This window comes from Pieris napi, chromosome 19 (assembly GCF_905475465.1).
Source record: "Pieris napi chromosome 19, ilPieNapi1.2, whole genome shotgun sequence".
In the NCBI taxonomy this organism is placed as follows: domain Eukaryota; kingdom Metazoa; phylum Arthropoda; class Insecta; order Lepidoptera; family Pieridae; genus Pieris; species Pieris napi.
Genome location: NC_062252.1, coordinates 5682998 through 5804893, shown reverse-complemented (window position 1 = coordinate 5804893; position 121896 = coordinate 5682998). Strand labels below are relative to the sequence as shown.

Sequence of the window (121896 nt, the reverse complement as noted above, 5' to 3'; positions counted from 1 at the left end):
AAGCAACTCTTGTGAACTCAGCCAGTGTACAAACAATTAGGTCTTCCTTCACAGAAATTATTATTATATGTATTGCTCGCGTGAGTGATGCTTTGCTAACCAAGTTGGAATGTGCGCGCGGTATATCCAAAAGTTGAGACTTGAAGATTAAAATACGCTAACCACCTACATTAAGTAATGTATTTGTTAAAATGTATCTTACAAGATTTAGGAATTACTATAACTTTACAGCTATAATAATAAAGGATTTCAGTTACCTAGAAAGAGGCATACGAGATAGAGAATAAGATTTCAAAAAATAAAAAATGGTCGTTTAATTTATTTAAAAATCCTCATTTAACTTTAATTTATAATTATTATTATTTAACCGGCAAAGGGATAAAATTGACTTTTATTTGATTCAACGAAGACGATGTCGCAAGCACCAACCTTCATTTCATAATGTCATTTTGTTTGTGAAGTTAATTAATTTGCTGTGCAAATTAGTGTAATGATTGTGTTCAAGCCTGAAATCAAGACATAAATGGAAGACTAACGAACTCCATTAAGACATGCGAGAATTCTGAGTGAAAATGATTAAGTAATTTTCCTAGTATAATTAATTATTATGCGGTTAATGTAAATTCTGTCTATCAATTTGGGCTTCAAAAGGCATGTTCCATACATTATTACGATACATGACGACAAATACGAACATGTACAGCGTAGCTATACTAATTATATATCTATATATTATCTATAACTATAACTGCTAATTATATTGTTTAGCATAAGTGTATAAAAGTCAATACAAAATTGCGGACAACGCTTTGCTTTTAGAAAATGCTTTATAAGAAAATCACCAAGGATTCAGAAAGTTAATTAAATCATATAGAAAAAACCATTGGCGCTATAACCTCTAGGACCTCAGATTTTCGTATCTGCTTCGTAAACATTTTTTTTTAATAGGCATTTGGTGATGAGCTTTCTATGCCTCATTCGAACGCACAATCTCAGAGTTGAAAGGCGCAATTAAGTTATAAAAACAACATACTCATCATAGGCCGGCAACGCACCCACTAAAACTCTATGAGCTGCGATGACTGCCCTTTTTGCGATGGCTTCTTTGCCCCCTTAAAAAACTTAAAAATTATAAAAAAACTTAGAATACAAGAAATACGCCCTTCTACATATGTTTATAAATTACACAGATTCGAAAACTTAGTCAAAGCGCATACTAGCTTATAATATTTCTCTGTCACACATACGCACACACTGACACACCGTTAATAATAATCCCCCACAACAGCCTTTCTCAATGACTCTTTAGTTTAAGATTCTTATTAAGTACTCGGATTACAATACAATTATGAAATTATTTAGTATACTTTGGATAATAGGTACACTGTACAGCGTAGCCTTGTAACATATCTACATTAATTCAACACAAAACCCAATGATAACGATAAAAAGTAATTGCGTTGTGCGTTATTATATTTACATTGATCTAAATAGACGATTACGTCGATCATAATAAACCTCTCAATTGGAGCTTAATGGGAAAATATCGAGGAAAACAGTGGAAAGCTCGCACGGGCGGCGGGCCGTAAAACTTGATGAGTTATTATGACGTGATCAAAATATATCAATTGCCAATGCTTGAATGTTTTTTATTATATTTCATGACGTTATTATTTTTCTGTTACTAAAGCTATGTTATATATATTTTAAATAGCCAAAGACACCATTTACTGTCACTTAAACTTATAACTCTTAACGAACCAACCAACTCCGTGGAAAATAAAATCTTTCTACTGACCAAAATTATTATTAACAAGACAGTGAAACAACGGTATATTGAAATATGTCACTTCACATAAGACCTACAACGCACTAGCGGCTGGCCGCAATGCGGTGTGCCGCTGCGGCTGGCCGCACATCGATTATTACATGAAACCGCACGATAACAACGCACTGACTTGCGGTCAACCGTCAACCGCTCCGGTTGATCTGGAGCTGCGGCGAGCCGCACCGGTTGAATGATGCGGCGCGCCGCGTCCCCTCCACGCACTCGGCGCGGTTAGCCGTCCTACCTAGGTCGTCACATATAATTATTTAACAAATGTAAACCAAATATTGTAAACCTATTTTAAAAGAGTAAAAAATAAAAAAATAAAATATGTTTATTATGGAACATAACATACATGTATCACTTATTCCACGTCATTAAATTTGAATTTGTAATATTTCAAGAAGCACTGACGAGTGACGATTGCGGCAGACCGCAATAGGACCGCAATAGGGACGGTTAGCCGGAATACGGCATGTCGCTACGGCAGACCGTATATACCGCGGCCTACCGCAGCGGCACGCCGCATCACGGCCAGCCGCTAGTGCGTTGTAGGCCTAACAAATCAATTTCTACACCATTTGTTCGTTAGCATTAAGAATCAAGTACCAAAAATATTGAATGATTAATAAACTTATAACTTAAAAAAACCCCTGCTAAATTAATGTGTCATAAAAGAAAAATCTGTTGATATCTTTTCACGCAACAGAAGCTATTAAATTAGGTAGTACGAAATATTGAATCATGGTTTTTCGTATTAAAAGCGGTAAACTCCATTTTAACATCTGACACCAGTATTATGCAAATGATTTCAAAAATACATTATGCAGCGCATTTTATACCCGATTATGAATTAAATTTCAGTCATTTTAATTTTATGAAATGGCGTCTAGTAACCTTACAATGAGACATGAGGTGGAAGCATTTGTGTATCTGTATTTTATTGTTTTCAGAAATGGAATCCAAGACCACATACATATTGAAAAAACCTTAAAGCTATATAGTTTGTAGAAGTTTTATACTTAAATAATGTTAATGTTTATTTCATCAGTTCTTATAACAACGTCAACTATTAAAGGCTCTATTTCTATTAAGACTCATAAGCGTTTAAAGAGTTTCCATACTCATATTAAACAAACTTCGTCAAGCTTTCGCGGAATAAGTATCTTTTTATATTTTCTCTCTCTTAAATATTTCGAAATATCATAAAGCATGACGGTGATATTTAAGCCCTCTTTATAATAAATAGAAAATAGCCTGGCAAAATATTATATATATACCTTTGAAGCGAATTCATCACATATATAAACGTCAAAAATAGTCAGATATAACATGGTATATAAACTGAAATACAAGTTCAATATGACTTACGCCCATTCAGGCCGAGCTACGCTCGCCAAAACAGCTGAGCTGAACTGTAAAGGCCCTTAAAGCCAACAGCGAGATTCCATTCAAAAAAAGAAGTAAGTAATAACTCCGCAGAACAAGAGTTGTCCTTTTCAAGTATCTTGGCCTTGGCACGCTGCTGAGCCCTTAGTATGTACCTTCCAATAGCCATCCCGATCCTAAAATTGAGAATTTGTTCCTTGCGATCACAAGGTTGCGAACCGCGCTGTGAGTATTAAAAAAAAACAACATCGAACTTTCTAAAAAACAACATATAACTATAGAATCTCGTTGGCTTTCTAGAAGTCTAGTTTGAACACCAAACCACACACAAAATATTTTTAGTCAAACAACTATTCGATTTGATAAACCGTTTCTGAATTTTCCATATAAATTCTTGTTGTAAAATTTATAGAGCATTTAATCAGCGAGGCATACTTCAACTCCTTTCAAACTCACAGCACATATTTCATTCAAATTGCGATCAAAGTTCGGCCAACTTTGAATTCCCGCAAGGCTGTATGCAACTCATTTGCTTTATGACACGTCAAATCGCACTGTAGTGCTCGCGACATCCGGAAATAAATTACGAGCATTTATATTGGAACTAGGTGATGTACATAGAATTTAATTAGCGGCTTCCACTATTCATTCGAAATAGGTTGTATTTTAGCGGCTTCCTTTGTAGTTGGGGCTCCCTTTATACGCGGTTTAGAGTCTTCTATTTTACGAGTATATTCATTGAGGTTGGAGGCCGAGTATGGATTACGATTACTTTTATTGATTGAACAGATGCAAAAATGTATAATCAGAGCCTCTCGTGATGACTTAAATGCTACAGTGTAAATTAGCTAAAGCTAAGGACTCTTGGTACTTAAAGTACCCAAGAACTTAATATTACAATGATTAAAGCTAATTTGTTGGCTTGGACACACTTAACTCAGTTTTAATTTGCGTATAATAAATTATATTATTGCATTTAACCAAAAGTAATATTACTTTAAATATAAATACTATTAATAACTAGATGACCCCGTGAACTTTGTTTCAGCAACATCTATTTGTACCAAACCTTTTAAAACAAACCAAAGAAATCGGACCTCATACAGCAGACTCCATACTAATACTATGAAACACATATTTCTGAAAGAATCTACAAATAAATGACAACCAAGTGACATTTTTTTTATTTCTAAAAAGACGTCCAATTTCCCAACTAAGAACAGTTTTTATTAGAAAATTCAATTGTCGTTTTTAGTATTTTTCTTTGATTGTTATTTACGTTTCCCACCGTTTAAACCTTCCCTGACCTTCCACAAATATTTAAAGATCAAAATTAGCCAAATCGGTATAACCGTTCTCGAGTTTTAGCGAGCCTAACGAACAGCAATTCATTTTTATATATATCTATATATATATATAAAAATGAATATATATATATATATATATATAAATACATACATCTATATACATTTAAACAATACATCTTTATCTGTAATGAAATGTAAAACTGCCATTCGTGCCGGTTGCGGCAAAAGATTTCCTCAGTGATAACTCGGAACGTCGAGTCGTAAATGGTACGCGACATTCCGGATTTGCAGGCAAATTGGTATCAGTGACAAAGGATAGCTAAAGCACATTTAATAGCCCTCGGCCCTCGTAGGCTTTGAAGGCTTATTTATAGAGACGTAGACCTTTTCAATTTCTTTTTCACATGTGAGAATCTTCACAGGATTACCCGGTTAAATCCTCCTTGAAAAATCAAGTGGGACGGACGAAATAATGACGCCTCGAGAAACCGAGAACGTAGACTATTAAGGATAATGTCTGCATTCAATTTTGTATTACAATAAGGACGGGGGTTAAGTGTTTCACAGTATCAGAGATCCGTATTTATATCTTAATTTTATATATAAGTTACCAAGTACAAGTATAAATATTCTGAAACAAACTTGTAAATTTTAACTTATTAATTAGGCACGTAACAAGTTCTGCGCCTGTTTCAGGTATGATTTTGGTCTGGCTCGACAACTTTCTCATAATGAATTATTTTACAGTACAAGCAAGTGTTAATTGAGCTGAAAATCACCTAGATTAAAACACGAAGAGTTGAGAACCCCAGAAGAACTAATTGTAATACCTCGTTTCCTTAATACTTTTATAATGCGCAGAAAACTAAGCCACCAACTCAAAATATCTTTATAGGTAAACAAGTAAGTACACTTATGAACGTCAAAAAGAAGTTAAATTAATTGTAAACTTACATTTGCTACCAGTTCGCAAGGCTACTACGTCAAGGGCGTAGAGCGGGCAAGAAGAACTGGCAAGAAACGCTCCGCCACTCTTTTTAATCGCTAAGTTTTGAGTCATACAAATTGTTTGAACTGGAGCAACTCAATCCCAAGGATTAGGATCATTTAAGTATTCGTCAAATTTATATAAAGCTTTATTGATTAATTTAAACACTGTTTGCACAGAAATTATTAAGTAAATGTATGAAAGACATACACAGAACATTTATACTTATAACTGCCTTCAGAACCCAGAACATGCAGGCGATACGCACTTCGCCTGTAATCCCTGAAATAAAAATACGACTCTGCAATTACTTACGTAGACTCGTGTATATTTAAGGCTGTATTTGAAATTCAAGAACACGAGATAAAACCTTTTAGTAACGAAGTAAAAAGCTAAGTGGTCGTAACGAGGCACACTGAGATTGGTTCCCACGATTTCTTTCACAAATAAAAGCAAATGTTTGCGCGAATCTTACGTAAGTTGCGGAACTGAGTGGTTGGGTATATGAAATCTTGCAAATAGTTTCATGTCACTTGTGTTCGACACTGTTTAATTAATCTTGGCTAAGCCCTTAACTAAATTAATCTACGTAATATGATATTATGAGTCAAAAGTCAAAGTCATTTATTCATTTAGGTAACACAATGCACACTTATGAACGTCAATAAAGAGATACATATTAAATGCTTCTAATTTTACATTTACTGCCAGTTCTCAAATCAAGGGCGTAGATCGGACGAAAAGAACTGTCAATAAACTCTCCGCCACTCTTTTTACTCGCCAAGTTTTTTGTTTTACACAATGTTTGTAAGGAGCTGCAACCATTACACCATGTTCCACATGACATCTAAAGTAATTAACAGTTAACTAATAATTAAAAATATAAAAAAAAACAAAGATATGATACGCATTGTGAAATAGGAGCACGCACTTACATTCTAGTGGGAACAACACGCAGTAAACTGTAAAATCAATTTTTCTGTATTAATAATTGTTACATTGTTTTTTCCATATTATAACAAAACATTGATTTATTTTAAAGAAATGCAAATAAATAAAAAGAAGATGAGCTTAACTTAAAGATACAATTCTACCGTATATTTGTCGCAGCAAACCAGCTTAATTAGGCGTTCAATCAAGGGCCTAGCCTCTTTACTAATCAGCGCCGTTTTACTAGCGGTCTGAATTATATACAGCCGTATCATTTGTTACAACATTTAATAAACTGGCTGGCTAATGCTTAGGACATTCGTACGATCATGTGACAGAAATAAAAATTATATATATAACTTAGTAGTGTTCTTACGCTTACTCTTAGTGTCACTACGCTCTTCCATACGATTAAACTTTAGAAAACTCATCAAATTTGTCGTTTTCCAACGCTTCATTGACAGTTGGGAGTAGGTGGCAGAAAGTGGAATGAATAGGATAGTCAAGTAATTTAACGTCATCGATTCAAGTCATTTGCCTAGCTGTTGATGATCAAATGGCTGAATATCATTCAGGCTAGTTGAACGGCGCTGTTTAGCAAAGATACTAGGCTGTTAATTGAAAGTCTAATTAAGGTAGTTGGCTGCGACATATGTATTTCTTTCTTTGCAATAAAGTTCAAACTATCATTAGTATATTTAAAACCTTATCTAGGTTAACTGACGTCTTCGTTGTAATTGTTCCTTAAGACAAAAACTTCCTCTATACAAAGAAATTGTAGTTACTATTAAAATCTTTACCAGAGGGAAATATTGTACTGTTCTAGACAGGTAGAAAATTACGTAATGTCTCAAGCCAAGTTACGGTCTTGACATACAAATATTGTGACCATTATTTTTATAGTATTCTGGTGTATAAGTATTAATGCCTATAGTTTTATTACCTAAGGTAATGGTGGTCGGACTATACGTATCTAGGGGATGTGGAGAGTCAGATTTCTTTGCCTTTTCTCTAGTTTACTTAAAGTTCGATGATGTGTTATGAAACAAGACGGGACTTTCTGTTGGCCTACTATCTACTTAATGTCTTGGAGTGTGGTGAGCAACCCAAGTGTACATCAAGAACTCGGAATCTTTGTACCTAGGGGACATGTGTGACGGCGGGTTGTCTCTCTCCCTAAAAAATGGCGAGGGGGCCGATGACTGGCCATGCGTCATACTCTTAAACGGGTGCTACTTGTGGTGACTGGTCGTACTTGAATTCGTGTATGCGGTGATGTTAGTTATTTCGACTATGTATTTGCGTGTTGTTCCCACGAAAATGTAAGTGCGTGCTCCTATGTCACCATGCCTCCTGCTGATAGAGGTCAAATCTTTCTTTTAAATGTATTTTATTATTATTATTTATTACTTAAAATGTCATGTGGAACATGGTGTAATTATTGCAGCTCTTTACAACCGTTGTGTGAAGAAAAAAACCTGGCGATTAAAAAGATTGGCGGAGAGTATAATGCCAGTTCTTCTCTTTCGTTCTACGCCCTTGATTTGAGAACTAACAGTAAATGTAAAATTAGAAGCATTTAATGTATATTTCTTTATTGACGTTCATAAGTGTACAATTGTACATTGTGTTACCTAAATGATTTTTCACTTTAACTTTTGAAGGCCAAGGTTGTTTGCGATATCAAGGGCTAGATCCAGCTTTCGTACAGATTCTCGTTAACAAAGACATTGCACCTACTGCATACTGTCTCCGACATTATCGACATTTTTATGTGGTCGCAGAGTGATTGTTTTCGGCATTTTCGTATTAGCTTAGTACTGTATGGATACTGTATGTATTTTTATGAATAAATATAAATAATATGTTTTACTTGTAAAATAAAACTCAAGAAAGAACATTCAATAATTTATTTTACATACGACAGCACATACACATAATATGTTTATATACAAACTGACATTCCCATAAAATATAACGCTCAAAGCAATGTATTAAGGCTATATCAAAAAATATTTTACTACAATATTTACAATGTTTTATACAATATACCTAAGCTACTTTCAACAATTATTAGTAACAGATAAAAATTAGTAATTTTTTTTTTCTACTGCCGCTTTCGAGTTATGCCAGAAAATGATTCCGCCTCTACCCTCGTGGTATGGTTTAACAAGTTAAGAGTATGATTCAGTGTGATATTGTAAAATGAAAGAGGAAATGGTGGCGCGTTCCGTTTCATTCTAATTGGTCAAAGGCGCCTCTCGTTTTGACACGTGACATGTAGTATATCCGTTTGACCAACCAATCAAACGCAGTCAAACGTAAGATTCGTCTTTTGTTTCAAATTCTTACCCCTCTAAATCGAGACTTAACTCTTAGTTTCGCGACACAAAGCCCGGAGGTCATCAGTTCGGACACGTTTATTCACCATTAGAGTACTAGGGTATTGAAAGCCATAAAAAGCGTATCATTTTCTATCAAGAATAACATGAAATTACTTATAACTTCTTCTGGTCGTAAGCGGTTCTACGTTCTTTACTAAATATAAAATAAAGTATTCATTATGGCATAGCTATTACAATATCAATTTACAAACACTAGACTCAACGTAGTCATAGTGGAACATAATAATTTAATAACGCTATTTACTTTGTACACACATATGCAAAAATTCAATACTCAATTTATCACAACGTAATACGGATTTTACACGTACACAGTTTGTCATAGAGAATGCATACTAGCGTCTGTATCACTTTCCACGTTGCCTAGCAACAGGCTCGATTCGCAAGGAACTGTGGAGTCCTTTGATTCTTTGGGCAATAGTCACAGCTCAATCGGAGCCGCCCCCTTCCAAGTCACACCTGCTCTTAGGAGGTGATATAGTCGCAGGACGCAACCAATGCATAAACACTGTAACAATATTTTTGAAATTATTCTTACTAAAAGCCTTTTCTGTGTTTTTATTTGAAGAATCTCAATAACCCTATTGGGATGGCACGGGAAATGTTATAGCTCCATTTCATTACTCTCACAGTGCGTTGAATTCTGTGTCCGAAAGGCATTGAAACCGGTGTCACATTCAAATTTCTAACTTAGAGATTTTGTCGAAAAAATATAATGACGATTGGAGTCTGCCTTGCGATTCTGTAACTCACTTTTCCAAGAATGCCAGAATGCCAAATCGTAAAATGATGCTTTACGACTAATTTGAGCGCGATCGCCGCTGTGAGAGTTCGAAAAGTGAGTTACAGAATCGCAAGGCTGATACCACACTTTCTACAGTCCACTTCCACTAGATCATTGAAGTTATAAATGTTTTAATACACAACTTTTTCCAAGACAAGCAAATTATTTCTATAAAATTTTAGAGAAAATGGTTACATCACTTTGACCTGAATTGAAAAAATTTTTGATGTGTGAACTTCGGTGTTTAATAAGCATATTAATCTGTATAACAGTGAAATCAAATCAAATTACTCAACCCATACTTGTACAATAATGTATTCCTTGGAGTACTTATCATTTTGCCTACATTTGAATATAATTTTGCTTTAAATACTTACATTTAACAATATTCTCGGAATTAGAAAAGTAATTTCCGCTTTACACATCGCGTCGAATTGCTGGAACAAAATAATGAGTTATTGATGTGCTTTATTATTTTTATATTATTATTGTGAACGACAGCTTGGTGGCCAACGCTCCTGTGCTCATGTTTAGTGATACCGCCGCCCATGGACACTCTCAATGCCAGAAGCTGCGACTGCATAGCCGGCCTTTTAAGAATTAGTACGCTCGTACATCGTGATTGCAATAAGTCAACAATTATTTTCAGGAAATGACGATATTTGTATTAGTAAGAGAGTGATACAGCCTACTCTTAAAAGACCGGTAACGCACTTGCGAGCCTTCTAGCACTGTGAGTGTTCATTGGCGGCAGTATCATTTAACATCAGAGTTTTGGTTGGTATAAAAAATCCATAGAATATAGAAACCGAAAATTTCCGTATGCTCTAGGCTTAAATTTTGCTCTTTCTATACGAAATATCATACAACATAATTGTTAAAAATAAGTAGGTACTCCACCAATATATAACTTTCTATTAGTTTAATTAATTCAAAGCAATGCGCGGCATTAATACTACACGTATATAATAAAATGGCCAAAAATCTATGTATTTACAATGACTATCATCTACCTTCTTACATAATCTTCCTGGTTGACCATAAAAAACCGTGGAGCTACAACCTTTTAGATCTGGGCCTTAGATCTGTATCTGGTTCTATGCATGCCACACGCCGTCGACTTTTTGGGTCTAAGGCCAATGAGAGACTGTTAATTACGCACATTACGTACATATATACGCCGGGGTTCAAACCGACGACCTCAAGAATGAGATTTATACGATGAAGCCACTGGACCAAATCTGCACAAAAAAAGGCGCCGTCGTCCAAAAAAATGTCTGGTGAACTAATTAACACTTCATACATTTAATTTACAAATCCTATCAGTGCATTTTGAAATCGATTATATTTTTGTTAAAAAGGTATTTATCTTGACTATAGACTAAATATAATTTATATGTATATAGATAAGAGATATGAATTTAACATAAACCAATTTAAACATCTAAAATGGCGAATATGGCAAATAATAACTCGTTTATTATGGTAGAATGGAATGCTTTGACTCTAAATTAGTTTAGAGAACAAATATCGAAATGTTTCAATTATAATTATACTAATGAAAACATTGTACTAATGTATACTGTTTTTGTTAAAGCTCTTTCAATTTTGAATTAGGTTTTTTGTTATAAATAGTACATTTGCTTCACATCGTAGACGCAGCTAGACATAATAGACGAATGAGTATACGTATAGTCTCACACACGCTTACGGAGCCAGGGAATAGTTAAATTGCGTCTCTTTTAAGGCAAATTAATGATTTGCCTACCAACCCCGTTTTTAGCCGGAAATCGAACTAATACTGGGATATGTGTTAACCATTGCCATTTATTTTTTATGAATCATAAGGTTACCACAAATACAACATACTCAAATAAGTACATCACAATTGCCTAAGAACGTCTCACATTGGTAATAGGATATCCTAAGAGCATTTTTCTTCCATCAAACCTGTCAACGAATTTCAGTAAATTGAAACAAATACTTTTTATATACGAACAAAGAACATGCTTTATAAATTCTCAGTCTCGTGAGCATTATATATTATAGCAATGGTTTATTGTTTTAAACACATTATGAGAAATAAATTTGAATTAGGCGAGTAGAACTATTAAAAAAAACTTCTATAAATTGTTTTTTGTGTGGCGGAATCGATGTTACCGTTTTATCATTAAAAGTAATTCTTAAACACATCTTCGGAAATATATACTAGTTATGAGGGCGCTTTGCATGAAAAAAATAATATTCAGATGTAATAAAATGTTATGGAACACATAAAAATAAATCTAATCGGAACTTTGATGTCTAATATCATGAAACGTTGTAATGGCGCTACATTGGAGTTACCATAGAGTGTACAACTTTTTCTTCGACTAGGTACAGATTTACCTTATGGAGTTTGTGTACCTCCGAGCAAAAAATAATGAAAATGTGTCCAACCTAGTAGAAATGGTCTTGGAATGATTTGACTTTTTATATTTTATTATTCTATATCATATAGTATCATGTTGGTGTTTACTCAAATATTGTTATAGGTACTATATTAGCTGGGTAAATCTACTGGGTCTGGGTTAGAACGGTTCCATTTATTCGTCACCTTTTATTTTTGAGAAGGAAGGGTTAGGGAGATGTTTTTGACGTGCTCTGTACGTCAACAATCGAGACGAGGATTCTGACAAGTCCAGGGTCTGGAAAATCTAAAAAAATTCAACGGCCCTCCTAAACTGTGATACCTAGCGAAGTTGGGAAATTTGGTGGGGTTTTCCATAAAATTCAAAATCAAGTTATTTTTACACATTTGCGGCAGTAAAATTTGCCGAGTGTATGAGAGAAGAGATGAAAAATTTAAAAGAAAATCCATTCCGTTCATTTTCTATGTATTGTTCTTCAAGTTGAGCCAAGTTTAAACGTCGACATAAGAAATCTGCCGATAGTGAAACACGTTTGACTGAGTGCTTAAAAGCATTTTAACTTGGACAGGGAAATCATTGCGGATACCTATTCTTCGAAAGGAATATAATTTTTTTCCTAATTTGCAGGTAATATGGCTCCGAATCCTTTAGTCCTCCACTTCGCGGGACATATAGTTGTTGAGAATCTTATAAAAAAAATAATGGAGAGTTACGTTATGTTAGTTAAAAGTACCTTTGTACAATACTAATCTGATTACCTACTAAACAATTTTTAATCACATATAGCCTGGGTACAGTAATAACTTTCAAATCCATTGCCCATTTTTTATTTTGCCAATTACGTTCGCAAAATATGATTTTTATGGAACACACTTTTTTTCATGCAAATTTCTTTTGTTTTCTGCGTGATATGTTTAAAGATTAAGGTTTAAAAGATCTCGCGCTTCTTGTTTAGACCAAACTCGATTATTAAGTAATAAATACGTCCCTGGGAATGAACTTGTAATTACAAGGTCGCACGTGTAACCAAAACATGTCTTCGAAGGCTGTGTAAGCAAATTCATTTCGAATAGTTAAAATTCTATGTAAAGTAAGCTTTTAGTTATTTTCTGTATACTGTGGTTTTACCCACGTTAGTTTGGTAATGGTTGTACACGCACGGCTATAGATTTAATCATTAAAATATTTTTGAAATAAATATAGCTTTTATTATGCATGTTTCTTATCTAATTATGCAATAATTTTTAAAATCGCTTCAGTCGTTTCGTATTCGTTACAAACATACAAAAACGGATTTATAATATTAGTAAATGTACCACCCAACACGAAGATTTATACAATGCGAACCAGAAGTTCCTAAAATTTTCGCAAACTTTTTAATTAGAACACTTTAAAATTCAAATAATCCAATGTTTCATTAAAAAACTATTTAATAAAAATACTTAGATTATTATTTAAGTATATTACTACTAAAATAATTATTTAATATATGTATTGCCTTTATAACTCTTGTAGCATTAAAAATGCGAGAATCATATTATTTACATTTATTTATAATAGAAGCTTGTACGTTGAAAATAACACACTTAAAGATAAATTCATCGTTTCGTGATCGTTTGCTTTTTCTAATACACACGCCTTTTTATCTAAGTCATGCTGGTTTCGTTACGTTTTCCTGCACAGGCGGGTTCGAACCTATGACCTCAGGGATGAGGCTGCTTGTAAAAGGTAAACTGTTTTTAAATTAAACCTAACGATCGACTAACACTTCCAGCGGAACCAAGTCTTGCTATCTGTGTACCTTATTATATTATATTTGTTAATAAACAATTCAGAATTAAGCAAATAATATGATATGTCATAATTTCTTAATAAGCACTTTCTCATTTTAAAGACTTGTTATTATACCAGGGGTCCATACTAGGACCTGTGGCTTTTACATTACGTTGTTAATTATTCGCTACATTCAGCGACAAAGATATTCCGTCTTTAATTATGAAATTCAAACAATTCGAAGGAGGAAATTAGTATAATTAAATTATTATGTCCGGAACTTTTACTTTTAATGGACTTCTGAACGTAATTTTGTTTAAGTATTAATTGGGAAGGTCACACGTGTCCAGTTCAAGTTTCTAGGTTATGATCACTTTGATCGACAGCTGCTTAGCTCACGGAAATCGAAACATTGATATATATCCTGAAGAAGTTAAATGTTCGCTAACAAACTAAAAACCCTTCGTTTTCGGTCTCAGATGTCTAAATATAATAAACTAGTAGACTCGGCCAAGCGTTGCTGTGGCTAAGATTTTTGTTATATTACATAGTAGTAAACTATTCAAGAGAAAAGGCAGGAGAACACCAATCCACCATGCTTTTTATGGAACCATGGTGGTTATGCCATTAAATTGTAGCTTATGTGAAACGTTGGTAATTATTTTGATCAGGATCAATACCCAGGTACGAATAACGAGCCTTTTCTAGCGGTGGTATTTTAATAAAAAAAGGACGCTTATGGTGACGTAACTATAAAAGATAGAGACATGCTGTCGCGACAATTTTTATAGATAGTGATGTGTCCTAAAAAATTGTGATACATCATTTTGTTCTATCATTAATAGTTTTCGCAGCGCACACGATTGAAGGAAGTTTTTTGTTTATTTTTTTACACCTTGGGTTAGATTATCCAAGTTTTAGTAAGCATCTCTAATTTTTTTGAAAATGAAAATATATATATGCCTATGTCACTCGGGAATAGTGTAGCTTGCCAACGGTGAAAGAATTTTTGAAATCGGTCCAGTAGTTTCGGAGCCTATTCATTTCAAACAAACAAAAAATCAAACCTTTCCTCTTTATAATATTAAGTATAGATAAATACATCCTTTATTTGCCATGAAGTGGGACATCCGTATCAATCAGACATATCAAAGTAGCATGCACATTTCATATTATACAGTAGAACCTCGATAAGATAAAGTCCAAGGGAAACACAAAATATTTTATGTTATAGAGGTTTTAAGTTATCAAGGTTCTATGTTAGGTAAAGGTTAATATAGAGGTATGTACATGTTTCTATGTACCCTTGCTCCCATTTTTACTTGAATGCATCAGAAGAATGGAAAATTAAATATGTAATCATATTTATTCACATAACTTACATTACATAAAAATAAAACAACAACTAAAGATTTAGTCTACTTAAAAAAATCTGTGATTTTCTTTTGTTTTAAAAAATTCACTGTTTCTAAATCGATTTGATTTTCAATGACAAATAGAGAGGAGAATACATTAACACATTAACTTATGATGCAAGTAAGTCGTTGTCAAAAAGCTAACCGCCGCAAAGCTTTGAAGAATTTAGATAAAGCAAACAATAGGTAATGTATTGTTTACGTTAACAATACATTAGTAAACACGTGCAAGCAATAAATACCGAAACCATTTGTTTTGACACTCTTTCAAAATGACTCCTTCACAAACAATTTTATGTTATAGAGGTTGTGGAAACATTTTTTTTAGTTACTGAGGGCCTATACAGAGATTATTTATTTAAGTTATAGAGGTTGCGTATTTTAAGTTATAGAGGTTTTGGGCTCTGATGGGAAGGGAACATAGTATTTTTTGAAGTAACAGAGGTTTTTATGTTACCGAGGTTTACGTTATCGAGGTTCTACTGTAATTAAAAGTAAACTGCTTAATTAACAGAATTTGTTATCGTGGGATATAGTCACTCCATCACAATACATCAAACGCGATACTTGTTTTTCAATTTTCGTATTCAATAAATTCTAGATCTCCGTGCCGGTTTCGTCGCAATTTTTTTGTATCACCTTACGACCAAGTGATAGTCCCTTTTTGCATGTTAAATTAAAGAAAATTTGAAAGAGTCTTAGAGATAGAGCGTTGTTTAATAATAGTATATTATTACAGTGGGCACTAGAAAATGGGCTAAACCACTTTTCTATACACTTATAATTCGAGAATTAGCTCAAAAAGTTATTAAACAACTATAAATATTTTCATCAAGCCCCGGATTCTCAACTTCATTTTATTTAACTGTATAGAGATACAGGTTGGCCAAAGAGTCATTAAAGATATTAGAGCGACTCATGGCCATGTGTAATACCTTTTCAAAGTCCCTATTAAACGCTCCAAAACTTGTAATACATCCTGTATTACAAGTTTTACTACACTCTCACTCTTCGGTAGAGTATTTTTTAGTAAACAAAAAGTTATGATTTGAGAATTTTTTATATCGAATAACTTAATATTATTATCTTCAATACTGAGTGTATTATATAAACAACTATAAATAGTATGTCTAACGCAAGGCCTCATCAGTACCAATCTAGTGGATATTATGAAAAAGTTACAGGTGTAGATTTTTTCAAATTTTAATAAGAAATAGTAAAAAAAAGTCAATTTTCTTATAAAAACGCAAAATAAATGATAACTCTGCAGGGGTTGAGCTTAGAGACCTTCCGTAGAATAATTTTTTGTAGCTAATGACCTCATCTATCCCCTATTTGCGTTTGATCCACGACTTTTTGAGCACCCTGTACATAAAGTTTTAATAAAGATAATAATTATGAAAGCACCTCACCTTATTGACGTGATCCCTTAAAATATTTGAATAAACCATGGCCATTGCCTCCAAAGCCATGAAGGTCATGCAACCAACAACCCAAGGCACCAAGAAAGCAACGTTTTCCTAAAAAAAAAAAAATTATATCAAATAATCATAATATATCATTGCGTTTTATTGCGTTATGAGAGCAGTGTTGGCCTAGTGATTTCAGCGACTCTCATTCCTGTGATTCTTGGTTCGAACCCCGTCAGTGCACTACTGAACGGTGATGGAAAACGTGACAAAACCGGCTTGCTTCAGACCCAATAAGTTGACGGCGTGTCTCAGGCACAGGAGGCTGATTACCTACTTGCCTATAAGACTGACAAATGATCATGAAACAAATACACAAATCTCATGTAATTTTTTCTTAATGGTCCTAAACCTTTGTAAAACGTTCGGTGCCACTAACTTAACTGAGGAACGAATGACGTCATAGAGCGACCGTGTCGTCTCAGTGTCGCCAATTTAATCAAAATTGCGAGAATGACTAACCAGTTGAGGATTTTGTCAGGCAATGTATACTACTACTGATAACATTTAAATAATAAATAATAGTTTAAAAAAACTAAAAAACACTCCTTTAAAGCACATCAAACTAAAAAGTGAAAAATAATTCCTAATTTAGGCTGAAAATGGTAATGAACAAAAAATACTGGTTTTATTGTGAAAAAGCGTGGGGTGCTCTGTGCCATATTTTTCGTCTATCGTCTATATATTTATTTTTTTATTTTTTAGTTAAATTTTTTTTTCATTTTTTTTTTCGGATTATTGCATTGTCATCGATCTTTGACAGGTGCGCAAAGTTTTAATTAAATCTGTCCGTTAAAAGTGGGTCAAAATCGAGTCCGAAGGAGTCGGTTACATACATACATACAGGTGAAGCTACTATAAAGCGTGTAAAAACACGTACCTTCTGATATAAGTTCCCATAGACATTACTCATAATATTTTTTTTTTTTTTTCACTAACGAAACAGTTATGTCAAAATATGAATTATTAAATAATTGTTATAAGGAAAGACAATTGTGAACCAACATAACTGTAGCATAACATCATTATAGAGGCGACATCCGGAACTATAAGATATCGGAAATTTCCCATTATTGAAAATGCTGTTTTTGGTTTTGTTTGTTCGGTTCTAGTCAAAATCTGATTTCAAGTAACCACTAAAAAAATCGCTCTCTTGACTATTATTATTAATGCAATGTAAAATTAATACAGATGAGGCAGTTGGGATCAAGGTACGATTTGATCTTCTTTAATATGACTGAATTAATAATTCAAACTATAACATAATGAATTATAGACTTACTTTATAAATCCCATAGAAGAGGAATATACTAAGGACAATCATGAACATTTGCGTTCCAATTATCGCAAAGTATGCTATCTGCACACCTGAAACAAAAATAATTTTTAAGCTAAATCCTGATGAAGGAAATACCATGACATTGTTTAAAACCATATCATAAAGTTCAAATGTTAGTGGAGGGGTTCCGGGAAGGTAAATTTTTATTTTTTGACATAATGTATTTGTTGTTTTATCAACTTTCTTTTTTTTATCTTACTAGCTAGACCGGTTTCCCGAATAACAGAATAAGTATTTAAAAAAAATAAAGAATCGACTGTTAGGCGGTACGATGTTCGCCAGGCCAGCTAGTATATAATAATAAAGCCACGTTAATTCCATACTACATAAATCACAAATCGGATGGATGTTAGTCTGCGGTAGTTTTTGTTATTTCCAGTAATTCGTATTCTGTGGTATGGAGCCCTTTTTGCTAAAGGCCTCCTCCTGAACTTTCCATTTGGATCTGTTCTTTGCTTCCGCCATCCATTTCATTCCAGAAACGTTTATGATGTCGTCAGCTCATGGCTTTTGTGGTCTTTCCACGTTTCCTTTTCCTGGACTGGAGGTCCTAGCTTTCGGCTTTAGCGGTCCATCTTTTTCCTGTACACCTTGCAATATGGCCGTTTCCATTTCAGCTGTAAGACGTGGATTAGCGCGTCTGTGGTCTTAGTTTTCGCCCTGATGTCTGACTTCGTATTTTGTTAATCTGGTCGGCACTAATCGACTTTACTTCAGTCTTTCCGTAGACTTTCAGGTTTGGCTCCCGCAGACCAGGCATGGTAAAATGCTAATGTCTATAACAGTTAATTTTAAATCGAGGCTGTTGTTTTCTTTAAAATCTTTTTTATGACCTATTCCAAGCTTTTGATATCCTTATTGGTTAATGCAAATGTTATATATTCGATAATATTTAAATACAATAACGCATCTATTGCCAACCGCTAACGCCGGCTCCACATGTGGGTCCCAACGCTCGTACCAACGTTGGACTGCAAACTCGGTGAGGCGTACACACGTTGGCTAATAAACTAGTTCTGTCCCGTCAGGGCCAATGTGAAGATGTCCGATACAGATATCGAAACTGCTCTGAGCGCGTTTATAGTAATAATGAGTGCACATTTATATTTGTTACTGAGAAAAAATAAATAAAATAAATATGTGCTCATTAACGATTCTCGCTTTTTTTTTAAATCTTCAATTGAGAAATTCATTCCCACATTTTGTTGAATGGTGCGCCATGCATCAGCAATTAAATTTTTATTTTTATGATCCTTTCGAGTTGCGTCCCATATTATTGGATGTGCTTGATAAAGTTCAATAAATTCTATAACTTTTTCATTCATTGTCCATGCCGGTGGCGATTTTGTGGATGAGGAAGCCATTCTCGCTCGACGTACGCACTCGCGGCGTGTTGTAACATAACTGAGCAAAGCGCCAACGTGTGGACATAGATCGCGAGCGTTGGCGCAGATTCCTTTGATGAAACCGACACGAGCCGGCCAACTACCAACACGAGCCCCAACATTGGGACCAATGCCATTTTCTAGATCCACACGTTGGACGAATAGCGTTGGGGCCAATATTGGGGCCAACGTGTGGAGCCGGCCTAAGTATAGAACATCGCGTATGACGTTGATATCTTGTTGTAACAGGCCAATAATCAGACTTTACTTTCGCTGCGAATGTCCTCGTTATTCATGGGTACCTGCACGAAATTGAATGTATTTTTCTAAAATACTAACCCCAATGTTCTTAAGGAAACTTAATCAGTTTAATTTAACTCCTTTAAAGTACTCTTTCGTATATTTCTTTTAAATTGTGTTTACGCTGCGATGAACTGAGAGTAAAAACCATAGAATTAAATTGTTTTTCTAGCTTCCACCGCGAACTTCGTTTCGTCTGAATATAATTTTTTGAACTAATTGCACCTTTTCTGTAGCTTCATATGGAACATTTTGCTATGCTACCTCATAGATACTCTTTGATTTTTCGGTATTACAACTGACGTACCAAATAAAACTGTTTTTTTTTTTCTTTTAATTAATTAGTTATAAGATTCATAACGAAATGATGTAATGGTAGTAGGACACTACATAATAAATAGTGAAAAAATATATTAAAGCTAAACAAAACAATTTCTCTAAATTTTTTAGAGAATTGTGGAAAACTATGCCACATCTTGACTAGTCCAGTGAGTCAGAACATTAATATTCTGTTGACTTCATTCTAAGAAACGTTCGTTTAAAATGCCTGAGCACTCATTTTTACAACGCTTTCAAAGAAAATTTCATTTTAAATTTGACTTTTAAATGAGCTTCCATGGTAAAATATGCTCTGTGTGAATTTTTTTGCAATCGTTATAAAATGTGTAGTTAACAAAAAATTTTGCGATTTTGTTAATAACTGTGTATATTGAAAGTAAATGCAAAATTAAGAAAGAGTGAATATTCTGTAGTGTTTTTTTATGAATAGTGAAGATTTTTTTGTATGTTTGTTGTTAGAGCAGCGTTGTGCTTGTGATTCTCAGCCCTAGAGCTGTATGTGCGATTTTAACACACGTCCCGTAAACAGAAAAATCGTGAGAAAATCATGTCTTTCACCCAAATCTGTGTTAGGCGGAAAAGACTTATAATTTTCTTGATTTAGAGAAAATACAACTATAAAATGAAATAGAAGCTAACCGAGGCCAAGAGTCGACTATGAATCTTGGCCTCGGTTATCTTCTGAGCAGGTGAGATTCAGAAGCAAGACTAAACTATGTCTTCCGTATCTCAAAATAATATACATTTTTGTCGTACAGGCGTCAGACTTCTGATTCTTAACCACATCTAGAACATAATTTTTAGCCTGTTTTCAAAATAACAAATATTATGTTACAAATTCTTATACCTTATAAGTGATATGAGCTATGTTTTTTCTTCAAAGTATAGTCTAAATTATATAGGTTTTAAATGAATAAGATTTAATACATCAATTTAATAATCAAATCAGTTTATAAAAATACGCAATCTTCTTGATTGTATAAGAAATTGTCGCATTACCTTATTCCCGTTTCCAATTCAATTGCCTTGTGTAAATCCGAAAATGCCTCTCGGAATGTACAATATTTACAACCGCTTAAACCTAATTTATGGGACAGATATCTTAGGCCCAAATAAAGTGACACCATTTAGAAATGGAATTTGTTTTATACATCCTTCTTTGTTCATACATCTAATTTATATATTCTTCTATTTAATATATACAATTCTCGTGTCAATATTCGTTCCCATACTCCTCCGATTCTTATGAATAATAAGAATCGTATAATAAAAAAAGTATAATAACTTTTGTTTGTTAATTTAACAAATTTAAATTTTTATTTTGGTTAATTTAACAAATGCGTACCAAGGTTTTTTATTCAGACTTTTGCTAATATTTTTAATTAAGCAGTAAAATAACTCACAAAATCGTGGATAAAGCGTTTAAAAAGTTAGAGAATATAACGATTTGAAAAGTTTTGTGGCAATCTAACTTTGATTGAGTATAATAACGACGAATACTGCGTACAACGTTCCAAATGTGACTTTGACTAATTTCTTTTTTATTCGCTGTTAGTTTTAAACGAAATTGAATTTTATTGGAATTTATACATACATATTTTTTAAAGGGGGATTTATTTATTATTTATTAAAGCTTTATTAATCCATACAACAATTGGTTAGTTTACATTCCTTAATATTATTAGTATTAGTAAAGTTAGTATGAGCTTTAAACAAAATTTAAGTTAGATTTATTTTAAAATTTTTAGTGGTCTAGTTTTTGTATGGCCCCTTTTAGGGTAAAAGCCTCCTCCATATTTTTCCATTTCTCTTTTTCTTGAGCAACATTCATCCAGTTTTCCCCCGCTAGTTCTACAATGTCATCTTAAAGGGGGATATTAAATCATAATTTTTCATTAATACGATATTTCGCTCAAATAATAATAAATAGCTGTATTTTGTTCTATTCAATACTAACCACCCTTATAGTCGGTGCAGGAAATGACACGATACGACATATTCGTTTCATTTCGGTACGATACTCTGTAAATTCCAATACCGAATCGATTTCTACGTTTTTGTATGAAATTTCGATGTAGTTCTCTTAATAGTCGTAGCGCTGATGTCGCAATATAATATATATATAATATAGCGCGTGGTACAAACTCTATATTAAAGTCGGGATAGGTGTCACAGTACAGAGGGGTTCTAGATGCTCACTTTTTTAAGTGAAACTTCTTTAGGCGCATGAGGGTAAAAATTATACGGATGAAACGCAATAATAGCGTCGCGATGTGCAGCGTTTTTGTCGATGAAAAAGGGGAGAGAGATTGAGAGAGAGTGAGAAGGGCGAATTACTTTGATTGCCAAAGAAGTTTCACTTCTGACACGTGTACTTTGTACGCACGCAGTTTTTATTATTAAAAATGTTAAAACGATGATAATAAACTTCTCATCAATACAATCATAAGAAATTATCATTTCATAGTTTGATACACATGTGAAAATGATATAAGAACTTACGAATCAGGCCCAAGTTCCTCGCAATCGAGTAGGCCGCGATATCGATTAAATATCAAACCCTATTAAAATCACAACGCAAATCATGTTCCACACACACATAATATTTTCTTGAAAATACCACTTCATATTAACAGCGCCCCTCGAGTAATTCGGGAAAAGTAAGATCTAGGTTTACACAAATAAATTGAATGGAATTTACGAATCTTCACAGCCGAGGACGATTCATACATATTATGTTCCCAAGTGAAATAATATAAATTAATACACTTCATACGTATAGAATTTATTTTTATATTAACTTATTTATTAACGTTTTATCTATCTGAGTGGTTTTATCGTAATCCGGAGGTGAAGTAGTAGTTAGTAGTAATAATTTTAGACTGGTCAACGCGAGTTTTGAGTTGAAATTATATGTATTCATTAATACTAATAATATAGACCGTTAACTTTGACACCTCGTATATCTAAACCTACTTTGTACGAGCCAGTACATTTTGCTTACTCAGGCTTTTATAGTTTTATAAGCGTGGCGATTACCTAAATCGATACGAAACAAATACAGAAATCTAAGTCCCAGATCTAAATGTTATTTTTATTTAAGCTACAGAACTTACCATAGTAAACGTCGTCCAGGTCCTTATACTTCTTGGCATTAACTCCGATCCTCCAACTGTACAATAGCACCACTAATATTGATATATTCTGTAACAAAACAGGTTGGTTAGTTATCAAGATTATTCCAGGAAAATCTGTGAGAATTCCATCAAAAATATGCTGAGCGAAGTATATATCACGAATCTGTGTAGTCATCGTCTACGCCAAAATACAGAGACAACAGATATGAGGTTTAAGGGTGTTCAATTATTATAATAATATAAGCATTAACTACCTAATATAAGATATCAAATTATTTTCATAGAGAAGACAAATCATACTAGAACTTCAACTAACCCCAACCTTATCTATGTTGTGGTGTATCTGTTGGTTGCGAATTATTCTATAGTTGAATTTTTAATTAGACGAAGTCAACTGACGTTTACGGTGTTGTCAGTTTTTAATGAAATAAAAATAGTGTTGTGACAAAGTAAAAACCCCTGAATTAATGATCGGTGATGGCACTAGTCACCGCGCCGCGCTTTGTAATAAGACGTCAAAAAACTGATTGTAGTTACATAGTACTAGTACCTAACTTATATCAGAGCACTTTTATACAATTTTGAAATAGAAATAATGTTCTTTTATTGTTTGAAATGATTGACTATTCACACTCATTGTTCATTCATCTGATTGAACAAGAACTGAACGCATCACTATTACTTTAAATATGGCAACATTATTTTACAAAGTGACATTGGGTATGTTCCGATATACACTGCGACCACTGTACAGAGTACCGTCAATTTAGTATACTGTGAAACCGTTTCAATATAGCCAGCTATACTGGTTACAATTTAAAACGGAACGCAGTCCAGTATACTAGTCAGCTTCGTTTTTCGACACAGTTTTCAAATGAGTGCATCAAAGTTTTTCAATTCAACAAGAAAAACTATTATTGGAGTATTATCGCATTAAAAAAATCTATATTAATATTAACTGTCAATTGAATTAATACTACAAAGAAAGTAAGTTAGAATTTTAAATGTTTGTTATTAAACTGTAAGTTATATCAGCCGTTAGGCATTCAAGTGGTTTTGATTGATCACGTGATCAAAGCACTGCGAGTACCTTACCTCGAAAACGCCAGTGCTCGCAGTAGAAGTATAGCGGGGATTTGTGACGTCATATATTTCCTAGGACGCTGCGGCTGTATACTGCAGTCCATAGCGGAACAAATTTTTGAACAGTGGGAGCACTATACAGTACTCGCAGTGTATATCGGAACATACCCATTAGCTACTGTCAGTTGGCTTCGTCTAATTAAAAATACGACTATAGACTTTGCCAAACGTCAGACTGGACAAAACGATGACGTCACAAAGATGGCGCCTCACCAATTCAGACGTACTAATGACCTTGACATATCAAATCAACTTCCATACCAACTAACCCCTGTTTCATATCTTGAGATCGAATTAATCGGCTTTGTTCACCATTTAAGTATTCTTATACGTTATTAAGTAAAAACAATCAACATAATCGACAAGATTACTGTTTTATTAATTATACCTATAACTTATTTATAAATATAAATAAATGAAGAATATTATACCGAACCCGATAGCTTGCAATTTCAATTAAATTACTACAATAACTGCGTAAGCCTGACAAATGTATTGTAATTTGTAATAGTCAAATTCTACGTATAATTAAAGGTACCCTCTTGGTAGCGGCACGAAGCCCCAATGAGCAATATACCATTACAACCGACTGTTGAACGACGTCGAAACATTAATTTAATACGTACCCTCACATTATCTTCGAATATAAATAACAATTGATGTATATCACGAACTTCCAATCAAATACAGTAATAATTCGAAAAATTACAATTTCGTGTTTTTTTTTATTGAGAGATGTCGCCATTTCCTACGTTTCACTCACAAAAAGAGTCATAACTGAAATTAACTAATCATTAAATATAACAAAGTCAGGTGGGGTGCACAGGCACTAATTAAAGATTTAAGTTGGCGCACGGTACATAGTACCGGTGACCCCAGAGCTGGTGCTTTCCTCGCTCGAAATTTTAAAAATGTAGAATAATGTCATTAATAAAAAAGGATTGACATATCAATATTTATGCGTGTCTCAAGGGCCGGCAACGCACCTACTAAAAATGGATGTCCATGGGCTACGACTGCCCTTTTTGGGCGTCCATTAGGCAAACGAGGTTTGCCCCATTATTCTATAAAAAAGAACATTTTTGTTTGTCCTGAACATTTTAACTTATTAAGTTGTTTCTAGTGTAACAACTCAATAAGTAGTTTTGATGATATGCAAATTTGGCACTTGATATCGAAAGAAAAATGTTTACATTTCTTATTTAATTTAAGCTGCATTTGTCACAAAAGAATGGTAATATAAAACATTTTCGGCTTCAGATTTTTGTTACTGTTTCCTTGATAATTATTCTATACTAGCTGGCCTGGCGAACATCGTACCGCCTAACAGTCGATTCTTTATTTTTTTTAAATACTAATCTGCTATTCGGGACACCGGTCTAGCTAGTAAGATAAAAAAAGAAAGTTGATAAGACAACAAATACATTGTCAAAAAATTAAAATTTACCTTCCCGGAACCCCTCCACTAACATTTGAACTTTATGATATGGTATTAAAGTTCAAATTGACTTTTAAGTAGTATTACGAATATTTTGTATGGGAATATAGAAAAGTGTTTTTTTAGACTTTTTTACTCAATTTTTTTAAATTTTTCTCTCCGTAAGAACCATCCTCGTACTTCATGGAATATTATAAAAAAAGAATCAGACAAATCGGTCAAGCCGTTTTCATGTTATGTCGTGACAACGGAAAATGGGTTTAATTTTTATATATATAGATAACCAAGGAGATGATGGACATAACATATTATTATGCCGTTAACTCTTACGTTATTAGGCTGAGATTCAGAGATGTTATTGTAAGACGGTCGAAGTCCGGGCTAAGCCGAGTCGCGGCCAAGCCAAGTTTACATAATCGCATTCATAAACATTGTTCTTTTCAAACTTGTCAGGTTTCTATTGTTTTTGTATGATTACAGAGAACACTTTATTAAGCCATATAAATTTAATGGTAAAAATATATTAATATCATCTGAAACTGCAAGAAACATCAATTTTTTCCTTAAAGAGTAAGGAAAAAATAATTGAAAAAATATTTTTATACAAAAAAAATAGAATAGCGAAATTTTACAACGTAGAAAATTATTATAAAATTGTATTTGTGTAATCAAAAACATCATTATCCGTAATTTTAATGACGTACTATCAGTTTGGTGGCGCTAGATTCGCAGCTTAGTCTCGCTTTAGTCGCCGTTTTCCATCACTTGGCGTAAACTATGCCCAAGATTGACTTCGAGCGATTTCAAATACAAATATATAAGTGATGCCATGCTGGAGTCAAAGTTCGTGCTGAGCGTGCGTGTAAGTTTCGTTTCTGTATACCTTTAGACGTGCTAATCCTGTATGTATGTTGCTCACGGATATCTATCACAAGACTAACGGAACTAGATAGTTCCAAGGATCTATCCACCACTTGACAGAGTAGCGATAAAAATTGGGTGAGGTATGTAAAGTCAAGATAAATAAATGCTTTTATAGATACAGAGACATAAATAAGATACAAATGTTAATTGCGTAAAAATTTCCTTTAAGCACTTGTTAGAGCGGATGTACGTAGAAAATCAATTACTGCATACTAGTTTAATTTAACATTTATTTAAAAACAATATAGAACTAAATGATTATATTATACAATTTAAATGCCTGAGTAAATCAGATTTAAATTATCTCCATTTACAGAACCTTCTGCAAATACGCTAAGCTAGACAAATTAATTAATTCGTTTCAAACTCAATTTCCAATGAATAACTCCGTCTCTCAAAATGTATTCAGTCACAAGTAACTTTATTGGCCTTCAATTTAAAATTGTCAAGTGCTAACATTATTTTAATAATTTATCTTATCGAATATAAGATTTAAAATACATGGACTTTAAGTAATAGATTTTTTTTTAATTTATTGAGAAATATTTACACCTTATTACTAACTTACTTACTAAATATGATGTTCTTTTTACGCCATAAAATAAATCTTTACATATAGTTAAGTACTAATAATATTAACTGGATTGGTAACAATAAAATGATTTTATTCAACTATATAAATATATATCAAAGAAAGTAATAAACTAAGTAAAAATTGCTTAAGTAACACTTATAAAATTTATAAAACATTTATTTGCATAATTCTGATAAAACTGAATCAACCTTGTATCTGACGGCTTAGATATAATGGTTTCCTCTCTTTCTTCACCGTATGAACAAATACTAATTGGATTCTTTATTTCCCGGAGTTCGAACGTACGACTTCAGGGTTGATAAACGCTGATAGCATTTAAAATAGCATACGAAATACTGAAAAGAATCACCAAGCCGTTTCAACGCGCAAAACTGTGCTAAATAAAAAACTAACCCTTTTACACTCAACTCTGAATAAAAACCGATAATTTCTCAAAGGCTGTGTTCAAACGTCAAGTAAATTAGTGCCAACTGAAAACCTTGTTGTACTTTATGACAAAATAGGTAGTACATAATGTGAAAACTATACTATATATACTATTCATGACCGCTTATATAATATTTTAGACTTTCAAATTGATATTATCGAGACCGCGTTCATGGTCACATGACTAATGAAGCAATGTCATTTCTGAATGTAGAAGTTAATACCAGCTAACACCATCTGTTAGCCTGGAAGTGGAAACTGCGATTTGATTGATTAAAGTTAACAATTACGGTAAGAGATCCAACTATGTATTGACTGTTTGTGTCAATCAAAAGGGCCATCTTAGGTACCTAAGAGACGTGCTTTGACAATATAACATGATTTGTGTTGTTATTTGTAAAAGTAAATACATAGTGCAAGCCAATAAGTAATGTATAAAAGTTTCTATTACCTTAAATATTTATATCAGATCATGTTATAATATTACATTTTACTATTATTATACATATAATATTTATTCATTGTGATGCACGAACTTTAAGATTAGCTTTTAGTTTTTTTTTAGATTTAAGTTAACTAATTTTACTACATTGTTACTTGTTATTTTAGTTATGCACTTGAACCCTTAGTATTTCTTTTCTCATTTTCCTTTCTAGGGTTGCCTGGAAGACATCGCTTATCAGCTATAAAGCCGCCCGTTGCCTCCTTAATAATTTAGTTACCTGTTAATGTAGGTGTTAATAAATAGCTATAGTTTAAACTACATGAAGATATATGTAGAGAGAGATGGAGAATAAAATATATAATAACCTAAATAAATCGTTAGGCGTTTAACGCCTATGCCTGCTGCCAAATGTAGTTAAATCACCAAACATTAGATAATATTTTAGCTTCAAATATAAAATATACTTCAGATTTAAAATGCTATCAGATAGATAAATATCATGATAAATAATTTTAAGTAAACAGAAATTTACAGAGCGTTTTTGTAAATTGCTCACAAAATATACTCCAATTCGAAATAAATTGAAAATCAACTGATATCAGTGTATCCGGCACTTTTAATAACGCTTTTTGATATCAAAAGCTTTTTTCAATTAAAATATTTCTTGCTAGTATAATTTTATATGAAACTAGCTGGCCTGGCGAACATCGTACCGCCTAACAGTCGATTCTTTATTTGTTTAAAATACTTATTCTGCTATTCGGGACAACGGTCTAGCTAGTAAAAAAATAACCTTCCCGGAACCCCTCCACTAACACTTGAACTTTATGTTATGGTATTAAAGTTCAAATTGCCTTTAAATATTATTACGAATATTTTGTATGGGAATATAGAAAAGTATTGTTTTTAGACTTTTCACTCAATTTTTTTTTAATTTTTCTCTCCGTAAGAACCATCCTCGTACTTCAAGGAATATTATAAATAAAGAATCAGACAAATCGGTCAAGCCGTTTTCATGTTATGTCGTGACAACGGAAAACGGGTTTCATTTTTATATATATAGATTAGTACATTAACTTAAAAAAATATTAGAAACTGACGCGAAATTGTGCCTAGCCTATTCCCCATTGGAGTAGTTCGAGTCATAACTAGTATTAAAGTGAGTTGTGTTTGAAATATTTTTTATATATGGCCCATGAACTTACAAGAGCTTTAAGTATAGACTTAGTCTATATTAATATTATAAAGAGAAAAGATTTGATTTTTTTGTTAGTTTGAAATGAATAGGCTCCGAAACTACTGGACCGATTTCAAAAATTCTTTCACCGTTGGCAATCTACGCTATTCCCGAGTTACATAGGCTATGTTTCATTTTCAAAAAAAATAGGGTTGCTTACTAAAACTTGAATAATCTAACCCAAGGTGTAAAAAAGTAAACAAAAAACTTCCTTCAATCGCGTGCGCTGCGAAAAATATTAAAAAAAGATAGAACAAAATGATGTACTACAATTTTTCAGGACACATCACTATCTATAAAAAATGTCGGGACAGCATGTCTCTATCTTTTATAGTTACGTCACAATAAGCATCCTTTTATTAATTTTTTTTAATTAAAATACCACCGCTAGAAAAGGCTCTTTATTCGTACCTAGGTATTGATTCTTATCAAAATAAATACCAACGTTTCACATAAGCTACAATTTAATGGCTTAACCACCAAAAAAGCATGGTGGATTTGTGTTCTCCTGCCGTTTCTCTTGAATAGTTTACTACTATGTAATACATATAAATAAAAACCTTAGCCACAGCGACGCTTGGCCGAGTCTACTAGTATACTATATATGAATAAAATTAATTATGTCGAAAATTGTTGTCAAAAATTTGACAACCACAGAATGGAAAGATAATGCAAGTAAAAGTTACAAAACAGAAGTAAATTCTAAGACGCGGAAATATAAATTTCCACTGTTTTGTCGCTTCCGTACAAAAACAATTTTATTAAACTTTGTTGAATTCTCTTAAGACTTGGCGTTGTTCAATTCGTAAGAAAAACAAAACTGAGGTGAAGCAAACGAGACAAGTTTCATGAAGAAGACAAAAGTTTTTATTTATGATTGACGAGAATTGCTACAAATCAAGTTTCTTATATTCCATACAAGGAAACTGTATATTTTTTTGTAAAAGTGACTTATAATATAACAACTGGTGTCGCACAACGTACGGCATATGATATATCGGTATTACAACTTTTGTATTTCTTTGACGATTTTTTCAAGTAATAAGTATAGCGTCAGATAATGTTTGGATATTTTACTTCTATTATAATTATATGTTGAAGTAATACTTCTTTTGGCACGTTAGGGAAAAATTATAAGAGTAAATTCGATGCGCGCGCACACCGTCACAAAAAACAGACACCCTCAATATCTGTTCAAAGAGTCAGTCTGGGCCGCTAGTTGGCGCTTGCTCTGTTTTATCAACAATAATATGCATTGCCTATCATGGCGTAGTGTTTTTCAGAGTCGTGTTTATTTAAACCAAAATAATGATTTCTACGAGAAAGTCTGTTCCAAAGTTACTAAAACATATCTAGTGTTTATTGTAAAATATCATGATTAGTATATGTATATTATATAGAAAATTATTACGCCAAAGATGTATTATTTAGTAGAAAGAAGTATCTACCGCGTGTACATAAGCACACACGAGTTTTTTTTAAATTTTGTATCCTTAGAGGCAAAAATATTTTGAGTGTTGTGTGTTTAGTGATGGTTTTATTTAAAAACAATGATAACATTCCGATGGCTCTGCGTCCTAAAATGTGTCTTGGCCTTTGAATCGAGAAACTTCCACCGCAAACAATAAAAAAAAGGTTTTATATATTTATATGATTACGTAAAAGTTATGATTATACAAATATTTATTGCAATAAATATTTAAAGTCACAAATTAATTTATGAGTTAAATTAATACCAAAAAGGTTTTACTGACTCTTATGAAGAAAATGCTAGATCCACCAGAGCTACTATTGTGGGAATCTAGTTCATTTGCATGCATCTGTTACAGTAAACATCATTCCGCTTCGTTGCCCTTAGAGAGACAAAGCTAATACTCATAGATCTAGATTGACTAGAAATAATGTTTATATACATTATCCTTCAATTCTTTCCGTGAACTTGATAAAATATCAAAAGAAAAAAACAAATTGTTAAGTGATAAACATCAGGGCAACTCACACTGGTAAGCTATTATGTTTTAATTACTGAAATCAAACTTACCAAGGTATACAGAGCACTGGCATAAGCAGCATGCTTGACATGTAATGCCCGACAGCAGAACAGCGTCGTATCTTGATCGTGAGTACTCCACGCTTTCATCTGTAATTTATGAAACCAATTGAAATAAAATCATCTCATAAATCTTAAAAAAAAAAAATATATATATGAGTTTACATATAGTAAAACAAAAAATATGTCAGAAATTTACGCGTTGTAAAGTTCTTTTAAAACTAAGATTTCTCCAAGATTATAATCAAATGATGTTAAACACAATCACGTTTAAGATTAAACTAAACATGTTTATAAAAATATTGGTAAACAATGCATTATTTTAAAATAAAATTATAAAAGTTCAACTCTAAGATACAATTACATTAATTACAGTGGGGAACGGTTTTTTGTCGTTAACGAAGCACACGCTTTTCAATAAAGTATTATTATTGATGCTTCGCTCTAGTTTGTAATACTAATAATAATTTATTTAATTATTTAATTGTTTATATAATTAGTTCCTTTATACAATCTTTACAGCCGACATACCAGTTACGGACGATGTTGTCATTGCAACCTATGCAGACGACACTGCAATCCTTTCCTGCAATAAAAATCCTAACGAAGCATCCGCAAAACTACAAAAATGCCTGGACAAAATAGGATTATGGTTAAAGAAGTGGAGGATACGGGCAAGCCCAGCGAAATCAGTTCATGTTACGTTCACACTAAGAAGAGAAGAGTGCTCACCGGTGACTCTGGAGGGAGCTGTTTTGCCAAAACGGACTACAGCGAAATATTTGGGCATGCACCTGGACAGACGCCTGACTTGGCAAGACCATATAAAAGCCAAGAAGGAGCATGCTATTGGTAGGCTTCGTAGCATGAACTGGCTATTAGGTAGAAATGCGGCACTCAGTTTGGACAATAAACTCCTCATCTATAAAACTGTAATTAAACCAATATGGTTCTATGGGATACAGCTCTGGGGGTCAGCAAGCCGCTCCAATATCGAAATCCTGCAGCGGCTACAAAACAAAACACTGCGAAATATGAGCGGAGCGCTGTGGTTAACACGAAATACTGAAGTCCATAAATATTTGGGAATTGCCACTGTCGAGGAAGACATTAAAAGATCAACCGTGCGATACAAAATGAGACTTCAGCAACACGTGAACCCCCTAGCTTCGGGCCTCTTGGAAATGACGGACAGTGTCTACCGGCTAAAAAGGGCGAAACTTGCCGCAATCTGACAGTTTAAAAATTACGGAGGGAGTAAAAATTATTGGATTTGCGTTCCCTAATTGCCAACCTTTCCCCTAAAAATCTGATAAAAGCCAAGAGGCTGATTGCAGATAGATGAAGAGTTTAAAAAAAAAAAAAAAAGTTTATATAATTGTTATATAGCAATCTTCCATAACGGGACTATTCAAACAAAAATGTTTTGAATTCGAACCAGTAGTTCTTAAGATACGCGCGTTCTTATAATAACCAACTAAACAAATTCAGATTTAAATTACAAGTAGATCATTTTAAATTCATATTTATTACACCTACCAAATAATTAACAAAAATAACAAGATTCATTTAAATTTTTTTCCGTAAATTTTCAAATAATGTATTTCTCGATAGTTAATTTTAACTATGTATTATAATCAAAAAATTACCATAGTTTTATTCCTATTTTTAAAATAACTATAAATATATTTGAGTAATTTTGTTAAACATTATTTCAATTTGTTTGCTTACGTAGATACGTGTTTCATTTTATAATTACTTGTAAAAGACAATCATATATTAATTGACTGAGGAAAAAGTAATTATCATGATAATTAGAAATTTCCATTATCTACTAAATTACAAACGGCCCCTTGACGTACGAAAATACCAGTTAACTTCTTATCAATACATACGTAATTATTTTAAATAATTATCTTTAAGACTGAAATTAACGCAAGACATGTAATAAAACAATAAAGAAACAATTAGTATTTAAAATACATTGTCAAAAAAGCTATGTCTAACTATGCTCTTGATATGTTTTCTTTATAAATAAAATTAATACTTACTAGTCGCTTAAGTATAATTAGTAATAGACAAAATTATTATTTTATTAATTCCTGAATTTCAAATTTCAAATTTAAATGTAAACATTAAATTTACCTTAGACGTGAAGAGCTGATAATCTCCGAAATAGATTGCATACTAACAATAGTTCACATAATATTTCAGTTACGTATGTCGTAAAGGCTCGCGACGAGACGCGCTCTCGACTTGAAAGCTCCTCGCGTACTGAAAGTGTGAAACTTAAAGCTGCGTGAAGTGCCCTAGAGTAAGTGAAGTTTTGTAAGTCCTACAGAGAAAATGTAAATAAAAAGGTGCATACAAGAAACACTGTCGTAAAATATGAGATATACGTATATATAAGTGCTGTATTTTATAGTTAGTAAAACAAGTTGTATGCTGAAAATTTTTTGTATTCTTATGAACTTGAATCGTGGTTAATAGCATATATTAAAATATTGTACTTATTGCAACGCACTATAGAAAGAAATTTACTCATTTAATTTAATTGTATTTTCATACACCTACCACTAAAAAGGAACGATATCATAACAAAACAGTACCTTTAAAACTTTTATGTGTTTATCCTTGATAAGTATTATATATTTTTTATTTACTAGGAGGCAAACGGACAGCTGCTCACCTGCTGTTAAGTAACACCGCCGCCCATGGACTTTCACATTGCCAGGAGGCTCGCAAGTGCGTTGCCGGCCTTTTAAGAATTGGTACGCTCTCTTCTTGAAGAACCCTAAGTCGAATTCGGTTCGGAAATACTTCAGTGGGCAGATGGTTCCTCATAGTGGTATTGGGAGGCAAAAACTGTCTTAAGAAACGCTCAATTATTGAACGACGGACGTCGAGGTAATACGGATGGTATTTTGTATTATGCCTCGACGTCCGATAATGAAACTCAGCTGCAGGTTTTAGTCCGAAAAACTCCTCTGAACACTCTCACACTTATACGAATACTTAGTTTTAGACAGCGCCTCATAGAAATTTTTATACTGTAATTTTCTTTAATTGTACCTATACAATTCAAAGTTTCAAATGTTTGCCTTTTCTTTTTAACTTCCATATACATATTACATTAAATAGCTTTAAAATTTCGTTAAAAAAGTTGCATTGACGAAAGGCGTTTTAACGATAATTATATCCATTTATTTGTTTAAAAATAAGAGACATTTTGTGTTTGAAATTATAAGATTTTGTCAAAATTTTCCGTACATATTGATTTAACTCTTATAAATTCTAAGGTGTGTGACGACAGTGCAGCGTTTTGCACTAACTAAGTAACTACCGAGCAGCTGCGCCAAGATTTGAAATTGATACATCATAACTTTATCCTACAAAGTAACTGGAACACTTTAAGTGAACAAGTTATGAAAAATGGCACTTTGAAATATTGTATGTGATAACTAAGTTTTATGTTCATATTATTCATATTCTAGGAATTGAGTTAGATTATTCGTAATATTATATACCTAAGTAAAGATTAGACCTTTACTTAGGTATATAATTTTGCCTTTTTATAAATCCCTCTATACATAGTATTTGGTTTTCGTCATAATGGGTTTAATTAATAAAAACTATTTTCACAATATAAAATTTAATCACAAGTTATTCAAATTTTTTTATCGAGGTATATCAACAGAAATATCAGCTATAATGTAGGCAACCGCAGCCCAAAAAGCCGTACATAAATCAAGTTCTTCAGGGTTTTCGACGTTCATTGTATCGCCTTCCGTATGATGAAACCAATGGTACTTTTCATTTGCATTATGAAGACTAGCTCCTGGAATACCATTTTGAACAATAAAAGCTATATCAGACAAAGGTCTGTCAGTTTCAATTAGAGTAGAAGCATTTATAGATTCAAATAATTTTAAAATTTCAGCAATGATGCAACGAGCCTCTTGAGTTCCAGCTACAGACAGCCCTCGTGGCGCAAATGTTCCTTCATCAGACTCCATAATAAAGTTTATATTGTGGCTTTCGTTTTTATGTTTCTCTTTATAGGCTTTAACACCTTCAAATCCCAACTCTTCAGCTGTCCAAAATATGGCTCTAACAGTTCTTTTTGGTATTAAATTTAGTCTTTTTAATATTATAGGAGCAGCCCAACTTACAAAAAGGCCACCACCATCATCCATGGCGCCCTGGCCTACATCCCAACTATCAATGTGACCCGAAACAATTACAAGCTTTTCTGGGTTCTTAGTTCCTTTTAAGTCTATAAGAGTATTCCGAGATGTTTTAGTCTCAATGGAGCTATGCATTTTTATATTGAGTACAACTTTCTCGCCTCTGTTATAGAATCTTTTTATCAAATCTGCGTCTTCTAACGTAATGGCCGCGGTAGGGATTTTGGTGACATTTTCAGAATAGTGCTGCATACCAGCGTGAGGTGAATTAATGGAGAATGGGGTAATCGATCTAATTAATGATGCAACCGCTCCCTTTTCCGCTGCCCTTGCAGCTCCATGAGTTCTGTATGGAGATGTTTCGTGATATGTTGTAAAGATTGGATTAAACAGAACTATTTTTCCTTTAACGTCTTCAATAGAAGCTTTATCGAACTCTTCAAAATTGGAAAACACGACAACGTCAGCTGTTACACCTTCGGGCGGAGTGCTTATGCTTGTACCGAGACCTAATACTGCAATATTCTTTGACCTGGGTTTCAACATAGTAATTTTTTCTTGTTCTCTTACCCAATGAGGAACCTGAAATGAACTTACTATTGTATGAACTTGTCAATGTTACATCGCCTTTGACTTACTAGTGTTACTTTTGTTTGTTGTAGTATTTTATATATTTTGTACAATATAATAATAAAAAAATATTTTCGTCCTATTTATCAAAAGTTTGATATATATTTCGAAACTATCAAAATATGGTTCCGGTGTTTTCTTGACAAAAGATAATATTAATAGAATAATACATAGCATATAGACATAGCTCATGTTATTTAAAGAGCGTATAACTTCTCTACAATAAACTAATCTTTCTTAAATAAAAGGGACAAAAGCCATAAAAAAATATGGGGGAACCGTGACGCCATCTTGTTTTGGAATATAAATCAATCAAGACCGAAAACTTCGAGTATATTTTACCTCCAGCTCCTCAGTAACTATATCAGTGAAATCCTCATCCTGAGTCAGCTTGATCATATAATCAATAGAATCTTCCAACACCTGCGACCCCGATATCCGAGCTCCAAACTTGTCGACAAATTTCTCGAGTCTAAAAATAATTATATATTTTTATTTACAACATACACAGAAGACGTAAGAAATATCTCACTACCTTTTAAAGTAACGAAGCCTTTGTAAAAACTCAGTATACCTTTTAGAATCATTTTAATTAAGTACAAGTAGGTAACTTAGAACAGACGTTCGATCGTTCAAGGACACATGTTCTTAAAACCAACGGAAATGCCTTAACATTAGGGATCGCTTACAATTTTTCTTTAAATTATGTATAAAGAACGAAAACGCTTACTCATCATAGGTTTTACTTTAAACTCTTCTTCCAGCCTTGCGATTCTGTAACTCACACAGCGGTTTTCACAGCGGCGGTCGCGCTTAAATCAGTCGTAAAGCGGTCATTTTACGATTTGGCATTTTGATAAGGAGGGAGCTTGTAGTTTATTGTTTATCAGAATATCAAATCGTAAAGTGAGTTACAGAATCGCAAGGCTGAAGATGTAAGAAGAAGGCTTATTTTGGTAAGATATCACGTTTATGAAATCGTCGCCAAAAGAGACCGACATTTATCAGAAGTGTTCGGTAGGGATTTTGCCTCATTTATAATTATAACAACGAATATTAGAAAACGACCGACGAAATATATTTCGAACATCCGAAAGTAGGATGATAGACGCTCTTGAAGTGTGGTGTTGAAAATGAATGCTCAGGTTTCCCTGGACAGCGAAGAGGGTGAATTTGTCAATTCTCAGACAACTCAAAGTGATGACCCGTTTTTATCAAAGTGTAATCAAAGGAGCCTGAGCTTCTTAGAACATATAGCAGTCGGATGTTCCGATAACTTATAGAAGGTTGTGGTGACCGGTAGAGTGGAAGGCACGATTCTCCAAGGTTGTTCTACTACTCGCTAGATCCACGAGGTTAAGGTCCTTACAGGCGTTAGTTTACCCAGGCGCTGACGCTTCTTGAAGACATGAAGGATCCATTCCTTCCTATATAATATATCGAGGAAGATATGCAACACCAACACGATCATCAGTAATGAAGAACGCGAAAGAAGAAGATCTTACCGTCGAAATACATTTGATATCATTATGTACTTGAAGGAAGCATATTATACGCTATTTTGAGATGAATAAGAGTTCAATAAGATCCGATATAATAGGATATCCTATAATCCGCAAAGTGTAATTTACTTGTAATGTAATATATATGTGTAGTAATGTTTTTGTTTTAATATTTTTTGCCGTGTACTACATTAAAAGATATGTAATATACCAAAGAACCAAATAGGCAAAAATTGCGGGTTGTGCTAGTATATATGGCACTAACGACTAATCTCTATGGAGCCTCTTGGTATAATTTATAAAAGTTAGGAACTAAGAATTCAATAGAAGTAAGTTAAGGAAACTCACTCATTATAGGTCTTCCTTTTGAACGGGCCGGACACCACGTAGTCCATAATATCTCGTACTACGCTGTCATAGGACGCAATTTCTTCCGCTAAATTACCAACATTACACGATTTTATTTCCGAATAAGATTTCTTCCTTGGTGAACTATACACTTGACTTATGAGCAACATAAACAGTACTTTGCACATTAAATACATTTTTATCCTTCATACACCTCCTTACTTTGAGTTGTAAGTTGTCTATCCGTATCCAGGTCCAGAATGTCCAATGTATCAAATCGCTTGACTATTGTTCATTGAAAATAATATTTGGTGTACTCGTAGTGGAACAAGTTCTGTTAATGAGAAATACTTAGCTGTATTTATTTAGTTATGTATTCACGCAAAAATTGTCAGGTTAATTAATTTTAGTTTTAATTGTTAAATTAAACTGTTTTAATATTGTATAGCTGATTTCCGCGACTGTTAACACTAAAAAACTTCTTTTATTTGACAAGTTCCATATTACTTCAATTTATGTTTTTGAAGTGAAACTTCTGTATCGGGGTTGGAAATAAATTTAGTGTAACATTTTTTCGTTACGCGTCACATTTTTCCGTTACGCGCCATCTTTTGAAGTCAAACTTCTTTATCGGCGTTGGAAAAAAATTTACACACATTTGTCACATTTTTCGGTTACGCGCCATCTTTTTCTTGTCCCTACCACGGTTGATCCGAAGAGATTCGAAGCCATTAGTAACAAAAATATATAATAACGATAACAATGATAGTAATACTAATAATTCTATTACAATTAATGAAATTCTGTAATAATCTTAGTACTACATAGTAGTACAGTAATAAGTTAAAATGAAATAATTGTATTTGTATTCATGTCTATGATAATAAAAGCCTTTTGTTAAACTTTATCTAATTTAACTTTATTTAACCAATTTCTGTAAAGTTGCATATAGTAGATCATTTTTCGAAAAATAAGGTCATAAAGAAGTTTCACTTCTTACGTGTGTACACCTAGTACACGCACACATTTTTTTAATATATGAATATCCATTATAGTGTAGTTTTCGTATTAAGATTAGGTAACTTGTTATAGATTAGTTAACAATTTATAAATTTAAAAATAAATTGTTTCTATTGTTATAGTTTTAATTTAGTTGTGAAGTTTTTTTGCGGATATTTGCACTAAAAAATTTATGCACACGTCACTTAATGTTAAGATATTTTAGAAAACATATTTCAAGGATATTTTTTTACGATTTTTTTTTCTGAAATAAGAAGTAATTTATTTCAGACTTTAAAATTATTAACTTAATAATTTTTAATAAACAAATCAAATTCACATTACCTTAAACGTGACGTAGTGGAGATTTATAAGATTGCATATTAACATTACTTCACCTAAAATTTCAGTTACGTACGTCGTGAAGGCTTGTGATGAGAGATTGTAAAAGTCTGTAGTTCTATCATCGAAACTATTGCGCCTTATTTAGCTTTCATATTTAACACCAGCATAGACCAAAGAGTCTTTCCGGATCATAAAACACAGTAAAGTAGTTCCGTTGTTTAAATCCGGTGATAGTAAAGAACCCAATAATTATAGACCTGTGTCAATTCTGCCAGCTCTCAGTTATTTCACTTTAATAAAAACTCCATATTCTTTCATGAACAACAGTACGGTTTCACCAAAGGGCGTTGTACAACTGAAGCCGGTGTCTCCCTAATCAAGAACATTTTTAACGCCTGGGAGGAAGCACAAGATGCCATTGGAATCTTTTGCGACCTTTCGAAGGCGTTCGATTGCGTAAACCACGAGACTCATCTGCTGAAACTGAATCACTACGAGATTAAGAACAAAACTCTGGACTTACTAAGATCTTACTTGAAAGACAGACAAGTTAAAGTTTAGGTTAACGGCTTAAACTCATTGGGGTCTGAAATTACAATGGGAGTTCCTCAAGGTTCAATATTGAGTCCATTCCTCTTTTGAGTATACATAAATGATTTACCCCAATTAATTCAGATCCGACCGAAGATGGTGTTATTTGCAGATGACACATCATTGATTTTTAAAGTAAATCGACGGTCGGAAAATCGTGACGACGTGAATAACTCTATTCTTTGGGTCCAAGATTGGATTACGGTAAACAATTAGCACTGAATGATAAAAAAACTAAATGTATTAGATTTACGTTGCCAAATGTTAAATGTTAAATTTTAGCTACTTTCACAGCATAACTTCTTACGGCATTTTACTGTGGGGACGGGCTGCAGACATAGAGTAAATTTTTATTTTGCAAAAGAGAGCTGTCAGAGCCATTTATAATCTCCGTCGTTGCGAATCTCTCAGGGAACTATTTAAAAGATTAATATAATTATGACAGTACCTAGCCAATTCATTTATGAAAATATTATGTTTGTAAGAAAGAATCTACATCTTTTTAGTAAAATAAATAATAGACATAATTTTAGTACTAGAAATAACGATAAAATAACTCAATCATCTTTCAGATTAGCCAAAGTTCAAACATCATTTATGGGGTACTGTGTTAAATGTTACAAAAAATACCTTGTGACATTTTAAAACTAAATGAACGAACATTTAAATGTTTTATTAAAAGTTCACTTTGTTAACAAGCATATTACAAATTAGAGGATTATATTCAAGATAAGAATGCTCGGAAACATGCTGGTCCTGCTCCATAGGACAATCATAGAGCTTTCAGTTTGACTTTGACTTAGACACTCGTTGTTGATCATAATGGGCTTAACTAATAAAAACTATTATAAACTATCTATTTTGACAATAAAAGTTTAATCAAAAGATACTTTATAATTTTTATCGAGGTATATCAACAGAAATATCAGCTATAATGTACGCAACCGCAGTCCAAAAAGCCGTACATAAATCAAGTTCTTCAGGGTTTTCGACATTCATTGTATCGCCTTCCGTATGATGAAACCAAAAGTAGTTTTCATTTGCATTGTGGAGACTGGCTCCTGGGACACCATCTTTTACTATCACAGTTATATCAGACCCAGGACTGTTAGTTTCAACGAGAGTAGAAGCATTTATAGATTCAAATAATTTTAAAATTTCAGCAATAATGCAACGAGCCTCTTGAGTTCCAGCTACAGAAAGCCCTCGTGGCGCAAATGTTCCTTCATCAGACTCCATAATAAAGTTTATATTGTGGCTTTCGTTTTTGTGTTTCTCGGCATAGGCATAAGCACCTATTAATCCCAACTCTTCAGCTGTCCAAAATATGGCTCTAACAGTTCTTTTTGGTCTTAAATTTAGCCTTTTCAAAATGATAGGAGCAGCCCAACTTACAAAAAGGCCACCACCGTCATCCATGGCGCCCTGGCCTACATCCCAACTATCAATGTGACCCGAAACAATTACAAGCTTTTCTGGGTTCTTAGTTCCTTTTAAGTCTATAAGAGTATTCCGAGATGTTTTAGTCTCAAAGGAGCTTTGCATTTTTATATTGAGTACAACTTTCTCGCCTCTGTTATAGAATCTATTTATCAAATCTGCGTCTTCTAACGTAATGGCTGCTGTAGGGATTTTGGTGACATTTTCAGAATAGTACTGTGAACCAGTGTGAGGTGAATTAATGGAAAATGGGGTTATCGATCTAACTAATGATGCAACAGCTCCCTTTTCAGCTGCTCTTGCAGCTCCTTGCGTTCTGTATGAAGATGTTTCGCCATATGTGGTATAGATTGCATTAAACAGAACTATTTTTCCTTCAACATACTCAATAGGAGCATCATCAAACTCTTCAAAGCTGGAAAATACGACAACGTCGGATGTTACACCTTCGGGTGGAGTGCTTACGCTTCTACCAAGACCTAATACTGCAATATTCTTCGACCTTGGTTCCAACATAGTAATTTTTTCTTGTTCTCTAACCCAATGTGGAACCTGAAATGATAAACTTCTTATTATTACTATTAACTTATTTTACTTAACTTATTTATTTGGTCATTGATTTTCGAGGCTTCCCAGTGCAATTACAACAGACAAATTTTGATAGTAGATTACAATTAATCAATTTCATTGGTCAATGTTAGCGCTTCTCTCGAAGCTTCTTCTGGATCTCCAACTTTCTGGCCGATCGGAGCAATCAATTTCATCATCGAAATTCATTTTTTTTTTAAATTCAAGCTTTGACGTATTGAACGAATTTCAGTTTCACGGTCATTTATACTTAAAGACTAAATTAGCCTCCAAAAAACTTGTAGCGCTCAGCATGGCAAGGCACTCCGGCCATCGTTTGCAACTGTATAAAGCACAAATTCGGCCCCACATGGAGTTCTCACCTCTAAGTGGGAGCTCCCCAGTACCATCTCCCTCCACCAGACGTGGAGATGTGGATGTGGAGATGTTCAAAGATGTGGGGTCTGTCTGCATTTTCTACCGCATGTATCACAGAGAGTGTTCAGAGGAGTTGTTCGATTAAATACCTGGAGCTGAGTTTCATCATCGGACGTCGAGGCAGAATACGAAATTCTACCCGCATCTCCTCGACGTCCGTTGTTCCACAACTGAGCGTTTTTAAGGCAGTTTTTGCGCACTCCTCCACTATGTGGGCCCAGCTGCCCTCTGAAGTATTTCCAAACCAATTTGACTTAGTGCCTTTTTAGAAAAGAGGTACCAATTCTTAAAAAGCCGGCAACGTTCTCGCGAGCCTGGCTTTGAGAGTGTCCATGGGTAACACTTAAATTAAGGTAAGCCCTAAAACCAAAATATTTAAATATTATGTACAATAGTAATAATGAAAAATATAAAATTTCGAGTATATTTTACCTCCAGCTCCTCAGTAACTATATCAGTCAAATCCTCATCCTGAGTCAGCTTGATCATATAGTCAATAGAATCTTCCAACACCTGCGACCCCGACATCCGAGATCCAAACATGTCGACAAATTTCTCGAGTCTAAAAATATTATATTCTTATCCACAACATTTTAAAGTTACGAAGCCTTCGTAAAAACTCAGTAAACCCTTAAGGGTTTTTTAAAAGGTATTAATTAAGTACAAGTACCTAACTTAGAATAGAGGTTCGATCGTTCACGGAGACATGTTCTTAACACCAAGAGAAATGTCAACATTAGAGATCTCTTACAATTATACTTTACAATACGTATAACGAACGAAATCACTTACTCATCATAAGTTTTACTTTTAAACTCTCCTTCCATAACATATTTGAATATATCTTCCTTTATATTTTGGTAAGATGATATCTCGTTTATTAAATCATCGCCCAAAAGAACCCGACATTTATCAGAAGTTTTCGGTAGGGATTTTGCCTCACTTATAGTTATAATAAAGAGTATAAGGAAGCAACCGACGGAATACATTTCGCCGCTGCCCCAAAGATATTGTGATATCGTGATAAAAGTCGAGTCCTTTTTGTTGCTGTATCTTATCATGGAAAGACATTTGCTATCAAGATGTGTTTGAAGGAACCGTAAAACGCCATTTTGAGATGGATATGAGTGGAGTAAGATCTGATATAACAAGATATCATAAAATCCGCAATAGATAAATATAATCTATGGAATACGTATAATATATTTATATAATCTCATTCGGTATATATATTCTAATTATGAAATGAAATTTACATACTTCTTTATTTAAAAAATAAATTAAAGCATTATCCTTCTAACAAAACAATGCTTTAAAACAATTTTTTAATTATTAAAGTACAATGTGTCCCGACCAAGGAGGTTTCAATTCAATTTAAGTAAACATTATCTGTGGTGAGCACGCTGCGCGCGCCACGCGGTGGTTCCGAGCCAATTAAGACCAATAACAGACTTTTGTTTCTTTTATATTGCATTTTATTTAATGTAGCTACCTACAGCCATGAGATTAAGTAAAGTAGTGTATGCATTTGCAAATAATGAGGTAATAAAACACTCCTCTTTTAATACCCTCTATTATATGACAGTTGCATAAACTACTATTAAAGTAATGTGCTTTATTTAACTTTTATGCTGCGTTCTAAATAATAATACGTAACTGACAAAACAAGCAAAATTGTGGGCTATTAGTCATTAACATTTTGCCATCATAATTGTTCCACAAAATAGAATAAAACACAGGTCGTAACAAAACCATAAAACATCTTGATATTAATTTTCTTATGGATTCAAACGACACTCGGGATAGCACTAACGATAGATTTTAATATGAAGCCTCTTAGTGTTACATTTTAAAATTTAATACTGACTCATCATAGGTCTTCCTTTTGAACGGGCCGGACACCACGTAGTCCACAATATCTCGAACTACGCTGTCATAAGACGCAATTTCTTCCGCTAAATTACCAATATTACACGATTTTATTTCCGAATAAGATTTCTTCTTTGGTAAACTATGCACTTGACTTATGAGCAAAAATCTCAAAAATATCGTAAAAAGAACCTTGCACATTAAATACATTTTTATCCTTTATACACGTCCTTACTTTAGGTTGTAAATAATACTCTATCCGTAGGTCAAGAATTCTCAATTGATCAAACCGCTTGGGCTCATTGAAGATAATATGTATTTACGTAGAAGTGTCGATTGTTTGGTGTACTCTTGATGGAACAAGTTCTGTTTATAATAATATATACTTATCTGTATGTATTTGTATATTCTGAGGTTAATTAATTTTAAAACTAATTGCTAAATTACACTGTTAAAACATTGTGAGCTTTTTTATTTGAAAATATCCAAATGAAATACTATTACTTAGATTGATGTTTCTTTAAGAAGATACATTATTGTTTTTTCGTATAAAGATTAATAAATTTAAAAATAATTTACATTTTTACGTTGAAACGCTTTTTCTTACTCTAATTTATTGTAATAGTAATAATCTTGTTGTATAGTAGGTATAGTTATTTACTTAAATTAGGTATTTTCACTAAACATTATACTCGTTACTTTATCTTAGACTTGAAATACATGTTACAACGATATTTTTTTACGAATTACAATAAATAAAGAAAAGGTACACGTAGCGTAGCACCAATTACAACCAAATTAGAACCAAACGAATATGAAATCTTACCTTTGATTATAAAGCTTAAACTAAATTGTAATCTAATCTAACCAATTACTGGCATTATACCAATCGCCACTTAGTCTAAATAAACTGTCTGCAGTATTACTTAAAATTTGATTATGTTATCGATCAAACTACATTTTAAATCCAGCTTATTAGAAAATCGTTATCTCTAAATAAAAAAACAAATTACTGGAGGATTGTTCCACCTAAAGGGAGGATACTCGATCAGTCTATCCAGTCGATGGATGATTTTGTTTAGCCTGAAAGGCATTGTCAGGTCAGCTCGGGTTATTTGGCGAGCATAGCTTTGCTTAAGCCGGTTGCAGACCGAAAACTAAGCTATGCCAAGGCTAAACTAAGCTATGCCAAGCAAGCTAGGCTAAGCTAAGCTAGAAATAAATAGCGTGCACACCAACAGCTAAGCCAAAGGTGAGTCAGTGTTAGTGGGTACAACAAAGAACACTGGACAGCACTGGCGAAGGATGTGCAAAGGGTGTGCGGAGTAGCGGAAGGGGCTTAGCTTAGCTCGTGTAGCTGCGCATCGGCATACACAACTAACTTAGCTTCGCATATTTTAGGAAGCTCACATAGCTTAGTCAGCATAGTTTGCGGTCTGCACAAAAGTATGGAAAACTGTTTGATGTGAGTTTGATGAGTTACTGTCACAACAATGTCGACAGGCGTCAGAGGGGTAAGGCAAGGGGGTGAGAGGCGCTTAGTTTAGCTCAGTTAGTTACGGATCGGCCGCACAACTAAGTAAGTTCCACTTAGCTGGGGCATTTCACGTAGCTTAGCTGGCATAGTTTGCGGTGGACGCACATGTATGAAAAACTGGCTCAACTATGCGAGCTAAGCTAAACTAACTTAGTTTAGCCGGCGGTGGACGTTCGGCTTAAAAGTTGCTGATGTCGAGATGTTGCATTTAGAAACACTTAGATACCACAATTTAGGGTCGCACTTATTGTAAAAAATTTGAAAAGTATTTTTTGAAGTTCTAAACACCATGTACGCGTGTCTTGCGCACCCTAGATATATATATTGCTTGTGAGACAAATATATATATTGTTGCACACTGGCTAAATTCACAAGAATTGCAATGCAAGGTTTAGGTTTTAAGTTTTCACTTGTTTTGTTTATATTATGTTTTTAGTATAGTTTTCTATTGTATTAGTATTAAGTTACTGTAAAAATAAGAAATATGGAAAATAAATACTGTAATGATATCTTACTATTTCGATATTGGTTTTATCTCGACAACACAGTGGAGTGTCTACTCTAAATATCAAACGATCGAGGCCATACCATTGGAAATTAAAATCAATGCGTAAACGATGTCATATGAACGTCAATAACAATAAAAACTCCATTTACTCGTACAATGGTTCGTAGTTAACATTAATTCAAGCATTCAATGGAAGAATCGCGTATTTCCGTTGCGATTGTGCGCTGTATCATAAATAAGCAAGCGGTATACAGTATTATTGGACTGGAAAACATTTTACGGCTTAAAAAAAGTAATGGTGATTTATCATAGCCTCCGGTTGCTGTATCTGTTTCCTTGATCATTTTTATAAATAAACTAGCGGATCCGACAGACGTTGTCCTGCGTGATATTTCAAGCGATTAGGATATTAAACAAAGTATGAAAGTACCAACTGCAGCGCCATCTGCCGGGCTGATTTGTGAATCCAAACCATCCAGGGCGCCACCCAAACGCATACATAAAATTCATTAAAATCGGTCCAGCCGTTTAAGAGGAGTTCAGTGACATACACACATACATTAGAATTATATATATAAAGATAATTGTGACTGTCAAATAATAAACAAATAATTTGCAATAAAATAATATTGCGGCTATAAATTGAGATGTAAGCTTGAAATCGGTTAAGTACTTCCATAGCGGACAAACAACGTGACACGTAATTTATATATCCTAAAGGTGGGAACTGACCAACGTTACGAGGTGTAATGTAACATGTAATGTAATGTTACACAGCGAGCATTCGTGCAGTCAGTACGTCGTGTTACGTCGTGTTTCCCCGTAACACGACGTACTGACTGCACGAATGGTCGCTGTGTAACATTACATTACATGTTACATTACACCTCGTAACGTTGGTCAGTTCCCACCTTAATGATTAACAGCATACGCCAAATTTTAAGGTTCATTTTAGACATGATTTCTAGGAATCCATCGTAGCCGAGCTTGTGTGTTATATAATATTTTTTGTTAAAATTTGGCCAAACCAAGCGTTGAGGGTCGCGCCTAGATCAACATCACTGTTGTAATAAGATAAGGAAACGACTTATTATTACGATAAGGAAGCTACAAGTATGGGATCAGTTTTTACTTCTCATGGGATGCTGTAACCCGTTAGCGTTAAATCTGACTAGTTCAGTTGTTCAGTGTAGTTTAATTTTAATAGTTGAAAGTCAAATTTGGTTTCGGTATACGGCTTCTAAACCTGAAAGGCCTAGGTGTGCTTCGAAGACTTAGGAGTATGAGAAGGAACTTATTTTCGTAATAAATAGAAACAGAAATGATAAATTCATAATTAGTCATTTGTTTCGTGTGATTAGTCTCGCTCTGTATTCAAGGACACATTCATAGTGAAAAAATATTTTTAATATATTATGATGTAATTTTGTTTCTTAAATTAGATTAAACTAGTTAAAAATTTAATACTTCATGTTTATATCTATATCCTGCATTCGTGTTAACTGAAACTGGAATAACTGGAATAAATTGAGATCGCTATGAAACAATTGTAAAAAATCATACTATTGTTTCATTGCGTGCCAAAAAATTACAATTATATGATATTTGAGCATTATTAAGTTTAATATATTTTTACCGCAATATTGACGAAATACAAAGCACAATTTATCATCATCTGAAGAGCCACATAGACATATCGATCGTAGGTTCCAACGCCCGCGATTTGCTCGCAAATACATTCTATTTTGTCTTACGTGCCGCGAATTTTGGAAATCTTAATCGAAAAACGGATCACTTCTTGGAAATATTACTTTGTAAGAACAGCTGTATAATGTATCATCTAGAAATATGAATACTATTTTAGAGGAAATAATATAGGATGTTAAGTGATCAAGCCAGATGGCAGATACATTCCTGTCTGTTATAAATTTCCTTCTTGGTTAGTAAAATTTTTCCCATAAAAACACACACAAATGTTTTACTGTAACAGGCGATCACTTTTAAGTAATAACACTTTCTTCTTTAGTCGCGTTCTTCATTACTGAAGGTCGTGTTGGTGTGGCATATCTTCCTCCAATCCTTTGGCAAACCATAGCGACTGTGTAGTGGTAAGGCGTGTAAGGACATTAAGTTGGTCGATCCAGCGAGTAGGGGATCGGTCTTGGGATCTCGTGCCTTCCACTTTGCCGGTCATCGCAACCTTCTCCTCTATTGGGATGCTATAAGTCCAAAGACGCTCAGGGTCCTTTGGTAACAAACTGAAGAAAGATGCGTCGTCACTTGACGTTTTCTGAGAATTGACAAATTCGACCTTTTCTTTTCCAGGAAAGCCTGAGCATCCGCCTCTAACACCAAAAGAAACACTTAAAACACATCGAAAAACACAAATGAATTAGGTTATTTAAATAACTCGTTTCGAGTGCTTTACAGCAGTCGGGACATCGTAAATTAATTATTTATTTAAATATCCAGTACTCGCTAAACCAAAGACAATATTTACAACAAATTATTCGATTAAAGTACCAATCTAGAGTCAACACAAGAATTTAAAGTAAACAATAAATTAAATAAAACACGTTTATTGACATTTCACCCCAGAACGTAGAGTATAGTCTAGTCGACAAATTGAAAATGGTACAAAATAGAGATACTGCTCTTAAAATTATGTGCGATAGCTCATTGGATCCGGAATGACGTCTAGAAAAATGTGCCATAAGCGTGTGAAAAATTTTAAGAGCAGTATCTCTATTTTGTACCATTTTCAACTTGGCGACTAGACTAGTAGTGCATAGGTATGCTACGCATTATATACGTATTACTAGTGTATACATTTCTGTACGACCTTACCTTTCAAAATTACCTGTAGTATTTTTTTCCTTACTCGTGGAAATGCATCTGAATACTTTTTCGCGGCGCAACTGCTTAGTGCGGAAGCGTTATGTGGGACTCGGTATTGTGCATATTAGTGGAGATTTGGTAAACGGCACAGCCGTATCTGCTTCCCGACCAGCTATACGACGGTTGGGCTCGTCTCTCCTGCTTGTAGCACTTTAGTGATATACAAAAAAATCATGTATTATATAATATTTTTTGTATTCATAAAACAATAATCAGTATAATTGCACCGTGCACTAAAGTTCTCATCTGTCTCTTTACATTACAGCTTAAGCTGTATCTATCGGAAAGAGATGCAAAGAGAAAAGTTCAATTGACTGATACATTTTTATGCGCGCTCTGGTATGGATGCAGCATTCCAAGCAGCAGTTAGCTGTGATTTGGCTGTGGGGCTGGCTGTGTGGTTTAATGTATTTTGTGAATCCCAAGGGCTCGTTTTAGGAACCTGTGCGAAATGAGAATGTTAGTCGGTAGAAGCTGTGTACTCCTCTGACTGGCTCTGAGTGTATGCCAAGAATTCCAAACCGTCAAAAAAGTGGTGATGCGTTCTTTAGCCTGAGGGTATCAATTTTTCTTAGTTCAATTTATGTGAGCAGTTATTACTTGCTCGTACAGTGTAGGAAAACATCGTGAACAATGTCATACACTCGAAAGTCAAGTACTACTGATCTGATGATTATCTATAATTCTAAATTTCTTAAGAGTTTTTTTATCTGTTTGTAATTTTTTATATCGCAATGTAATTTGTATAATAATTGAATTCTGTGTGGTATTTAAAACAGCGTGCATAGCGCAGATATATACACTGTAGCATTAATGATACAAAATGGGGATTAATTCGTTTTTAAAATGTGATATCGATATGTTATAACACAGCTAGCATACGTTGCATGTAAATAATATATTCTACATATATTTTAAAGTGTTTTTCACTATGTGCTCATCTAATTTTGTCCTTTCACACATCTGTTTAGAGGACTAACAACCCAACATATTTTTTTTTTAACTCTTAACCCATCTGCAATCAGCCTCTTGGCTTTTATCAGATTTTATGGGAAATGATGGCAATTAGGGAACGCAAATCCAATATTTTTTATTCCCTCCGTAATTTGTAAATTGTCAGACTGCGGCAAGTTAACAACCCAACATATGTATATATTTTTATTAATTATTTTTTTACATAATAGAGCCGTTACAATATAAAACACATTGATTGTCATGTTAATATATAACGATCCTTCAAGCAATATTTAAGATTAAAGTTTTCTTTCAATAATAATATTTTTAATGATTAAAAATGATAAATTGTCAACAACATATTTTTCTAATTAGTAATTACTATTGAGATAATATCCATATTGAAGAATTAAATGAAATTATATTCTTACAAGTAGAATGACATAAAAAATGCGAGGATTAGAGAATATTTTTTGACATGTAAGTTAAATTAATTAATAAACGCGTCAGCAAATTATACGAATGTACAATATATTTCTTGAGTTTATAATCTCGATTTTAACTTTAAAAAAAAACTTAAATCACTAGCAGTCTAACCATTTTATGAATTTCTGTTAATAATGAATACAAATGAGTTTCATACGTAAGAGTAGTTTTTCAAGGTTAGCAATTAAATCGATTGATATCACTATACATTACCGAAATTCTTGTAAATTGTAATGAGTTCGTTTTTGCTTTGTATAATAATAATTTATTCGATTCAGATAACACAGATCCGTTTTAGTTAGCAAGACTTACCTAAAGACTAACTTTAGTACCAACATCAACAACAAATAAAAGTAAATCAAAAATGAAATAAATTTTGTAGAAGTTTGATTGTCATGGTCACCTCTTAGCAAACCTTCTGTAACTTTCATGTCCTAAGTTTTTATAAAATCAACCGCGTTAACAAACCATTTTGTATGTTTTCAAACACATATAATGTGTACTTTTACACATACCTGTCTGACTTTTATGCAAGAAATAATGAATTTATTATATAATATATAAGCCATGCATTGAAATTCGTATTATATTACAACTAGTTATTTGACCTTTTATGTGAGCACAACGGGTTCGAAATTGAGTGACTAGAGATAAGAAGAGATAATAGCCACACTCATTACACATTTGTCATAGTTAATACAAGTGATCCTAATAACAAACGCGCGCAATGACCAATAAATATAAAATTTGCATAATTATAATTGTTTATTGTACTTTTGTTTGTTCTTATTCGATACATAATGACAATTGTGATTTGGACGACGCATTAGTTAAAGAAATTGCAAGTTATAAAAATGTTACAGACAAAATTATCAAGGATATTAAGAATGAACTAGGATCAAGAATGTATAATTCGTAAGTTTTTTTTGATTATAGATAAGTGTTGTTATAAATAAATAAAGTGTTGGGTTCATTGTAACAGGTTTTCAGAATTTATAGACAAATACGGAGCACGACCATCCGGTAGTAAGGTTTTGGAAGATTCTATAGATCACATGATTAACCTTACTATTGGATCTGGACTTAACGATGTTACTACCGAAGAAGTAGAGGTAATAAAGTACAGGGTTTCTCTTGGAAATAATAAAACATTCATAATACAAATCTAATAACGTTACTTTGTTGCAGGTACCGCACTGGGTGCGAGGTACTGAGACCTTAGAGATGCTACAACCTCATTACAAAAAAGTTGCAATTATCGGCCTAGGTCCATCAATTTCTACTCCAAGTAAAGGCATCACAGCTGAATTACTAGTTGTCAAAACTTTCAAAGAACTGGATAGTTTAAATAAAGAAGATGTTGAAGGCAAAATCGTTTTGTTTGATGAGCACTATACTTCATATGGGGAAACTGTTGTTTACAGGGTTCAAGCTGCATCAAAAGCCGCCCGTAAGGGTGCGGTAGCTTCCCTTATACGAAGCGTCACTCCATATTCCTTGTACACCACCCACACTGGCTCCCAACATTATGATAACGATATCCCTAGAATACCAACAGCAGCAATAACCGTGGAGGATTCGCACTTACTCAGAAGATTGTTCATTCGTAAAAATAAGATTGTTTTGAAATTAAAAATGGAAAGTACACATGATACGCAAAAGTCTCGAAATACGATCATAGATTTAAAAGGTGCTGTAGATCCTGATAAGTATGTTATAGTATCTGGACATATAGATAGTTGGGATGTCGGCCAGGGTGCAATGGACGATGGTGGTGGTATGATGATAAGTTGGTTTGCTCCGGTCATACTAAACCATTTACAACTTCATCCTAAACGAACTGTGCGTGCTATTTTATGGACTGCGGAGGAGCCGGGTTTAGTAGGTGCTGCACAATATTTAAAACGTCATATTAATGAGCTGGATAAAATAAATTTTATTATGGAATCCGATGAAGGAACGTTTGAGCCGTTAGGTTTAGAAGTAGGTGGGTCAAAAGATGCGGTGTGCATAATTGCTGAGATATTGAAATTATTTACACCAATCGATAAGTTGAAAGTATCTAAAAATCCTGGTTCCGATATTGTACTTTTTATAAATAAAGGGATACCTGGAGCATCGTTGATGAATAAAAATGATAAATATTTTCGCTATCACCGATAGACGCCGATACTATGGATGTGGAGAATATTGACGATGTAATTAACTGTGCTGCATTTTGGGCAGCTGTATCTTATGTTATTGCTGATATATCCGTTGATATACCTCGGCATTGATTTGTTAGTAATACCATATGAGTAAAACCCTTGTATTATTATTTTAAGTAAACAAATTAATATGTAAGAAGACAAAGAATTCATAAGAAAACAATTAAATATAGAACATGAGAAGTAATTGCTCTTTGTAAAAAGAAAAACACTTTCGTACTAAAGTACTTTTATACTAAAACCCTACAAACTATTGGCACTAAATCACAAATAGTTTAAAGTTAGGAAAAATAATGATAGCGCTTTCTGAAACAATGCAAAGTTTGGATGCAAAAGTATTCTTGGCTCGGAATCGCACGTTCTAGGAAAAATGTTTTACAAAAGCTTTCAGTTTTCCAATTGATTCGGAATATGTTGCAGAGCGCAGATACGATGACTTGAAAATATCTTTGATTCGTGTTTTCAATACTAATTTTAATACTTTTATATGGAGTTTTATATTGTTAACTTAATTGGTTTAAATAAAAATGTAAATTGCAATATGTACCAAAAAAAAAACATCTTTAATCCGCATATTATATCTATTGAAAAGGGGAGTAAACCTCACAGGACCTGGATATGATGACCCTTATAAAAACATTAATTTCTGGCTTTACCTAGCCATCAATTTATGCTTACTAAAAATGATTCAGAAGTAAAATATTATTAACTTAATAGAAATACTGTTCATTTTGGATCATGTAATTATCGAAATAAGGTTTCACTTATAAATGATTTCAAGAATACAAATATGTACCATTAAAAGCTATTCTTATTTTAAAATCCTTGATTGTCAATCACTGAACTGTGCGTTCAAAAAAACATATTTCTTTTTAAGACAATGGGAATGGACAACAGTAGACATGGGGGGAAATTATGCCAAAAATCCATCTAGAATTGTTTAGGAAAAACACTTTTTATATGGCAATCAAGGTTTATAATAATTTACCAAAAACATTCAAAGAACTTCCTACTACAGTTTCTAAAAATCAACTTAATATAGTACTTTTGGAAAAAATGTGAGTGAAACCTTATAATTAATTATGTAGCCTAATATATTATGTAACTACTATGTAAAATTATACCTTTTAATTATGTAAGACAAATTTAAATTGTACCACTATAATACTTTTGTACCATATTCTTGCAAATAAATTACTGCATAGCAATTATTTCAAATATCCCCTGCTAATATTGCAAAGCTGTATCGATTCAACAAATTAACGCTAGTTTGCGTGCCAAAGCACCAATTGAAGCTTTAATAGGTAACTCTAAAGGCTCAAATATGGATTATTCCATTTATATTTATATACTAGTATAATATTATGAGCTATTACGTGTAAAGTTAAAGTAGGCGTAGAATCGAAAAGAATTTTTCATTTGTATATAAAAAGTTATTTAATTATATACTTTTAGCTTTTAGTAGAAATCTCCTTATTCAATATTAAAAGCTCTTCACCTTGTTAAGTGTCGACAACATTTACCTACTTTTGTAAATCATGTTATAAAAACGAAATTTTTCAAAAAAATATTTTTTCAAACATTCAATTATACGAGGGCCGATTACACAGAATACGACCTTGATTTATGAAAGATACTCAAATATCTGTATGTTTTTATTACTGTATGTTTTCTATAGTAATATTATAAAGAGGAAAGGTTTGATTTTTTATTTGTTTGAAATGAATAGGCTCTGGAACTACTGGACCGATTTCAAAAATTCTTTCACCGTTGGCAAGCTACACTATTCCCGAGCGACATAGGCTATGTTTCATTTTCAAAAAAAATTGGTTTGCTTACTAAAACTTGAATAATCTAACCCAAGGTGTAAAAAAATAAAACAAAAAACTTCCTTCAATCGCGTGCGCTGCGAAAACTATTAATGATAGAAAAAATTGAAATACATCATTTCAATTTTTCAGGACACATCACTATCTATAAAAAATGTCGCGGCAGCATGTCTCTATCTTTTATAGTTACGTCACAATAAGCGCCCTTTTATTAATTTTTTTTATTAAAATACCACCGCTAGAAAAGGCTCTTTATTCGTACCTAGGTATTCATCCTTATCACAATAAATACCAACGTTTCACATAAGCTACAATTCAATGGCATAACCACCAAAAAAGCATGGTGGATTGGTGTTCTCCTGCCGTTTCTCTGGAATAGTTTACTACTATGTAAAATAACAAAAATCTTAGCCACAGCAACGCTTGGCCGAGTCTAATAGTTATTAATATGAATATGACGTTTTAAGAAAAAAGATAATAAGTTATTACCTAGAAGTAAAATAATTATATTTACAAAATGGAAAATGTTTTGAATTAAATCGAGTCTTGATTTAATCGTACCTATTATTCTAAAGGTATTCAATATTATAGGTCTACAATATCAATGTATAATAGTTTTTTTAAGTCCTTGACTTTAATGTCCTAAGACCCTGGAGACGAGGTTTATCCATCACGGCTGGCCAGCGTCACGTGTGATCCTTCTCCAAGTATTGCCGGTTGTCACCTTATCTGCAACCTTAACTTAAATGCCAGAATGTTATACTAGCTCATCGGCAGGTAATTTTGAAAATACGTCTTGACCTCAAGAATTGCAAGTAGTTTGTACGCAATATATTGCAATAAGATAAACAGAAATGATAGGTTTATTGCCTATGTTTTTAATAACAAAAGAAATTTTTTTTACTAATTTATATTTCCATGATCTCATTCCTATTAGACATCTGTGTGCCTTTTTTGGCAAAGGCCTCAATAATATAGTTTCGGCAAATGCTTATATGTATTTATATATATTAGTATATAGTATAGTTTAACATATGTACAATATTATATGTTTATAGCCTAAATGCGATTATCACCCTTTTAATTTACGATTATGACTCATGTCTCAATTATTATTATTTTTATTTTTTATGATACAGCATACAAAAATAATTAATAATCACACCACATACAAAATGTGTTTCAGCTAAATAATTGACTCATGTTAAATATTCAGACTGAAAATAAATTGGCCTCGGATTTTTATCATTTACGAAGAAAATTTTATGTGAGAGGTCGTGCAGTAGACTAAAAAAGATAAAATGCTATCTCTGCGAAAAGGGATAGATACAATATACCTTTTAAATGCTAGAAACACAAGGTAAATCAATTTTAATTATCTTTAAAAATATTTTTCAATAACATTAATAAGACAATAGTTTAAAGATAAGTCAGTTTATTCTCGTGTTTCAATATTTGTAATATGTTTAGTACTGTTATAAAGTTTAAATTTTGAATTTAATTATGTTGGACTGTATGGGTACATCCTATAGGCACCAAAAAGATTTGAGCCATACCTTCTTAATGTTATTTTGCTTATCAGGTTGTTAGGTGTGAGCTCGACTCTCGTCGAGAAAAGAGAGTATATCAAAACATGGCAAGAAATACCAGGACCATCTTCATTACCTATTATAGGACAACTGCATCACTTTCTACCTGGTGGTATGTAAAATGTAAATACTCAAATCTACTTTGTCAAAAGAATAGCATCCTCCGTCGACCAGGTCGTTTATTTATTTAAAACTGACGACAATCGACAACAAATGTTTTATTACAGTTCGTATTTAATTCAAGGTTTTACCAGATAATGTTTTTATAAAAAAGATACTAATTGAATAGTGTGCAAAAATAAAAAGTCTTGTGTAGGTACAAACTTTGGTCTAATATGTGTAGCTGTTTCTCGATTATTTTTTTTTATAGGCTAGGCTAGGTAAATTTTGAGACTAGCAGGCGGTTTTAAATCCGCTCTTAGCCGTGATTCGAACACTTGACCTCGTGGTTGAGAGTAGCGCGCCTAGCTAATAGGCCAACACTGCTCTCAGTTGACTAGGGTATGGAGTAAAAGTCCATTATAATTAAATTTAAAATAAACCTAGGATGTTTGCTGAGAAAAAACAACAATAGTAACAATTTATAAACAGTTGATTTTCTATTCACTGTTATTTATAATAATAACCGAGTAAAAAGAAGATTATATATTAATAAGAGTTGGGTTGAAGTGTACATAGTGTGGACATATGAAAAATAGTACAGTTTTTTAGGTTCCTTGTATAACGTGAAACATGCTTTATACGATACACTGTACAAAAAGTACGGTCAAATAGTGAAAATGAGGATATTAGGTGTGCCATTCCTTATAATATACTTATTCGATGCTGGTGCTATAGAAAAGGTAATGTTTACGTTTTCTACTTATAGTTTTCATAGGAAAGTGCTAGTTTGTCAAACAGCTGAAATATTAGAGCAACATAGCCAGATTTGTCCGATATAGAGTAATGACTTTAATCTTCAATGTCTTCTTTCCTTGTCGCACATTCATCTAATTTTTTTATAAAACTATTAACCTGCAAAAATGTTTTATATTTTCAAACAATCTAACTTTTTGACATTTTAAACTACTGCATAAAGATTCGTTATAATTAAAAATCTATTTCCAGATTCTACGTGAGGAAGATATTCTTCCTGACCGACCAGCTTTTCAATCTCTACAATATTATAGAAAGAATTACCATAAAAGTGAACACCGCAATTTTGAATCTGAGTCTACTGGCCTTATAACAGAGTAAATAGACAATAACTAACATTAAAAATAATTTTGAACTCAAATAATATTAATCTTTTATGATAGAAAGAACCGGCGAGACGCTCATCTGATATTAGGAGATACAGCCCGCCGCCCATGGATACTCACACTGCCTGAAGGCTCGCTACAGCGTCGCCGGCTTTTAATAAATTTTGTTTTTATAATAGAAAACTGTAATTTCGAAAAAGGACAAAACAAAAAATGCTGAACTTTATTCAGAGGTTTCAAGTAAAAAGCACAAAATATTATACTTAAATGGCAAATTGGAAACTGCATTTGAACCCGTTGAGTGGTTTCAAATTCAATATTAATATGTATTATCAAGTATAACAATGTTTTAATTGCTTTACAGACATGGGCAGAATTGGAAGAGTTTAAGATCTAAAGTCAATCCAATAATGCTGCAACCCAAGGGTGTAAAAATTTATAGCAAACCATTATATAAAGTAGCGGAAGATATGGTTGGAAGGTAACTTTGGGTCACTTATTATATTGCATGAAAACAGACCTGAATTGTCTGCTCGCAAAACCCCGATATTTGTAATCTTGTGTACCATGTATAATGACTTATAGATATCACATCGCCGCAAGAGCTTGCATAATGTAATTTAGACAGACTTCTTATCTAGGACCCAAATTACCATTGAATTTCAAAAATTATATTGAATCGAACCGGCGGTGATGTTGGTTTAATCATCATAATATTGTAGAAACCCTAAATTATTGTTTTATATTAATAATGATTATATTAATTGGAGGATATTTATTTTTCTCTGCAATGTGGTAGGCTGTTTAAAACCTATATAAAGTGGACAGCACTGAAATTTTGCTGTTGTTTTAGAATACAATTTCTACTTGATGAAAAGCATATGGTCAATAATGTAAGGCATGAAATTACGATGTGGTCATTAGAATCGGTGGCGATAGTTTCTCTGGGACAACGGTTGAACCTTTTCGACCCAAACTTACCGGAGGATTCCCCAGCACGGAAACTCACAAAGAATATACATGACGTTTTTTATTTGGCGCAAAACTTGGACTTGAAACCTAGTCTGTGGAGATACATCTCTACGCCGCTGTTTAAAAAGGCAATGACGACTTATGCCGAGCAATGGAAGTGAGTAAAGTTACGTATTCTATTTGTTTCAGGATTAAAGCTGACGCCCGAGGCCCTACAACTGTTTTATTTGTTTATCGAAGCGATTGAGACTAGAAAACTCTTTACTAATAGAAATCTATAGCTCCTAGTAGTAATAATTAATAAAACTGTTTTTAAAACTTACAGACTCAGCAGATATTTTGTGCAACAAAGCATGGAAAAACTAAAAAAGGAAAAAAATAGACCCGATGACGAAAAAAGTATTCTTGAGAAACTGGTGAACATTGATGAACGAACTGCCATTCTTATGGCTGGTGACTCTCTATTTGCTGGTGTAGATACGGTAATAATAATCGTAATAATAATTCTGATAGTTTTGTAATAATTGAGTCAAACAAGTCCTTGGAGCTTGTTAGTCAAAGTAAGACGAAATTACTATAATTTATTGTGTATTGATACGTCACCACAGACATTATTACAATTTACAAGATTTCAAGGTAACAATGAAACAAGCATGCAAATTGGGCAATTTCACAATTAAACGCTTGGGATGATTGTATTTAGAATATGTAATTTTTCGTGCGAACAAAGTTGTCAGCAAGAAGATTGTTTGCCAAAACACGGATAAAAGTGTTTCGTAGGATGACTTCCATCTATGGTAAATGGGGCATAGCAATGATAGCGGGACTTCAAAAACAAACCTGTAATGTGTTATAATTTGACTTGATAATTATCCTTTCCTTTTTTCACCTCAGGCATCTAACGTAGTGATCTCAATATTGTACTTCTTAGCTAGAAATCCAGATAAACAGAAAAAGCTAAGAGAGGAAATTTTATCGGAAGACCCAAAACAAAATTACCTAAAAGCTTGCATAAAGGAAACCTTAAGAATTATACCAGTAGTACCAGCGAATATAAGAAAAGTTTCGAAAGATTATGATATACTTGGATACAGAATACCGAAAGATGTAAGTAATAATAATAATCTAGCTCTTGTCCTCAGATTGCCACCGTTTCTATGATCATTTTTATTTTCTAGACAAGTTAGTAATCAGCTTTCTTTGTCTATCGATTTTTGTGTTTGAGATATGCCGGTACTTTAAGATGTTTGCTTATTATTACATATTATTTCAAAATCTGTCTAATTTTTTCCAATACTTATTATTATATTTCTTTAAATAATATGACCGACCTTGCCATTAAAATACCAAATACTTACATAAAACAGATTTTGTCCCGCCCCCGTTGAACTTGGGGCATGATTATTAAAACACCAATGGACAGATTCACAAATATTTATTTATCATATATTGATTAGTAAAGCGTGTTACGAACTGTTAAACTAATCGTTTCCAGAGCTTTGTCATATTAAACCACGAAGTTCTCGGTAAGACTGAGCAACATTTCCCTAGACCGAACGAGTTCCTTCCAGAAAGATGGATTGTTGATAAGACGGACCCCCTATATTATGGAAATGCTCATCCATTTGTATACAATCCATTTGGTTATGGATCAAGAAGTTGTATTGGTAAGTTTTGTAATGCTAGTAAATCAGCTCCTACGAAATGAAAATATTTTTACTCGTGGTGAGCGCTTGATTTTCCGCTTAAAATGCGTTTTAAGCGTTTATGACATTGTCTTAAACTTGTGTTTAATAATTTGACATTAATTTAACATGAAATTTAAAAATATAATATAATACATCACTATTTTAACGCTGTATTGTATAAAATATTTATTTAACAATAAATTTTAATCTTCTTTTACATTATAAGTCAAAATACTTTTTAATTATATTAATTAACGACACAGATTTGTAAAGTACGGTAACCTCCGTGTGGGATGGCGACAGACACATCATCTGTTTACCACGCAACCATTTATTTCGCCGGTAATCAAACTTACGAACTTTGGTGTCTTTCGTAAGAAAATATATAAATTTTCAGGGAGGAGAATAGCCCAGTTACAACTCGAGTCATTTACATCAGAAATGATAAAAAACTTCGAAGTGTCCTGGGATGGTCCTCCAGCCGAAGTAGATATTGCCATAAGTATACACATTAAAGGGGACTTGCCATTTGTTTTCAAAAATGCGTACAAGAATTAAATTTTTTCTCTGAACAACAGTTTTTTTTTTTAGGTTATCACCATGAACTTCAATTTCTTAACATTTTGGCTCAAATAAAAGCCTTAAAACTAATCGAAGCTGATTTAATAACAAGTAATTTTGTTTCCTTACCTTCCCTTGTTATCTTCTATCTCTATCTAATCACAGATCACTGTCTCTTTGCATCATTGTCTAAATACAATATGACAGAAGACAAATAATCACCGTAGCTAAAAGCGTAATTAAACATATAATTTATTAGGTTTTATAAATTGGTGTTAGAATCTAAGATGAAACAAATGTTTAAATCATAATACGTACACGGTTTACAACAAATATTACTTCTTTTTACAATTCGCGCGTTAAACAAAAAGTATGGTGTGTGCATATGCAGATCGTCTGTCGATAGAGAAGACCACAGACAATAGAATTGTCTATGGAGAATTGTACTGTAATCTGTTAATCTGTGAAGCGCGCCAAAACGCGTACTAATCTAATACATCTTAATCCCAACATTTAAAGTGAAAGTACCTACTTGAATATCTTTTTTGTACATGTAGTTTTAATTATCAGCAAGAAACTATATAAAATAAAACACATTATAGTTGTTAAAAACATGCAGTCATTAAGAAAATTATTGCGTCTTAAAAGCAAAGCATTACAGTATAATAAATATTTTTTCTAACCATTGTCTATAAAATAAATTATTATTATACTATTTACCACTTCCTAATCACTTGGAAATAATAGTTTTAATGGAGATCTACAATACTCTTAGAAAGTTCTTCGTAGCTTGGTGACGTCTTAAGAAAAAGCATAATTGTAAATATTACAATAATATATTTATGAACACCGAACGTTATAATAAATCTCCATTATACATTTATAACGCAGTGTTCAAAATATGAACTAGAAAACGCCTTATATACAAATACAAGCAAAGCTTCCTTAAATCAAATATGCAAAATATCTCATGTAAGTTTGTTTTTAAGCGTATGTTAAGTCTTCATTTAATAATGTCATTTTAGAAATATTGAAGGCAAATGACATGGATGAGACGCGTAACGATGCAGAACTAACGACATCTGGCGTATGAGTTTTGACGCAGTGTAACATAACCAGTAACTCTTCAGTAAATTAAATAAAAAATATTAACTCATGTTACTGGAATGTCTATTCTTAACAAATAATTGTAAGCCTCTTCCTACAATAGTCTATGAATCGAACTGCTTGTAGAAAAGTTGGCGCCATCGTGTCATCCAAAATGTCCATGGATCATTGAATGCTGACTATTCTATGGTACTGTAATACAATCTTCAGTCCGAAGCCCCATAACACTCCAATCAGGCATGGGAAAGTCGCGCTTTATTTTTAAGACTACTTGATTAATCTGAATAATTATTTATGTTCCTGAAATCTTTAACGGATCTAGAGTAATGCCTTATGCTATGTATACTAAGGCGGTTCATCTAAACAACAAAAATTTAGATTATTTTCTATACTTACTCAAAGACACTTTTTATTAAAAGAAAATTGTTTGTAAATGTTATACATAGTGCTATTGGACATTTTTTTATGTTAGTCCTTTTTAGTAAAATCAGTTTAGTTTTAAATTATTTTTCAGTCTTAAGTTAGGCTAGATCGTAAGGTCAAATTGTTTCTTTATGCAGAGATAATTTTTTAAATACTAAAATAAAAACTCAAGGGCACTTTTCAATAAAAAAAAAGTTATTCGGATTTCGCGTAATTATTTTACAGATTTGAGATAAATCTCTTAACTTATCTTATTTAGTTCTTTTAACCGAACTGTTAAAATGTATATGTTACAGTTAAAACCGGTTTTTAGATAGAACGCGTTATTCCTAGTTAGAACGCGTTTTTACTAAACGCCTTTGTTAAAACTAGAATTAACTAATGCTCACAATTGAATATCAGTTAAAACTAGTTATTACTAGACAAAACGCGTTTTTTCGAAGTTAGTCAGTTAAAACTGTTCCGACCAAGGCTACTTTATTCTGATTGGTCGCGAGACGGCAAACGCGGGGGAATCCCTTCCCAAGCACCATCGTCGGCGCGCTGTGCTTTCGTTCGCTCCATTCATTCATGCTTTGTTTTTATTCTGTTAAGCACGTATAGATTGATTCGAGCGCAAATAGTCATGGTAAACTTAAATGAAGGAACGCTGTGGAAAGAGGAGTTTTTAAATAGATTATTAGCGATTCGTGAACATGAAAAAAAAGAGGACCACTTTTATATTATGCCAAAAGAAACCTATGACCGTTTAGTGGACGAAATTGAAGAAGCACAGTTAGCTGTTCAGAAATCTCAAAAACAGTACAGGAGACTGAAGCGATTTAAGGTAATTAATATTTGTGGAATACGTAAATTAGTGACTAGACAGGAGCCCATGAAATACTACTTGTATGTAGATGAAATTTTTGATATAATTGAAGCAGCTCATGTGGCCATTGGTCATGGTGGTCGAGATAGACTTAAAAATGAAACTTCACGAAAATATGCAAACATAACTTTAGAAATGATAAATATTTTTCTCTCTATGTGCGAAACCTGTCAGCGTAAAAAAAGTATGAAGAAAAAAGGACTCGTTTCAAAACCCATATTACATTCTGAAATGAACAGCCGTTGTCAAGTCGATCTTATCGACATGCAAACACAGGAAGATCGAGGATTTAAGTTTATAATGGTGTATCAGGACCATTTGACAAAATTTGTTTTGTTGCGTGCACTGAAAAGTAAGAGAGCCGTAGAGGTGGCGTATCAGTTGACTGATATATTTTTAACATTTGGTGCTCCTTGCATCTTACACTCCGATAACGGGAGAGAATTTGTAAACTCTGTTATAAATGAGCTCGTTTCATTTTGGCCCGAGTGTAAATTAGTCCATGGAAAGCCAAGGCACAGCCAAAGCCAAGGATCTGTTGAAAGGGCTAATCAGGACATAGAGAAAATGTTAGCTTCATGGATGCAAGATAACGATACTACAAATTGGTCAAATGGTATTCGGTTTGTATAGTTTATGAAAAATCGGGCGCTTCATTCTGGTATTAAACAATCACCATACAAAGCAATGTTTGGTATAGAACCGCGAGTAGGGCTTATGACTTCGACTTTGCCACGAGATGTTATTGAGGATATAAGAGATGAAGATGATCTAGAAAATGCGTTAAATAATAGTACAGACAATGCAGAAACTGAGCCTGTAGCTAGTTGCAGTGGAGAGCATCAGATTATAACTGGAGCCAAACAAAAAGACGCAGAAAGTTCATCCAAAACAAGTGAAGAATCGCCAATCGAACTAGAAGCCAGTCAATATGATATTGAAGCTGGAGCATCTACGGCTGAAGAGCCTCTAATAATACCACCAAATAACAAAGACCTCGAAGTTGTAACAAATGTGAATCAACACATAACGGCATCCAGAGAAACTGCACATCAAAACTTAAAAAAACAGGCCAAGAGAATGACATTAGCTTCAGATGCAATACACGTTCCTGTAGAAATCGGTGATAATGTAATTATACAAATCCCAGATGTCGACAGAAAAAAATAAATCTACGTAATATAGTCGGAGTGGTTCTTCAAAAGGATGATCAGGGTTTTCACAAGATTGGAACGAAATATGGAATGCTCGACAAATTATATTGCAGGTATGTACCTACCTATGTGTTGCTTAATTGTTTTATCATATTATTATATTGCCTTTAGGTAAAAGCTAACTATTTAAATATTGCTTTTCAGGTCAGAATTCGACAAGTGCAAAGAAAAATTTTTGCATGAAGAAGACGTTCCGAATACAAATTTACCTTTGAGAACTGTTGTTAAGGAAGCATCCATAGGAACAGGCCAGGGATTTATGCGCTGCGTATGTAAGAAAGGATGTATGTCAAAAAGGTGTCTCTGCAAGAAAAATGGCTACCTTTGTAATTCAAAATGCCACGCTAGTTTGTCTTGCAATAACAAGTAGATCGTCATCTTTTTTAATTTTAAGGTTGTTTGATTATTTTTTTATTGTATGTTTACCAATATCCCTTAAAAATATTATTATAATGTTCCTTTTTTAAATTTTATGGTTGTATTCTGTTGATTTGTTTGATTATTTTATTTACTTTTAATTAATGTTGTCACCTTGGCAACTACTTTATGCTGATGTTCCCTAAAATGTTCCTTTAGTGTAAGTTTTTTTTACTAGGTACGGTACTATGTTTCTACACCCTAGATCTTTTTAATAAATATTTTTAAAACTTTATCTTGTTTTCAATCCCAAAATTCAAATTAGTTTCTCTAGTGCTAGTTGTAACTAAAGCTCGGAGTGACAACTAGTTTTATCAGAAAATGAATTATATCAGTGGTAAATTCTAGTTTTCACTTGTTATTTCTAGTTTTGACAAAGGCATTTAGAAAAAACTATTTTTAACTAGGGAAAACGAGTTTTAACTAAAAACTAGTGTTAACTGTAACATATACATACAGAATAATATCCAATAAGCCCACTTGGCGAGTTTGTATATGAATATTTATTTCAGAATTTCTTTAATTCACCTACTGTACGTAATATACTGTATTGCTGATAGTATGAAATATGAATGATACCACCAACATCGGGTTCAAAGCGAAAGGGTTAAATCGTAGATCCGGCTCATAAAGTTTCAATAACGACAATTTGGAAACCGGTCCTTCTGGCAATATGATTTTAAATTGTTTCAGGCTCATTTAATATTCGACGAACTCCAAGGTCAGACTTAAGAAACCAGTTTGTACATACATTGTCATCCTTAAAGATTTTAAATACTTAAGTATTTAAAACGGTTCAAATTTATATAAATAAAAAATGTAAGTATCTAATACGTAATGAAACAAAACAAAAAAACTTAAACTTCGCCGGATTTATTATTCATGCTGTTTTGAATCCAGTATACCTTACAGTATAAACAATGATCTTTGACGTCTACATTTTCTACAGTAATAAATATAACACCTCAGAGTTATACAACGTGCGTTAACCACTAAGCCACGGAGACAGTATATTTGTGCTTACATTAACACAGACTATACACAGGTAGGTAGGTAACAATACTTATAAATTAATAAAAAACCCCATGTTACTTTAGTCTTTTTCTATGATCATTTCATCAAATCATTAAAAAATAAAGCACAATAAAGTATAAAACAAAGCTCCTTTTATCAAGACCAATGCACTCAAAGGAAAATTAAAGAATTCGTTGTATTTTCTTGTTTAATATCTTTGTTTTATCTGTCGCAATAAATCCTAGAGCAAAACGGGAAAGTTGAAATCTGCACAACAAAAGGCTTCAGGCGCCGCACCACATCAAAACCTGAGTCAGTTTCTCGAGGGAATAGTTGAATGCTTCCATGGAAAGTATATTAATAAAACTTTACAAGTTTGAAGCCATTTCTATTAACTTTATTTCAGATCTTGAAAGTTGTTTAACGTAGAAATAAAATGCATGAACATTAAACAGTGATATGAGATAAGTGGAACTAGGGTGTGGATCTAGCATTCACGACAGCGGACAGTAACAGTCGGTAATGCCATTTTCTATATCAAGTCCCATCTTGAGGTATTTCTTTTTCAACAGCCTCAATTAAAATTTATCTTAAAGTGAGACCCTTTGCGGAGCGGTCATGGGGACTGCTCCACTCCTAGAGTGGAAATTTGTAGATAAAGACTATTAAGAAATAATCTATGATTAGTAAACCAGTATAGACAAGCTTCTATACATAGAATACTCACCTTCTTGTTTATATTTTTTTTTACATTTTTTTAAGGAAGAAAACGGAAATGATATTCATTAACAATTAACAAGAAACATCTGTAACACGCGAACTTTTATTTCAGAAGTATATGTTATTATGACTTTTGGAATAAAAGTTATGCTATGTTGTGCTTAGTGGGATCAAATGACATGAAACTGAATCTTATTCATTTATATGCGCGCTCTGAACACACTGACATCAAAGTTTACGAATAGTTCAATTTAGTACATTATTACCTAAGTGGAAGAGCAAATAATTTAAACCCATTTGCTTTCAGGATTAAACTTATATAATTGCCTTTCATTAATTTTAATTTTTAAAGTGAAACTTTTATTACATCGTCTCAAATTTTTTCGTCTGTGTGTTACATGTCGCGTGACGGTCGGCCGCGGAGTAGGGATAAAGTGAAAGGCGCTCGCCATAGCAGCCAAGGCCAATAGGGCGGTGCCTATAGTTTGCAGCAGCTGACCGTGTAGTGTATAGACTATTATTTAATATGTGTATGTAATCTAAATAATTGTTATTAATATGTGTATATAATCTAAATAATTGTTAAGTATTATGTATGTCGTACTCTCTAAGACACAGAGTTCAATAAAAATATTAGTTGGAGACTTTTATCTACTTTTATTATTTCCCATTATCATTCCAATTTTCCAATATAAAATTAAGGTTGATAAAGCGATTTTTATACACTTAATGAAATATTATTCCAAAAATTTGTAGTTAAATGTCTATAATGTGAAAAAAATATTCACTTTTACCGCGGTATCATAAAACCACATAATCCTTATTTAGATTCACATGACATTTTACACGTTATGAAATTGTTTAACGTAAAGCAGATCCCTTTCAATATCACTAAGAGGTTTCCGCTATATCTAAATTTCAATTTCACAAAGCCATTGCGAATCCGGATATGAATTTCACAACCGTATCTATTCAAATTAGACGAGTATTGAAACTTAATGGAATGCTTGAAGAAACCCGATATTCTTACTTAATTCAGCTTAAATTTCCAGTATATAACGCTTCCGCAGGAGTGACCTGTCTAGGTTGGAATGCAAATAAAGGAATTGGCTACGTGTCGCATGATTGTAGTTTGTCTAGACTCTAGACGGTTGAAGACGCTGTCATAAACAAGCTACACTAATTCTTTTTTTATGATCCCATTTGTCCTGTCGTTTTCTTTTGTTTTTGCATATTTTAATTGTACTTAAATGTCAACATGCTGGTCCTGCTCCATAGGACAATCCTATGATTGGCTCTATAGCCTGGACAAAATCAAATTGGTTGCTGATTTTTTGGTTTAACATATTTTTGTTATTATTATTATTATTATTTTTTTTAATTTATATAATGCTACAAATGTAATTTTTTTTTTTTTTTTGTATCTCACACACTGTTTTGTTGTGTTTTTTTAATATTTTTATTACTCTTTAATGTTACTATTCTACGGTTTCGATATTTGTAAATATGTGAGGAACATGTTTTTTAGTAAAGTAGTTTATTCTAAGAGTACATTGTCTTCACATATAATTATTTAACAAATGTAACAAAATATTGTAAACCTATTTTAAAAGAGTAAGTGTGGAGTTTCTTGCCCATTCTTCTCCACACGAAACTACCTTTTGGAAGGGGCAACTAGAATCATCTTTATATATTTTTTTTTAAACGGTTTTATTTAGCTCACCCCGTTTGTTTTATTCTTGGGTCAAATTTAGTAATTCAAATTTCACCCTCTTCCTGTCAACCGATTAATCTGAAATTTTGTATACACTTTGGATTTTGGTGACAATACAATAAACTAAATAAATAAAATAAAAATAAATAAATATTATAGATATATATATATATAACATTATATTAAAAACTGTATCTATTTTATTAATTAAATATATATTATATTTATATTATAGAATTGATTTATTTATATAAACTAACGGGCAAGGAACCTTGCAATAATGAAGCACTAAATGACAACAGAATGCGAAATTAAAACTAAAAACTAGAAAATAAAAATAGGTAAAAAACCTTTTTAAGTTAAACGGTTTTATGTTAAACATACATTGCAATGTTTAAGATAAATGTACTAAAAACCAAAAAATAATAAAATAGATACAGTCGTGGGAATTATAAACATATGCATAGACTAGACTAAAATAAAACCGTAGGGCACGTCAATTGTCTACAATCGTGGATTAAAATGTTTGTTTTGTAATGTTACACTATAATTAGGCAGTTGTTCAACCGACAACGATGGACGTGTGATAAGTAGGGCTAGAATGTGGAAATAAGCTAGCAAGCTCGATTATAAGCGAGTTTTAGGGTTTCATAGTGGTGAGCGAGTAGTACTTTTATCATATGTTTTGTCGATTAAAGACAAACTACGAGCAGTGAAACGATTCCTCGCCAGCCAGCAGTGTGAATGTCCAACGATAAACTAGTTGAAACATCTCTTTTATTTACATGGAGTGTATAACTATTGGAATTTCCATGAGCAAGAAAATAGTAAGTAATTTCCTGACCGTCTGCGGGCCAACTGCCTATTTTAACGACGAATTAAACGATTCTTCTATCGCACATTAAGTCGATAATTTGTAGACAATTGACGTGCCCCACGGTTTTATTTTAGTCTAGTCTATGCATATGTTTATAATTCCCACGACTGTATCTATTTTATTATTTTTTGGTTTTTAGTACATTTATCTTAAACATTGCAATGTATGTTTAACATAAAACCGTTTAACTTAAAAAGGTTTTTTACCTATTTTTATTTTGACGTTCAAAAGTGCCATTTTAGATGGTCTAATTGAAATAAACTTTGTCTAAAATATAAATTGACCACATATCGCATTGTATTTATGTGAGTTCTAGGCCAAGTAGCCTTAGTAGCGGTGTCGTAACAGCCGTTTAATATGTTTTTCAAGCAGAGAAGCTACACTTCAAAAGTTTTTCTGCTTAGTACTCAGTTTCCGCACCCTTCCGTTTTCCTATGATTACTTTTTTTTTTTTAAATAATACCTTTTCTACTCCCCTGCCATTGTGTCCAGGGACTTTTTCTATTTCTAAGCTTCACATCACACGTCTCGCGAAATACGCCCCGGCTACATCTGTAATATTTTTGCTTACAATATTCATGGGCGAGCCGGGACGCAATTCCTCTAAATATAACTACTAACTTTGCGCGTAATACATACATCTTAAGTCCTATAAACAAAACTTTAATCTATATTAATGAAACCACAGATAAATGATAAATGTTTGCCTCTATCGCATATACGTTACTTACGGTTAGTCCATTTCTCTGGATTTAGAAAGATTACCTCCAAATGTCCAACTAATTAGTGGAGCAAATCCCTTACATTTTCCCGACTAAGAACGTCATTAATCGTAGCGGACGATCTCTGACTATATGTATAAGTACTGTCTATTAATTTCTTCAGTTTGCACTGAAATACGCTCGCAGGTATTTGCATTTAATATATCTGGTCGTATAACAGATTTTAAATTTATATTTCGATAGATTTCTTCACTTTATCCTTGCTTTTTGTAGTATTTATAGTTTTTTATTTTAAGTATTTTTAATGTAACTGGTTTTAGGTTTGGCCTATTGTGCGTGTGACTCTCATCCTTGAGGTCGTAGATTCGAACCCCGGCTGTGCCCCAATAGACTGATTGTCTAAGTGCGCAATGAACACTCGGTCGTACGGTGAAGAAGTTTATCGTGTCAAAGCCGGCATGCCTTAGTCACAAGAGATTCGACGGCATGTGTCAGGCACAAAAGACTGATCGCCTACTTGCCTATTGGAAAATCTAAAACGTCTTGAAACATATACATATTGAGATCCACGTAGCGCCACAGGTGTTTTTATTAATATGAATATGACGTTTTAAGAACAAAGTGCAAATGATAATAAATTATTACCTAGAAGTAAAGTCGAGTCTTAATTTAAACATACCTATTATTCTAAAGGAATTCAATATTATAGTAGTATACTATCAATATAATTATAACACATTTTTTAAGTCCTTGACTTTAAATGACGTTCCCTGGAGAAGAGGTTTCTTCATCACGGCTGGCCAGCTTGTGATTTGCCGGTTTTCACCTTATCTGCAACCTAAACTTAAATGGCAAAATTTTATCACAAGCTCATCGGCAGGTAATTTTGAAAATATGTCTTGACCTCGTAAAAGTAATCATTTGTATACAAAATATTGCAATAAGATAAACAGAAATGATAGGTGTATTGCCTATTTTACTATACTTAACATCATATTATATTGTAATACCTCTTAAATAACATACCTATTAGCCTTGGTAGAAATCAAATTAATCGCTGATAGCACTATCTACTAAATAAATTATGAGTGATGAGTGAATATAATGCTGTAATTATCTCTTGCCTATTCAATATTGATTATTGATAACGTCAAAAATATTTTTGCCCAATGTTTATATGAATTTTATAGAATGTAAATCTGTATATAAATAAAATTCTCGTGTCACAATGTTCGTTCCCATACTCCTCTGAAACGGCTCGACCGATTCTTATGAACTTTTTTGTGCATATTCAGTAAGTCTGAATATGCACAAAATTGGCTACTATCTTTCAACCCCTTAAGTGATAAGGGGTGTCAACACCAAAAAAAAAATTAATTTTTAGAAAATATTTTTTTTATTTTTATTTTTTTATGATACAACATACAAAAATACATACAACCCTTAATTTTCACCCCTCTACGATTAACCCCTATTTTTATTATAGTAGACAGTTATTTTTATTGAACTAAAAAATGTTTCCTAGAAATAATATAGGTACATGGCAAAACAACGTTTGTCGGGTCAGCAAGTATATGTATATATTTGTATATAGTATGTATAGTATAACATATATACAATATTATATGTTTGTAGCCTATGGTAATAGCTGGAGGTCTTGACCTCCAAGAGTGCCAAGGCACAAATAATAAGTTTTATTTAATTTGTGTATAAATATTGTAATGTCTTTACATGTGTCTTTAGATGCAAGTGCGATTATCAACCTTTTAATTTACGATTATGACTCATATTAAATATTGAGACTGAAAATAAATTCGCCTCGGAATTTTATCATTTACGAAGAAAATTGTATGTGAGCGGTCGTGCAGTGGACTATAAAAGATAAAATGCTATCTCTGCGAAGAGGGATAGATACAATATATCTTTTAAATGCTAGAAACACAAGGTAAATCAACATTTATTTATCTTTAAAAATATTATTAAATAACATTAATAAGATAATAGTTTAAAGATAGTGCGTTTATTCTCGTGTTTTAATACTAAACTCGAAAACAAGATTACATTGTCTTCTGTTTTAATATTTGTAATATGTTTAGTGTTGTTATTGTTTAGTACTGTTATATACTTAAAAAATTAGATTTTGAATGTAATGATGTTGTACTGTAACCCAGTTATAGGTACAAAAAAGTTATGAGCCATAACTTCTTAATGTTATTTTGCTTATCAGGTTGTTAGGTGTGAGTTCGACTCTCTTCGACAAAAGAGAGTATATCAAAACATGGCAAGAAATACCAGGACCATCTTCATTACCTATTATAGGGCAACTGCATCACTTTCTACCTGGTGGTATGTATTTATCAAAATATCAACTTGTTTAAAAGAATAGCATCCTCCGTCGACCAGGTCGTTTATTTATTTAAAACTGACGACAAACAACGACAAATGTTTTATTACAGTTCGTATTTAATTCAAGGTTTTTCCAGACAATGTTTTTACTAAAATATAGTATGCAATTATAAAAAGATAGCTACAAACTTTGGCCTTATATGTCTGTAGCTGTTTCTCTATTATTGAAGTGAAACTTCTTTATCGGGGTTGGAAAAAAATTTAGTGTAACATTTTTTCGTTACGCGTCACATTTTTCCGTTACGCGCCATCTTTTGAAGTGAAACTTCATTATCGACGTATGGGAGAAATTTTGTAGCAGGTTACGCGCCATCTTTTTCTTGTCCCCACCACGGTTGATCCGAAGAGATTCGAAGCCATTATTAGTAACAAAAATATATAATAACGATAACAATGATAGTAATACTAATAATTCTATTACAATTAATGAAATTCTGTAATAATCTTAGTACTACATAGTAGTACAGTAATAAGTTAAAATGAAATAATTGTATTTGTATTCATGTCTATGATAATAAAAGCCTTTTGTTAAACTTTATCTAATTTAACTTTATTTAACCAATTTCTGTAAAGTTGCATAGTAGATCATTTTTCGAAAAATAAGGTCATAAAGAAGTTTCACTTCTTACGTGTGTACTCCTAGTACACGCACACATTTTTTTTTTTGATAGGCTAGGCTAGGTAAATTTTGAGGGTTTAAATCCGCTCTTAGCCGTGATTCGAACACTTGACCTCATAGTTAAGAGTAGCGGGCCTAGCTAATAGGCCAACACTGCTCTCACTTGAGTAGGGTATGGAATAAAAGTCCATTATAATTAAATTTAATAGTCCATTATAAAAAAACAACAATAGTAACAGAATTTATAAACAGTTGATTTTCTATTAACTGTTATTAATAATAATAACCAAGTAAAAAAGACTAGTAATAAGAGTTGGCTTAAAGTGTACAAAATGAAAGATGTGCAGTTTTTTAGGTTCCTTGTATAACGTGAAACATGCTTTATACGATACACTGTACAAAAAGTACGGTCCAATAGTGAAAATGAAGATATTAGGTGTGCCATTCCTTATAATAAACCTATTCGATCCTGGCGCTATAGAAAAGGTAAGGTTTTCGTTTTCTACTTTTAGTTTTCATAGGAAAGTGTTAGTTTGTCAAACAGCCGCAATATAAGAGCATGGACATATCTGGCTATGTGCCAGATATGTCCTATATAGACTTTAATCTTCATTGTACTCTTTCCTTGTCGCACTTTCGTCGTATTTTTCTTATAAACCTGCAAAAATGTTTAATTATTTTCAAAAAATCTTACTTTTTAACATTTTAAACTACTATAATGCATCCTGTGTTAGCTTTTAATGTATACTTTAGTAGTTTCATGTTATTCTAGTAGGTAAGTAACTCCGGTTATCTAACCAATAAATGAATTAACATATTTTGATATTTGGGAGTCACCATAATTCGCGCTGTCTTGACTTGACCTTGACTTAACCTTAAAATAGTAAATTTCCGCTGATATTGTAACTATAAAATCAAATCCATATCCATAAACTACTTATTTTTAAGCTCGTCGAATTACAAATTACAAATCCTAATACCCTATACAATTTTTTAAGATTCGTTATAATTAAAAATATATTTTCCAGATTCTACGTGAGGAAGATATTCTTCCTAACCGACCAGCTTTTCAATCCCTACAATATTATAGAAAGAATTACCATAAAAGTGATAACCCAAATTCTGAATCCGAGTCTACTGGCCTTGTTACAGAGTAAATAGACAATAACTAACATTAAAAATAATTTTGAACTCAAATAATATTTGTCTTTTATTATAGAAAGAACCGGCAGAGGCTCATCTGATATTAGGAGATACCGCCCGCTGCCCATGGACACTCACACTGCCTGAACCTCTCGCGACAGCGTTGCCGACTTTTAATAAATTTTGCTTTTATAATAAAAAAACTTTGATTTCCAAAAGGACAAAACAAAAAATGCTGCACTTTATTCTGAGGTATCAAGTAAACAGAACAAAATATACTTAAATGGCAAATTGAAAACTGCATTTGAACCCGTTGAGTGGTTTCAAATTCAATGTTATATTATATATCTTTAAATACCATATGTATTATAAAGTATAACAATGTTTTAATTACTTTACAGACATGGGGAGAATTGGAAGAGTTTAAGATCTAAAGTCAATCCAATAATGCTGCAACCCAAGGGTGTAAAAATTTATAGCAAACCGTTATATAAAGTAGCGGAAGATATGGCTGCAAGGTAACTTTCAGTCAAATAGTATATTGCATAGAAACAGACTTTAAATGTCTATTCTGCTCGCAAAATACCGATATTTGTAATCTTGTGTACCATGTAAAATGACTTATAGATATCACATCGCCGCAAAAGCTTGCATAATATAATTCAGACAGTCTTCTTATCTAGGACCCAAATTACCATTGAATTTTAAAAATTACATTGAATCGAAACGGCAGGTTTGATTTATTCATAATAATATTGGAGAAACTACAAATTATTATTTTGTACTAGCTGGCCTGGCGACCATCGTACCGCCTAACAGTCGATTCTTTATTTTTTTTAATACTTATTCTGCTATTCGGGACACCGGTCTAGCTTGTAAGATAAAAAAAGAATGTTGATAATACAACAAATACATTATGTCAAAAAAAAATTACCTTCCCAGAACCCCTCCACTAACACTTGAACTTTATGATATGGTATTAAAGTTCAAATTGCCTTTAAATATTATCACGAATATTTTGTATGGTAATATAGAAAAGTGTTGTTTTTAGACTTTTTCTCTCAATTTTTTTAATTTTTCTCTCCGTAAAAACCATCCTCGTACTTCAAGGAATATTATAAAAAAAGAATCAGACAAATCGGTCAAGCCGTTTTCATGTTATGTCGTGACAACGGAAAACGGGTTTCATTTTTATATATATAGATTAACCATATTAAAATTAGGGTATTATGTCTCTCTGCAATGAGGTGCGTTGTTTTTACCTGTTTGAAGTTGATGCCACAGACATTTTGCTGTTTTTTAGAATACAATTTCTACTTGATGAAAAACATATGGTCCATAATGTAAGGCATGAAATTACGATGTGGTCGCTAGAATCGCTAGCGATAGTTTCTCTAGGACAACGGTTGAACCTTTTCGATCCAAACTTACCGGAGGATTCCCCAGCACGAAAACTCACAAAGAATATACATGATGTTTTTTATTTGGCGCAAAACTTGGACTTGAAACCTAGTCTGTGGAGATACATCTCTACGCCGCTGTTTAAAAAGGCAATGAAGACTTATGCCGAACAATGGGAGTAAGTAAAGTTACGTATTCTATTTGTTCCAGGATTAAAACCAACGGCCGAGGCCCTACAAATGTTTTATTTGTTTATCGAAGCGTTTTACACTAGAAAACTCTTTACTACTAGAAAAACTATGGATCCTAGCAATAATAATAATTAATAAAACTGTTTTCAAAACTTTCAGACTAAGCAAATATTTTGTGCAACAAAGCATGGAAAATCTAAAAAAGGAAACAAATAGACCCGATGACGAAAAAAGTATTCTTGAGAAACTGGTGAACATTGATGAAGGAACTGCCATTCTTATGGCTGGTGATTCTCTATTTGCTGGTGTAGATACGGTAATAATAATTCTCATAGTTTTGTAATAATTGAGTTAAACAAGTTCTTGGAGCTGGTTTGTCAAGTAAGTAGCATTTACCATGGAGGGTGATCAGATGTTGTTCGGATTAATACCTGCAGCTGAGTTTCATCATCGGACGTCGAGGCAGAATACGAAATTCCACCCGTATCACCTCGACGTCCGCCGTTCCACAACTGAGCTTTTTTAAGGCAGTTTTTGCCGCGCACCACCTCAATGTGGAACCAGCTGCCCTCTGAAGTATTTCCGAACCAATTCGACTTAGGGTCAAGAGCGTACTCATTTTTAAAAAGCCGTCAACGCACTCGCGAGCCTCAGGTGAGCCTCCTGCCCGTTTGCCCCCTGTTTTATAAAGAAAAAAGTGAGACAAAATTACTATAATTTATTGTGTATTGATAAGTCAACACAGACATTATTACAATTTACAAGATTTCAAGGTACCAATAAAACAAGCATGCTTATTGGGCAATTTTACAATATACTATACGTTTGGATAGATTGTAGTCTGGATTATGTCATTTTTCGTGCGGACAAAGTTGTAAGCAAGAAGATTGTTTGCCAAAAACACGAATAAAAGTGTTTCGTAGCATGACTTTCTTCCACCTTTGGTATAAAGGGATAGCGGGACTTCTAAAACAAACCTGTATTGTGTTATAATTTGACTTGATAATTATCCTTTTCTTTTTTCACCTCAGGCGGCTAACGTAGTGACCTCAATCTTGTACCTCTTAGCCAGAAATCCAGATAAACAGAAAAAGCTAAGAGAGGAAATTTTATCAGAAGACCCAAAACTAACTTACCTAAAAGCTTGCATAAAGGAAACATTAAGAATTATACCAGTAGTACCAGCTAATCTAAGAAAAGTTTCGAAAGATTATGATATTCTTGGATACAGAATACCGAAAGATGTAAGTAATAATAATAATCTAGTGCTTCAACCAAATATAGCTCTTGTCCTCAGATTGTACTTAGTTTGCCTTCACCATAGGAGCAAATTCTCATTACATATAGAAATAAAACATGATTAGTGTAGCGGTGAGTTGAAGGCACGGCTTCAGAGATGAGGGTCGTACGTCCAAAAAACAATTTTATCTTTGTATAATATGTTTTTATCTTTACATATTCAAACTCTGTCAATTTTTTTCCAATATTTATTTATTCTATTTTTTTTAATGATATGACCGACCTTGCCATTAAAATACTAACATAAAAAAGATTTTGTCCCGCCCCCGTCGAACTTAGGGCATGATTATTAATATAAAACACCAATGGACAGATTCACGAATATTTATTATTATTATTATTATTTATTGATTAGTAAAGCGTGTTACGAACTGTTAAAGTTAACAAATTGTTTCCAGAGCTTTGTCATATTAAACCACGAAGTTCTCGGTAAGACTGAGCAACATTTCCCTAGACCGAACGAGTTCATTCCAGAAAGATGGATTGTTGATAAGACTGACCCCCTATATTATGGAAATGCTCATCCATTTGTATACAGTCCATTTGGTTTTGGAACAAGAAGTTGTATTGGTAAGTTTCATAATGCTAGTAAATAAGCTCTTACGAAATGAAAATATTTTTACTCGTGGTGAGCAATTGTCGTAGATAAAAGTCGCGTTTTAAACGTGCGTCGCATATACGCTATTAATATAGAGTAAATAAAAAACAGTGCTGAATTAATAGTCAGCACTGTCTTTTACGCTTTTCCGCTTAAAATGCGTTTTAAGCGTTTATGACATTGTCTTAAACTTGTGTTTAATAATTTGACATGAAATTTAAAAATATAATACATCACTATTTTAGCGCTGTATTGTATAAAATATTTATTTAACAATAAATCTTAATCTTCTTTTACTTCATAAGTCAAAAGACTTTTTAATTATATTAATTAACGACACAGATTGGACAACTGCGGATTTTAATTATTTATAAATTATATATCGTATTTAGAATTAAAAGCTATATTGATTTTTAGATCTTTTCTTTTATTTAACTGTCCTAAACTATTTGAATGGAGTTGATATGTTTTGTAAAGTACGGTAACCTCCGTTTGGGATGGGGACAGACACATCATCTGTTTACCACACAAACATTTGTTTCGCCGGTAATCAAACTTACGAACTTTGGTGTCTCTAAGAAAATGTATATATTTCAGGAAGAAGAATAGCCCAGTTACAACTCGAGTCATTTACATCAGAAATGATAAAAAACTTCGAAGTATCCTGGGATGGACCTCCGGCAGAAGTAGAAGTTGCCATAAGTATATACATTAAAGGGGACTTGCCATTTGTTTTCAAAAATGCTTACAAGAATTAAAATTATTCTCTGAACTACAGTTTTATTTTAGATGACTACTATGGACTCCATTTACTTTAAATTTTTACAAAATAAAATTACGTTATTGAGGTCAAAACCTCAATAACGTTAAAGGGCTTTTATTATTATTACATGTTTAAGAGTTTCTATTAAGAATTAAAAGAATGAGTAATTGGAGCACCTTTAATATCTCTTATATTTTACGGTGCACTATTAACCACTTGGAAATAATCGTTTTAATGGATATCTAAAATACTTTTAGAAGTTGTTCGTAGTGTGGTGACGTCTAAATAAAAAGTATAATTGTAAATATGACAACAATATATTTATGTACGGTATAATAAATCTTTATTAAAAATATTTACCGCAATGTATAAAATATGAACTAGAAATCGCCTTATATACAAAAGAAGCAAAGCTTCCTTAATTCAAATTTGCTAAATATTTCATCTAAGTTTGTTTTTATGCGTAAGTTAAAAGTATTCATATAATAATGTCATTTTAGAAATATTTAAGGCAAATGACATGGATGAGTCGCGTAACGATGCAGAACTAACGACATTTGGCGTCTGAGTTTTGACGCATTGTAATATAACAAGAATCTCTTCAGTGAATTAAATACAAAATATTCACTGGTATTTGATTTTCTTATTTGGTGATTACGTCAACAGTCATTATTTACTTTTTTACACATATTACCCTCACATCTATACTTGAAAACAAAATGCATTCTCGAGGATTAGTACAAAAAATTAATACGTATATGTACTATTATTTTTGATAGCTTTGTTTACTTTTGCTGACAAGAGGAGAGGGGGGGGAAGTAAATCAGATTACATAATACTTCAACGGCCCCTCCTTCATTGAATAGTGACCATTATATAGCGCCGTAATACATCCTTATCTTGTGTCCGAAGCCCCTTAACACTCCAATCAGGCATGGGAGAGACACATTACTATTCTAAGACTAGTTGATTAATCTAAACAATTATTTTTGTCCCGGAAAGAGCATGTTTACTAGAGTAATATGCTATGTATACTAAGGCGGTTCATCTAAACAACACGCATTTAGATTATTTTCTATACTTACTCAAAGACACTTTTTAATAAAAGAAAATTGTTTGTCGGATTTCGCAAATGTTGTATGTAGTGTGATTTGACAATTTCTTATGGTAAACATCCTTTTTAGTAAATTAGTTTAGTTTTAAATTATTTATCAGTCTTAAGTTAGGCTAGATCGTAAGATTAAATTGTGTCTTTATGCAGCGACAATTAATAAATAATAAAATAAAAACATCGTTTTTCGGATGATTTTTGCAGGTTTGAAAAAAACCTATCTAATTTAGTTCTTTTAACCTAATTGTTAGCATACACTATAATGACCAATAAGCACATTTGGCGAGTTTGTATAAGAACATTTTTTTCGGAATACTATTTTTTTTACTGATTTACCTACTGTACGAAATATACTGTATAGCTGATAGTATGAAATATGAATGATACTCATCGGGTTCAAACCGAAAGGGTTAAATCCTAGATACGGCTCATAAAGTTTCAATAACGACAATTTGGAAACCGGACCTTCTGGTTTTCTTTAATTTGTGCATTAAATAAATATTTGAGAGTCTTCATGTGTTTATAAATTAGATGCGAGTGCGATTATCAGCCTTTTAATATCTGGTTATGACTCATATTAAAGATTATTAGACTTAAAATAAATTCGCCCCGGAATTTTATCATTTACGAAGTAAATTGTGTGTGAGCGATCGTGCAGTGAATTATAAAAGATAAAATGCTATCTCTGCGAAGAGGGATAGATACAATATATCTTTTAAATGCTAGAAACACAAGGTAAATCAACATTTATTTATCTTTAAAAAATATTATTAAATAACATTAATAAGATAATAGTTTAAAGATAAGTATTGCGTTTATTTTCGTGTTTAATACTAAACTCGAAAACAACATTACAATGTCTTCTGTTTTAATATTTGTATTACGTTTAGTGTTGTTATAGTTTAGTAGTGTTATATACTTAAACATTTAGAGTTTGAATTTAATAATGTGTATGGGTGGGACCTAGTTATAGGCACCAAAAAGTTTTGAACCATACCTTTTTAATGTTATTTTGCTTATCAGGTTGTTAGGTGTGAGTTCGACTCTCGTCGATAAAAGAAACTATATCAAAACATGGCAAGAAATACCAGGACCATCTTCATTACCTATTATAGGACAACTGCATCACTTTCTACCTGGTGGTATGTAAAATGTACTCAAATCTACTTTGTCAAAAGAATAGCATCCTCCGTCGACCAGGTCGTTTATTTATTTACTGACGACAATCGACAGCAAATGTTTTATTACAGTTCATATTTAATAAATGTTTTTCCAGCCAATGTTTTTTTAAAAAAATGATACGTACTAATTGAGTAGTGTGAAAAAAATAAAAAGTGTTGTGTAGCTACAAACTTTGGCCTTATATGTTTGTAGCTGTTTCTCGATTTTTTTTTTAATAGCCTCTCTCCCCGTCTGTCTTAGCCGTGATTCGAACACTTGACCTCATTGTTAAGAGTAGCGCGCCTAGCTAATAGGCCAACACTGCTCTCAGTTGACTAGGGTACGGAATAAAAGTCCATTATAATTGAATTTAAATTTAAAAATAATACTAGGTTGTTTGCTGAGAAACAAAATAACATTACTAACAGAATTTTGATTAAGAATTTATAATAGTAACCAAATAACCAAAAAAAAGACTAGTAATAAGTGTTGGGTTAACGTGTAGATAGTGTGTACAAAATGAAAAAATGTACAGTTTTTAGGTTCCTTGTATAACGTGAAACATGCTTTATACGAAACACTGTACAAAAGGTACGGTCCAATAGTGAAAATGAGGCTATTAGGTGTGCCATTCCTCGTAGTAAACCTATACGATCCTGGCGCTATAGAAAAGGTAATGTTTTCGTTTTCTACTTTTAGTTTGCATAGGAATGGGTTAGTTTGCCAAAATTAAAAATATTACAGCAACATAGGCCCTGTAATCTACAATGACATTGAATGCGTTGGATATTATGTCCTCTTTCCTTGTCGCACTTTTGTATTGTTCTTATAAAATTATTGGGTTATGCTGCAAAAGCGTTTTATTTTTTCAATCAATCTTACTTGTTAACATTGTATACTACTATAATGCATGTTCTGTAAGCTTTTAATGTAACAGTACTTTCATGTTGGAAGCTATATATTTCATGTTGTTGTAGTAAGTAACTACTCTAAAGCGCAATACACACTGAGCCCGCCGGGCCGCTGACAAAGTCCGGCGACACAACCCGGCGGCCTATATGAAAAGAATCATGTCGGCAACATGCGCCTGCGCGTGTTACCCGCCGACATGTTGGCGGCTTGGGTACGCCAACATCATACTCATATCAAGCCGCCGCCATATCGCCTACCAAATTTTCCGACTTGTAATAAGAAGACTTGTGAAGCCGCCAACTAGATCGCCGACAAAAAGTTGCCAACATATTGTGTTGGCGGCCCGGCGGGCTCAATGTGTATTGCGCTTTATCTTAACTTTTTGATATACGGGAGTCAAAGCCCCGACTCTGACTTACCCTTAAAACAGTATATTATGTATACTAAGTATACTTTTCCTGTTATTGTAACTATAAAATCAAATCTCTTTTTTAAATGTCTCCTATTTTCCTTATTGTAAAGCCCGTCGTAAATAAATTAATACCCCATATAATTTTTAAAGATTCGTTATAATTATAAATTTATTTTCCAGATTCTACGTGGGGAAGAAATTCTTCCTGACCGACCATTATTTCAGTCCCTAGAATATTATAGGAAGAATTACCTTAAAAGTGATAACCCAAATTCTGAATCTGAGTCTACTGGCCTTATTACAGAGTAAATAGACAATAATTAAGAAAATAACTATTTTAAACTCAAATAATATATGTCTTTTATCGTGATGCCGCCGCCCATGGACACTCACACTGCCTGAAGGGTTGCAACTGGGTTGCCGACTTTTTATGAATTTTGTTTTTAAAATAAAAAACTTTACTATCCAAAAAGATAAAACAAAAAATACTGAACTTTATTCAGAGGTTTCAAACCAAAAAGCACAAAATATTATACCCAAATGGCTATAAGTTTAACAAAGTTTGGTAAATATAAAACCATTCTCTTAAATAACTTTGTTTATTAAGAAAACTACATTTAAGCCCGTTGAGTGGTTTCAAATTCAATGTTATATTATATTATATTATCTGTAAGTACCGTATGTATTATAAAGTATAACAATGTTTTAATTACTTTACAGACATGGGGAGAATTGGAAGAGTTTAAGATCTAAAGTCAATCCAATAATGCTGCAACCCAGAGTGTAAAAATTTATAGCAAACCATTATATAAAGTAGCGGAAGATATGGTTTCAAGGTTATTTATAGTACATTGCTTTTTATTGTACACAATAAAAACAGACTTTAAACGTCTATTCTGCTCGCAAAATCCCGATATTTGTAATCTTGTGTACCATGTAAAAATGCTTATAGAATTCATATCAACGCGACACATTCAATAATATAATTCAGACAAAATTTGTGCATGCCTGGTATGATCCAAATTTCCAATGTATTTCAAAAATTCTATTGAATTAAAACGGCAGGTGGTGCTGATTAAAATATTGAAGAAATTCTTAAATATTGTTTTATATTAAGAATTATTATATTAATTCGAGGATATTTATTTTTCACTGCAATGACGTAGGCTGTTTTTACCTATATAAAGTAGATGACGCTGACATTTTGCTATTGTTCTAGAATACAATTTCTACTTGATGAAAAACATATGGTCAATAATGTAAGGCATGAAATTACGATATGGACGTTAGAATCGGTAGCGGTAGTTGCTCTAGGACAACGGTTGAACCTTTTCGACCCAAACTTACCGGAGGATTCACCAGCACGAAAACTTATAAAGAATATACATGACGTTTTTTATATGGCGGAAAGCTTGGACTTGAAACCAAATCTGTGGAGATACATCTCTACGCCGCTGTTTAAAAAGGCAATGAAGACTTATGCCGAACAATGGGAGTGAGTAAAGTTACGTATTCTATTTGTTCAGGAACCAACCAACGGCCGAGTCCCTACAAATGTTTTATTTGTTAATCGAAGCGTTTGAGACTAGAAAACTCTTTACTACTAGAAAAACTATGGCTCCAAGCAATAATCATTAACAAAACTGTTTTCAAAACTTTCAGACTTAGCAAATATTTTGTGCAACAAAGCATGGAAAAACTAAAAAAGGAAACAAAAAGACCCGGTGACGAAAAAAGTATACTTGAGAAATTGGTGAACATTGATGAACGAACTGCCATTCTTATGGCTGGTGATTCTCTATTTGCTGGTGTAGATACGGTAATAATAATAATAATTGTAATAATAATTCTGATAGTTTTGTAATAATTGAGTCAAACAAGTTCTTGGAGCTTGTTTGTCACACGTTGTGTAAGACGAAATTACTATAATTTATTGTGGGTTGATACGTCACCACAGACATTATTACAGTTTACAAGATTTCAAGGTAACAATGAAATAATCATGCTTATTGGGCAATTTTACAATATAACGCTTGGGTAGATTGTTATGTGGTGTCATTTCGCTTGCGAACAAAGTCGTAAGCAAGATGATTATTTGCCAAAAAACACGGATAAAAGTGTTTCGTAGCATAACTTCCACCTTTGGTATAATGGGGCATAGCAATGGGATAGCGGGACTTCTAAAACAAACCTGTAATGTATTATAATTTGACTTGATAATTATCCCTTCCTTTTTTCATCTCAGGCGTCTAACGTAGTGATCTCAATATTGTACTTCTTAGCTAGAAATCCAGATAAACAGAAAAAGCTAAGAGAGGAAATTTTATCGGAAGACCCAAAACTAACTTACCTAAAAGCTTGCATAAAGGAAACATTAAGAATTATACCAGTAGTACCAGCTACTCTAAGAAAAGTTTCGAAAGATTATGATGTTCTTGGATACAGAATACCGAAAGATGTAAGTAATAATAATAATCCAGTGCTTCAACATCTCGAGATTGCCGCCGTTTCTATGACCATCGATTTTGGTGTTTGACATATGCCGGTACTTTATCGATGTTTGCCTTCTTCATAAGAGCAAATGCTAATTGCACACATAGAAATAAAACTCCATTGGTGTAGCCGGGATTCGAACGCACGGCTTCAGAGATGAGGGTTGTACGCCAAAAAACTATTTACTCATCTTTGTATAATATGTTTTTATCTTTATTCTTACATATTTCAAAATCTGTCTATTTTTTTTATCTTTAATGTCTTGAATTGCATATTCTTATATTTTTTAATAATTATGACTTAATATTTATTAGGTCGACCCTGCCATTAAAATATCAAATACTTACATAAAAAAGATTTTGTCCCGCCCCCGTTCAACTTAGGGCATAATTATTTATAGAAACGCCAATATAATGTAGTACCACAGATTCGCGATTTATTTTTATCATGTATTGATAAGTAAAGCGTGTTAATAATAATAATAATAAAACTCGTTTAATATCCAATCATCAAATATTATCAAGGATAATATACAGCTTAGTTTTTTTTTTCATATTATACGTTATTTTTTTTTACCTTGTTTTCCTACTTATCCTTTATTCTTAACCTCCTTCAGTACCGTCGATCACAACCCCTTCACGGGAAAAAGGCCTCCTCCAGCTTTTAGTAAAGCGTGTTACGAACTGTTAAAGTTAACAAATCGTTTCCAGAGTATTGTGGTATTAAACCACGAAGTTCTCGGTAAGACTGAGCAACATTTCCCTAGACCGAACGAGTTCATTCCAGAAAGATGGATTGTTGATAAGACGGACCCCCTATATTATGGAAATGCTCATCCATTTGTATACAATCCATTTGGTTTTGGAACTAGAAGTTGTATTGGTAAGTTTCATAATGCTAGTAAATAAGCTCTAACGAAATGAAAATATTTTATAATTTTTAATAGCAATTGTCGTAGATAAAAGTTGCGTTTTAAACGTGCGTCACATATACGCCATTAATATAGAGTAAATAAAAGACAGTGCTGAATCAATAGTCAGCACTGTCTTTTACGCTTTTCCGCTTAAAATGCGTTTTAAGCGTTTATGACATTGTCTTAAACTTGTGTTTAATAATTTGACATGAAATTTAAAAATAAAATACATCACTATTTTAGCGCTGTATTGTAGAAAATATTTATTTAACAATAAATCTTTATCTTCTTTTACTTAATAAGTCAAAAGACTTTTTAATTATATTAATTAACGACACAGATTGGACAACTGCTGATTTTAATTATTTTTAAATTATTTATCGTATTTAGAATTAAAAGCTATATTGATTTTTAGATGTTTTCTTTTATTTAACTGTCCTAAACTATTTGATTGGAGTTGATATGTTTTGTAAAGTACGGTAACCTCCGTGTGGGATGGGGACAGACACATCATCTGTTTACCACGCAAACATTTATTTCGCCGGTAATCAAACTTTTGAACTTTGGTGTCTCTAAGAAAATGTATATATTTCAGGGAGAAGAATAGCCCAGTTACAACTCGAGTCATTTACGTCAGAAATGATAAAAAACTTCGAAGTGTTCTGGGATGGGCCTCCGGCAGAAGTAGAAGTTGCCATGAGTATATACATTAAAGGGGACTTGCCATTTGTTTTCAAAAATGCTTACAAGAATTAAAATTATTCTCTGAACTACAGTTTTATTTTAGATGACTACTATGGACACCATTTACTTTAAATTTTTACAAAATAAAATTACGTTATTGAGGTCAAAACCTCAATAACGTTAAAGGGCTTTTATTATTATTATATGTGTAAGAGTTTCTATTAAGAATTAAAAGAATGAGTAATTGGAGTACCTTTAATATCTCTTATATTTTACGGTGCACTATTTACCACTTGGAAATAATCGTTTTAATGGATATCTAAAAAACTTTTAGAAAGCTGTTCGTAGTCTGGTGACGTCTTAAGAAAAAGTATAATTGTAAATATGACAACAATATATTTATGTACGGTATAATAAATCTTTATTAAAAATATTTACCGCAATGTACAACATATGAACTAGAAAACGCCTTATATACAAGAAAAGCAAAGCTTCCTTAATTCAAATTTGCAAAATATTTAATGTAAGTTTGTTTTTATGCGTAAGTTAAGTCTTCATTTAATTATGTAATTTTAGAAATATTAAAGTCAAATGACATGGATGAGACGCGTAACGATGCAGAACTAATGACATCTGGCGTATGAATTGTCTTTGATTTTCTTATTTGCTGATTACGTCAACAGTAATTATTTACTTTTTTACACATGTCCCCCACACATTGTCTATGCTTGTAAACGAAATGCATTTTCGAGGATTAGAACAAAAAATTAATACGTATATGTACTTTAATTTTTGAGAGCTTTGTTTACTTTTGCTGACAAGAGGAGGGGGGGGGAAGTAAATCAGATTACATAATACTTCAACGGCCCCTCTTTCATTGAATAGTGACCATTATATAGCGCCGTAATACATCCTTATCTTGTGTCCGAAGCCCCTTAACACTCCAATCAGGCATGGGAGAGACACATTTCTATTCTAAGACTAGTTGATTAATTTAAACAATTATTTTTGGCCCGGAAAGAGCATGTATGCTAGAGTAATATGCTATGTATACTAAGGCGGTTCATCTAAACAACACGCATTTAGATTATTTTCTATACTTACTCAAAGACACTTTTTAATAAAAGAAAATTGTTTGTCGGATTTCGCAAATGTTGTATGTGGTGTTATTTGACACTTGCTTATGGTAAACATCCTTTTTCTCGGTGAAGGAGGAAGTAACGCTGTACATGATCCTCCGTTTACTGAAACCCAACTAGAAAATGCAGTCGTCAGCTTTAACCCTAAAAAGGCACCCGGAGAAGACGGAATTTCTGCAGACATATGTCGGCAGGCCGTCAGGGCATCTCCCGACATATTTCTGCAACTGCTCAATAAAAGCGCGGTCTTAGGTTACTTTCCGGCCCGGTGGAAGAGGGCATCTGTAGTGGTACTACGAAAGCCGGGGAAACCTGACTACACTAACCCGAAGGCCTATAGGCCAATAGGCCTATTGCCAGTTATAGAATAATATAAGAATCAGATGGCACCTGGTACCACGCTTAAGCAACCGCCAGTACGGCTTTATGCCCCAGCGCAGCACCGAGGACGCCCTCTACACCGCAGTGACACATATTAGAAGCAAGCTTGAAAAAAAGAAAATCATAGCCGTTATATCACTCGATATAGAGGGCGCCTTCGACAGTGCCTGGTGGCCTCAAATACTGGTTCGACTGGTGGAAGAGGAATGTCCTGCAAACATAGTAAGAATAATGAACAGTTATCTCTAGGACAGGAGCGTCATCCTAAATTACGCAGGCCATAACATCTTAAGAAAAACAAACAAAGGATGCGTGCAGGGCTCCATAGCCGGACCTACGCTCTGGAACTTACTTATTGACCCTCTATTGAAGATGATAGATGCAGAGCAGTTCAAGGCCCAAGCGTTTGCAGATGATGTCCTGCTTATGATAGATGGAGACACGGGAGAGGAGGTAACAAAAATAGCCAATTGTATATTGGATCTTGTGCATAAGTGGGGCGTGAGGAACAAACTTAGCTTTGCGCCTCACAAAACCAATGCGATGGTGGTGACACGCAAACGTAAATATGACAATCCCCGCCTCACGATGTATAAAGAGCCAATAATATTTACCAACAAAATAAGGATCCTGGGCGTAGAAATAGACGCTGCATTAACTTTTAAAGGCCACATTGACAACTTGTACAGTAAGACTATATAGACAAGTTTCGAAAGTAGCAAAGATAGGATGGGGCTTACAGCCGGACGTCACTGCAACCCTATACACTGCAGTGATCGAGCCTATAGTCCTGTACGCCGCGGCTGTGTGGGCAAAAGCAGGCGAAAAAGTTTTTATTAAAAAGAAATTAGATCGCATGAGAAGGGGCTTCGCACAAAAAATTGCAAAAACATACAAAACGACAGCACTCAGCTCAGCGGCCTTGCTTGCAGGGATACTTCCCCTGGACCTTCGGGTTAAGGAGGCCGCGGCCGCATACCTGGCGCGGAAGGGGGTGTCACCGCACGTAACATATGACAAGACAATAGAGACGCAACTGCCATACACTGAGCTCCCACACCGCGCCAAAAGACTTAAAATAACTTACAAAAAACTGGACGACCCGTCAGAAATCGATAACGTTACTATGACAAAATTATTTACAGACGGGAGCAAAACGTCCGCGGGAGTGGGAGCGGCATGGAGTGAGTGGCAAGACGGGACCGAGATTAGAAATAAAAAGGTGAGGCTGGCTCCGTACTGTACAGTGTACCAGGCGGAGCTAGCCGCACTGAGGGTCGCAGTGACATATCTGACCAAGGGAAGGCGGAATGCGGCTGTGCTCAGCGACTCTCGCTCTTCACTGGATGCCATCGCGGGTGGACGCTCTCTCGATCCCCAAGTTGCCGAGATTCGCCAGAACCTGGAAGAGTGCCTTGAAAATGGCATTAAAATTGAACTCTTTTGGGTGAAGGCGCACGTTGGCTCTACGGGAAACGAGAGGGCAGACGCTCTCGCGGGGGAGGCGGTTGGGGAAACAGGGACGCGAATAGGGTACGATGCGTATCCGCTTTCCTATTTGCGACGACTGATAAGACTCAAGACTTTAGACACCTGGAACGAGCGCTATGTGGGGGGCGAAACAGCCTCAGTCACAAAAATGTTTTTTAAAGATGCAAATGCGGCATACAAACAAATCAAGACAAGGCGTTTCGCACCTCACATGGCACACCGACATGTTGCTTGGGCACAGATCGCAGCTGGAAAAATTCTGCGACAAGATTGTCAGATATGTCACCCGCACAAATAGCACGAGAGGTAACGCGGGTGTCGCCGGGCAGCGGGCCCCGACTCACCTATAAATATTATGACGATATTTTCGGAGTAGTTGTCGCCCGGGCCCGGCGGGAGACGCCAACCCTTTAAGACAATAATGTCCCTTTTTAAGAAAGGGGAGATTCTGATACTCCCCTGCTGCTTGGCCACTCGGTCACAAATCTGCCAGATTGCGTGGCTGATAGGCTAGGATGTAGGGGTCCCTTAAAAAAAAAAAAAAAAACATCCTTTTTAGTAAATTAGTTTAGTTTTAAATTATTTATCAGTCTTAAATTAGGCTAGATCGTAAGGTTAAATTGTGTCTTTATGCAGAGACAATTAATAAATAATAAAATAAAAACATCGTTTTTTCGGATGATTTTTGCAGGTTTGACAAAAACCTAAATTTAGTTCTTTTAATCCAATTGTTAACAAATAATGTAAACATACACTATAATGACCAATAAGCACATTTGGCGAGTTTGTACAAGAACTTTTTTTTTTACTGATTTACCTACTGTACGAAATATACTGTATAGCTGATAGTATGAAATATGAATGATACCCATCGGGTTCAAACCGAAAGGGTTAAATCCTAGATACGGCTCATAAAGTTTCAATAACGACAATTTGGAAACCGGACCTTCTGGTTTTCTTTAATTTGTGCATTAAATAAATATTTGAGTGTCTTCATGTGTTTATAAATTAGATGCGATTGCGATTATCAGCCTTTTAATATCTGGTTATGACTCAGATTAAATATTATTAGACTTAAAATAAATTGGCCTCGGAATTTTATCATTTACGAAGTAAATTGTGTGTGAGCGATCGTGCAGTGAACTATAAAAGATAAAATGCTATCTCTGCGAAGAGGGATGGATACAATATATCTTTTAAATAGAAACACAAGGTAAATCAACATTTATTTATCTTTAAAAAATATTATTAAATAACATTAATAAGATAATAGTTTAAAGATAAGTATTGCGTTTATTCTCGTGTTTTAATACTAAACTCGAAAACAACATTACATTGTCTTCTGTTTTAATATTTGTATTATGTTTAGTGTTGTTATTGTTTAGTACTGTTATATACTTTAAAATTTAGATTTCGAATTTAATTATGTGTATGGGTGTGACCTAGTTATGGGCACCAAATAGTTTTGAGCCATACCTTCTTAATGTTATTTTGCTCATCAGGTTGTTAGGTGTGAGTTCGACTCTCGTCGATAAAAGAAACTATATCAAAACATGGCAAGAAATACCAGGACCATCTTCATTACCTATTATAGGACAACTGCATCACTTTCTACCTGGTGGTATGTAAAATGTACTCAAATCTACTTTGTCAAAAGAATAGCATCCTCCGTCGACCAGGTCGTTTATTTATTTACTGACGACAATCGACAACAAATGTTTTATTACAGTTCATATTTAATTGATGTTTGAGAAATTTTTGAGACCAGCAGGCGGCTTTAAATCCTCTCTTAGCCGTGATTCGAACTCTTGACCTCATTGTTAAGAGTAGCGCGCCTAGCTACTAGGCCAACACTGCTCTCAGTTGACTAGGGAACGGAATAAAAGCCCATTATTGAATTGAAATATAAAAATAACACTAGGTTGTTTGCTGAGAAACAAAATAACAATACTAACTGAATTTTGATAAAGAATTTATAATAGTAACCAAATAACCAAAAAAAAGACTAGTAATAAGAGTTGAGTTAAAGTGTAGATAGTGTGTACAAAATGAAAAAATGTACAGTTTTTAGGTTCCTTGTATAACGTGAAACATGCTTTATACGAAACACTGTACAAAAGGTACGGTCCAATCGTGAAAATGAGGATATTAGGTGTACCATTCCTTATAGTAAACCTATACGATCCTGGTGCTATAGAAAAGGTAATGTTTTCGTTTTCTACTATTAGTTTGCATAGGCATGGGTTAGTTTGCCAAAATTAAAAATATTAGAGCAACATAGGCAAATGTGTCCTATATCGATAATATCAATGATTTTAATCTTTAATGGCATTGAATGCCTTGGATATTATGTCCTCTTTCCTTGTCGCACTTTTGTATTGTTCTTATAAAATTATTGGGTTATGCTGCAAAAGCGTTTTATTTTTTCAATCAATCTTACTTGTTAACATTGTATACTACTATAATGCATGTTCTGTATGCTTTTAATGTAACAGTACTTTCATGTTGGGAGCAATATTTTTCATGTTGTTGTAGTAAGTAACTACTGTATCTTAACTTTTTGTTATACGGGAGTCACTATAAGTCCCGACTCTGACTTACCCTTAAAACAGTATAAGTATACTTTTCGCTGTTATTGTAACTATGAAATCAAATCTCATGTCTCCTATTTTAAAGCCCATCGTAAACAAATTACAAATACTAATACCCTATATAATTTTTAAAGATTCGTTATAAGTCATTTATTTTCCAGATTCTACGTGAGGAAGATATTCTTCCCGACCGACCGGCTTTTCAGTCCCTAGAATATTATAGGAAGAATTACCTTAAAAGTGATAACCCAAATTCTGAATCTGAGTCCACTGGCCTTATTACAGAGTAAATAGACAATAATTAAGAAAATAACTATTTTAAACTCAAATAATATATGTCTTTTATGGTGATGCAGCCGCCCATGGACACTCACACTGCCTGAAGGGCAAAAAAGTCTTTTTATGAATTTTGCTTTTAAAATAAAAAACTTCACTTTCCAAAAAGATAAAACAAAAAATACTGAACTTTATTCAGAGGTTTCAAATCAAAAAGCACAAAATATTATACCCAAATGGCTATAAGTATAACAAAGTTTGGTAAATATAAAACCATTCTCTTAAATAACTTTGTTTATTAAGAAAACTACATTTAAGCCCGTTGAGTGGTTTCAAATTCAATGTTATATTATATTATATTATATTATATATATGTAAGTACCGTATGTATTATAAAGTATAAAAATGTTTTAATTACTTTACAGACATGGGGAGAATTGGAAGAGTTTAAGATCTAAAGTCAATCCAATAATGCTGCAACCCAAGGGTGTAAAAATTTATAGCAAACCATTATATAAAGTAGCGGAAGATATGGTTTCAAGGTTATTTATAGTATATTGCTTTTTATTGTATACAATAAAAACAGACTTTAAACCTCTATTCTGCTCGCAAAATCCCGATACTTGTAATCTTGTGTAGCATTTAAAAAAAATGCTTATAGCACATCGCCGCGACACATTCAATAATATAATTCAGACAAAATTTGTGCATGCCTGGTATTATCCAAATTTTCAATGGATTTCAAAAATTCTATGGAATTGAAACGGCAGGTGGTGCTGATTAAAATATTGAAGAAATTCTTAAATATTGTTTTATATTAAGAATTATTATATTAATTCGAGGATATTTATTTTTCACTGCAAATGACGTAGGCTGTTTTTACCTATATAAAGTAGATGGCGCTGACATTTTGCTATTGTTCTAGAATACAATTTCTACTTGATGAAAAACATATGGTCAATAATGTAAGGCATGAAATTACGATATGGACGTTAGAATCGGTAGCGGTAGTTGCTCTAGGACAACGGTTGAACCTTTTCGACCCAAACTTACCGGAGGATTCACCAGCACGAAAACTTATAAAGAATATACATGAGGTTTTTTATATGGCGGAAAGCTTGGACTTGAAACCAAATCTGTGGAGATATATCTCTACGCCGCTGTTTAAAAAGGCAATGAAGACTTATGCCGAACAATGGGAGTAAGTAAAGTTACGTATTCTATTTGTTCCAGGATTAAAACCAACGGCCGAGTCCCTACAAATGTTTTATTTGTTAATCGAAGCGTTTGAGACTAGAAAACTCTTTACTACTAGAAAAACTATGGCTCCAAGCAATAATCATTAACAAAACTGTTTTCAAAACTTTCAGACTTAGCAAATATTTTGTGCAACAAAGCATGGAAAAACTAAAAAAGGAAACAAAAAGACCCGGCGACGAAAAAAGTATTCTTGAGAAATTGGTGAACATTGATGAACGAACTGCCATTCTTATGGCTGGTGATTCTCTATTTGCTGGTGTAGATACGGTAATAATAATAATAATCGTAATAATAATTCTGATAGTTTTGTAATAATTGAGTCAAACAAGTTCTTGGAGCTTGTTTGTCAAAGTAAGACGAAATTACTTTAATTTATTGTGGGTTGATACGTCACCACAGACATTATTACAGTTTACAAGATTTCAAGGTAACAATGAAATAATCATGCTTATTGGGCAATTTTACAATATAACGCTTGGGTAGATTGTGATGTGGTGTCATTTTTCTTGCGAACAAAGTCGTAAGCAAGATGATTATTTGCCAAAAACACGGATAAAAGTGTTTCGTAGCATAACTTCCACCTTTGGTATAATGGGGCATAGCAATGGGATAGCGGGACTTCTAAAACAAACCTGTAATGTATTATAATTTGACTTGATAATTATCCTTTCCTTTTTTCACCTCAGGCGTCTAACGTAGTGATCTCAATATTGTACTTCTTAGCTAGAAATCCAGATAAACAGAAAAAGCTAAGAGAGGAAATTTTATCGGAAGACCCAAAACAAACTTACCTAAAAGCTTGCATAAAGGAAACATTAAGAATTATACCAGTTGTACCAGCGAATCTAAGAAAAGTTTCGAAAGATTATGATGTACTTGGATATAGAATACCTAAAGATGTAAGTTATAATAATAATCCAGTTCTTCAAGCTCTTGAGATTGAAACCGTTTCTATGACCATCGATTTTGGTGTTTGAGATATGCCGGTACTTTATCGATGTTTGCCTTCTTTCCTTCTTTACATATTCTATTTTTTTTTTTTTTAATTATGACCGACCTTGCCATTAAAATACCAAATACTTACATAAAAAAGATTTTGTCCCGCCCCCGTTGAACTTGGGGTATGATTATTAATATAAAACACCACTGGACATCTGTCACGAATATTTATTTATCATATATTGATTAGTAAAGCGTGTTACGAACTGTTAAAGTTAACAAATCGTTTCCAGAGTATTGTGGTATTAAACCACGAAGTTCTCGGTAAGACTGAGCAACATTTCCCGAGACCGAACGAGTTCATTCCAGAAAGATGGATTGTTGATAAGACGGACCCCCTATATTATGGAAATGCTCATCCATTTGTATACAATCCATTTGGTTTTGGAACTAGAAGTTGTATTGGTAAGTTTCGTAATACTAGTAAATAAGCTCTTACGAAATTAAAATAAGTATTACGAGTAATTTAATTATTTATAAAATTGTTATTTAAAAATAAACAAAACTTAAATACTCATGATAAGCGCTTGTCGAAGATACTAGAGAAATTGTGTACGTTAAAAGTCGCGTTTTATGCGCATATACGCTATATTAAGTATAATATAATAAATTTCCGTATAATATGCTTTCTGTCTGAAAATGCCTTAATTATTTAATCATTTGACATTAATTTTACAAGAAATTTATAAATATAATACAATATAGCACTATGTTAACGCTATTAAATATTTATTTAACCATAAGTCCTTATCTTCTTTTATATTATAAGTTAAAACCCTTTTTAATTATATTAATTAACGATTGGACAACTGCGGATTTTAATCAATAATAAATTGTATATCGTATTTAGAAATAGTTTTCAAATTGATTTTTAGATCTTTTTTACTTACCTAAAACTATTTGAATGGAGTTGATATTATGTTTTATAAAGTAACCTCCGTGTGGGATGGGGACAGATAAATCATTTGTTTAAATATATAAATAAATTAACTAACAAACTATGGTGTCTCTAGTAAGAAAATATATATATTTTCAGGGAGAAGAATAGCCCAGTTACAACTCGAGTCATTTACATCAGAAATGATAAAAAACTTCGAAGTGACCTGGGATGGACCTCCAGCCGAAATAGATATTGCCATAAGTATATACATTAAAGGGGACTTGCCATTTGTTTTCAAAAATGCTTACAAGAATTAAATTTTTTCTCTGAATAACAGTTTTATTTTACATGATCACTATGAACTTTAAATATTTTTCAAAATAGAATTAAGTTATTAAGGTAAAAAAAATTGTCTCAAATAAAAGTCTTATAATATTTCTGGCTTTGAAACTAATTGAAATCGAAGTAATTATAAGTAAACATATTTTCATTACCTTCCTTTCTTATCCTATCTAATCACAGATTACTGCCTCATTACAACATTATCTAAATACAATACGACAGAAGACGAATTCACGTTAGCTAAAAGCGTAATTAAACATATTAATTGGGTTTTATAAATAATGGTGCTAGAATCTAAGATGAAGAAAATTTTAGATAATACGTACAGGTTTACACCAAATACAATTTCTTTTTTTTACAATTCGCACGTTATACGAAAAGTGTGCACTGCGCATATACTCATAGTCTATCAATAGAGAAGACCAAAGACAATAGAATTGTCTATTGACAATAGTACTGTCATCCGTGAACCTGTGAAGCGCGCCAAAACGCCTACTAGACCTTAAACCCTAGATTGTGTATTTTTCGTTGAACGTACCTGAATATTATTTTTTACATGTAGTATTAGTTGTCAGCAAGCAACTATTTTAAATAAAACACATTATAGTTAGTAAAAATATGCAGTTATTAAGAAAAATATTGCCAGTCTTAGGTTCATCTAAAAAAAGTTTAAGGTAAGAATACTCATTTTAAAAGCATAGCATTACAGTATTACAAATAATTGTTCTAAACATTATGTGCAAATAAATCTATTGTAACAAAAATTTTGAAGCTAGACTTGTAATGACTAGGATTGACGTAATTTGCAGGTATGTTAGTTCCATTTCATACTACCTTACAATTCATGCTAAATGTTTAGATCAAATACTTCTGTCTATACATATTTAGTATAAAGAATAGGATATTCGAAAATATCTCTTAGAAAATCAACAAATTATTTTTAATTTAAAAAGTTGTAAAATTTATTCAATTATGTATCAGCTAACATAGGTTTTGCTACACAAAGTAATTCAAATTCGCTGAGTTTCTAAACAGGCCTTCTTACCTCCTCCTATTTATCTCCACAAATGCAATACTGGTTATACGATGGAAAAATTAAATCAATAATTTTTACCGATACGAGTTTTATTGATTTATATTATAAAAAAATACTCGTAGAATTTATCACCTCATCCTGATATTAAGGCGGTTAAAAAGTAGATGAATATTTCATGGCGTAGATCAAATCAAAACTTATTAATCATATTGGTAACTATATACACTTATGAATGTTAATATGAAATAAGGAAGATCAAAGATGTCAGAACATTTGGCTACCAATATCTATTTGATCCGTTATGTTTCAATGTTATCTATTCTATACTAGCAGCCCCCTCGAATTTTGTTTCGCGTTCAGATTTTTTTACTTAGACGACCTTTTTAGTAGCTACATACTAACATATAGAACATTTTTTCTACGCGATCCCATAGAGACTGGTCGCTTTTCTGGAATAAAAACTGGTTTTTAGGTTTCCCGTGCAATCTTTATCTCCATATAAAGTAGAGTTCAAGGAGTAGATAAAAAAAAATTACTCAAATTGCGTTCACGCATATTTTGCATTCATTTTTATTTATATACGTATAGATAACAATAAAACCGTTTATCTAAAAGGGGTGGCAAAAAAAGTAAAAAATGTAAAGAACTACAACCATTACGCTAACTATCACTTGACATATGCAAACAAAATGTCATAATAATAAAGAAGCAAACGCTTAGCATTAGCGGTCGAATTAGGCACGCACTTACATAGTGAGAACAAAACACAAACATTAAACGCCGACATATTTTAAAGGTCACGAACATATTGGTTTTCAAAGTCATGATAACAGCTGACACAAAACGTTATCAATATAACGTGTTATCTGTGTATGATTAGATAATCTCACGTAAATATAAAGCAAATACATATGATGTATATATTTAACTTTATAAATTATGAATATTACCTATTAGACTAAGAACTTGTTTAACCTTACTGCTAAAAGTATTATTGAGTGGTATTAATGTTTAATAACACTTCTTATAACGTTCTAAAGGCCACATTATTTGTGGTGTGAAACGATTAAATAATTTAATTAAATGTATGCAATATCAAGGCTAAGTCTAAGTCAGTCTGTTTCAATTTATTTCAATTGTTCTACAAATATAAATATTACATAATTCCCCAAACGATAATTTAAATGAGATCTAAAAAACGATTTATCAACATCCATGTCCTTATCTAATATAATTTATAAGCCATTTCTTTACAAGCTTTATACACATTTCGCGAGCAGCTTGTTCTTAATATTCAAAACATATATATATATTATATAGCTCGGTTATTAAATGGACATAGGGTTGAACCCAAAGGTCACTGATTCTAACGCAGATGAAACTATAATTGTTTCTAGTTGGATATAAGTATCACATCTTTGTCTTGAAACTGATCCTTACAACAGGCACAGAGCACAGCCGTATTCCAATAGAAGCACTTTTTTCTAAATATAAAAAAAACTTTATACAAAATACAGTAAAAATATTTCCAGATTTTGTTCATTGAAGGGAAATGAGAATGTTAATTCAAATCTTAAATCATGGAAAGAGATTCCTGGACCTTACTCATTACCAATCATTGGACAGACTTTGCATTTTTTGCCGGGAGGTAAGCAATAATTATTGTCATTACTTAAAATTGTAATGTATTTATTTTAAATAATTTATAAGTTTTGGACCGAATTTCATACCTTATTCTTAGATTCTTAGATACATATTAATTTAGCTTAGTCAGAAATTGCAGATATTTCGTATTCTTAATTACGTTAAATAGTTTTGATATTTTTTTAACTTATTTATAAAAACACTCTTGCAATAACAGGCGACCCTAAATTGACAAGAGTGAATAAAATTTACAGACGAAACAAAAGTAAGCAAACATACGAAATTAATTTAACAAAGTTACATAATAAAAAATACAAGAAATTAACTAACTACTATAGGCACTAACAAATATTAGAACTTTTGCCAGTTCACTCAACGGACAATGAAAAGGTCCGTTAATGCCCTTATCAAAAGGTTAGTCCCAAATTGTTTTAGGACATCGAGGTGTTTTAAAAACAAGGAAATTTTAATGGAAATATTACCTTACACAAGCGACCAGTCTCTCCTTTCATTTTTACTCGCTTTATATTAGCTTCACCTGTATGTATGCATGTATGTAACCGACTCCTTCGGACTCGATTTTGACCCACTTTTAACGGACAGATTTAATTCAAACTTTGCGCACCTGTCAAAGATCGATGACAATGCAATAATCCGAAAAAAAATTAAAAAAATTAACTAAAAAATAAATAATAGTTAAAAAAAACACGCTTTTAAAGCACATCAAACTAAAAAGTGAAAAATAATTCCTAATTTAGGCTGAAACTGAGGCACTTTTTAGTTTGATGTGCTTTAAAATGGTTTTTTTTTAACTATTATTTATTTTTTATTTTAATGAACCAATATTGTTTTGTAGTAGAAGAAAGAATCCCAATTTCTTACCCCTCACATAAAAAAGCCTGCTTAATTGGTCATGAATAGCTAATAACTAACAAAAAGTAATCGCCATATAATTGTAGGATCACTCGCTAATCGTGAAATAATGTTGAATACACTTTACGATAAATTTGGACCTATTGTACGATTGGAAGGAAAATTTGGTGGACCAACACTGATATTCATTTTAGATGCGGAGGCTGCTGCGCTAGTAAGTTCCGTTCAATTAGAATTTTTGTAAACAAATCACATAAAAGAGTATAAATAAAAAAGCTACTCCATTCATTTCCTACTTAAATTTACTCTAATGTATTGATTACACAAGAACAACTATTATAATTCATATTTGTTACACAAATAATTATTAACTTTTTTAAATTATTACTTACAATTTTGGTAGGAATTTTAGCCTCAAAAATAAAGCATCCATCTAGGGTAAAACCAGCTGCGAAAGCCTATAGCTAGTAAGTATAATAATAATATACTTTAATAGAAACTTATCAAATGCGATGATGCGAAATTTGGCTTAGAAAGTGACGCAATAATTTTTGGTATATTTTAAACTTTACAAAATAACCATACAAGTATAAATAATTGTTTTCGGATTGCATGTTTAGAATGATTGAAGGCTTGTGTTTATTTACATTTAAAGAAGTAAAATTATATTTTATAGATTTTAAGAGGCGAAAACTGGATGCCCGTTCGTCCCGGATTTAGGAGTTTAGAGTACTACAGAAAGAAAGTTATTCCCTACAGTTCTGATCAATTAACGGGCCTCTTGACTGAGTAAGAACCTTAAACAGTTGCAATTATTTACAGCTGTTTCATTGTACAGGAAGTTTGTCTCCACGTATTTATATAGAAACTGATATTGATATAACCTAGCTTAATTATCGTACAAGATTTATATTTTCTTTATTAAAAAAGTTCCGTTACCTGGAGGGTAAGCGGGTATGACATAATTTTTTTTTTTCTATATCTTATTAATCATCTATGCACAGAATTAGCTAACTTGACACATGACAGCGATTTCTGTTTCCATTTATTTAAAATGCCAAGGCACTATTTAATTCTGTCGGATAATAATTTCAAAATTGGTTCCATCATTGGAGAGTTACAAAGTACGGATACTGAACCTTGTAGTATTACTTTACGTGTGCCTACGTGAGTTTGTTTCGTAGATTCCAATTCATGCATTGCCTAGATTCGAATGCACGACCCTCGCTCTAGTAAGCTATTAAGAATTTACTTTATTTGACTCAGTGAAATAAATCTAGGAAGGTGGAATAGCCGAGCATTGAGGAACAAAAAATAATACCGAACAATTTTACAGTCATGGTGAACCATGGAAAAAATTCCGGTCAATAGTAAACCCAATAATGATGCATTCGAAAACTATTAAACTCTACAGCAAAATATTGAACGAAGTTTCAGATGATACAGTTACAAGGTAATATTTCCTTCTCATAATGTAAATTCATCTAGTTATTAATGTCTTGAACATAAAAATAATAATGAAATAAACCCAACTATTTATTTCAGAATTCATATTTTTCACTTTTGAAAAGAATGAATTAAAAATCACTCCCAATGACATCAAAACCTGATGAGGTCTAAAAATACTCAAAATAAATTTTCATATAGATTTTAATTATTTTATTAACCTATATATTAAATAATCATAAAATTAAAAAAACACTATGGCAGTCATAGACTAAAAATAATACCATAGGTAAATAGAAGTTGAACCAAACGACAAATATTTAAAAAAAATACTATATTTTTAGAATGAAATATGAACGTAATGACAAAAATGCTATTGAAAATATCGATGACGTAATATCGTTATGGGCTTTGGAAACGATTGGTGTAGTGGCTCTGGGTGGTCGAATAAACTGTCTTGATCTAAATCTACCTGAAGATTCTCCCGCCCGAAGACTCATTCAAATTGCCCACGATATATTTGTTCTAATAAACAAATTGGACTTTCGACCAAGTTTATGGCGATACATTTCAACACGGAACTATAGAAAGCTAATGAATTGTTATGCTGAACAAAAAAGGTAACATTTATTTTTATTATTAGTGTACTTTTGATTTTCCTATCTTCTATAAAGTTTGTAGCATCGCAATTAGTGTATGTCAAGAGCCGAACAGACATTTCAAGGTCTTTGGGGCGGACTACACCTTGCAAAGCCTGGCTTACTGACACATCCTGATCGAGGTAGGTGAGGCGAGTCAGTCATCCGCTCATTCAAGGTTCGGTTGTATCAATTCGGAAGGTACTGGGGTTCAGAATGCTTAATGTGGATTATGAAGATTGTCAAAACATGTCAATCGTATTTTTGTAGAAGAAAGGGATTCAAAAAGTTATTTCAAAATAATGTCCCTAATAAATTTCTTATTATGCCCTGCATTCCAATGCTTCTCTGAAATCGCAATCTGGTCTTGAGTACTTTTAAATCTACCAACTACCTACATAAAAATGTGTTGACTACTCTGGAAACTAAATCCGCGTTATAGAATAAGGATAATAAGAGTCTGGGTGATGAAGATTCAAGTTTTGATTTTCGCTATTTAACATTTTACCAAAAATATAAAAATGTTTCAGCATAAGCGAGTACTTCCTTAAAAAGGCGATGGAAGAATATAAATCTAAGGGAAGGAAAGATGATGAAGAGAAAAGCGTTCTTGAAAAACTTTTGGAAATAGATGAGAAAGTGGCCGTCATCATGGCGACGGACTTACTATTTGCTGGCGTGGACACAGTATGTATTATGATCTATATACTAATATGGTCTCGTACTGTTACAAGCGATTTGTGACATTTAAATTTTCGAACAGAAAAATAAATTTGTAAATTTAAATTTGTCTGTTATGAAACCCACAACTAAACAACTGTTGTCTAACTCAGTCAAATTGTTTTTCACTCGATTTCTAGCAAATTTTGGATTTATTTTTAAATTTGTCATTCAATCAGTTCCTTCTATTATATATTTTTAACTAACCGGCCACAAACCAAATGTCATCACTAATGCATGGTTTCGTCTTTCGTCTAGCTTTTGTTTCTGGTATCAAGATATTATACCCTAATATATACATTGTCTTTGCAATGCCTATAAAAACTTTTTGGCCCGACGTATCTTTCCACAATTATAATAGCCAAACGCCCTGTAATTTTCCGATTGCAAAAAAAAGATATTTTAAAAATAAAAGTTTGTTCGCATTCTTAAGGGTAGGCTATTCTATCGGCATGTTGTATAGACTTCTAAAGTCTTAAAGGATACTTAATAAAAAGTACCTACATGAAGTCATCATATAATTCTTCTTTGTTTGAAGATTTCCTTAGCACCTGATTGATTCCCATACATGTATGTATGTAGTAGTATATAGAGCATTTATCATTTATTTTGAGTTTTTTTTTATTTCCAGTCTGCACACACAATGTTAGCAACATTATACCTACTAGCAAAAAATAAAGATAAGCAAGAAAAACTAAGACACGAAATAATGTCTCAGAATGAGAAGAAACCCTACTTGAAAGCCTGCATTAAAGAATCCTTACGTATAATGCCTATTGTAGCTGGAAATCTTAGGATGACCACTAAAGATTATAATGTTTTAGGTTATAATTTACCGAAAAACGTAAGTACATATTAACAATTACATAACTGGTTTACGATTTCTAGTTTTATTACATTGATAATTTGATGCGATTAAACGCTATTCAATTGTTTTTGTTTTGTTTACAAATAAAAATACTCCTTGCAATATTTGTTTCTATATATTCGTGTATATAGTATGGTGTACGTCCGCGTACGTAGATACTTTTATAATGTTATACATACTTGAGCGAAAGAAAATACGTTACAATAACATAATTTCTTCAATACTTAACAGTTATCCCTACTACTTAAACCCGAATTTGAACAAAGAATAACAAAAGAATACCTTTCGCGCATTTTTTCAGTTTTTTTATTTGGTCCGCACAGATTATATTTTTCAGCCAGCAACGTGTTCATGCAATATTGTAATTGGTCTCTTTGGTGATCGAAATAATATTGTTGTCGTTTTTTTCACAGACATTAGTAACATTTGCTCACCAGTTTTTGTCAACGAGTGAGCAACATTTTCTACGTTCAAAAGAATTCATTCCTGAACGTTGGCTGGTTGAAAAGACTGATCCCTTGCATTATGGAAGGGCACACCCATTTGCGTGTAACCCTTTTGGCTTCGGTGTTAGGAGCTGCTTAGGTGAGTACAATTTAAGATGTTTATTTCGTAAATATGACATAAATAAATAGGGTCTCTTTAGCGAGGAAAATTATTGACTGAAGAAGGAATAAATTCTATAAAAATGTGTAATACGTAAACGAAAGAATTATCACCATGCAATATCTTTACATTTGTTTAATAACATCATGTCATTCAGTTAGATTTGCAAAAATATGCGGCATTCATAGACTAAAAAGCTTCATAGACGAAATGAATTTAAAAAGGACAAAGTATGAAACGGGTCCAGCAAAGGATTTCACTGTCACTTTGTCGTCGCTTCCATAACTATTGCAATAGCATTTCGTACTTTTTTATTGAGCAATCCATACCAAGCGTTACTTTGAATTTATTTATTTAAACGGTTGCCCTTATTTCACATAATCACATACATACCTAACATTCTCCAAAGTGCAACAATTAAGATATTATTGAAGTGAAACTTCTTTATCGGCGTTGGGAAAAAATTGACTTACGCATACGCGTCACATTTTTCCGTTACGCGCCATCTTTTTCTTGTCCGGCGATTTCGGATCCAATTTATTGATTAGTTGCAAGATTTTTTTTTATGAAGTTTGCCTACCTCTGCAAACTAACTTCAGGCTTACCGCAACGTACTGTTATGTATACGTATATTGGTTAATTTTTTCACGTTATATTTAATTAATATTGCAGTATTATGTTTAGTTATAAATAGAAATTATGCTTTTAAATCATTATTATTTATGTCAAAAACCGTGTAGTGCGTTTTTAAAATGTATAAAATTTATATTAATAACAAAAATATATAATAAAAATAAGGTAAAATTAGGTTTTCGAAAAATAAGGTCTTAAAGAGGTTTCACATCTTACGTATGTACACTAGTACACGCACAGTTTTTTGTTTTTTTAATTTTAATAGCCTATAAAGACCTATAATCCAAAAAATAATAATATAAAGACTTAAAAATACACAACATAAGTAACGCAAGGAACAATTCAACAGTATTCAGTTGTACATAATATTACAGTTTCATCAATCTCCATATAATGGAACGAACAAGAAACACACACTCAAACAGTGCTATTAATAAATTGAACACGATTACGTTAAATTGTCTATGGTTCATTTTAAAATTATCTATGACTATTGCCTCTTTATTGTTCATACGAGCTATAGATGTATATATTAGTTTTGATGTTTTAGGTCGCCGAATTGCTGAGTTAGAACTGGAGATTTTAATTTCAAATATACTAAAGCACTTCAGAGTGGATTGGATAGGACCACCAGCTAAAACCAAAGTATACGGGATCAACTACGTCGTCGGACCATACTATTTTCTTTTCGAAGACTTGTAGCTATATTCATATTTTATAAAATTCAAAAATGGAACACGTTAATAGAAAAATTAAACAATTATGTAGTTCCATTTTTAAATCGAAGTGCGAAATTTGCATCATGAAGTAATGCGTATGTAATTTTTTGTTACGATTGTCTTTTGTTTCTCAATGATTCGATATCAAGACTAACGCTTGAAAAACGGCGGTTGGTATATTGTAACAGAATAATAATTTCAATCATGATTAATATTATTGTTTGTATTGATTTTTTGAATATATTTTGAGTGAAAAATAAATTATCTATGAACAGAATCCTTTTTAGTAGTTAAAACGAATGTGATCAAATGCACCGGTAGTGCGATAAACAACTTTATTTAAATTCCTATGAGTGAAGGTCATTTTATTTAGGAGCGCCTCAGAGTTAGATCGGAGTTAGAGGCAGAAGCATAACATTGTTCGAAAAGGTAAAATCGATAATTTAAAACAGTATCTAATGCGTTTTTTTTTTATTTTATATTTCTATAATCTGTGAATGTTTTTGTAAGATAAGATAAAGTTGATAAGCGAATTAAATTGCGCGTCAGTTGTGAATTGTGATGTAAACATGCACTCTATACGGAAATCTGTGTGTGTCGCTGTTACAAAGAACTTGAACAGGTATGTTTTTGTTTGTTTTTTTTTTTTCTTACTGGTAAGGTTAACCATCACCATCGTCTAAACGTTAATAGATTTTAAGAGTAATTTTTAGCCAGCTTTTTTAGGTTTTCTGCATGTTTCGTTTGTTACCTAGACGGAACAATAAATTATAGGTTTATTACAATATTTATAATAAAATATGGTTGAGACAAAATTGATATTGATAGTCCAACCAGGCAGCCCCTGTGTTGTGGGTGACTAGACAAACAAGACAGTTCTTCCGTGGTACATTCATGTTGAAAATACTATTATTTAAAGAATTTAACTGATTTCAGGACAGTGACAGTAAACAGTGCGATAAGTGAAGAGAATGCGCAATCAAAGCCATGGACGTCAATACCGGGGCCTAAATCTTTGCCCATTGTGGGGCAACTACATCATTTCTTGCCTGGAGGTAATCTTTATTGAAATATGCCTCTGGATCGATATATATATTGAACTGCCATTTAATTTGATATATGTAATCGATATGAAATTTGTGTGTTTTCGGTAGATCTTAGAATAGGTCATAAACAATTTTTTATAGGTACCCCTTTAGGGGCTGGTCCATGCCATTGTTTTAAATTTGGATTTTTTTAATTTGGCATTAAAAATTCATTTGATAAACCCATTTGTTAATATTAGTACTGTAATAATCTTTATCTGCAATTTACAACAGTTAATTAAATTATTATTCTGTTACAATAAACCAACAGTTAGTATTTTATACAATTCTAAACCATTTCAATTTAACACTTCTTCTTCGGGAGAACATTTTCTACACTAGCGCTTGTTCCTTGCTTAACAATACGTTGAAACGAATATTATATAATTGTTAAAAGGCGATAAAATATAATTAACATACTACAATAAGAATATATTGGGTTAGAATCCTGTTGAAATTTGTCGGGCTTAAATTCTTATATCTGATACCCATTCATATTTTTTGCGCCGCTAAAATCCCATTGGACCCAAATGGGGCGATTTTATAACCCTTTTTTATCACTTCTTTATACCACAATTTTATTAGAAAGAATAGCTGTTATTGTATAAGCCTTCGTAATAAATTTGAAAAGAAATTGTAGGCCTCGAAAGTCTACATAAAAGTCACATTTGGAAAATTAATTTATATTTTCGTCGCAATTAATGGACTTCATGTACTGGTCAACCAAAAATGACTTACATGTTGCGAAGACTGTATTTCAGTTACATAACAATCGTTTTTGTTTTCACGAAAGAATTATGTATCAAAATTAGTCCAGTAATAAATCCTTATAAGTATGTAAATAATTTAATCAATAATTTTAAATAATAAAAATAATTTTAAAATATATTATTAAGATCACCTGTACTTAGATAATTATAATAATTGTCCGAGTGCATATCCTGTTGCGCAGTGTAATAGATATCATTTCAATTTTGCATAATTACTATTTACAAGTGTATGTGCGTGACGTCAGTCCTTGAGCATAAAGAGGCCTTGCTACCGTACCTGATATGACCATATCTTATTTTATTATAGACTAGCTGCGAACTTCGTTTCGCCCTCATATAATTTTTTTACTTAACCTACCTTTTTAGTAGCTACGTACCAACATATGGAACATTTTGCAATGCTACCCCATTGAGACTGTAAGTACTAAATAAAACAAAAAATTTCATATTTTTATATATTCCATTTTTTTATCCATAAAAACCGTCTTCAGAGTTCAAAGAATATTTTTTTTAATACTCGAAGTGGTCTAGCCGTCTTCGAGTTTCGCGCTTAGCAACATATTTTGCGATTCATTTTTGTTTATAAAGTTATTGTACGTGCAAACTCAATATTGAACAGCAAAGTCACTGCTCGCTCGTTTCATTTAATTGCACGCGATGGAAAAAATTGTGGACTTTTGCCATTGAATTCGCATTTTACTAAATATTTTCGTCCCACGATAAATTTATAGTTCCCGTTAAATTTACAAAAATATACGTACGACACGTTCATACTATATTTGTAATAATAATTACTTTTTCATTGATATGTTGAATAACTTTGTGTCAGTGCATTATATTAAATCCGAATAAGTACTATCGAGTGCGCTGAAAAGTTCGTAGGCTAGCTAATAGAAAAAGTTTTTTTTTTATAGAATTTGATTTGATTCTTCAATGTAGTTGCCTGCGAGAGTGATACACCGATTATTATAGATAGCGTTCATACACGTTTTCGATTCCATTTTTATAGTACGATTAGTCTTTAGCCTTAAAATAGGCTTCAGTTTCGGCGTAACATCTTTACAATGACTATGACAAAAGAATGCGTTTCGCGCGTTTTTACTTGTACATAATCTGTTTTTAAATTTGGCCGAGCGCGGTTTATTGTGTAACAGCCTTTAATGTTTTCACACAATGTTCGTCATCGACCTTTTTGGTGATTGAAACGTTTTCTGTTTTAAACCACATTCCAAATTTAAATAAATTACGGTAGGTACGTTTACCAACTATGTCTTTCCAAAAAGCATCTATTCAAGATGTGATGAACAATAGTTTCTCCAAATCCGTCCAATATACTAACACTTACCTTTCCAAGTGGTGCTAGAGAAGTACCATATAGCACGAATAATATTCAGTTCGTCGCAATAAATATTATATGAAAAGTTTAAGCAGTGCTTTGTTGCGAAACTAAACTGTATCTTGAACACCGTTAGGTAAACTATATGCAAAATCTACTTGTTCGATCTGTCACAAAACTGGCATTATCTTGACACAAACTATCGTAAAGTTCATCTATCTAAACGGTTACTTATCCCAATAAAACCACCCTAGAAAGTTTTATGTCCTCAGTGCTGCAATCTCCATGTGGTATTTTATCTAAATATGCTCCATAATGTTAACAAATTACAGATTTCCTCTATAAAACGGATATTCTTTTCAGGAATGTTCGCTGATCCAATAAAAATGTCAGAGGTGCTTTACGAAAAGTACGGTCCAATTGTCAGGTTCGATGGAAGATTTGGTTCACCAACTCTCATTTTCTTGCTAGATGCCGAAGCTTCTGCCCAGGTATTATAGTTTATCGGTATTGTATTGTTTATACTATTATAACGATAACGAATGCATAGTCAGTAAGGAGATTTGCTTTTGAACTGTGGGCAAACGGTCAGGAGGCTCACCTGATGTTAAGTGATTTAGCCGCCCTTGTTTTGAAGGACCCTAAGTCGAATTTGTTCGGAAACACTTTAATGGACTAATTCCACATAAAACCGTGCCGTGGCATTAAAAAACATTGTGGAACGACGGACGTCAATATTTTCGAGATTTTCTGTCTCTTTCATTGTTTAGCTGAATGACACATTTTTTGTGTTAGACATGAAAGTTTCCTAACGATGTATATGTTAACGTAAAATTGTAAACACCGTTAGATTGTAATCTATCTCGCGAGATTATAAACTGTCGAAAGATTGTGAACCTCAGCTTACTGCTTACAATTTAACGTATTATTATTCGGTAGATTGTACTACACTAACTTAGTTATCATTCAAACTTCTTTGGTCAATTACAAATTAATTTTACTTTCCAACAATTTCATATAACTACCGAATAATAATACGTTAAATTGTAAGCAGTTCGTTGAGGTTCACAATCTTTCGACAGTTTATAATCTCGCGAGATAGATTACAATCTAACGGTGTTTACAATTTTACGGTGACATATAAATACAAGCAATAGCCTAGTACAACATATTTTTAACGTCTATATTATAATATTATCATCAATTATGTCATAGTGAATACGAGTACTTTAAAGAATACCGAAAATGGGTTTTTAATGACACGGGTTGAGATAACAGACGTTTTACATAACCTTTTTTTAAAAACATAATAAAAGAACTGCCTTGCGATTCTGTAACTCACTTTTCGAACTCTCACAGCGGTTTTCGCAGTGGCGCGCTGAAATCAGTCGTGAAGCGGTCATTTTACGATTTGGCATTATGATAAACAATAAACTACAAGCTCCCACCGCTTGTCATGACGTAATGTGAAATTGCTTAACAGAATACCATGAGATTCCACAAATTGAAGGGAGCATTGTTAGTGCGAGGTGAACTCACGGATTAACAGAATCGCACGGCTAATATGATATGTGACTACCCGCTGAAGTGTTTCCGAACCAATTCGACTTGGGGACAAGAGAAGAGCGAGCTGTCCTTTAAAAAATACTAAAGGACTCATATCTATTACTTACGAAATGTGTCATCAGGTTTCCTCATCTTCTTTAGTTTATATTAGTGAAAAAAATAATTGTTACTTTATAGACAAAAATGTTTCCTTCGATCCATCATATTTTTTTAATTCCAAAATTGATTAAGTCCCAAAATTTTGTCCAATTGAAAGTTCGTTCCCATTCAAAATAAAATGTATCCCGTATTCTAGAACGTCAATAAAACTTGAACCTAGTTTTTAAGGCTTTTTGTGTTTGACATATTTAACGGCGCTCAAGACGAGATTGTGCCTTGATATATGGACCTCGACCTCGTGTGTCAATTGTTTTTCTGTATGGCATATAATAACAGTTTCGGGTGCATAGGCACAGAGGGCCAATCTGCTTTTCTATAAAATGATTGAATTATTCAAATATTTATGCAATTACAATTAAGAATTTTTATCACAGATTTTACGAAATGAAAATTGGTTGCCTGCTCGCCCGGGGTTTGCCAGTTTTGAACACTACAGAAAGCGATATAACAAGAATAAGCCGGACGAGCCGACTGGCCTTTTAACAGAGTATTTATTCATCATCATACATTTTAAAAATCACAATTTTCACCTAATTAATGCCTTTATAAATATGATAAATTGACGACTTTTTCCAATTTTTAAAATGTTTGTCATAACTCTAAACCTGCTAGATTAATGTTTTTTGGGGAGAGAAAGAAATTTTTCAAACGAATGTTGATACATCACTATGTCAATATGTACAGTTCAAGGGATTTGATAAATATTTCTTTCAGGCACGGAGAGGCATGGAGGAAGTTCCGAACAACGGTGAATCCGATTTTGCTGCATACAAAAACAATAAAATTGTATAGCAAAGTTCTAGAAGAAGTCGCTGAAGACATGGTCGCCAGGTCTGTATCTTTAAAAAAAACTGTGCCCAAACTTTAATATTTTCTACCAACGAACGAACCAGACTGGCATAAACTTTTTATTAATTTGACAGCGTTATTAAAAATCAGTTGAAAATAACTCAACATTAAACAAGTAGTTCTACTAAAATTAATGTTATTTATTTAAAAAACCTTACTAAAATCGAGTCATAGCTCTCAATTTTAACTCTCAAGAAATCTATATGAAATAGATGGACTCATTTCTTTAAAAATAATTACACGACAAATCGATAAACACCTCTTTCTGATTATTTTTAAAAGCGTTCTTTTGGAATAAGAAACTTGTAAATAATTTTGTAAAAGACTCCATGGTTTAAAATGTTGATACGTCATTCAATCGACGATGACGTTAAGTATGTATGAATGACAATTAACTCACTAAAAAACATGACGTTCGTTCACAAGTCACGTCATATGGACTGGGATGTGACGCCACCGTCGTACGCTTTTACTGCATTAGAGTCGATCCACCGAAAAAATTCGCAGTCGTATTTGAAACGGGTCCACGACTATTTACCGTATCTCAAGAGGCAAGCTGTTGTTAAGACTCGATAAGAATTATGTAAAAGTTACTAATGAATAATAATAATAAAAGAAAAAACGACCGGTGCTACCAATTGCGCTACACTGCCGCAATACAAAATGTGTGGTATAAGTAAACAAGTGAAAGTCGGGGTGACTTTCACTTGTTTACTTATTAGTTTTCAAGACGTTTTGTCAAAACTTTTAGACGAGTAGTCTATAGGTCGACTATACTGTCAGGTCGCTAACTGCCATGCGTGTTCAATACAATAATGCTTTTATTAGAATTAAAACAGGATCTCTGTTGAACCGGGTACGGGGCGATCGGAACAGCATCTTGAAGACTGTGGCAGATGAAGTGACTGTACACTTGTCGGTCACCGACTAGTGTATGCATAGATTTTTTCATATGTTTCATTTTTTTTTTATGTTTAGCTTTTTAATAATAATATACTAACGCTAGTCTGTAAGTTTATACTAAAATAATGATGGATTATTTTATCAGAACGAATAAAATAAATAAAAAAACCTCCCCAACTTTATTTATTGCACATATTACATGTGGTAAAACTGTATTTCAGGAGCCTTTGACTTCCCAGTTACATGTATTGAAGAAATATCGAGAGTTAATTATAACAATTTTAATAAGTAAAAAAAAAGTACGTGCTTCGTAAAAAACTTCTTTGGTAAACTAATTTTTAACTCTTGTTCAAACTTATACAAACTATAATACTTTAGATTTTCGAGACTTAGAGGGAGGGAAAAAGGAAAATATGTTAGGAATTTAATTGTCATTAAAATATTGTGTCGAAAGTTAATACAAAAATAATTTTAATTTTTTAAATTTATTTCTTGGATAATAAAAACACGTGACATTTTAATTTACAATTCGTCATTTGAGATTTCAATAAATTATTTGCATAAAATATAAAATACTAATAAATTATCTTTACGAAATTTTAATTTTACAAATAGAATTTCTATAAGGTAATATACCCTTCTCACTCTGTCACAATCGGTCTCAATCACTCTCTCCCTTTCGACAAAACGCTGCACATCTTCGTGACGTTCCGTAATAATTTTACCCTCATGCGCCTAAAGAAGTTTCACTTCAAAATTATAGTAAAAATACTCGTAATATCTTCGCTTAAACAAAAATTGAAGCTTATACAAAACGGACTCTAACGATATTTTAAAAGATTTTTTCGTCTTACAGAATGAGACACTTGCGTAAACAAGATAATACTATAGATGGAAAACTCGATACCGAAATGAATCTATGGGCTTTAGAATCCATTGGCGTGGTTGCTTTAGGAGGTCGGCTAAATTGCTTAGACCCAAATTTACCTGAAGACTCACCAGCAAGAAAACTCATACAGACTGTTCATGGTATTTTCAAAATGGCTGACAAATTAGACCTTAAGCCAAGTTTGTGGCGGTACATTGGTACTCCAAATTACTACAAAGCCATGAAGTACTATGAAGATCAAACAAAGTAAGTTTTCGTGTATTTTTATACTAAGACTAGTGAACTCGACACACGTTTTATACAAAGGTCTTCAATACAAAATTAAAAAAATACATATAATTATATATCTCTTCTGCTTCCTATTCTCGATTATGCAGACTCTGCACCTCTGATATGAATGAGCTACTTGACTAGATCGAACGCCAGCAGAATTTCTGCATACGTATCATATTTGGACTTAGAAAATACGACCATGAGTCTAAATTCCGCAGGCAGCTGGGGTAGTCGATGAGGACTTTTCACATTTCCTTTATAATAGTGTATTGAACAATCCTACCAATATTCAGCCAAGTGGGAATTTTTGTAACCTTACCCCTATTTTTTAGTCTAATTGTGGTGGCTACCTATTCCATTCAGACGTGACGCTCATCTTCTTCAACTTTTATACTCAATTCTTTTCAATCCCAAAACCCATTCTTATCTCAAAAAGCACTTCGAATTCTTAGGATCTTCTAACTATATGTTATGCTCTTCCATTAGGTGTTAATTGGAAATTCCATCCCACAGTTCATCCTTCATAGGTAATTCATTTAGGATCTCCGCTATTAAGTTGTGGAATAGGCTGCCCGACTCCATACGATTGGCTACCTCTCTATCATTTTTTTAAACTCTTCTGTATAAGCATTTCTTAACCTTATCCTATCCTGATCAATCGTGACTTGTGAAATTCTTGTATTTCCTTTTCTTTTGTATTGCATCCCTTGCCCTTGTCGCTGGAAAAAGACCATTCCGGCCAAGCTAAGCTGACCAAAATTGCCCAAGCTGAGCTCGGCTGTCAAGGCCTACAGCAAGACTCCCTTCAAAAAAAAAGCACAAGCATTATTCGTCTTACTTTCAAGAGATACTGTTAATGTTAATGACCCTTGATCTAGCCTTTATCTCATAATTTACCAAAACCCTTGTTTGTACTTGGAATCGCAGAACCAACTTTTTGTCACTTCTTAAAAATGATAATTTTCACTTCGTTGCATTACTTACAATGAGAACACTTAAATAATTAGGACAGCAATAGGTGGACTTAGCGTTTACATTCACATGGTACCGAATGTGCTCGGACTACCTCTTGCTGACCTTCTTAACAAACCACTCTCGTCTCATCCACTTTCATGACGAAATATGATTTCGACATCCCCGTTCAATTAATCAATGATTTCAGTTTGAGTCGATACTTTATCAATCAAGCACGAGAACAGTTTAAAACTAAGGACCAATCGAATTATGAAAAAGGAATCCTTGAGAAACTTCTAGAAATTGACGAGAATGTTGCTTATATAATGGCGGGTGACATGTTACTCGGAGGTGTTGATACGGTAAGTGTTGTAATGGAGAACGTACATTTTATTAATTACAAGGATAACTTTGGAGCTATTAGCAACGTAATAATAACATCTAGGTCACAGCTGAAAGGTTTCTGGGGAAAAAAAATTAAGTTCGTGAAACATTTTAATAAAAGGGCGAATCGAGAGCCGCGGGAAACCATGCTCATGCCTGTAAATATTTATATATACAACATAAATCCTATTATTCTTCGAATGTCGTTTTTAAATTATGTCCAATGCCGTAGCATCTTCCGTGGGCAACTTCATTCTGTTAATTTTGTGTCACGCTGCGTGCGCATCGTAAAATTTTTCATGATGCGCCTAAAGAAGTATAACTTCAAAAAATGTACTTACAGACTTATACAACTCATTAGAAGTCCGCCATTTTGCATGGATTTGTTTATTTGCATTTTTTTTAAATCCTTGGTGTTTGTGTTTATTACTTATTGAATTTTATTCGTTATTGCATTATAAAACTACCCTCAAATAAAATTTTCTATCCAAGGCCGCGAACACAATGCTAGCGACGTTCTATCTACTTGCGAAAAATCCCGAGAAGCAAAACAAATTAAGGGAAGAGATTTTATCCCGTTCAGAACAAAAGCCATACTTGAAGGCTTGCATTAAAGAATCGCTCAGAGTTAAGCCCGTAGTTGCTGGAAATTTGAGGGCAACATCAAAGGAGTATGATATTTTGGGATATAGAATTCCTAAAGATGTAAGTACGTTATATATTTAATAGTAATAAGCCTTAAATTAGTATAAGTGATGTGTTACTATGTGAAACCAGCTACCCACAGAAGTATTTCCGAACCAACTATCGACTTGACTTTGACAAGAAGAGACTGATTCTTAAAAAGCCGGCAACGGCTCGCGAGCTCTATGACATTGAGACTCTCAATTTCATAGGGCTGAGACTCTCACCCATGAACACTCTCAAATTGAGACATGACATGACATGACATGATGGGTGACATGGCACTGCATTTTTGGTTATAATTTAACTTACTCTGTCATTATAACCGACTTGTAAAATATTATCAATTTGACCTATAAAATATCATTGGAATCGAATAGTATAATAATCTATTTAGCCAAAACATGTGTTATAATTTCGTAAATGCATGTATGTTTGTTTAAAAATTTCTCTAAATAAATTAAATGTCATATCTATTTTTCCAACATAGGAAAAAGTCAAAGTTTCATCAAAATCAGTTCAGTTTAAACACAGTATAAGCTCTTTATACCGTCAATCGTTTATAACCACAAACTCTCTATAACGTAAAAATGTGTTAAATTTATTTGGGTTAACCCAATTCCCATACATTACTTCTATGCTCCCTTCTACGGAACCTCTCTATAACGAATAAATATGCTCGGTCCCGTCGTTATAAAGAGTTGACATTATATATATATATATATTATATTATTGTTTATTTAACCTAACCTTGTTACACAAAATAGTTTAAAAATTGAGTTACATAAGTTTTTAAAGGTTAATTAAGTCTGATTAAGATTGGCTAGTTTTATTAAGTAGTTTTTATGTGTGTAAAGTTTGATATGTCGATATTTATTACTGCTTAGAAATATTAATAATACAAAATATGTTAGTGATTTGCAGAAATGATACTTGATCACAGACTGAATGTAGGCATTTATGAATTTAATCTTTTATTTTATTTATTTAACACTTAGAAATTATAATCATTCAATAATAATGAGAGCGACGGATTGCGGACGCATTCAAGCTCTTCCAGGCAACCTTATAGGAAAAATTTAATTAAATAAGGGCGCTAGAAGTGCTTTATTTTTACTTAACTTTCGTTAGAGCAGTGTTGGCTTCAGCGTGCGACTCTCATCCCTGAGTCATGGGTTCGATACTCGGCAAGACTTTCTATGTGTAGAAAAATATCGTGAGGAAACCTAAAAAGTCGACGGTGTGTGTCAGGCACAGGAGGCTGATCACCTACTTGCCTATTAACAAATAATGAAACAGATACAGAAATCTGAGGACCTAAAAAAGTTGATAGCGCCACAGATTTTTTACCTTCTTTATCGTGATCGCAAAAATGTATGAAAACCAATTTCCAGATGTTTGTGACATTTGGACACCAATTCCTATCAATGTCTGAGGATCATTTCCCGAGAGCGAAGGAATACATTCCAGAACGTTGGCTCGTTGATAAGACTGACCCACTCCACTATAGAAACGCCCATCCGTTTGCATATAACCCATTCGGCTTTGGAGCTAGAAGTTGTATAGGTAATATTTTTGTTTATTTCACTATTAATTACGGAATAATTTTAGAATTATTCTTTAAGGGTCTGTTTCACAATGTACGTATAAGTTCTGCATAAGTTCCAAATTAGCTATTTATTACTTATTGGTACGATAAACACAATTGTTGCGTTTCACGACTGTCAGATAGCGCTATTCGTCACATAAAGTCCGTCATAAGCTATGAGTCCGATGAATGTCAAATAGCACAATTTATCTTTCAAATAACAGACCCTAAAAATAATAATTTTTTTAGAAATTTTATTAAAAACATAATTTGTGAAATATAAATATTACATGTTTAAACTGAATCACTTCCAATATTCTGTGATTTTTAAGGGCGATGTTTTGTGAAACGTAATATATTTACGACTTTAATGCAAAAATCAGTAAAAATTATACTTTAAATTTAATAAGGAGCGCAAGAAGTGCAAAAACACCATAACATATTATATTATATTTATTTTTGTCAATAAAAACTAATTTTCACAATTGACCTGCACAACTTGTTTCTACTTGTTTTACTTGAAAATCTACTGTATATAGATGTGAGACTACTACTTATATACAAAGATCTGATAGTAACGTAATATTAAAGTTTATACTTTGTTCAAAGCCATGTTAGTCCCGTATTGGGACTTCATATTTCTGAGTTGGGTTTCATTTAAAGTTAAATTTGTAGATAGAAAGATAGAAGTATTTTCTTCATTTATTTCAGTATCCTTACCTGATAATACGTAAAAAATGCTCTATATAATAAACCTACCAATTGAACTATAAAAGCTGTTTACGTGCTTTTTATACCTTAATCGATTTTTCCAGGTCGGCGTATAGCAGAGTTAGAGATAGAAACCTTCCTCTCGAAGACCATAGAAAACTTTGAAATAGAGTGGACAGGGGGGGAGCTTAATGTGCGTCCAGCCTCTCTGAACTACATCGTGGAACCTTTTAACTTCATTTTTAAAGATGTTTAAATTACACTATTTTTGTGGCAATAGACTTTTAATATAAACCTGATCGTTTATCATTTAAATGTTTCAGTATATATTACTTTTCAAAATAATTGATGATACATTTGTCCCACACAATTAGGGACGGGAAAGACACTTTTCTAAGTTTCGTTGACTATACTTCTTTAGGCCAGTACGAGAGAGGTGATAATGTAAAGGAATGACGCCATTGAGCCACGTAACTAAAACTAAACAAAAATAAAAAAAATAAAAAGTGTGTGTGTGTCAACTACGACGCACGATTGGAGTTTACTCCTTACGAACGATAAAATGGCGATAATGTTCTGTGGCTGTCGACCATATTTTCATACTAAAGGTGGTAAGAATATATGTTTTTATAATATTAATGTTTGTAGTAGTAATAAAACGTACCTACATCATCTATGCCCAAATAGGATTTTCTTTCTGTGACCAAAGTTACCTTTTTTTTTTATATTATGGCAATAGTTTTGACTTTATGCCAGTTTCAAGTAAACAAAGTTACCTTTATAGTAAGAGAAGAATAAGAATGAACAATCTTTTTAGTTTTAATTTCACTATTGACAAAACTCTATGGCACGCTAGACAATCTACTTTTATTTTTTACACCTGTCAACACTGACAATGTTGTAACGTGTCTTTGTAATGTATTTCATCTCATTCTTTTACACGTTCAATCCTACAGATATATATATATATGTTTGTCTCTTTCAACTTTTCGTGTTACACTTGATTTTACTCCTCATAAAATTTCCGTACCGGGCCTTATAACTCAAATCGTTTCTTAAGGAGTAAACTCCAAAAACATATTGCTATTCTAATCAATAAATAGACTTGAAATTGCATCCTCTCATAATATACATACAGCATTTCATATAGCAAAACAAATATTTTATGGAAACGTAATTGGTGTCCATTTCCGCATACGGTAAATTGATATTTAAATTTCGTCAGTTACAAACATTTGAAATAAATCAACGTGTATTCGTTGATAACTATTAAACTTTATATTGAATCGCATAGAATGAAACCATTGCCTATTTGTACTAAAATAAATTATTGAACAACATGCTTTATCCGTTCTTCCACTATTTTTCGTTGACTCCTTTTAATAAACTTTTAAAAATAAATTTAGTACCAAAAACAAATTTGCATGCGTGTATCCCAAAACAACGTACTAAATAATAATTAAAATCCGTACTCAATTCGAAACCAAAGTGGACCATAAATACACATTTCAGCATATATGTATTATGTAATTGATTATTCGACCTAGATCTTCGTTGGAAATCCGCATATGCTGCGCGATTGGGATATAAATTAAAGGAAATAGTGTTACCAAGTGTGAATTATAGCTAATAAATTCTCATGTGAACAGAGCATTATGTGTTTTCGAGTAACAACATTAGAATTAACGATAGTTCGCCATAAAAATATATTTAACTAAGTAATTTCTTACTGAAACTAATAATGATGGTATATAGGAAAAAAGACCATTTAAGCGACATTTTAATAGTATTGCTAATATTATTAAATAATATTATATTGCTGAGCCGTAATTGTATCTGAAACTTATTAACTAGGCACTATGAAATACTTACTACACTTATTTAATAGTAACTACAAATGAGTTTGCCTTAAACGGCAGGTTCATAAAGAATAAAATTATTTTTTTATCGAACATGGGGCAATGGGTAGGAAGCTAGCCTGATGTTAAGTGATATGTTTATTATGGAACATAAGATACATGTATCACCGCCACCCATGGACACTTTTAATGCCAGAGGGCTCGCGAGTGCGTTGCCGGCCTTTTAAGAATCGGTACGCTCTTTTCTTGAAGGACCCTTGCAGTAAAATTGGTTCGGAAAGTGGGCAGCTGATTCCACAACGTGGTGGTGCGCGGCAAGAACTGCCTTAAAAAACGCTCAGTTGTGGAACGACGGACGTCGAGATGATACGGGTGGAATTTCGTATTCTGGCTCGACCGATAATGAAACTCAGCTGCAGGTATCAACCCGAACAACTTTAAATTCGAATCTTTAAATTGAAAGAAAGACACATTCAATAACACATATTACAGTACAACACAACTATCAACTAACGTACATTAAAAAAGTGGAGTAATTGGATTTTATAAAACGTGGACAATACGGGCTTACACTTTTCTTTGAAAGGGCCTTTAAAATACCACTTTTCCTAACCTTTGAATAGAGAATCCCTAAATTTGTATACCCGGCACGTAAAGGGATCCTCTTTAATTCCCATGTAAGACTAAAATTACAAGATACCTTCTTTTGTGGAAAATGTAAAGAAGAATAAGAAATGTAGTTAAGTTTTGAAAAGCCTTGTAGAAATAATATAACCAGAAAAATAAATAATATAGGGCACAGTTTTGCCTTAGACTATCTACTCTGGAGTCCTAGCAGTTAACCAATGGATTTCGTACGTGCGCATGATTTCTGGCTCGTACCAGCCTTGCGATTCTGTAACTCACTCTTCGCACTCTCACAGCGGTTTTCGCAGCGGCGGTCGAGCTCAAATCAGTCGTGAAGCAGTCATTTTACGACTGATTTGAGCCACAGAATCGCAAGGCAGGTATAAAATATTCAAATAAACTGTTCCCAACTGATGATTCAAGAACCTTTCTTGAATGCGACTACAATATTATTGTATTTTTTGATCCTAACGGTTTTAACAAATATTTTTTATAAGTCTAAAACGTCATACTCTAAAATTATTGAATTCGAATACTGTTTTGCAACAATTAAATTTGTTGGATGTCTACAACGCTCAAACATTCATAGAGAGAAAAGTTCCAATAAATCAAAAACAACAAATTATGTAAACTTATAAAGGATCAAAAGAAAAAGCTAAGGATCAAAAAAGCCTTTCAACAAGTTCTTGAAGAGTGAATTGCCCTTATAATGGACAGTGATTTACTCTTCACTGAAGTTTAAATGGTACTTGTTATAACAATCGACATATCTACGAAAATCTTGCTGATTTCTTAGATGCCTCATATTTATTTAATATACTTACTTTTCCTCAAAACTGCTAAATAACGTATGACTAAATAGGTGTATGCTATGTTTTTATGACCTACCTTTAAGCTCATTTGTTCCGTTTGATTGTTTTTTTAAATACGTACTTAATTAATCAACATTTAATTAATTTAATGCATTCAGTGTTGTTTCACAAAGCACACTGTGGTCTCGAGAACGCAGATAATGATGAAACTTTGTTAATTCTAAACTACTTGAAGCATCTATAAACAATTAAGTCCGAGATTCAATTAATGGCGTCTTTTTAATGGAGTCTCATCATTCGTATGGAAAATCGTCTAGAAATTTTGCTGTGTTTATTTTTTCCGATTTAATTATTACAAATTATACACTGAAGTATTTCCGAACCAATTCGACTTAGGATCCTTCAAGAAAAGAGCGTAGCGATTCTTAAAAGGCGGACAACGCACTCGCGAGCCATTTGAAATTGAGAGTGCCCATGGGCGGCGGAATCATTTAAAATCAGGTCAAACTCCTGTCCGCTGTATCCCTGTTCTGTAAAAAAAGTTAAAGAATTGGCACGCCTCTATTTGAAGCACTCTATTGCTTTCTTTGAGGAATTTCTTTATATTAGGGCTGGCTTTTACATAACGTTTAATTTGATCTAAGTTTATGTTATAGTAGCATAAGATTCTTGCATTATTATTACTTATTCACTTTATAATTACATACACTTGTATGTACCACGAGGTTAGTCTGAATAAATATAAAGCAAATTAAAATGCTCTAATTAATCCATTTGCAAATTTTTGCGATCGCAGAGACAAAAAGTAAATCTGCAATGTTAATACCGTTATCTGCGGGACCAGAAGCTTTGCAAGCCACATCTGCATCCAGATTACTTATTGCTGCTTGTTTATGCAATCTAATCGCTCAAAACTCACGGGATTTGTCAAAGAAAAGCGGGCTTTTGCGATGCAAATTGCAAATTGTGACATCAATTGGGAATTATTGCGATGAATCAACGTTTTCTACTTGTAGGTTATTATATTATAGCTGTTGCTATTAAATTTTAACGTACAGAGAATATGGATCAATGGTCTGAAATTTAATACTATCATTACATTGTTTTAAAAAAATCAATACTTATTGTAATTAAACTTATTTCACGTGATAAAGTCTCATTTTAACCCTAAAAATAGATAAGTGCTTGAATATATAAACAAAGGCAAACGTGGCCACGATAACGGTTTTAAATGTGCCATAATAACATTTTGCAAAAGCTAATATGTAATGGAAACTCTTTGGTGATCTTCGTGAAATTGACAGTTTTTCAATATTTTTGAGCAATGTGAAATGACGTCTTTGAAGAATCGTTTTGACGTTCGTATTCAAAGATTACGATATGATTTGTTAGAGTCTGGCTAATGAAAGAAGATAACGAAAAAGCGCGGCAAATTAAAAAAAAAATAGTATTGTATCCCTAAAAGTTTGATATATTTTGTGGATTAAACTTACTTGATACTTGATTTTATTTTATTATTTTTTACATTGATAGTATTTAGTCTTTTACTATTGATACTTAAAATGACTAGCATTGGATGGAAAACTAAAACTATATTTATTATAAAACACAACTTTATGCGGAATAATCAAAATTAGAATCCAAAAAATCAATATGCATAGATTCATCAGTCATTGCTAGTATCACTGTCTCTCACATTGATTATGAAACTGTCTAAATGGCTATTATAAAGGCTATTATACCTGTTAACTATTCGGAAAAATATATAATTCAAATAGAAACGAGTAATTGCATGAAGTATCAAGACAATAAATCATACTAACCTAAGAAATTCAATGACATTCTGTGTTGCCATCCGAAAGTTTTCAAATAATTCAATT

The 121896-nt window shown here is 32.9% G+C and overlaps 9 protein-coding genes across 18 annotated transcripts; 6 read left to right on the top strand and 3 right to left on the bottom strand.

Moving 5' to 3' along the window:
* Positions 1-8337: 8337 nt before the first annotated feature.
* Positions 8338-33750, bottom strand: LOC125059373. The gene is made up of 7 exons (XM_047663771.1): positions 33603-33750; positions 31449-31547; positions 23179-23266; positions 17982-18067; positions 16643-16750; positions 10009-10068; positions 8338-9355 (listed from the first exon to the last, which is right to left on the bottom strand). Exons 2-7 carry the CDS (start codon positions 31545-31547, stop codon positions 9269-9271), a joined length of 528 nt encoding a protein of 175 aa, XP_047519727.1. The 5' UTR covers positions 33603-33750; the 3' UTR covers positions 8338-9268.
* Positions 33751-35092: 1342 nt separating this feature from the next.
* On the bottom strand, positions 35093-39731 carry LOC125059348 (carboxypeptidase Q-like). Of its 2 annotated transcripts, XM_047663735.1 has the most exons (4): positions 39469-39731; positions 38125-38458; positions 36617-36746; positions 35093-36226 (listed from the first exon to the last, which is right to left on the bottom strand). In XM_047663735.1, the coding sequence occupies exons 2-4, from the start codon at positions 38319-38321 to the stop codon at positions 35135-35137; spliced, it is 1419 nt and encodes a 472-aa protein (XP_047519691.1). In that variant the 5' UTR covers positions 38322-38458; positions 39469-39731; the 3' UTR covers positions 35093-35134. The 2 variants fall into 2 exon arrangements, with proteins under 2 accessions (XP_047519691.1, XP_047519689.1); XM_047663733.1 differs by lacking the exon at positions 39469-39731 and having other exon boundaries at positions 38125-38606.
* Positions 39732-40909: 1178 nt separating this feature from the next.
* LOC125059347 (carboxypeptidase Q-like) lies at positions 40910-44695 on the bottom strand. 2 transcript variants are annotated; one of them, XM_047663732.1, is made up of 3 exons: positions 44372-44695; positions 42937-43066; positions 40910-42051 (listed from the first exon to the last, which is right to left on the bottom strand). In XM_047663732.1, the coding sequence occupies exons 1-3, from the start codon at positions 44581-44583 to the stop codon at positions 40960-40962; spliced, it is 1434 nt and encodes a 477-aa protein (XP_047519688.1). In that variant the 5' UTR covers positions 44584-44695; the 3' UTR covers positions 40910-40959. The 2 variants fall into 2 exon arrangements, with proteins under 2 accessions (XP_047519688.1, XP_047519687.1); XM_047663731.1 differs by lacking the exon at positions 44372-44695 and adding an exon at positions 43297-43674.
* Positions 44696-51419: 6724 nt separating this feature from the next.
* Positions 51420-53059, top strand: LOC125059353 (carboxypeptidase Q-like). 2 transcript variants are annotated; one of them, XM_047663741.1, is made up of 3 exons: positions 51420-51671; positions 51739-51868; positions 51945-53059. In XM_047663741.1, exons 1-3 carry the CDS (start codon positions 51484-51486, stop codon positions 52917-52919), a joined length of 1293 nt encoding a protein of 430 aa, XP_047519697.1. In that variant the 5' UTR covers positions 51420-51483; the 3' UTR covers positions 52920-53059. The 2 variants fall into 2 exon arrangements, with proteins under 2 accessions (XP_047519697.1, XP_047519698.1); XM_047663742.1 differs by having other exon boundaries at positions 51546-51671; positions 51747-51868.
* A 2265-nt stretch (positions 53060-55324) lies between these two features.
* Positions 55325-60943, top strand: LOC125059199 (cytochrome P450 CYP12A2-like). 2 transcript variants are annotated; one of them, XM_047663503.1, is made up of 10 exons: positions 55325-56152; positions 56375-56493; positions 57093-57223; positions 57489-57613; positions 57987-58103; positions 58476-58751; positions 58920-59076; positions 59489-59701; positions 60090-60261; positions 60680-60943. In XM_047663503.1, exons 1-10 carry the CDS (start codon positions 56094-56096, stop codon positions 60838-60840), a joined length of 1530 nt encoding a protein of 509 aa, XP_047519459.1. In that variant the 5' UTR covers positions 55325-56093; the 3' UTR covers positions 60841-60943. The 2 variants fall into 2 exon arrangements, with proteins under 2 accessions (XP_047519459.1, XP_047519460.1); XM_047663504.1 differs by lacking the exons at positions 55325-56152; positions 57093-57223 and having other exon boundaries at positions 56385-56493.
* A 10810-nt stretch (positions 60944-71753) lies between these two features.
* Positions 71754-86111, top strand: LOC125059198 (cytochrome P450 CYP12A2-like). Of its 3 annotated transcripts, none has more exons than XM_047663499.1 (10): positions 71754-71864; positions 72147-72265; positions 73300-73430; positions 73973-74097; positions 74489-74605; positions 83155-83430; positions 83598-83754; positions 84181-84393; positions 85139-85310; positions 85937-86111. In XM_047663499.1, exons 1-10 carry the CDS (start codon positions 71806-71808, stop codon positions 86095-86097), a joined length of 1530 nt encoding a protein of 509 aa, XP_047519455.1. In that variant the 5' UTR covers positions 71754-71805; the 3' UTR covers positions 86098-86111. The 3 variants fall into 3 exon arrangements, with proteins under 3 accessions (XP_047519455.1, XP_047519457.1, XP_047519456.1); XM_047663501.1 differs by having other exon boundaries at positions 73292-73430; XM_047663500.1 differs by lacking the exons at positions 83155-83430; positions 83598-83754; positions 84181-84393; positions 85139-85310; positions 85937-86111 and adding exons at positions 75391-75666; positions 75839-75995; positions 76711-76923; positions 77377-77548; positions 78174-78348.
* On the top strand, positions 80047-95373 carry LOC125059200 (cytochrome P450 CYP12A2-like). Of its 3 annotated transcripts, none has more exons than XM_047663507.1 (10): positions 80047-80185; positions 80474-80592; positions 81147-81284; positions 91789-91913; positions 92329-92445; positions 92829-93104; positions 93274-93430; positions 93850-94062; positions 94396-94567; positions 95199-95373. In XM_047663507.1, exons 3-10 carry the CDS (start codon positions 81222-81224, stop codon positions 95357-95359), a joined length of 1284 nt encoding a protein of 427 aa, XP_047519463.1. In that variant the 5' UTR covers positions 80047-80185; positions 80474-80592; positions 81147-81221; the 3' UTR covers positions 95360-95373. The 3 variants fall into 3 exon arrangements, with proteins under 3 accessions (XP_047519463.1, XP_047519461.1, XP_047519462.1); XM_047663505.1 differs by lacking the exons at positions 80047-80185; positions 80474-80592; positions 81147-81284 and adding exons at positions 90114-90249; positions 90539-90657; positions 91108-91238; XM_047663506.1 differs by lacking the exons at positions 80047-80185; positions 80474-80592; positions 81147-81284 and adding exons at positions 90114-90249; positions 90539-90657; positions 91101-91238.
* A 467-nt stretch (positions 95374-95840) lies between these two features.
* Positions 95841-104844, top strand: LOC125059282 (cytochrome P450 CYP12A2-like). Of its 2 annotated transcripts, XM_047663649.1 has the most exons (10): positions 95841-96058; positions 97953-98068; positions 99024-99151; positions 99614-99726; positions 100274-100390; positions 100728-101003; positions 101552-101708; positions 102373-102585; positions 103023-103194; positions 104399-104844. In XM_047663649.1, the coding sequence occupies exons 1-10, from the start codon at positions 96003-96005 to the stop codon at positions 104548-104550; spliced, it is 1500 nt and encodes a 499-aa protein (XP_047519605.1). In that variant the 5' UTR covers positions 95841-96002; the 3' UTR covers positions 104551-104844. The 2 variants fall into 2 exon arrangements, with proteins under 2 accessions (XP_047519605.1, XP_047519606.1); XM_047663650.1 differs by lacking the exon at positions 99024-99151.
* Positions 104845-104874: 30 nt separating this feature from the next.
* On the top strand, positions 104875-117014 carry LOC125059281 (cytochrome P450 CYP12A2-like). Its single transcript, XM_047663648.1, has 11 exons — positions 104875-104996; positions 105078-105189; positions 105504-105622; positions 108122-108249; positions 109858-109970; positions 110198-110314; positions 112092-112370; positions 113560-113713; positions 114228-114440; positions 115814-115985; positions 116823-117014. Exons 2-11 carry the CDS (start codon positions 105137-105139, stop codon positions 116972-116974), a joined length of 1500 nt encoding a protein of 499 aa, XP_047519604.1. The 5' UTR covers positions 104875-104996; positions 105078-105136; the 3' UTR covers positions 116975-117014.
* Positions 117015-121896: the final 4882 nt, after the last annotated feature.

Excerpts from the sequence above, each read along its gene's own strand:
- LOC125059373 (XM_047663771.1), bottom strand. The coding sequence starts at position 31,547 with ATGAAAGCGTGGAGTACTCACGATCAAGATACGACGCTGTTCTGCTGT. Across the intron at positions 18,068-23,178 it reads CCTGGACGACGTTTACTATG|GTGTGCAGATAGCATACTTT; the intron begins GTAAGTTCTGTA and ends TTTTTGTTTCAG. Across the intron at positions 9,356-10,008 it reads TTCCGAGAATATTGTTAAAT|TGTTTATGCATTGGTTGCGT; the intron begins GTAAGTATTTAA and ends ATATTGTTACAG.
- LOC125059348 (XM_047663735.1), bottom strand. The coding sequence starts at position 38,321 with ATGTATTTAATGTGCAAAGTACTGTTTATGTTGCTCATAAGTCAAGTG. Across the intron at positions 36,747-38,124 it reads AAAAGGAAGACCTATAATGA|ACTCGAGAAATTTGTCGACA; the intron begins GTGAGTTTCCTT and ends AATTATTTTTAG. Across the intron at positions 36,227-36,616 it reads TAGTTACTGAGGAGCTGGAG|GTTCCTCATTGGGTAAGAGA; the intron begins GTAAAATATACT and ends AGTTCATTTCAG.
- LOC125059347 (XM_047663731.1), bottom strand. The coding sequence starts at position 43,565 with ATGATAAGATACAGCAACAAAAAGGACTCGACTTTTATCACGATATCA. Across the intron at positions 43,067-43,296 it reads AAAAGTAAAACTTATGATGA|ACTCGAGAAATTTGTCGACA; the intron begins GTAAGTGATTTC and ends TAATATTTTTAG. Across the intron at positions 42,052-42,936 it reads TAGTTACTGAGGAGCTGGAG|GTTCCACATTGGGTTAGAGA; the intron begins GTAAAATATACT and ends TTATCATTTCAG.
- LOC125059353 (XM_047663741.1), top strand. The coding sequence starts at position 51,484 with ATGACCAATAAATATAAAATTTGCATAATTATAATTGTTTATTGTACT. Across the intron at positions 51,672-51,738 it reads GGATCAAGAATGTATAATTC|GTTTTCAGAATTTATAGACA; the intron begins GTAAGTTTTTTT and ends TCATTGTAACAG. Across the intron at positions 51,869-51,944 it reads TTACTACCGAAGAAGTAGAG|GTACCGCACTGGGTGCGAGG; the intron begins GTAATAAAGTAC and ends ACTTTGTTGCAG.
- LOC125059199 (XM_047663503.1), top strand. The coding sequence starts at position 56,094 with ATGCTATCTCTGCGAAAAGGGATAGATACAATATACCTTTTAAATGCT. Across the intron at positions 56,153-56,374 it reads TTAAATGCTAGAAACACAAG|GTTGTTAGGTGTGAGCTCGA; the intron begins GTAAATCAATTT and ends TTTGCTTATCAG. Across the intron at positions 57,224-57,488 it reads ATGCTGGTGCTATAGAAAAG|ATTCTACGTGAGGAAGATAT; the intron begins GTAATGTTTACG and ends ATCTATTTCCAG.
- LOC125059198 (XM_047663499.1), top strand. The coding sequence starts at position 71,806 with ATGCTATCTCTGCGAAGAGGGATAGATACAATATATCTTTTAAATGCT. Across the intron at positions 83,431-83,597 it reads ACTTATGCCGAACAATGGGA|ACTTAGCAAATATTTTGTGC; the intron begins GTGAGTAAAGTT and ends CAAAACTTTCAG. Across the intron at positions 84,394-85,138 it reads GATACAGAATACCGAAAGAT|AGTATTGTGGTATTAAACCA; the intron begins GTAAGTAATAAT and ends AATCGTTTCCAG.
- LOC125059200 (XM_047663505.1), top strand. The coding sequence starts at position 90,194 with ATGCTATCTCTGCGAAGAGGGATGGATACAATATATCTTTTAAATAGA. Across the intron at positions 90,250-90,538 it reads CTTTTAAATAGAAACACAAG|GTTGTTAGGTGTGAGTTCGA; the intron begins GTAAATCAACAT and ends TTTGCTCATCAG. Across the intron at positions 94,568-95,198 it reads TGGAACTAGAAGTTGTATTG|GGAGAAGAATAGCCCAGTTA; the intron begins GTAAGTTTCGTA and ends ATATATTTTCAG.
- LOC125059282 (XM_047663649.1), top strand. The coding sequence starts at position 96,003 with ATGCAGTTATTAAGAAAAATATTGCCAGTCTTAGGTTCATCTAAAAAA. Across the intron at positions 96,059-97,952 it reads TCATCTAAAAAAAGTTTAAG|ATTTTGTTCATTGAAGGGAA; the intron begins GTAAGAATACTC and ends AAATATTTCCAG. Across the intron at positions 99,727-100,273 it reads TTAACGGGCCTCTTGACTGA|TCATGGTGAACCATGGAAAA; the intron begins GTAAGAACCTTA and ends ACAATTTTACAG.
- LOC125059281 (XM_047663648.1), top strand. The coding sequence starts at position 105,137 with ATGCACTCTATACGGAAATCTGTGTGTGTCGCTGTTACAAAGAACTTG. Across the intron at positions 108,250-109,857 it reads ATGCCGAAGCTTCTGCCCAG|ATTTTACGAAATGAAAATTG; the intron begins GTATTATAGTTT and ends TTTTTATCACAG. Across the intron at positions 113,714-114,227 it reads TACTCGGAGGTGTTGATACG|GCCGCGAACACAATGCTAGC; the intron begins GTAAGTGTTGTA and ends TTTCTATCCAAG.